At 33.6% G+C, this 112,446-nt stretch overlaps 8 protein-coding genes across 14 annotated transcripts; 4 read left to right on the forward strand and 4 right to left on the reverse strand.

The window, feature by feature from the left end:
- Positions 1–354: 354 nt before the first annotated feature.
- Positions 355–12,543, reverse strand: LOC120339554 (uncharacterized). 3 transcript variants are annotated; one of them, XM_078116023.1, is made up of 11 exons: positions 12,398–12,543; positions 11,612–11,749; positions 6,220–6,373; positions 3,748–3,855; positions 3,440–3,547; positions 3,129–3,236; positions 2,367–2,471; positions 1,922–2,026; positions 1,490–1,597; positions 1,161–1,263; positions 355–1,013 (listed from the first exon to the last, which is right to left on the reverse strand). In XM_078116023.1, exons 3-11 carry the CDS (start codon positions 6,320–6,322, stop codon positions 1,010–1,012), a joined length of 852 nt encoding a protein of 283 aa, XP_077972149.1. In that variant the 5' UTR covers positions 6,323–6,373; positions 11,612–11,749; positions 12,398–12,543; the 3' UTR covers positions 355–1,009. The 3 variants fall into 3 exon arrangements, with proteins under 3 accessions (XP_077972149.1, XP_077972148.1, XP_077972147.1); XM_078116022.1 differs by lacking the exons at positions 11,612–11,749; positions 12,398–12,543 and adding exons at positions 6,851–6,995; positions 10,366–10,382; XM_078116021.1 differs by lacking the exons at positions 11,612–11,749; positions 12,398–12,543 and adding an exon at positions 6,851–7,024.
- A 3,482-nt stretch (positions 12,544–16,025) lies between these two features.
- Positions 16,026–23,031, forward strand: LOC120339440 (uncharacterized). The gene is made up of 12 exons (XM_039407567.2): positions 16,026–16,125; positions 16,189–16,230; positions 16,367–16,453; positions 16,811–16,925; positions 17,668–17,714; positions 17,792–18,034; positions 18,147–18,272; positions 19,028–19,202; positions 19,499–19,564; positions 20,346–20,412; positions 20,891–21,050; positions 21,783–23,031. The coding sequence occupies exons 1-12, from the start codon at positions 16,123–16,125 to the stop codon at positions 21,861–21,863; spliced, it is 1,212 nt and encodes a 403-aa protein (XP_039263501.2). The 5' UTR covers positions 16,026–16,122; the 3' UTR covers positions 21,864–23,031.
- A 2,431-nt stretch (positions 23,032–25,462) lies between these two features.
- Positions 25,463–29,402, forward strand: LOC144427196 (uncharacterized). Of its 2 annotated transcripts, XM_078116027.1 has the most exons (6): positions 25,463–25,871; positions 26,274–26,401; positions 27,651–27,730; positions 28,526–28,594; positions 28,911–28,994; positions 29,131–29,402. In XM_078116027.1, exons 1-6 carry the CDS (start codon positions 25,755–25,757, stop codon positions 29,292–29,294), a joined length of 642 nt encoding a protein of 213 aa, XP_077972153.1. In that variant the 5' UTR covers positions 25,463–25,754; the 3' UTR covers positions 29,295–29,402. The 2 variants fall into 2 exon arrangements, with proteins under 2 accessions (XP_077972153.1, XP_077972154.1); XM_078116028.1 differs by lacking the exon at positions 28,911–28,994.
- A 3,978-nt stretch (positions 29,403–33,380) lies between these two features.
- LOC144427197 (uncharacterized) lies at positions 33,381–41,916 on the forward strand. The gene is made up of 6 exons (XM_078116029.1): positions 33,381–33,512; positions 34,046–34,173; positions 39,696–39,775; positions 40,567–40,635; positions 40,931–41,014; positions 41,149–41,916. Exons 1-6 carry the CDS (start codon positions 33,396–33,398, stop codon positions 41,310–41,312), a joined length of 642 nt encoding a protein of 213 aa, XP_077972155.1. The 5' UTR covers positions 33,381–33,395; the 3' UTR covers positions 41,313–41,916.
- A 3,687-nt stretch (positions 41,917–45,603) lies between these two features.
- LOC120339979 (uncharacterized) lies at positions 45,604–50,364 on the forward strand. 3 transcript variants are annotated; one of them, XM_039408226.2, is made up of 6 exons: positions 45,604–45,821; positions 46,165–46,292; positions 47,246–47,325; positions 48,856–48,957; positions 49,242–49,325; positions 49,462–50,364. In XM_039408226.2, exons 1-6 carry the CDS (start codon positions 45,705–45,707, stop codon positions 49,623–49,625), a joined length of 675 nt encoding a protein of 224 aa, XP_039264160.2. In that variant the 5' UTR covers positions 45,604–45,704; the 3' UTR covers positions 49,626–50,364. The 3 variants fall into 3 exon arrangements, with proteins under 3 accessions (XP_039264160.2, XP_039264162.2, XP_039264163.2); XM_039408228.2 differs by having other exon boundaries at positions 48,865–48,957; XM_039408229.2 differs by having other exon boundaries at positions 45,605–45,821; positions 48,889–48,957; positions 49,462–49,722.
- Positions 50,365–52,153: 1,789 nt separating this feature from the next.
- LOC120339564 (uncharacterized) lies at positions 52,154–92,927 on the reverse strand. Of its 2 annotated transcripts, none has more exons than XM_039407721.2 (54): positions 92,755–92,927; positions 81,033–81,194; positions 80,768–80,867; positions 80,132–80,331; positions 79,631–79,759; positions 79,364–79,492; positions 78,885–79,016; positions 78,247–78,369; positions 77,987–78,112; positions 77,145–77,270; positions 76,945–77,067; positions 76,653–76,775; positions 76,432–76,554; positions 75,774–75,890; positions 75,437–75,559; positions 73,772–73,903; positions 73,229–73,357; positions 70,508–70,651; positions 70,327–70,427; positions 69,798–70,005; positions 69,419–69,535; positions 69,083–69,202; positions 68,824–69,005; positions 68,590–68,725; positions 67,925–68,112; positions 67,557–67,692; positions 66,981–67,245; positions 66,509–66,663; positions 66,273–66,389; positions 65,853–65,953; positions 65,144–65,324; positions 64,793–64,911; positions 64,179–64,353; positions 63,620–63,751; positions 62,812–62,967; positions 62,347–62,478; positions 61,890–62,036; positions 61,609–61,811; positions 60,775–60,953; positions 60,179–60,345; positions 59,938–60,055; positions 59,447–59,563; positions 59,123–59,208; positions 58,881–59,023; positions 58,123–58,261; positions 57,623–57,729; positions 57,268–57,356; positions 56,581–56,654; positions 56,011–56,193; positions 55,473–55,607; positions 54,934–55,092; positions 54,215–54,314; positions 53,690–53,825; positions 52,154–53,387 (listed from the first exon to the last, which is right to left on the reverse strand). In XM_039407721.2, the coding sequence occupies exons 1-54, from the start codon at positions 92,813–92,815 to the stop codon at positions 53,382–53,384; spliced, it is 7,311 nt and encodes a 2,436-aa protein (XP_039263655.2). In that variant the 5' UTR covers positions 92,816–92,927; the 3' UTR covers positions 52,154–53,381. The 2 variants fall into 2 exon arrangements, with proteins under 2 accessions (XP_039263655.2, XP_039263654.2); XM_039407720.2 differs by lacking the exon at positions 92,755–92,927 and adding an exon at positions 81,562–81,720.
- A 3,337-nt stretch (positions 92,928–96,264) lies between these two features.
- On the reverse strand, positions 96,265–98,453 carry LOC120340116 (uncharacterized). The gene is made up of 3 exons (XM_039408369.2): positions 98,320–98,453; positions 96,993–97,149; positions 96,265–96,486 (listed from the first exon to the last, which is right to left on the reverse strand). The coding sequence occupies exons 1-3, from the start codon at positions 98,413–98,415 to the stop codon at positions 96,419–96,421; spliced, it is 321 nt and encodes a 106-aa protein (XP_039264303.2). The 5' UTR covers positions 98,416–98,453; the 3' UTR covers positions 96,265–96,418.
- A 4,331-nt stretch (positions 98,454–102,784) lies between these two features.
- Positions 102,785–108,841, reverse strand: LOC120340004 (beta-1,3-glucan-binding protein-like). The gene is made up of 10 exons (XM_078116019.1): positions 108,468–108,841; positions 108,065–108,144; positions 107,481–107,555; positions 107,183–107,243; positions 106,695–106,827; positions 106,351–106,484; positions 106,076–106,193; positions 104,826–104,897; positions 104,008–104,278; positions 102,785–103,628 (listed from the first exon to the last, which is right to left on the reverse strand). The coding sequence occupies exons 1-10, from the start codon at positions 108,556–108,558 to the stop codon at positions 103,524–103,526; spliced, it is 1,140 nt and encodes a 379-aa protein (XP_077972145.1). The 5' UTR covers positions 108,559–108,841; the 3' UTR covers positions 102,785–103,523.
- Positions 108,842–112,446: the final 3,605 nt, after the last annotated feature.

Raw genomic sequence — 112,446 nt, forward strand, 5'->3', positions numbered from 1 at the left:
TTTCTGTAATTACACAATGATTCAATTGATGGAAGCAGCCAAATAATTCAACAGACAACTAAGCATGCTGATACGCAAGATCGCAAGACCCTACGACGCCTGCTCCATCTTTCATTGTATGATCTGAACTACGATTAGGTAAATATCTAACTCAAAGTCTCCATCTCCATATATTGTATTCACAATTCGAATTTAGAATAAAAATGCCGTTCTAAACTAAATAAACTTCAATAATGGCACAAATATGATTTGGTGACTTCCATGATTTTTATATCTGCAAACCTTTGACAATAGGGCAAGAGCCAACGGTATACTTCCTACCAAAGACGTATGAAATTGTACATGTATGCATGATATAGTCTTTATTATAATTGATATTGAATTAAATGTAACTGAACAAAAAACACATAAACTAGTAAATTGAGAACATATTTAATTCTTTAGAAAAGTGAACATTCCCGGTAACACAACGAGTATTGTTTTTTTGGTTTTCAAAGTTTCTTCAAATTTTGTGATAGAAGATGAGAAAATTAATTTTCTTATTAAAACACTCATTTTTATACACTCATTAGCATTTTTGTAGGAAGTTTTTGAAAGCTCTCACTCGAAACAAAAATTCAAAATACCTTTGTTCTTGGATAAAATATTGGGCGACCACTAATTGCCATAAACTTCTGAAACCATACTTAATTTTGGTGGAAGAATACACACCAGTTTGAAGCTCAGGGTAATCGGCCAAATAGTTAATTGGTTGTGAATTCTATAAATTTGAATTACTGAAGAAACAAGTATATTGTAAGATCTAAGATAATAGCATATTATGAAGCAATTGACTAACAAAATAATTTCATAAAATATACCATTTATTTTGAAATAAAATCAGTACTAATTTTACCCAACGAGCATATTTTAGAAATGAACATAAATAATTACTATAAGAAAAAAATAAGATGAATTGAATTTTATTATATCGGTCTTCAGGCAGTACAAGTAGTCGATCCTATGAATCTTATCTGAAAAAAAAGAGAATAAATTCTGAAATATATTCGTTTTTAGTACAATAATATATAGTGTTGCTTATATATCCATCCACTTATTGCGTAACACTCTTTTTTGTAGTAAGATTAAAATAATAGATTTAAATAGAAAAAAAAACTTACTTTTCTTCGCCAGCAAGATCAAAAAGTTCAGCCATTCTAAATGGACAAGCAGACATACAGATCGGATCTGCTATTGTGCATGACACGCATCTCAAATCCGAATCTGTTATTATTGAAGGAATCAATAAAGTTACTAAAAACTTTTATCTTATGGCTTTAGATTTGCATATTCTTGAACTAATCAAGAAAAGAAATTTTATCGATAGTGTCTATAAATATATTTTCCATTTCTTTTAAAATAGGTTTTACATTTAAATTGATTCTGTGTGAACACGGAAACAAGAATGAATTGGGATTTCTAATTTTTCAATGAAGTTAATTTAGCCCACCGACAGGTTGTTCAACATTGCGTTGCAATTCCTTCATTCTGTACGGACATGCGGATTGGCAAACTGGGTCAGAGATGGCACACGAGAGGCAGTGACGAGTGATTTGGTCTAAATGACAAGTTGAAGATTCTATCAAATTTTCAATATTTTGAATACAAATTTGTGGCTGTCAAATCCAAGTATCTGTCGTACATGATATATCAATATTAATTGGGTATTTAGACAATAATATATTTGCATATATTTATCAGTGGCTTTCCTATTATTTTTTAATACCATGTCCTGTATTTAGTGGGTAGTGAAATAAAACATGAAGGAATGTAATAAACCGTACTCAGTTCAATGCCAAGACATGCAAAATAATAAAGAATGGCTTTTAGAAACTAGTTCTATGTGACTAATAAAATTGCAAATAAAAGTATAACACTTCACCATCCGATTGTACGTCTCGTTCCAACTCCGTCATTCTATACGGACATGATGCTTGACAAATCGGATCAGCAATTGCACAAGAGAGACATTGACGAGTGAGTTGGTCTGAAAAGTAATAGAATGAGATAGTAGTAGTTTTTTAAAAGTATTGAGACCGGAAAACAATAATTACATATTTATCAATAAATAGTTGTTAATTTTAGCCAACTTTTTCATGGACAGTTTTCTGATTTCCCTCTTTTATAATGTAATATGTCCGATTTTCAAAAGATTTGGGTTATACATGATAAACGAACAGAGGGTTGCTCAATATTATTCATATTCAGCATGTAAGATTTTCGGAAACACCATTAAATGTCGCCGGACCATTATATATTAAATATCTCCGGTGGTCGGCTCAATCATAGTTATTGACAGACATTCAAGCAATATATATTTATTTTACCGTCAGATTGAACGTCACGCTCCAACTCCTTCATTCTGTACGGACACGCGGATTGGCAAACTGGATCTGCGATGGCGCATGTGAGACACTGGCGAGTGAGTTGGTCTGGAATATTGAATGCAAATTTATGTGATCAGATATTTAAAGATTTTATTAGACATTTTGTCGATTTCGACCACTTTTTCACAATGAATGGGTTATAAAGTTTTATATTGAATTGTTTTATAAATTATCTTAATTTTCATTTCGAATAACACGTCCGATGTTAGTGAATATGGTACCTATTCGATTAAGAATAGCTATACATTCAAAAAGTTGTGTTGTCGGAACGTTACATTCTTTGTAAAAAGTAGATGATTTTCTAAAATCAAAGATTAGTTTGAAGTGTAGAAATAAGCCCTACATTCCTTGCTGTGGAATAAATATCGTTAGATATGTTAGATCTATCATCAAAGAAATCTTAATTTATCCGATTTGGGCAATACTTTGTTGGTAGTTTTATTTACTTTCAGTATTTTACGTGGAATATTTCTTTTAATTTGAATGATATCTGACTCTTTCACTGCCCCCACTGGGTTTGCATTTGAAAGTCCGCAGAATAGTTAGGTCGTTCAAAATCTGACTCGATTTTAATTGCATGTCTGCTCCCTAAATAAAATTTAACAATTGAGCTACGTAATTCTGTTAAAAAATAATTTTCGATACAACTTTTAAAATCTTTCATAGTTGACATGTAACTAAATTTTAACAATCGAATCTCACCGTCAGATTGTTGCAAGTCGCGTTCCAACTCTTTCATTCTATACGGACATGATGCTTGACAAATTGGATCAGAAATCGCACAAGAGAGACATTGACGAGTGAGTTGATCTAAAACGGTAATGTATATTACATAAATTCGTAGGATCCTTAATGTGGAGAATATTCCATTCCAATACCAACTTTATACGATTATAGCTTCTAATATCATTGATGAGATACTAAGTTATCTCATTTCATAATTTAGATCAATAAATTATTAACCGTTATTATTATTACACGCTACATATTTTAAATACTGATTAACAGCTTACCGTCCGATTTTTGCAGGTCGCGTTCCAACTCTTTCATTCTATACGGACATGATGCTTGACAAATTGGATCAGAAATGGTACAAGAGAGACATGTACGAGTGAGTTGATCTAAAACAATAATGTATATTACATAAATTCGTAGGATCCTTTTAATGTGGAGAATATTCCATTCCAATACCAACTTTATACAATTATAGCTTCTAATATTATTGATTAGATGATACTACCTCATCTCATTTCATAATTAAGATCAATAAAATATTACCCGTTACACGCTACATATTTGTGAATACAGGTTAACAGCTTACCGTCCGATTGTTGCATGCCGAGTTCCAACTCTTTCATTCTATACGGACATGATGCTTGACAAATTGGGTCCGAGATAGCACAAGAGAGACATTGTCGAGTGAGCTGGTCTAAAGAAATGACATGATATTCTAACAAAGAATCCTATCAGAAGGCCATTGTTGAATGAGAGATGCATTTCAATTTTTGCATGATATATATCTGATCTAGCAAGTAGATTAAAACGTTTTTGATGCGTCAAAATAGATATAGATATATAAAATAGATATAAAATTTCCCATGTATAAAATGAATGTTTTAGTCGTTTTTAGTTGTAAAATCCATATTTCTAAAATACAAATTAGATTATTAGACAAATGACCAAATAAAAAAGAATGTTGGCACAATTACGGAACCTGGAGGTACACTATTTCGGTGAAACGAATTGGTAGGTTTTTAGATTATTGGTTTTCGAAGACGAATTCATTTATTTTTCATTCAAATGCTTTGTTTATTAAAACGTTTTTTACTGGGAAATGCATACAGCGTATTCAAAACATCCTGAAGTCTTGGGGTGTCTATACATAATGAAAATAAGAATTAATAATATCAAAATGCAGCTATTAATTATAAAATTTTATTTTACCTGATTCTCGAGAATTTGGAAAAAACTTAGTACAATTTTTCCCCAACATAAATAACATTTTATAACCAATGAAAAACTGAAATTTTTTCGAGTGACAACAAGTCGTGGATATCCTGCTGCTTACTCGATACATTTTACTAAGCATCAAAGATAAACAAATCCATTCCAGTGTATTGTATACAGCATTTCGAAAACGTGAAAATTACAACACTTGCTTGGCACATTTCTGCCATTCTGCAAACATAACTCTTCACAGTTGGTATTTTTACCATTGAACATTTAATCGGACTTCTTTAGCATGATACAAAAACCGTTAAATATCCGTGTTTTTACAAAAAATATTAATACCGCCTATAAGGCTTTGTTACACTCGTTTTGAGATAAAAATCTACCATTATATCAGGGTGGTCCAAAGTTGTTGGTATCCAGAATCACAATATTTTTTTGTATTATTCGCTGACCAAACTGATTTTTCTGGGGTGTTTTACGTTGCACGTCGCCCGCGGTCCTGGGTTTGGACCACGTTGCCCTATGTAATAATAATAATTTATACTGTGTGTCTCCAACAGCAATTTAAGTTAAAGCACCTATCAACCACAAAAAAAAACTTTGGTCGAGTACACTATGTTTGAGTTTACTGACAAGAAATATATAGGAATTAATAGCAAAATATAACAGATTACATGCAAATTATAGCATTGTAAAAAAGATTGTAAACATAATGTAACACAATATTATGACACAACAATACACAAGTAACTGATATAGTAGGAGTTTTTATACAATATCCGATGTTCATTATACATTGATACAGAATTATCAACATCAACACGGAATGATGAGAAATGCAAAAACTGAACAATACATCTAGGACGGACATGAGTAGAAACATATAGGATCGTCAATAGCGCAATTCATGCAATTCCGGGCAGAGATTTCTGGAATTAAGAAAATTTCTAATAAAGTAGTCGGAAGGGTAAAGATACCAGGATTTATTTAACATCCCAATATAGCCTACATTAAGTTGACATACACATATAACATACAATACTTTAACCCAAAAGGGCAAAACTTGGATGAGCTGTTTTCAGAAAATGAGGAAAAGGTGTGTTTTGATTTTTAAACTCCTGTAAATATTTATTGAAAATTTTTGGTGAATAATATTTCGAATAAAGATTGAAATATGAATTATTTATAAACAACAATTAAATATCAACTTGAAGAGCTTCCATTTCTTTGTAACATTTTCAAATAAACTTTGTTTACAAAATTTCAACTTTAACTTTGTGTCTCGAAATCCACGAATTGTCTTATTAAAACATGTTTCAGTGGGCATAGGTATATCGATAATTTGAAAACCTAAAACTCATATTAATTGTCGTAACGCGGGTAGATAAATAGACAATGATATCGAGACCTTGATGGACAAAAATGTTATAATTGTGTATATTCAAAACCAATAGTCAGGAATCGAGCGAAAGCTCACTATCGCGATATGGTAAATTTAAGTTCGATAACGTCTTATAGTAAATATACTACATTTAATAAAATGGCTTTAATTACATTTGTCAACAGCGTCCCTATCTGTTCTACATATATACACTGTAGGTAGTGTAGCTAGAGCCAGGACTCAGCCGAAGAAACCGACTGGGAACCATGGTGCCTGTACCTCGTATAGCATCTCGTTGGAAGTAAAAAAACTAAATGCCTAATTTTTGTATGCAATAGATTGTTATTGTGCTGACACTTCTGTTCCATTAAAATTACTGTTTTTCTTTCAATATATATTAATAAAAAAAAAACCACATGCTCCTGCAAACTCGATATGTAAATTAAAAGAAAGTCGTACCCTTTTCCACTTGTCGTTCATTTCCAGATTTCATTGCCTTCATACATATTGTCTCATAGATTGTTGATTCTGGATTGTCTACAAGACAGAGTTCAGCTAACATGTGTTGTGATGCTTTTTTCAGAAGTGTCTTTCCTTCGTCAGAAAGACCCTTCTATTATAACACAAAAACAAAATTATCAAGTTTAAATATATTCGAAATAAATACAGAATAAGCGGCCTTATTCAAAAATGGAATAGGGGTATATGCTTATATATTCATTGTTGTATAATGTGGTTGTCTTTTTGTATGATCCATTAACCTTTTGATCAAAATAAATAGTAGAAGATCAAAAGTACATTTTAAATCACAGAACATTCACTGTTAAGGGATTCTTTTTCTGCACGATTGTGAAGCATTCGCTTCAAGCAAGGAAAATCAGCATTTAAATTATTGAATACAGATGGGAAATATAATTTAAATATAGCAATAAAAATGTAATTCAATAGAGCGAAATTACTCTGCAACAATTACATACATTGCATTTAAGCGAGATACCTTTGCAGAGTCCTAATTACAGATAAAACTCCTATGATACTTCTTATGATACATTTTTGAAAAACTTTTTATTATATAAAAATGGTATTTTACGTTCGTTGAGGTTTCTTGTTTCACACGTGGAAGAAACGCTGCTGATGTTGTGATAACGCACAAACAGAAAACCGCTATAACGGATGAATACATACTTCACAAACTTTTAGTTACTCGTATAATTTGAAATACAATGTATCAATTTCTAAATATAAAAACAAAATTGTTGAAAAATATTGATATTGTAGGTTGCTCAGATAAGATCTGTATACTTTGAGTAGCCACGTTTGATACTTTATTGTAATATTAGGTACATAAGTTTTCTAGATCTACACAGAGCTCTTTGGGCGCGGATTCGGATTGGTTGTTTGGGGTCTCCCGAGTACCTTCGTATAAAGAGACTGTTATCCAGATTTACGAAGTCTAAAGAATTATTTAGATAAGATGAAGAGTTATTTGTTCAGAGCAAAAATTCCTTACTGCATTCCACTCATGATTCTTTCCTCTTGTAAAAATTATTTTGTTTTTAGCAAGAAACAGCTTTTCTGTTATAATTTATCGACAGAGAAGAGCCGCGTATATGCTTCTAAGCATATTTTTCTTTTAATATACCCACCTGACCTATCTGATTGTCTACCTGTATCCGACTAAAGTATTGGACATTTATAGGTAAAATTCGGAAGAAATTTTAATTAATTTTTTCCAATTACCGTCATTCCTACGAATTAATAATATATGTTTCATATCCTTATTTATAAACAGTAAACAGGTGACATATGTCTAGCAGAAGTCCGTGTACGAGTACGTGTGCAAATAGATTGTTTTCAAGACTGTTTTGTATGCTATGACGTCCATAGTTCTCTAAATATATCGCAATACCGTATACAATTAGCTCGCGTTGTTGACTTCTGTCGGGGCAAGCGAGCAAACACTGGTTAGTAAGTTTTACATCAAAAATTCAATAGTCACTTATTTCAGTGTAATCCAAAATGTTAATATTGTTTAAAACGTTGTGGATCGGTTATTTGTAATTTTCTTTAATGCGATTATGTCAAATAATTACAACTGGTTTAATATCAATTTTTATTTTGTACCTTTTTTTCTATTCCATCTGCCTATGTGTCGCCGTTAAAAATACGACAAGACCAGAAAATTATTGACTTGATTGGAAATATTGGTTACCAGTTTTACTGAAATGGCTTCAAGTGAGGATTGCCATGATTGTGATCTGGAATTGTTTGTTTCACTGCAAACGTCATGGTAACTATTTAAAGTGATGAACTGATAAGACTAGAACAAACATTGTATACTTATACATTGTAAGAGTTCATTCTCCATAGATCGAAAGTGAAAAATATAATTTTCTGCCCGATCCGAAAACAATATATATCAAAGTGGGTTCGAATTTTGGAGTATTTCAGTAAATTATCATTTTTTAATCCTTTCTAAAAATAACGATTTAGAATCACGATTCAGGCAAACCTATTGTTAGCTGATTTCCAGACCTCTCCAATCAAAAAATTTGTATTTTGATTTAAAAGTCTGGATCCCTTATTATTCACAGCAGTCTCGAATAAGACAAAATGGTCTTTCTTTGAGGGTAAAAATTTCCCTTGCTATGGATGATTCATATTAGCAATATTTAATCAAAAAATTGGGTTTTTTGTCAATATGAAAAATTTCTTAATCAAGAAGGTTATTTCCCATATATTCAATAATGACTCATTTTAATGACTTAGGTAAGCTTCGGAAAATGACGTGAAATGTTACTGACAACCCAAATGTAAAAATCGTGCAAATAACGATCTCACGGCTCAATTTTTAATTAAAACTTATTTGAATGTTTTATTTTAATAAATTGGAATTATACGACCATCTGTCGAAAGTTTGAAGAAATTACACAGTACAAACGCCGGGCATTCGCTTATTGAAATTAGAACAAATGATTAGGGTCCATATGCTATTTATCACATATTCTCATTACTAATTTGTTCGTTAGTTCTTTATTAATTTTGCTAAACTATTTTTTTTCAAATTTGAAACGCCATCATTTCTCTGGAATCGTTATGCCATATGCTCATGAGACACTTATTTTGTGACCACAATGCCATTGACCCCCTTTGATCGATTTTCCTTTTTAGTAGAAACTATAATAGAACATCGCATGTCATACCAACAAAATATATCTTTTTCCAATCAAGCCTGATTGATCAAAAACCATTTCAGCGAACTATTTTGAACTGATTACAACATCTTCATAGAAATCCAATACAACTGGTGGATAGTATTTCCAAATAAAATATGGATTGTTTATATTCCAACACAAATCATATTATAACTATCAGTTGGGGTTCAGGAGACTAACCGCCTTTCATTGCTCTAGTCCAGGGCTTCCCAAACTTTTAAGCTCGCGGCCCCTTTTAATATATTAAAATTTTTCGCGGCCCTTGTTCACGCTAATAATGCTAAACGGTTCAAAATATGCATTTTTTATATTTTATTGACACAGCTAATTCTCAACTTTTAATAGGGCTACTCAATAACAAAAACATCTGTACTCAGATCATTCAATGTAATGGGTGCGAATGCTTCTTGCTGCATAGCAAGTTCAGCCGTGGCGCAATGTTTGTTTATGCAGGCCTAATGATAAATTACGATGTCTGCCCACCGACCTAGTCCTAATCCGAAATTGTTCACTCTTATTGATTAAACTTAGCATGAAGCAGCGGTTTGCAGCGGCACTAAATCATCAAGAAAAAAAAACTAAGCGCACCTCCACTAAAAAAATATGCTGCCGCAAAATAAAACACAAGTTAATATGTACTGTATGCCTTTTAAAGGTTTATAAACATGTAGGCCTAACTCTGCCTAGCTTTTCTTTAAAATGCCTAAAACTCACTCATGTTCGATAAACTCTGTTCAGCAAACTGCGGCCAACAAAATTGCAGCATTAGGGTTTACCTGTTACGTAACAACGTAACAGAAAGTAAATAATATAGAACGGTAAAATGAATTTGATTCATATACACATCATTTGCTGTAATAAGAAACAATAAAACATTTGGAATAAATATAATATGTAATATGTTTCGAGGCGCACTGAGCAAATCGCTTTCCGGAACTGCTAGCTTAGCGTTTAAAGCCGGCATTGTTATGCAAGCACGCAAATCGGGTCAAACTATCAGAATATGCATTGTTATGCAAGCGCGATGATTCTACCGTGTTTCTCCCAAAATAAGTCAAAGCCTGAATTTTAAAAATGATTTCAATTCAACCGCTCGCCTTGAAAAAAGACTTCGTTGATAGCGCAATTTGTTCATCTAATCCCGTGGAAGTTTCAATTCTGCTAGGACGCAAAATTTCGTGATGGCGTTATAATAAATAAGTTTAATTCTGAAAATTCGGTTTTCTGTAAATAGCGATTATTTTTCTTTGGTTTGTATTTATATAAAGCAGAGTTTTCTACCATGGCCCAATAAATGTGATTTCACTGACTGTTGTTAGGTTTTGTTTGTTCGTTTATAAAAAAAACTCATTGCAAAAAAGGTATTATATTGAAATGTATCAATACGTACGGAATGTTTCACGGGAAGTCGCAACTTGAGCATATTTCTGGAGGGCGTCACAATACAGTGAAGTTCGAAAACCACTGAGTCCTAGTCGATAGAAAGAAATCTACTTTTTAAATGGTTAATAATCCATATGTAGCAGGTATTTTAAATGAAAACGTGCTATTAAATTGGCATCATACTTAATCATATTATTCATATATTTCGGTATTCATATTTTGTATATTAAAAAATCTCGTTATTCTCTACATCCCCCAAAAATGAGCCCCAGTGTTCGAAAGAAAATTGAAGATAATGTCTTATCTTCGGGAAAACATGGTATGATGATGTATATTCACTCGGATTCGTGAAATTATCGTTTTACACTATTTTTAATAATTGTATTTCAAATCAAGAGTGAAGAAGTGCAATAGATATAGTACTTTGTATAAGAATTGGTGTTCTCTTCGCGGCCCCTAGAATTCGTTTTGCGGCCCCTTCCAGGGCAGCGGCCCCTAGTTTGGAAATCCTTGCTCTAGTCTAAGTATATCCCTATGATTATATTGAAAGAGATGCTTTAGCAATAACAAGAGAGCTATACTCAAAAAGTGGACACGGAGGGCAAAACTAAATATTTTATCATCAATTTCCCGAAAATCATAAACGGTAACTTACCAGTAGCCGTTTCGGAAGACGAACAACTCGACTACACAACACGGACAACTCGACTATACGGACAAATCTGAGAGATAACTCGACTACCCAGGGTACCGGTACCGGTGCCGGTACAGGTACTGTTGTAGCTTTCCAGGCCCTGTGACGATTATCTATTCTTCATGATTCAGTTTCAACGTGAATTGAAATACTAACTGATCCTGATCCGAGTCACTTCTGTGTTACCAGATCAGGTACCGCAGTCTACCGTTCCCCATAAAAAACTTCCCACTTTCGCAAGACACGCGATCCACCGTCTTCGCAACGAACAGGATCCGCTGATATACGTTCGCGGAAAGCCACAAGGTTGCAAATTTTGATGACCTCATAGCTCACAAAAAACGAATCTCATACAGCTCACAGAAATATTTGAAATAAATAAAAGTAATGGCCTTCTAGCAAATATTCAATCTTTAACCACTGAAAATTTCAAAGCAATTGGTCCAGTAGTTGAAGTGATTTTTTTATAACGAGAGAAAGTATCCCAAAGAACAAGAACAGCATAATAACAAAACGATCCATAGGTCCACTACATGTCCAATAATGCGAATTTCATTACCCCGATTGCCTTTATTTGTCTTCTCTTATATTTCACTGACGCCACCACATTGTTTTTTTCGGTAATTTGAACTCCGCGTTTCCTTTTTCTCAAATTTCATTCTTGGAACTTCAAGTTAGTTTGTGATCGATTGAAATTCTATTATTACGGCATAAAGAAATACTTTATAATCTAAATAACTTAATGAATAAGCAACAAATTGAGAACAGAGAAATCTACCAGGCCAAGTAAACGCTGAATAATCGTAGCAAAGTTCAAAGCTTGTTTATGCAATCGGTTTTGTTTCAAATATCAATCTATCGTTTAAAGATAGCCAGCTTTATATATTCGTGGCTGTTATTCCAATTGTTGAACCGAAAGGATATTTTCTGACAAAATTTATGACTGATTTCTGCTGAATGACTCTCACCTATAAAAATCTTCCATCGCACTACCCTTTATGGTAAGAAAAAAAAAAAACAGGCTAGGAAATAGGCGGGGGCGGTTTATTTAGCGGAGGCCGCTTAAAAATCGCTGATTCGAAATAAAACAACTGTAGTTTATGAATACTATACCGTATTTTTATTATCGTATACTAAAACAAGCCAACTGCAATATAGTTATGAAATATTTATAGAAAATCACGACCCCCTCAAACTTGGTTGTCTTGTGTATATTTTGAAATAAGTTTTAAAATTTGTATTGTCTGGTTCAGGAAGCAGCGCAGATTATCTTTGCAATAATCCAGTCAATACGACAGTGCAAACATCAAAGCTGAAAAGTTAATACCATTACCTACATTCTTACCGTATTTTTTTTTATTTTTTTTAATTTTTCTATGTAAATGTATTTCCCGATTTTTTTAAAGTTTAGTCTCATATCCTCAGTATCCTGAACTCTTTTTCTGTTTTCGATACGAGTCACGCAGAATTTTGCTACACGTCCCCTGTCATAACGCATTGAAGAATGGCGAAGGCAAAATGAGTCGAAATTGAAATGAAATTTTGTAAACATATTACTCTTATTGTTACGTGATAAAGGGATATTTTGTAATCTGATAAATTTATTTCGTCGATGTGAATAAATAAAAAAGGAATTTGTGGCGTCACAATATGACAATGCAATAAGTTTTAATCAATTATGATCATGTACTTATTTTGGTAAGCTTTTTAAAATTATATTGTATCCTTTATTATTAATATTATTAAATAAATTCAGCCGTTGACATTAGACTCCAAAAAATAAAAATTATTTAAAAAAAAAACGCTATTTATGAGTTGTTACCTCGTTTTGTTATGTATTGATAAGGTCATCAGCAGACATCAGTGTCATTTTCGTCTGTGGATAATTGTTAGTTTTTTCTATCTCGCAGGCTGGTACTTAAATATTATGATAGATGTGAAAAAATTGCATTGGTTACGTTGAAATCTACTAACACATTTTGATGATCGGAATAATCACATAAAATTTCGACTGGATTCTGACTCGAGTCCAAACTGTCAAACAATGCAACAAAATGCTACGTTTCGTGAAAAGAGATTATGTTATTTTTAAGAAAAGAAGCTGGGATGCAAATAAGTAAGTATCATTATTTTTGGGTGCTCCGGAGTATGCGTACCAAAATGTCACACAACCTGAATAGTAACCGGTACACACATACTATGTTCAGGTTGTGCGTCATCTTGGTGCGCATACCCCTGGAGGTCCATTTTTTGTTTATTTTTAAAGCTTTCAATACGGTTATGGCATTGGTGGAAGAATTTGAGCTCTTAGCTCAGTTTAGAGCAGGGGCGGGCAAGGTTTCTAAACCAGGGGCCAAAAATTTTGCCCACTTAGTCTAGTGGGCCATGTAAGTGTAACGTAAAAAGTTATATTTTATGAACAATATTTACAGTGTTACAAAGCAAAGGTGGAAAACAATATGCCTCGTGCGAAAACTAAATTCAACCGCAGTCTCAATAAATTCCTTGAGCTATTTTTAGCTAAAACATCAAAATTTGGTTTCAGTTTGATTGTGGCAGCATCAGGCGGGTCAGATTGAATTACTCAACGGGCTAGATGTGGCCCGTGGGCCTCACTTTGCTCATGTCTGGTTTAGAAGCATGGTATCCTCTCGGTGTGTTATTGGAAAGTACCGTTGAACACATAAGGGACTATATATATAAGGACTATACTCTACATATATTCCACCCTCCATTCTTTCGCAGCAAATTTAAATCTACTTCGCTATACACGATATTGAATCCTCCCTCTTCCAAATCTTTTTCTACAGTTATGAAATGTTTGAAATATAAAAATTTAATATAAGTAATTGTAGTTCGAAATTTACAACAGATTCTAATAGTACTTATCTACAATTGTCTAATCGTTTAAATTATACGACTAAATGTTATGGCTCGGGATACTTTTACAGTGCTATATAGATAATGTACGGGTGTTCTAGCAACGACGGCGACTGAGTCTGTTTTTATTTTATTTTATTATTTTAGTGTATAAAAGGACGCTAAATCAAGTAAGTCGCTTGCAAGTTCACGTGTTTGTGATCTGACGTTGAATATATTTTTTTTAAATATAATGGTGAGAAATTCTTCGACTGTAAAGTTGTGTCATCCTGCTGTTCTGGATGTGAATAATATTGTAGTGTTGCTTGCAATCGAACCGAGTTGGTACAGCTTTCTTGGCCACACTTCTTCTGTACAAACTGAAAATGCATGAATTAAGCACATTCTGTGATCAAACAGCTTCTTTGAAAAGGCCTCACAACTTGCAAGCCCGAATATATTTTTTTGAATGCCAGTGGGCCAACTGGCAGCATAATAATGAGTCAATGACAGTCACAGCACATGTTCACACATAATCATGTTCGTTATTGGACACGGAGTGGACAAATGGATCATTTTGTTTCTTAAGTTGTTGTCGTTGTTCTTGTTATTGCTGTTATGATTTTTCTTCCTATCGTTATGAAAAAATCGCTTTTCTCTTAAACTTCTGGATCAATTGCTTTGAAATTTTGAGTGGTTGAAGATTGAATTTTGCTCTTGAAGGCTATTACTTTCATTCATTTCGAAAATTTCTTTCTCTCCACTCTGGTCTAAGAGATTCGTTTTTTGTGTGCGATGACGTCATCAAAATTGAAAATAGCGCCCTTTGTGGCCATTCCGTCTTCGCACAGCGATCTTGTGGTCAACCTAAGTCGTGAACACTGCAGGTACGGTAATGCGAAAGACTGTTTACAGGTACTACTCCGTGTCTATACCTCTTGTTTTGAATGAATATTGGTCGATTGATTCAGAAATGACTTTATAGGTGGGTGCGTTTCAGTCTGCTAAACGCTTCCTGCTAACCCACACAATTAGTTATTAGTTATATGCTAATCCACATATTAGTCATAATGATCCTACATACTCATGCTGAATAATAATATACCTCATGTCATGTGGTGAAAACGCATCATGCCTGAGGCTATCGACCGACATGGAAACTTATAACTTATTTCAACAATATTTTCAAATATATACCTATATAATGTATTTTGTCAAAATGTGAAATTGTGACTTTTACTTCATCACAAGACTCAAATTTTCTCAACAATATCTCACCTCCTTTTAATGTTTGTATGTCTTTGAAAGTTAAAAACGTTTTTTTTTGATAATTTATAATTTAATTTCGTTTGGTCAAGACTGTGTGTAATGCGAATTAAAAGTTTCAGAAAAAGGAAAATGTAAAAATATTGTAAATCGTAATATATTCACTCCAGCTCCTGTTGTACTTCCAGTCAGATTATTCAGAAATTGCACAAATATATGACGTGTTGATGCTACCATTTTAGTTCAAAGCGTTTGTTTGCTTATATTACCCACCTATCCACATTTGAGTGGGCTAGCATATTGTCTAGATTTAAGCGGCTGTGATAAAAGATATTTCGCTTCCATCACGCGCTATTATAAATGAGTCGTATCAGCATTTCCTTGTATCGTATGCTATATATATAAACTGTAAACTTGCTCACTCATATGTATTCTGGTCACAGCTGCGCATGGTTTATTTACACATATAACTTTGTTGGATTTTTATGCGATTTTCGTTGTCTATATTTCAAATAGTTCAATTTGTCGCTATCATAAAGAAGAAGGTATAGCAAACTTGAAAAAGACTGAGAATTGTCACCATAGAGAAAAACTATATTGAATTTTATAGAAAAGTGTCTGATTATTATATTAAAACGATCCATATCTCCAGACAATTAACAATGTAAAAAAATAGTTGCATTCAGATTAATTTTAGTACACTTCTTTAAATAAATGCACATTTCCGATTTAGTTAGTAAATTGAGACATCGTATCACTAAACATCAGAGTTTATAACAAACTTTAAAATGTGTGCTGTGCATTAATTTATGAACGGTGATACTGCAATAAAAGTACTTTTAATTTTTAGGTAAAACAGATAGCGTTTTTCGAAATAGAGAATAGTGCATATTATTAAAGCATATTGTTTAAATTCGACAAAGGCGAAAATCCTAACTTTGGAAGATGGTAAGCTACTTTTTTCAGCTTTATCAATATGTAAAACTGCTTAACAATTTGTCTTATTTTTAGGGAAACAGTCAGCCAACGAATGCACCACCCAGCAAACAAGAAGTAAGTGAATATAAATGTCTGACCAATAAATTTGTAGGTTACGTGAAAAAAAATACATAAATTATGTAAAAAAAATTTCAATTTTTAAAAATAATGTAAAATATGTTTTGTTTATTTTTCTTTTATTCAACTACAGAAAGTAAAAAAAACACTTGCTACAATGTGTGAAGCTGTTGCGAATGCTCTCCTAGAGTGTGCTACAATGGAGGATGAATGGGAACAGGTTGAAATAGCGAATCAATTCAATCTTTAGTGAACTTGTCCAGTTTAAGTGGTTTACATATAACTTGTTTCCAAATTAAACTTTTACCAAATATTTTTGAATATTTAGTCTACATACGCTTCCTTCACTAAAGGCATAATGTATTTCGCGAATACCGAATATATTGTTTAAAATTCAAAATATTACGTTCTATTATGACGTCACCAATTTTTAAATTAGTAAGTTAAAATGCTGGGTACGCCATTGTTCATCTTTAAGTTGATTCAAATTTATTATTGGACACGTAGGGGACATTGCGATCGTTAAATTAGATTGACACCGAATTTATGTAATATAGTTCATATTCACTTAATCCAGGAGGATAACATAAAGGCAGCTGCCAGAGAAATTTTAAAAATATGTGAGAAGCAAGTAACGCACAGCGCTAAAGAACTCGTGGAGGCAATTAGACAACAGAATAGAATGAAGACATGTAAGCTGTTAATAATAATCTGTTTTCAGGCATTATTCAAAGAAAATGTTTCTATTTGTTCTCATGTATATATATATTCTTTCATGCAGTGGTCAATATTAGAAATTATCTTTATAAAGATTCGAAATTTTTAATAAACAAGCAGACTTGCACAGACCGCAAATCATATAATAAATTCTCGATGCAGAATCGTGGGTAGACATAGTTAACAATTTTTTTTAATTTCGTTTTTTTAATTTTGTTACATTTACATAAATGGTCTATTCCCCTAGCAATATCAGTAATCAGATGTTTTATAAAATATATTTTACATTCAACTTAAATACTTAGGCCAAAGTTAAATTCAGCTTCTTCGCTTCAGGGCAATCGATAAGCGAAATCCTCGCTTATGGTTAAGCATACGCAAATCGAACAATAGATCTATTCGACAAGGAATGGACATATGAATCGTTTTGTTTGTTATGTTGTTAGAAGTTCTTCTTATCACTTTTTGAAAAATCGCTTTTCTCTTTAATTACTGGACCAATCGTTTTGACATTTTCAGTGGTTAAAGACTATATTTTCGCTAGAAGGCTATTACTTTTATTTATTTCAAAAATTTCTGTGGACTCTGAGAGATTCGTTTTTCGTGTGCGAAACGTCATAAAAAATTAAAAATAGCCCAGACACGAGGAAACAGACGTGTCTCAAATATTACTTTAAACTGTATTGAATAGTTTCTGTATACCTCTTATATCCACAGTGATGGCATCTGCTGTTGGAAGCCAAGGAGCTAGTGCAACGATGTTGGTAAGTCGATTATACAGGTGTTGGTTTATCTTCCTTAGTGTTTTAAAATTAACAACTGCGTATACATTAAATAACAGAAATTAAAGGCGGACCTCATGTTTTTGGAATTATTAAAAGTTGCTATTGACCAAAAAATGGGTGAAACAGGGTCTTCGGCGTCTTCCAGATCAGAATCTGGATCAAGTACGCATAATTCAACAGCTATTTCACACCCATGGACTAGAAAAGACGTTTTAGGAAAAGGAGCATTTGGCACAGTATATTCAGCAGTCGATAACAATGGACTGAAATTTGCTGTGAAGGAAGTTCCGAGGGACGGGGTAAGGGATAAAATGATTTAATACATTTGCTCTCCACAAGCAGTAGTCTGGTTTACATTTGTGTTGTCACTTAAATCGGCCATTAATTTTCACAATATACACGAATGCTTAGGTGCAAGAAAGCTGCCTAAGGAATGAGGTCAAGTTGTTGGGAAAACTATCGCACAAAAATGTAGTTAAATTGTACGGCTGTGCTGGTGATAAAGAAAAATTTTTCATGTACATGGAGCTTATGCAGGTATATTTGTATTCAACAAATATTAATTATGTTTAGTGAGTTGTAGAGAGAAGATAGGCCCTACTCTGTCTGTTTTTCTCCAGTACTATTAAACGTACTTTAGCGGAGTACACTCCAACTGAACTCCATCACTGGTCAATGAGCACACGATAGATTGTAAATGCTAAATGTTCGTATATTGCAGAGTTGTACGATCGACTTTTAAATCCAAATACACATATATTGAAATATACAGTTAAAATCCAAATCAGTAATGCAACAAAGAAAACATGCTAAACTCTATATTCTCAATTATGAAACAGAGGCCAGAAACACGTCATTGATCACTCGGTACACAGAGAACTGCTTAAGGCCTCACCCCGATGAATCGCCATCAAGGAAATAGGAAAAAATGACCTATTTTCATTGAATTCAACATGCTATTAATTCAAAGGGGTAAATGACATTATGTTCGAGTTCCTGCTAATCTTCAACTTTGAGCCGCGACACTGCACTTCCTAGTTAAAAGTCACGTTTCATTCAAGTGGCAAGTCGCAACAAATTCCAAAATTCGAAGGTTTAAATAAATTGGGCGAGTCATTTCACTCCCGAGTAACAAGTCAAGTTGAGTCGCTACTGTTTCGAGTCACTACTTGAGAGCGAATCGTTGTAGATTACATAGCACTAATGAGCATGACATTAGGAGTTGCATTGGCAAAATATTCACATCTTGATATTTAAAATGATTACTTCAACTATTTCCGTTCGTAAAACAGGGATCCGTAAAGGATAAAATAGAAAAAAGCGGCATGCCTATACCGGAAAGTATAGCAAAGAAATATACCAAAGATCTATTGCAAGGACTGATCTATCTTCACCAGAAAGACGTTATTCATCGTGATATCAAATGCGCAAATTTGCTGTTGGATGTTCAGGGAACAGTGAAATTGGGTAAATGTTATTATCTCTAATAGTTTGTTTTGGAATCAGATATTTTTGATGAGGATTCGCAGTTAGAAAAGTCTCCAGTATAGTAAATAATATTGGCAAAAAAGAAAAGTTGGAGCGACTAGGACTGAAATGCGAAAAAGTTACTGAACCATACAGAAATATGTTGATGCAATACATGCCAGCAATCTATATTTTCTCTAATTGCTCATTGGTTATACAGGTCAAGTTTCAACATATTACAGCATGTTTAACACAAGTCTAGATACAAAAAAAAATCACGTAATGTTTCTTTTCAGCGGATATGGGGATTTCTAAAATTCACAAACATGAGACAGCGTTTACAACTGCAGACGACACCGCAGGTATTGAAAGTATCTATATGTACATTGCGAGTTTGAGTTTGTAGAAATAACTAAGTTTAAACCATATCTCGCGCGGGTGAAGTAAAAGTGGCATAAACAAACTATTTTAACATTAGCTCTCTTGGGGATTGTGGTCACCAGAGCAGAAATTTGCATTTTTGTAGTTTTCCGGCAATCACTCACCGTTAACGTGGGTATTTTTATTAATAGGAATTTTTTTCGGTACTTTTGAATATTTTTAACATGGTACGCATCTTGATAAATTTTTCTTTAAATTTTAGTGGACATAGTGTTTCTAATTAGGTTTCTCCCATTAAACCATGGTATTCAGACTGTGGCCGTGTCGTCTGGTCCTGTTCTGAGGTTGCTTTTTCTGCGATAGCGGTAATATGAGTTAGTATATAAAATACAGGTAATTAAAATGCCATGGAAGAATACGTCAGCTCTTTGTATTAGAAGAGAATGTGTAAAACTAGTGAACAAACGTTAATGAAACGGAATAAACTTTTCTACCGGCTAGCCTTCATTAAATACTAATACCGTCAATAAAAATACCCACGTTAACGATGAATAATAACCCGAAACGTACAAATAATGCAAAATTCTGATATAGTGAATACATTCCATATAAGACCTAGGGTTACAATTGTTTTGTTTATGTCACCTTAACTTTTCCCGCGTAGGAAGGGTTTAAAATGACTGAAGCCTATTATTACTATTATCATGACTTTATTTGCAAACAGTTTTGGTTGACTAAAAAGACTTATTTTATGCGTTGAAGGAACTGTGCCGTGGATGAGTCCTGAGGTATTGAGTGGACACGAAGGGGGGGAACGATCCGATGTTTGGTAAGTTTTTGATGTTTAATTATAATTTTCTTCAAACATTCTATTTTCAAATTTATTTACAATATTTTTTATTTACAGTAGTGACATATACCGATGACCCGCGGCTCCAGTGCAATTCTAACTATGCAACCCCCCAATCCTAACCATGGCCAGATATCATATAAATCAACATGTATTTATATATTATTATTTTTAACAACTCCCAAGAAGACGAACGTAAAACAAAATCACAAATCAACTCGTCTTTTGGTCGGAAAAGTCCGTGGGTCGAAAAGTCTCAAAACCATATACACTTTGTTCCAGATACTACCCTCAGTTTGTCAATATACTGTACGTTTCTTTATATATGAATCCAGGGTCTACATGAATCCTGTGAACTCGGGTCTCGTCAGATATTTGGTGATAGTTCTGACAGAGGTGATAACCTCAGAAACATAGTTTAGCAAAACCTGGTGTATGCCATGCTCTTTTATTGCAGGAGCGTTGGCTGCACTGTTTTTGAAATGGTCAAAGGAGCAGCACCTTTTCAAGAAGAATTACCACCTGTACTATTGGCAATTATATTGCCGAGAATGATTCTTGGATTTGGGCACCAAAAACTCGTATCGGATCAAACTGACTTTGGTCCAACATTACAGGTGAATTCTACATTTTGAAGCATATTTTAATAGCAATTTCATCATGCGTTCGACGTTTTAACGAAGACAGTGAATATTCAATAGATTAAAACTAACAAGAAATGACGTCAAATTAGTGATAGTTTAGTCTATTATATATTTTAACGAAGTGAAAGTGCTTATTATTTGTTTATAATGAATTTGAGTTTCCATAATTAGTATATTGATATTAGATTGGAAAACTGAATAACTTTTTTTCTCTTTCTTCCCCCTTCTCTTTCTCTCACCGAGGGAAACATAGCTCTAGCTAGCTATTCAGTATGCACTCGCTCTCTCACTCTTTAAGATATATACATATAAATATATATATAGCTATGCACTATGGTGTGTGTAAGCGTTTCAGGGGTATTCAAAAATTGGGCACTAAACCTGGACAACGCGGAAATACAATAATTAACATTGACAAAAAAAATGTTATATCTGAATTCCAGAAGTGGACACGGAAAAGATTCATTTTTTTTTAAAACTGATAATGTTTGGAAATCCCTTTATTTACTAGCTCGGCATGGAAACTATAATGTCTGTAGTTCATTTCACGAAGTTTAAAATTTACTTTTCCGGGTATACGCTCTGTGCCAATTAATTATTGTGAAAAAATACCAAGGCGGTATCGGTATATTCAGGGAATTTATTTACATTAACAAAATTTATAGTCAAATTAAACAAAACATTCTATTTATTCTATTCTATCAGAATTTTCTTCTGAGAATTTTTGTCAAGATGGACGACCGACCATTTGCTGAGCAGATTGCAGATCATCCATGGGCAAGATAGGCCGAAAAAAAGTGATTTAATCAAAATCAGGAAAATGATCAGAGTTGAGATGCGTTAAATTTAAATACTGGTTGTCTTTATTCTTACATTGGTAATATACATAACATATTATTATACTAATTGATCATTATAATTTACGCTACCGTGTTAATAATAACGGAATGCATATCTTTTGTACAGCGATGAGACATATTAAAATTTAATTATTTTATCTCTTTTTGTGAAAATCATGTTTCAGTTAAAATCACTATATATTAAAGCGTTTATTTTGTGCGCTGTATTGCTGTATTAAATTGCCACCGCCACATACATCATATTTTATAATGTGGTTGTGGTGTAAAACAATCAACTTTAATTGAAGAATTAATATGTATTTTGAAGTATATCAAAAATATATAATTTGTAATTGAAAGCAAGAAAGTAATGGTACTTCCCATCAGGCCGCGGTATGGCACTGATGCCACGATAATATTCTATCACAGTCCAAAGTTAACGTTGCTATATTGGTAGCTGTTCCTTGTGTTGTTTTCATGATCGTTCAACTTTAACTACTAAATTCATTAATTTTTGCAACTTGTTGAATATTTTTGGAATATTCTTACTATTCATTACCCTCAGAGTTACGTCGTAATATTTTATTTTTATTCCAATGCCAAACAAGTTCACTTATGTCGGCGTTAATCTAGCCCTTTGCTAATTAAATAAAACGAATGTTATTATCATTCGAACTTAGAAGGTCAAGAACCTGGTAGTCTCAACAAAGCTTATAAAAAATCTAGATGTTATACTGTATTCGGAAAATATTGGATATTTATGATATTCCCTGTGATTTTTTGAACTTACTTACGTCACATCCTATTTCATGCTAATGCTATCTTCAATTGCCGTGTAAAGTTCATCCAATTCAATTTTGTCTCTTAATATCAATATCCTATATTTCAAGTATATGTTTTTTCGGCGTATTCTTTTTTATAGCTAATCGTGTATTGTTCTTCGCGCATTAGGCAACATTTTATGATTTCCTTTGCTGAAATTTTACCTTGTAAGCCTGCGTATAACTTTTATTCCTACGGGGTTTACAGGATCATCATTTTTTTTTAGTTCAAAGAGATTTTTATTATTCTTCCAAGTAAGTTTTATCTTCGTATATTATTTGTTGAATGTATCCTATTCAGAAATAAATTTTAACATAGAAATATGTTTTGATGCATGTGATTCCAGAACAGACATCATAAATGTTCTTGACATAAGTGCAAACAACGAGATATCGATCGGAGACCGCCGACTTATCGATCTAGCGGCGTGTTTCCTTCGTTCTGGCTCAATAGCGACACCGCGTGTTCCATCACTAATTAATTAATACCTCGTTATTCATACGACATAATTCATTCAAAATCAATAGGCTTCTGATCCGAGATATGATGAATGCACATGCAAAATTTGGAGCAGATTCAATTCGCTTTCGTGAGATATCACGTAACATACGAAAGTGTTTTACAGACAGACAAACAAACAGACAAATGCCTATTAACATACGTACCGATCAAGATCGATAAGTAATAAAGTGACGTATTTCACAACGCAGCGCAGCAAGACTGCTAAATCAAATATAAAAATTGTTCTGTTTTTTTTTTCATCATCGAATATGTATATTGGAATTATTTTTTTGATGAATAAAAGCTGGGATGCCTGTTAACACTTTTTTTTATTGTCGCTTCATAAATAAAACGATTAATTACGAAATAATAAGTATCAAAGTATTTTTCGTCAAATCTTCTCCTTCGTTCAATCTCCAGAATGAACATATTCGTAATTTTAGCGTTGTGTCTAGCAACATATGTTGCCCTGCAAGTGATAGCGAATGTAGGCTGCCTGTTACAGATAAAATCGATTTTGCACAGGTAATTTTCAAATACGTTTATATATTTTTTGTGTAAAGAAAATAACAACTACCTAGTTTCTTGAACTTCTTCTATAGTTAGCTGTGGAGTGAATGGTTCAACAATAGCTATATTTGTTTTCAGCGTATTATCTATTGGTGCGTAATGTGCTAAAAAGAAAACGGTGATACTTTTAAGTTATCTCAGTCATACCATTTACTTATTTTGGTAAGCTTATATTCATATTAAATTTTTTATATTATTATTTAATAAGTTCAAGCACTGACATTAGACTCCACAATAGAAAAACTAAGCTGAACAATATTTAAAAATATAGTTGTGATTTGGTTATTCGGTTTTTAATGTATTGACGTCATGAGTAGTCATAACAATAACGACATTGTGATCTGCAGAAAAATAGCCGTAAATTCAAAAGCGCTCCCTTTACAATTTTTTTTTCAATATACAAAAGAAGCTTCAACCGACGTAATTGGCCACCGCCAGATTATTTGTTGGTATGTAATGAGCGAAAAATATGTGATATTTTGTAACATCACGTGGGACTAATTTAACAATGCCTAAATCAAACATGAAAATTCATTCATTGACATGCAAACATTTCACCCAATGGCTGCTATTTAGCCTTAATGCCTCAAGTTAGTAATTTGCGTGGTTTATAGTGAAAAACCTTTGTGTGGGTTTTTAGGGGTAAATGAATGTTTGGAAAAGTAGAGAAATCAGGCGAATATTCAAAGTCATTCTATATTACATTCTATCTTGAATATATATGTCTTTCTCGGAGAACAGATATTGCTGAATGCAAACTGTACGTTTAACTTTATCATGAATCTGAATGCAAATACAAGAAATGTTGTTTTCTTTTTAAAACAAATTTTTGCATAATTTATTGCTAACAATGTCTTTTCTCGGAGAACAGATATTGCTGAATGCAAACTGTACGTTTAACTTTATTATGAATCTGAATGCAAATACAAGAAATGTTGTTTTCTTTTTAAAACAAATTTTTGCATAATTTATTGCTAACAAAAAAATCGATAAGAAACCCAGTTAAAACTTCTTATAATGGGACATGAGAATTATTGAACTCTATTCCACGCAAATTCAAACTTGATAATCAATGGATCTGAGATTCTGGCACGCATTATAATCTACTTGACACGAACGGAAGTGCGTTGTGAGATGCGTCACTTTGTTTTTGTGACATATGTCAAGAACACATATGCCTTATTGTTATTCTTATTGTTTGTACTTATATATGTATAAAAGCCTTGGTATAATTGGACGAGTATAAAACGAATGTTGCTTTGTCCTATCCTATTAGATTTAGCTAAGTGCGCCCGGAAAATAAGCACAATTGAGTTAAACATAACTAATATATCATTGAATATTTATTATGAGTAAAATGTTCATTGTGCATATTGTACATGCATATCATATAATTAAATTTTAATATGTCTCATCTCTGTACAAAAGATATGCATTCTGTTATTATTAACACGGTCGCATAAATTATAATGATCAATTAGTATAATAATATGTTATGTATATTACCAATGTAAGAATAAAAACAACCAGTATTTAATTAATGTACGGGAAGAATTTTTAATAGGAATTCTATCGGAAGAGATATAATTCTTCTATTGCTCAATGCCTTTGCCCAAGTGTATCCGTATGTTAATAATGAAATATGCTGTAGCAAGAATAAAGATGGCTATTCTATTTAATTCGAGACCGTGAGGCCAGACGTAACGATACAGAAACAAATTTGCGTCAGTGAGCAGAGAGATTCTTGAATCAAATAAAAACAATCTTTCTGATTTATTTTTCCTTATGGAATATATTGAAAATATTTGATTGATGAATCATGAATAGTTGGGTTGCCTCTTAGCACTGCTTTATTGTCGTTTTAAAAATAAAACGATTAATTCTATGAAATATTAAGTATCAAAAGTATTTGTCGTCAGATCTTCACCTTCTTTCAATCTCCAGAATGAACATTGTCGTAATTTTAGCATTGTGTTTAGCAACATATGTCGCAGAAGCTGAATCCCATGCGATTGATAGCGAATGCAGGCTGCCTGTTACAAATAAAATCGATTTTGCACAGGTAATTTTATATACGTTTATACATTTTTTGTGTAAAGAGAATAACAACTACCTAGTTTCTTGAACTTCTTCTACAGTTAGCTGTGGAGTGAATGGTTTACCAAAGGCTGTATCTGTTTTCAGCGTATTATCTATTGGTGCGTAATTTGCAAGAACAAATACGGTGATATTTCAGGTTATCTCAGAAAAGTAGAATGAAAGCCACGAAATAGAAATATATTGATATAGACTTATGCTGAGACGTATTCTCAAAAACCAATTCAATATAGAAAGAAACAGTCCTACTTTGAAACTAGTCTTAAGACAAAGATTTCTTCGTAGATATTCGATACTATTGAATTGCTAATAACATATACGAAAAAAACAGGCATATGCTTTGATAAACTTTATATTACCTTTCCAGCTTCGAGAAAAGAACTGGTACACTACGTCACATAATAAATACAGCAGGTCCAGAACAGATGTCTGTGTTGTTATTTCTGATGTAGAAGAAACGAACGGAGGATTGGAATTTCAATATGAAATGTTCAAGTAAGATAATATGCTATTTATTTTACCCAAAATAGTAATTACTAAATTAACAGCAACCAAATAAACTAAAAGTATAAATCTAAATTTGTTTAATTGTTGGCTTTACTTTGTCTCAGGAACTTTCCTTGATATACCCTTATTTCTGCTTTGCTACTAAAGGCACGGCTTGTAGGAAACATAAACCAGCCTTACCTGAAATATCCAAATAAATAGTAAACATGTTTGTTTTGTGTGACTCTGTCCACTAAATAACACAAGCAGTTAAATCCGAACTGTAGCTATGAATTAGTATGTGTGATATTTCAGCATGGTATTTGTGAAATTTATGGGATTATTAATAAATCAAATCGCCTTCAATTTCATATTTTAACTGACATATTTTTATTTTTGTGAAATGAAAATTTTCAAGCGTTCTATGCCCCAATATTTTAAGTGGGGTTTGTAACGTGATATACATATACAGCCAATAATATACATATAGCGCCAGCTAAATATGCATATACAGCCTATTTCATATGCTCATCCTACAAAATACTATGGCAATGCGTTTCAAATTAAACACTCTGCTAGGTGTGCAACCATAGTTTCCGTCAAAGTTAATTTGATTAGTTCGTGGACAGTTTATTGCCAATAGCCAAAGAATAGTTCACTGACGAGAGATTTTCAGCCTGCACATTTCTCGTGTTATCAACGATCAGCTGTTGTGGAGTATTGTGTTATTATAGATTGGTACCTATTGTATAGTTATCATGACTACGCATACTGGCTGTTTTAAGTCTTATTGTGCGCAATTAACATGTAAGGCTTTACACCTGAATGCTAATACCGTTTCGGTTACAAGCCGCAATGGAATTTTTTTACGCTTTTCGATGCACTAATTATATGAACGACCAGCAGTTGTGAGGTATAATGTTCGATTGTGACTTTCTATATATCTGTCCATCTGCTCGGATCTGCGGATATTTCATGTATCGTAATGTGCATATAACTCGTAGATGCAACCACATTTACATACAATATATTCTTATGAAATGATCTGGCAGTATTTGTACATCACCTAAATAGCTGTATTTGTATATTGAATTGGCTATATATAATGCATATGGCTTTGGCAGTCTGTGTATATTTGGTTGGCTGTGTATGTATATGACTTGGCGGTATATGCATATTCTTGGCAGTATATGTATGGCATGTTACCAATCCTATCGAATAATTTTGATTTTATAAATTACTTTATTTTCTGCCATAGCAATTCTGGAATTGTGAAAAATTTTAAAATACATACCACGCTTCATCCTTCAGGAAAATACACTTGGGAACCAGCATCGGGTAAGGCAACGCAGTCGTGAATGTAAAATAAGATGTTGATCTATTTTCTTTAAAAAAAGGTGTACAGCCTTAGAAAGTAGTGCAGACATGTTCTACCCGAATTTCTTCTCGAAGCCTATCAAAAACAAAACTAATTTTCTGAGTTGATAAGTATTTAATCTTCATCACTTGGCTTCGGAGTAATTGGACACGTCAGTGTACATAACAATCATTTCAATATTATGTTGTTGTTCTTGTTAGTATTATTCTCTCTTTCGTCATGATAAAATTGCTTTTCTTTTCAAATACTGGACTAATTAATTTGGAATTTTCAGTGATTGAGGATTGATTTTTTTGCAAGAAGGCTATTACTTTTACTTATTTCAAAAATTTCAGTGGACTTCAACAGATTCGTTTTTTATGTGTCAGAATAAAAAAAAATAGCGACACCTTGTGACGTGTCCATATATTTGAGCACAGCTCTCTTTTTTATTTTAGGTTAAATAAATAAAGGTTATTTTAGTTAGAGATGAAATTTCATTTCCGACTCAAAACGTGTACAAATTTCTAATTTACACTTCTGATATGAGCTTAGTAAAAATTAAAATTTTGACTTCTGAGATCGTTAAATTTGACCGCGACAAACTTAAGACTCTAGTACCTGGGGCAGACCCCGGTAAATCCAATCACATCCGACAGAGTAAAATACTTGTTTATGGCGTTAGCTTTAACGATATTTTATTTGTTTCTACTCGAAAAACCTCTAACATATAGAATAAATAGAATTAAAAGGCTTTAAATTCGCACATACCACAGAAACTGGAAAAGACCCATTTTCACCTACCGATGCCAAGACTGAGATGGAAAAAGAAAGGGACCATATAGGTAATCCATAAATGTTTTCAGTATTCAATGTCTAAATCGTGAATACCCAATTCGTTTTAAATATTCTTGTACTAAATCTACATGTAGTCTTCGAATTACAGATTTGACACCGTAACTATAATGCAAACTATAATGCACAATTCGAAGATCCGTTTAGGGCAGCAATAGAGGATCTCAATGTTAACATTTATTGTAAATGTATTGTTCTGGTTATTCATGTTTGTACGTTAAAGTCATTAATTCGAACGCTGAGGCAGTTCGAATTAGTAAACAAGGGTTTGCGTACAGAATAACGGAAAATCGCAAATTTATTTAGAGTGGAGTTCTGACTACTTGAAACCGCATAATTATCTGACTGATTACAAAACATACTTATTTGAACTTCAGTGCGATATCAAAGGTAAGAATATGTCTTATGAAGCAACGAGAATAAAAAAGAACACGTCAATTTGACAGTAAGATGGTCGGAGGCGAAGTGAGTGAATACCAGTGCTTTAGGTGAATGTTTAACAGTTTTGATTTCTGATTTTATACAGGTAAACAGAACGTTTGGATTTATACCCCAACTCAATATCCTACGGCTGATGACAATATTCGTATTTATAACCGTTTGTTGGATGTCGGATTTAGATCGAACGATATTTATTTAGTGTCTTTGTCGTGTGCTGTAATGCAGCCCATTAACATCAACTCAAAATAAAACTACAAAAAAATTATATATATATATGTATATATGGAATCTATATTCGACACACGTCTAAATATATATCTAGGCTTATATATAGAAGCAACTATCAGTGTCATCGTGGAAGCATTAGGAAATTTAAAGATATTTTCTCTAGTTTTATATCACATGGTAAATGAAAATTACAGTGAAGTAGTAAAAGCTTATGCATTTATTCGAGAATCATATATTGTTGGTATGGCATAAAAATTCACGCCATCGCGGAATTTTTAATTAATATGTAAAAAGAAAAGACATGATGAAATTTATTTAGTGTCAGTTGAAGAAAACATCAATCTAATGCTCTTGTAAATTTAATATTATGTTGTAGTCTTTAACAATTTCTTGATCCGAACATAAACAAAGTATGTACCAAAACACTTTCAACTGTATTTCTAATGTAGCAACTTGAATGAAAAACAACAGAACGATGCTCAAATATATGGACGAGAAGATCAAAGCAAAGCAATAGTCTACCTTACCTTTTACTGTACCGGCAATGTCAAAAAATTTCCGACTTCCGCGTAGCGACTGGGTAAGACAAGAGAGGTCGAAGAACCGCTTAGTTAGTATTAATTTTCAAGCGATCATCACACGAACTTTCGAAGTGAAAAACGAATCACATAGAGCCCACAATTTTGAAATAAATAAAATTAATATCCCTCTATCGAAAAATAGAATCTTTAAATCGGAAATTCCCAGCAGTTTATCCAATAGCTAACGAGCAAAGCGATTATTTTCATACGGTAACAACAAGAAGAACAAGAGAGCTACGCTCAAATATATGGACACGTCTGTTCGCAGTACAGTACGGTTTACCGTACCGTCAGATCACAGTTTACAAATATATTTACACCAAGCGAAGCAGTACAGTAGGTCACAAAATGGCGTCCGATGCCCGCGGAACGTTTAATGATGTCATAACAAACAGAAACAAATCTCACAAAGCTAACAGAAATATTTAAAATGAATAGAAGTAATAGCCTTCTGGGGAAAAATTTCATCTTCAACCACTAAAAATTTCAAAGCAATTGGTCCAGTGATCAAAGAGAAAAGCGTTTTTTTAATACTTCCACTAGGTGTCCAAAAAGTGTCAAAGAACAACAAGAACAAGAACAACATAACAACAAAACGTGTCCAAAAATACCAACAAAAACAACAGCATTACAACAAAACGATCCATAGGTCCATTTCGTGTCCAATAATGTAAATAGTATTTCAATAAATTCCAATAAATGTAAATAGTATTTAAATACCCACGAGCATGGTGGATGATAGAACGTTGCGTACAGGTTAATGGTGGTGTAAGCAAAAATACTATTGTGCGAATACCCGCAAGTAGACAATTCATACAGGGACACTTTTTCCGTAGTTGGTCTTATATTTAGACCGAACTGGTAGTTTCATGGTATCTGAATAATGTGCGAAACAAACAAACCTTTCAGATTTAAAGTATATACCGTATAATTTTTTTTTCCAAAAACTAAAAAAAAAATGTTTCACATCATTTTAAAATTTCACTTATTCAAATTATCATTTTGAATAAAACAACAATTTTGAATTGAATTATGCCCAAAAAATGAAAAAGATAACATTTGAATTGTTTCTGAATCTGTACCAAAAGATATTTATTTTGATTCTCTTATTATTTTGTATGTTACATATGATTGTGAACGTTGAGATAAGCATGTGTACGCATATGCTATAATCATTTTCTGCACGGAAATAAAGCATCAGAATCGTTTTTAATTTTATCATCGAGCAAATTAAAAATACTTGATTGATGAATACTTGGGTTGCCTCTCAACACTGTTTAATTTATTATCATTTTTAAAATAAAAAATAAAACGTTTAATTCTACGAATTTTACTAGGTACAGTAAGTTACTGTATAAGATATAGTACTATATAGTCAATGATTTGTAACTACAATTAATTTTGAGTAGAACAATATAGCATTTTAATTACCGTTAAAAAAAAAAAAAAAAATCATCATTGTTACAAAAACTGGTAAAGTTTGGAACAGGTCCGGTAACAAATCTGGTTAAAAACCAGTCTTAAAGCAAAGATTACGTCGTGTATAGTCAATACAATTGAGTTGCTTTCCTGGCATATATAACTGATTAATAACATCAGGCTTATGCACAAGTCGTGTTCCACATTTTCCGACTACACGAAATTGCATACCTATCTCAATATCTGACTGATTACAAAACACTTTACTTATTCGAACTTGTGTGCAAAATCAAAGGTAAGAATATTTCGTATAAAGCAACAACAAGAAATTGTCGATATGCCAGTTGAGTAAATGGAGAGAAAGTTGCTTAATAACAGTGTATTTAGTGGATTTTAACAGTTTGAATTTATGATCTTATACAAGTAAACAGAGCGCTCGGATCCATACGTCAACTCAATATTATTGGCTTCATCCATATTATTGGCTTCATCCATATTCAGAACCGTTTGTTGGATATCGGATTTAGATAGAATGACAATTATTTAGTGTCTTTGTCTTGTGCTGTAATGTAGTCGAATAACTTCGACTCGAAATTTAACTACAAAGCAAAAAATTAAAACGAAATTATATATATATATGGAATTTATATTCGGCACACAACTATATACACGTATATATAAAAGCAACTGTCAGTCTTCTTGGGAACGCATTATCTCATTTAACCGTGATATATTTTTGGCCCCATTTCCTCGTGATATCAGGTGGTAAACGTGAGACCGAGGCCTTCTTTCTCCAACTGCATCCCGAAAATAACAGTGAAGTCATGGCCATGACGCTTATGTATTAACTCTATAGGCATTGAGTGGGTATATCATAACAATTCATGGCATCGCTCGATTTTTTATTTACATGCATACAAAAATTTAGTTTTTGACAGGTTTTCAATCCCAACATACGGAAAGTATGCCTGAAAAATATATTTGCTAAGCTAATGTTTGTGGGCTTCTTGTGAGAGGTTAATTAATAATCTTTGGGCAAAAATGTGCAATTGTAATTCTATTAAGAGAGATAAAAAAAATTGCTTTGTTTTCTGTTAATTCTGTTGTTGATAATTATTTTCTTCAATATGCAGTGAAAAGTATTAAAAATCCCAGTCTAAAATCTGATTCTTATTCAATATTGCAGGGGCTTTGATACATATGTGCAAACAATGAATTGACGTATTTCACATCGCACTTCCGTTCGTGACAAGTAGATTTTGATGTGTTTCAGAATCTCAGATTTTTTGATTATCAGGTTTGAATTCTCATGTTCCATCATATTTTAAAACAAAATATTTTTTTTTGCTTGTCTTCAAATCTAATATAGAATTAAACGCACTGTTTGCACCCAGCGCTATCCGTTCTCTTCTAACAAACTGCATTGCCGTTTTGACATACTAAAGAGAGAATATCATCTAGCACGCCGTTGTTTTTGTAATCAAAGCAGGTCAGAATTCACAAATCAATTCTACACGGACCCCTGTCGTTGCTCACTTAAGGATAGCAAAAGATGGTTTCAGAAATATAGTGAACGTATTCTCGCGCAAATGTTGGCAGTTTATTACATAGGGTGGGCCAAAAAATGTGAAAAATAATATCATTCATGGCCCACTCTGTACATGTTATAACCTTGTGTATATCAAGCGAATAGGCTGGCTTGAATTTTAGAACTTGCAGTATATATTGCGAAACAATAAAAAAAAACTTTCATCTCAGTCTCCACGTACGATTGTTTTGTACTTATTGATTGTGAACTGTGAGATATTCATGTGGGCAAGGTATAAATATTCTAGCCGTTTACAGGAATGTAGATTCGGTAGCGAAGAGGTGAGGGAGCATAATAACATTCTTGGTTTGCGCCTTATTTGGCGGACATAGAATTGGGAACTACGAGATAAGCATAACATGCTCATTTTGAATGCTCATAAATGCTATTTACAGTGATGTATGTGGATTGTGAATATTACAATGATTGCCTTTTATTACTATTTATTTTATCGTCGTTAAAAAAGAGTTATTCTACGAAATCATAAATATCACAAGTTTGTCGTCAGATCTCCACATTCGTTCAATCTCTAGAATGAACATTGTCGCAATTTTGTCGTTGTGTCTAGCAACATATGTTGGAGAAGCTACATCCCATGCAAGTAATATCGAATGTAGGCTGCCCGTTACCAAAGAAATCGATTTTGCGCAGGTAATTTTATACACGTTTATTTTTTTTTATGTGAGGGGAATAACAGGTTCTTAGTTTTTCAAATGGTTTAACTGAGGCTATATTTCTTTCCAAAGTAATATTATACGTTTTGTTGAATTATCTGAGAAGAGTAGAACGGACTCTATAGTGACACCGCGTGTCCCATCACTAATTAATTAATAACTCGCTAATTATACGACATATTCCATCCAAAATCAATAGGCTTCTGGTCCGAGCTATGATGAATGCACATGCAATTGAAGCAGATTCAACCTTGCCCTCGTGAGATATTGCGTTCATCTAACAGACAAACAAACAAACAAACAGACAGACAGACAAATACCCATCAACATACTTTCCGATCTTAAGATCGATAAGTAATGAGAGAAACGAAATAGACATACACTGCATTGATATGCACTCTTGCTGGGACCTATTCTCTGAGACCAATTCGATTGAAAGAAACAATTCAATTGAATTGAATTGCATTTATGGCATATACGAAAATACTTCGATACACTTTACCTTTTCAGCTTCGAGAAAAGAACTGGTACAGTACGTCACATACTAAACACAGCAGGTCCAGAACGGATGTCTGTGCGGTTCTTTCTGATGTGGAAGAAACGAACGGAGGATTGGATTTTCATTATAAAATGTTCAAGTCAGATAATATGCTATTTATTTTACCCAAAATAGTACTTACTAAATCAACAGCAACCAAATAAAGAAAAGTATAAACCTAAATTCGCTTAATTGTTGGCTTTATTTTGTCTTAGGGACTTTCCGTGATGTACCCTTATTTCTGCTTTGCTATAAAATTCACGGCTGGTAAGAAACATAAATCAGCCTTAACTGAAATATCCAAATAAATAGTAAACATGTTTGTTTCGTGTGACTCTGTCCACTAAATAACACAAGCAGTTAAATCCGAATTGTAGCTATGAATTAGTATGTGTGATATTTCAGCATTGTATTTGTGATATTTATGGGATTATTAATAAATTAAATCGCTTTCAAATTCATATTTTAACTGACATATTTCATTTTTAAAATACGAATTTTTAAGCGTTCTATGACCAAATATTTTGAGTGGGGTTTGTAACGTGATATACATATACAGCCAATAATATACATCTAGCGCCAGCTAAATATGCATATACAGCCTATTTCATATGCATATACAGCCATTTAAAATACAAATAAGGCTATTTTACATACACAGCCAATGTCATATGTATAAAAAGTCAATTAGATATACATAGACGGCCATTCAAGTAATGTGGACAGCCAATTCCATATGTATCTATAATCACTCAATATACGCATAAATACATGTGAAAGTGATGTAAATAGAAAAGACAAATGTCAATATCATATGCATATACAGCTAAATTAATATACATATACGGCCAATCGAGTTATGTACTTATACAGCCAATGCAATATGCTCATACGGACTATGCATTATACTTATACAGCCAACCACTCGAGTAATGTACACAATCAGCCAATGTCATATGTATGTATAGTCAACTCCACGTACTTATGAAGACATTTGAGCGATGTCATAGAATGTCCTATGCATATATATACTATCAAATTAATATACATAGGAAGCCATTAATGTAATGTACATATACAACCAATGTCATATGTACTTACAATCAACTCAATGTACTTATACATCCAGTTAAGTGATGTACAAAAAACGCCAATCCATTTTATATGCATGCACTTACTGTATATTATATACCGATGCGGTTGCATCTACAAGTCACAAGTATGGAAGTCATATTGATATAATGAGTGCGTTAAAATGACTCTCTGAAAATCCAAAACAGCTTTTGATGAAAGTTTTTTACAATAAAGTATATGTAATAAATTATTGTGATATCAAGTCCATACGTGCTATTTGTGCGTAACGACTTGTGCAATGTCAGCCGCTCATGGTGCATAAATACATACAATAGTCTATCGATAATACCATAAGACAGGCTAGCCTGCTTTTGGTCGCGATCCACTAAAATCTTCAAAATAGCTCGCAATCGACTGATCGGTAATGAGTTCTCACACAAAAACGATTGAGTACTACTGAATATGCAGATAACTGCACACACACACAAAAAAAATTTGCCGGTGCCTATAAGCTCGGCTCTGTGGGTGAATTTTTAGCAAAATTGCCACAAAAGTTTCTATATTTTTATGTTTCATTTATTTGGTCATTTGATTATGTAATTGTACTCGGAGTAAATTTTCGGCATTTTTTAGTTGAAAATTTCCTAAAAAACCTTGCCAAGTATTCATATTATCTCAACAGCGAAAAATATATATTCAACCATGAGTGTTACATGACTGCTTAAACTTCAGTATCCAATTTATAATTTTCTCCGAGTCCGATTCTCTCTTGCTTGGAAATAGAGAAATTGGGCATGTTGGGTGCCAATGTCTTCTTGCGAATACAATTAATCACACTACTCTTGCAGTTAGACAATAAGATTTGCATACTGCAGAGGTTATTATAGGATCGTTTCTTAGTTGACAAACACGATATTTGGCATGTTCATTCTCAAACCTCGGCAGTAGCGAAACTTTCATTTGTTAGGTAATAATGCGCTTTCTCGGGCTTGCCCAGACTCAAATACTGTATGCGTGTGTCGTATTTTGCTCATGTATAGTACTGTATTTCTTCTGTTTTAAACTGGGCTGCACAAAACTGGTTCAAGACAAACTTTTTGGGTATGTTTTGAAATTCACTCAACATCAGACGCGATCGACTAATCGAGACGTGGCGATCGACCGGTCGTTCGCGATCGACGTGTTGGCCACCCCTGCATGGGATAAAGCCCCACAGCAGCTGGTTGTGATAACATGTGGAATATGTTGCTGCCAACGACGACATGAACTGTTCTTTGACCATTCGCATTAAACTGTTGAAAAACTAATCAAATTAAAGTTGAGTGCAAATTATCATTACTCACGTTACATCTTGATTAATCAAGCAAGCATCGTCAGATTGTTTTTTAGGGTGAGGGGTAGTGTGTTTACGCTTACAGAAACTCCAAACCGGCTTTTGATTGAAATAACAGCGGCGTGGCGCATCGTTCTAAGCGTTAGAAATACGGTCGCCACCGCATCTCTGATTACCCTTCATGGATTCGCAGGTTCGAATCACATGCGGGGATGATCATGTGCGAGAGGATTGATGGACACCTCGCTGCCGTAGGGTGGTTCACGTGACCGCTGATCGGTTACGGCTCCACCATCAAGTCCATGCTTCCGAAAATAAATAACTAGCTAAGTAATCCCTGGACTGGTAACCGGACGAGAGGCCGTGGTTCGTCATATGATCAAGCCGTCTTATCGGCTTTCCTTTCCCCCAGGATAAATATGTAAATCCTATCCTATAAAAAACGACTTGCAACTAGCGTGGAGTAGATGTAATAAAATGACATGAAATGAACATCATTAGGTAGCAAGCATTTACATGTTTCTTGCGCAAAAAAGGACATAAAGTTGCCGGTGCACGTGGTTAAGAAAGAAATTAAAGTTAAGCCATCAGGTCGTTAAATAAAAAAACGATTCAACTGAAAATGTTATTGGACACGTTTAGTGGCCATAACGATCGTTTCAATATTATGTTGTTGTTGTTGTTCTTGTTCTTGTTCTTGTTCTTTGACACGTTTTTAAAAAATCGCTTTTCTCTTCGAATACTGGACCAATTGCTTTGAAATTTTCAGTGGTTAAAGATTAATTTCTTCGCTAGAAGGCTATTACTTTTATTTATTTCAAAATTTTGCGTGAATTCTATGAAATTTGATATTTCGTCTAAAATTTTGCTGTATTATTTTTTATCCATGGGAACACGGATTTTAGTCAGTGTCATGACTGGCGGTACGTTTTGATTCTGCAAAATTCCTGCTACTGGAAATTCAGAACTTTTTTGAGGGTACCGGTAGCGTCAAAGGTACCGGTAAAGACTGATTCGCAGCCTCTGAAAGCTGTGTGCGCGCGCACACGCGCACACCTTAGAGGGAACACTGGGTGCATTGCTGTTTTATTCTTTAGATTTAATCTTAACCTTATTTCGGTGGGTGTGCAGAACGTATTATATTGATGAAATATATATTTTTAAACATAAAAAACAATGTAATTGAAACTGATTAGCATTTTTGGGGATTAGACATTGTAGATACTGAGAATTACATTCGTTTTTGGATTGTTTAGTTTTCAGGACTGGTGCATATAGTAAAGTTGCAAAATTGCGTATGTCCCCAAGTCATAGACACATTTCTGCCTAAGTCACAGTGCGCCATCATGATGTCACTTACAAATTAACTTAAATCCGGCTACGATCATAAAATTGAACCATGGCAAATTATTGACTCTCAATGGCATAACAATATCATTAGGAAGTTTTTTACGATTTTCTCAAAACTGCTAAAAATGACTTACGCAAATCGGTTATTGTCGTGACGATATGCAACAATCCTGAAAAATAAAAAAACATGGAGATTTAGATGACGTGAGGCAGTGGTTCTCAAATTTTTGTGTTTAAACGAACCGGTAAAAAAATAGTTGAAAGCAAAATGATAGAGACACTGAAAATCAAATTCGATCAAACTTTACGTGAGGGCTTAGCAATGTTATGATATAGCACTTGGATAATCCGTTTGTATCGTTATTAGTAGAAGCTGGGATATTCGTTAGTCAAAAAAATTTAAAATCTGTTCGGATTTACTATATTGAACTAATTTTACACTGAATTCTGAAAATAATATTGTGGGGTGATTTTATTGATAATTATTTACTACATTTAATAATACCGGTATTTGATTCATATATGCGTAGCTTCAGTTGGTAGAATCAATTGCATATGACTTACCAATTAAAGATTTGTAAAACGCACAATTAAAATGGCCCATCAGGGCACCGTGCCGCACAATTTAAAAACTGCTGTTGTAAAGAAATAGGACATAATTTTATGCATTAAAATGACACAGCATTATCGTCCACGCAAAATATGACGGCTGGATTGCAAAATCAAACAAATCAAATAAATTGGTGTCGCAAATAGACACGATGCTTTCTGGCGTAGGTGAAGAACAGGATTTTCATTCCTTGTGCGAATATCGTTCTCTTAATCAATGCTTTCCATATTTCAATACAGTTGAAGTCAAATTCTGTCGAGTATTTGTAAGCGTAACGAGAGGTTAGAGGAAAATTTGCCGCAGGATATTTTGCCGTAGGAAATCTAGCCGCAGGAAATTTCGCCGCATAGGAAAAATCGCCACAAGAGAATTTTGCTGTAAAACAAGTATTTGTTATAAAACAGGTTTTTGGAGTACCCCATTTTTATTTAAATAGATTCGTTATTTAAGAGCGTATCGTAACCCTAATTCTATAAACCTAACTTATTTTTATCACAAATACTTGTTTTACTGCAAATGCTCTTGCAGCGATTTTTTATGCGGCGAATTTTCCTATGCAGCGAAATTTCGTTCGGCGAATTTTCCGGGCACAGTAACGAGAGTAGCCTCATCCTACAAAATACTGCACTCTGCAAGGTGTGCAACCATAGTTTCCGCCAATGTTAATTTGAATATTTTGTGGACAGTTTATTGCCAATAGCCAAAGAATAGTTCACTGACGAGAGATTTTCAGTCGACACATTTCTCGTGTTATCAACGATCAGCTGTTGTGGGGTATTGTGATATTATAGATTGGTACTATTGTATAGTGATCATGAATTGAATTAATTACGCACACTGGCTGTTTTATGTCTTATTGTGCGCAATCAACATGTAAAGCCTTACCTCTGAATGCTAATACCGTTTTGATCACAAACCGCTTTGGAGTTTTTTTACGCTTTTTATGCACTGATTATATGAACGACCAGCAGTTGTGGGGTATAATGTTTGATTGTGACTTTCCATATATCTGTTCATCTGCTTGAATCTGCTGATATTTCATGTATCGTAATGTGCATATAACTCGTAGATGCAACCGCATATACATACAATATATTCTTATGAAATGATCTGGCAGTATTTGTTCATCATCTAAATGGCTGCATTTGTATATTGAATTGGCTTTATATGCATATACTTGGCAGTATATGTATGACACGTTACCAATCCTATCGAATAATTTTGATTTCACAAATTTCTTTATTTGCTTCCATAGCAATTCTGGAATTGTGAATAATTTTACAATACATACCAAGCTTCAACCTTCAGGAAAATACACTTGGGAACCAACATCGGGTAAGGCAACGCGGTCGTGAATGTAAAAAAAGATGTTGATCTATTTTCTTCAAAAAAAGGTGTACAGCCTTAGAAAGTAGTGCAGACATGTTCTACCCGAATATCTACTCAAAGCCAAAAACCCAACTAATTTTCTGAGTTGATAAGAATTTAATCTTCATCACTTCACTTCGGAGTAATTGGACACGTCAGTGTACATAACGATCGTTTCAATATTATGTTGTTGTTCTTGTTAGTATTATTCTTCTCTTTCGTCATGATAAAATCGCTTTTCGCCTCGCATACTGGACCAATTGCTTTGAAATTTTCAGTGGTTAAAGATTGATTTTTTTGCCAGAAGGCTATTACATTAACTTATTTCAATAATTTCTGTGGACTTCAACAGATTCGTTTTTTATGTGTCAGAATAAAAAATAGCGACATCTTGTGACGTGTCCATATATTTGAGCAAAGCTCTCTTGTTTTATTTTAGGTTAAAAAAATGAAGGTTATTTTGGTTAGAGATGAAATTTCATTTCCGACTCAAAACGTGTAGAAATTTCTAATTTCCACTTCTGATATGAGCTTAGTAAAAATTAAAATTTTGACTTCTGAGATCGTTAAATTTGACCGCGACAAACTTAAGACGCTAGTACCTGGGGGCTGACCCCGGTAAATCCAATCACACCCGACACAGTAAAACACTTGTTTATGGCGTTAGTTTTACCGATATTTTATTTGTTTCTATTCGAAAGACCTCTAACATATAGAATAAATAGAATTAAAAGGCTTTGAATTCGCACATATCACAGAAACTGGAAAAGACCCATTTTCACCTACCGATACCGAGACTGAGATGGAAAAAGAAAGGGACCATATAGGTAATCCATAAATGTTTTCAGTATGCAATGTCTAAATCGTGAATACCCAATTCGTTTTAAATATTCTTGTACTAAATCTACATGTAGTCGTCGAATTACAGATCTGGCACCGTAACTATAATGCACGCTTCGAAGATCCGTTTAGGGAAGCAATCTCAATGTTAACATTTATTGTAAATGTATTGTTCCTGTTATTCATGTTTGTACGTTAAAGTCATTCGAACGCTGAGGCAGTTCGAAGTTAGTAAACAAGGGTTTGCGTACAGAATAACGGAAAATCGCAAATTTATTTTAGAGTGGAGTTCTGACTACATGAAACCGCATAATTATCTGACTGATTACAAAACCTACTTACTTGAACTTCAATGCGATATTAAAGGTAAGAATATGTCTTATAAAGCAACGAGAATAAAAACGAAAACTCAATTTGACATGAGATGGTCGGAGGCGGAGTGAGTGAATACCAGTGCTGTAGGTGAATGTTTAACAGTTTTGATTTCTGATCTTATGCAGGTAAACAGAGCGTTTGGATTCATACTCCAACTCAATATCCCACGGCTGATGACATTATTCGTATTCATAACCGTTTGTTGGATGTCGGATTTGGATGGGATGATATTTATTTAGTGTCTTCGTCGTGTGCTGTAATGCAGCCCATTAACATCAACTCAAAATAAAACTACGAAAAAATTATATGTATATATATATATATATATGGAATCTATATTCGACACACGTCTAAAACATATCTAGGCTTATATATAGAAACAACTATCAGTGTCATCGTGGAAGCATTAATAAATTTAAAGATAATTTCTACAGTTTTATATCACATGATAAATGGAAGGGGCTCCCGAAGTATGCGAACCAAGATGGCGGACATCGGGATGTAATATGTGTACTAGGTTAGAGTTAGGCCATAATTTTAGGTATAAATACTACGGGAGGCTCTTGGCTAGTCTTTGAACTGGTAATAGGACTAAAATAAGGAAAATTGGAAAAAAATTATCGCCTAACCCTAACCTGTTACGTTCCGATGTCCGCCATCTTGGTTCGCATACTTCGGGAGCACCAAATGGAAATTAGAGTGAAGCAGTAAAAGCTTATGCATTTATTCGGGAATCATATTTTGTTGGTATGGCATAAAAATTCACGCTATCGCGGAATTTTTAATTAATATGTAAAAAGGAAAAGACATGATGAAATTTATTTAGTGTCAATTAAAGAAAACATCAATCTAATGCTCTTGTAAATTTAATATTATGTTGTAGTCTTTAACAATTTCTTGATCCGAACATAAACAAAGTATGTACCATAAAAACGTTTGGCTGTATTTCTAAAGTAGCAGCTTGAATGAAAAACAACAGAACGATGCTCAAATATATGGACGAGAAGATCAAAGCAAAGCAATTGTCTACCTTACCTTTTACTGTAACGGCAATGTTAAAAAATTTCCCGACTTCCGCGTAGCGACTGGGTAAGACAAGAGAGGTCGAAGAACCGCTTAGTTAGTATTAATTTTCAAGGGATCATCACACGAAGTTTCGAAGTGAAAAACGAATCACATAGAGCCCACAATTTTAAAATAAATAAAATTAATAGCCCTCTATCAAAAAATAGAATCTTCAAACTGGAAATTCCCAGCAGTTTATCCAATAGCTAACGAGAAAAGCGATTTTTTTTATACGGTAACAACAAGAAGAACAAGAGAGCTACGCCCAAATATATGGACACGTCTGTTCGCAGTACAGTACGGTTTACCGTACCGTCAGATCACAGTCTACAAATATATTCACACCAAGCGAAGCAGTACAGTAGGACACAAAATGGCGTCCGATGCCCGCAGAACGTTTAATGACGTCATAGCAAACAAAAACAAATCTCACAGAGCTAACAGAAATATTTAAAATGAATAAAAGTAATAGCCTTCTGGGGAAAAATTTCATCTTTAACCACTAAAAATTTCGAAGCAATTGGTCCAGAGATCAAAGAGAAAAGCGTTTTTTTAATACTTCCACCAGGTGTCCAGAAAGTGTCAAAGAACAACAAGTACATAAACAACATAACAACAAACCGTGTCCAAAAATACCAACAAAAACAACAGCATAACAACAAAACAATCCATAGGTCCATTTCGTGTCAAATAAGGTAAATGTAAATAGTATTTAAATACTCACGAGCATGGTGGATGATAGAACGTTGCGTACAAGTTAATGGTGGTGTAAGCAAAAATGCTATTGTGCGAATACCCGCAAGTAGACAATTCATACAGGGATATTTTTTCCGGAGTTGCACTTATATTTCGACCGAACTAGTAGTTTCATGGTATCTGAATAATGTGCGAAACAAACAAACCTTTCAGATTTAAAGTATATACCGTATCATTTTTTTCCCAAAACTAAAAAAAAAATGTTTCACATCATTTTAAAATTTCACTTATTCAAAATATCATTTTGAATCAAACAACAATTTTGAATTGAATCTATGCCCGAAAAATGAAAAAGATAACATTTGAATCGTTTCTGTATCTGTACCAGAAGATATATATTTTGATTCTCTAATTATTTTTTTGTTACATATGATTGTGAACGTTGAGATAAGCATGTGCGCGCAAATGCTATAGTCATTTTCTGCACGGAAATAAAGCATCAGAAACGTTTTAATTTTATCATCGAGCAATTTAAAATACTTGATTGATGAATACTTGGGTTGCTTCTTAACACTGTTTAATTTATTATTGCTTTTAAAATATAAAATAAAACGTTCAATTCTACGAATTCCACTAGGTACAGTGGGTTACTGTAAAAGATATAGTACTGTCAATGATTTGTAACTACAGTTAATTTTGAATGGAACCATATAGCATTTTAATTTTCGTTGAAAAAAATGAAAGAATCTTCATTGTTACAAGACCTGGTAAAGTTTGGAACAGGTCCGGTAACAAATCTGGTTCAAAACCAGTATTGAAGCAAAGATTACGTCTTGCATAGTCAATACAATTGAGTTGCTTTCCTGGCATATATAAATGATTAATAACATCAGGCTTCTGCACAAGTCGTGTTCCACATTTTCCGACCACACGAAACCGCATACCTATCTGACTGATTACGAAACTCTTTACTTATTTGAACTTGTGTGCATTATCAAAGGTAAGAATATTTCGTGTAAAGCAACAACAATAAATTGTCGATATGCCAGTTGAGTAAATGGAGAGAAAGTTGCTGAATAACAGTGTATTTAGTGGTTTTTACCAGTTTGGATTTATGATCTTATACAAGTAAACAGAGCGCTTGGATCCATACGTCAACTCAATATCATTGACTTATGACATCGTTCATATTCAGAACCGTTGGATGTCGGATTTAGATAGAATGACAATTATTTAGTGTCTTCGTCTTGCGCTGTAATGCAGCCGAATAACTTCGACTCGAAGAAAAACTACAAAGCAATTAATATATGTATGAAATTTATATTTAGCACACGTATATATAAATGCAACGGTCAGTCTCATTGGAAATGCATTATCACATTTAACCATGATATTTTTTTTATCTCATTTCCTCGTGATATCAGGTGGTAAACGTAAGATCGGCCCCTTTTTCCTCCAACTGCATCCTGGAAATAACAGTAAAGTCATGAAGCTTATGTATTAAATATAGAAGCATTGAGTGGGTATATCATAACAATTCATCGAATTTTTTTCTACATGCATAAAAAAATCGAGTTTCTAACAGATTTTCAATCCCATAATAAGCAAAGTATGCCTGAAAAATATAATTTCATAGATAGTGTTTGGGGGATTCTCTTGGGAAGTAAATTGTTAATCCGTGGGCGAAAATTTTAATTGTAGTTTTATTGAAAGCGATGACATTTTTGATTTAGTTCTTTTCAAAAATATGCACCGAACAGTAATAATATTTTCAGTCTAAAATCTGATTCTTATCCAATATTGCGAGGGCATATGTGCAAACAATGAGGATTTGATATCGTCTGTGTTCCAGACATTTGTGCAAACAATGAAGTGACGTATTTCACAACGCACTTCCGTTCGTGACAGGTACATCTTGATGTGTTTTAGAATCTCAAATCCCTTAAATATCAGGTTTAAATTTTCATGTCTAATTATATAAAAAACAAGTTTTCACTGGCTTCCTTATAGTTTTTTTCTAGTCATGCAACATTGCTGGCGATAAATTTAGCAAAATTGTTTCAAAACAAAATAGATATATTTTGTTGAATTAACATAAATATAAACGCACTGTTTGCACTCAGCGCTATTCGTTCTCTTTATCAAACTGCATTGCCGTAGTTTTGGGTACACCAATGACATAATAGATAGAATATAATCTTGTTGTTTTTCCCAAATTTATCATCAGAGCGTTTCAAATTTCACACAGAAATTCTCCACGGATCCCCGTTGTTTCCCACTTAAGAACAGCAAAGAGTGGTTGAAATAAAATAAAAATTCTGGAAATACAGTAGAACATAGGGTGGGCAAAAAATGGTATCCTTTTTGGCCGCCCCTGTAAATGTTTTACCTTTGTGTATATCAAGCGAATAGGCTGGCTTGAAATTTAGAACTTGCAGTCTATATTGCGAAACAATAAAGTAAAAACCTCCATCTCAGTCTCCACGTACGATTGTTTTGTACTTATTGATTGTGAACTGTGAGATATTCATGTGGGCAAGGTATAAATATTCTAGCCGTTTAACGGAATGTAGATTCGGTAGAGGGAAGGTAGCATAATAACATTTTTGGTTTGCGCCTCATTTTGCGGACATAGGATTGTGAACTACAAGAGAAGCATGATATTATGCTTATAAATTCTATTGTCATTTACAGTAAATCATTTTCTACGAAGAAGTAAATAATCAGAATCGTTTTGAATATTTTATCATCTTGCATAACACAATTATTTAATTGAAATTATTTGATTTGTGAATAATACTTGGATTGCATCTTAATACTGTTTCTTTTATCGTAGTTGAATAAATAAAAAGGTTTATTCTACGAAATCATAGAAATCACAAGTTTGTCGTCAGATCTCCACATTCGTTCAATCTTCAGAATGAACATTATCGCTATTTTGGCTTTGTGTCTAGCAACATATGTTGGAGAAGCTGCATCCCATACAAGTGATAGCGAATGCAGGCTGCCCGTTACAAACGAAATCGATTTTGCACAGGTAATTTTATACACGTTTATTTTTTATGTGAGGAGAATAACCGGTTCCTAGTTTTTCAAATGGTTTAACACAGGCAATATTTGTTTTCAAAGTAATATTATAGGTTTTGTTGAATTATCTGAGAAGAGTAGAATAAGAGAAACGAAATATACATACAGTGTATTGATATACATGCTTGCTGGGACCTATTCGCAGAGACAAATTCAATTGAAAGAAACAATCCTACTTTGAAATTTTCCTTAAGCAAAGATTTCTTCGTGAATATCCAATATGCAAATGAATTACTTTTATCACATATATGAAAATATTGGCATATACTTTGATACCTTCTTTATTTTTCCAGCTTCGAGAAAAGAACTGGTACATTACGTCGCATAATGAATATAGTCTGCTCAGAACGGACGTCTGTGTTGTTATTTCTGATGTAGAAGAAACGAACGGAGGATTGGATTTTCAATATAAAATGTTCAAGTAAGATAATATAATATTTATTTTATCCAAAGTAGTAAATTACTAAATCAACGACCTAACAACCAAGTATAAACTTAAGTTTGCCTAATTGTTGGCTTTGATTTTGTATTAGGAAGTTTCGGTGATGCACCTTCATTTCTGCCTCGCTACAAAATTCGCCGCTTGTAGGAAACAGAAATTAGGCTCAATTGTAATATCCAAAAAATAGTAAACATGTTTGTGATGTGTGTCTCTGTTCAACAGAAGGGTAGTAATACACTCGAAGTTAAATCCGAATGTACGTGTGTACACGGAGAAAAGTGGCGGTTAACGGGTGTACGACAGAATTACGGTTTTCTAAAGAAACAAAAAGTATTTACAAGACGCAACGTGCCGGCAAGAAACAAGTCAACAAATAAAATTAATAACTTAGCAAATTTGAACTGAATTCAAATGATCACACACAGTTCTAACCCAGTAAAATAACAGTTACGGCTGATTACAAAACAGGCATTCACAAAACACTCTACAGCCGAAATACTCCCTAAATATAAAAACAATAAACTGAAATACGTACTTAACAGTGTAGATTCCAGCTTGCAAAACAACGTACGACAGATTAGAATAAGGTTATTGGTATAAGTTCTTAATCTACGGAAAAGACAATTTAAACTTTGCATCACAAATCTGCAATCCCAGAATCCCGAGAACTCTTTGCGAGAGCGCGCGAGGTTACTATATGGTCACAATCAGGTAAAAGTATGTACACCAGCGCCTCCAATAATGAAAAAACAAAAATATATTATTAAAGCGGAAGAGGTAGTTTCAGGGATAAACAAATTAAATTGTCTCCATACTCATAATTTAAATGTTATTATTAGTAGAATTTTTTTTTAAAAAAAATACGAATTTGTAGGTTTTATGTCAAAACTCCATACTTTTGATCTTACAAATTACTCTATTTTCTATCATAGCAATTCTGGAGTTGTGGATCATATCACAATACATACCACGCTTCAACCATCAGGAAAATACACCTGGAAACCAACATCTGGTAAGACAACTCGATAATAAATGTAAAAAAAGATGTTGCTTTTTTTCTTCAAACAACAGAGCAATGCTCAAATATATGGACACGCAAATCCCCGGAAATCATATGCGGTAACTTAAAAGTACCTGTATCGGGGTACCGTGACGATGCAGAAACTGTCATAGCTTTTTAGGTCCTGTGACGATGATCAATTCTTCATAATTCAATTTCAACATCAACTGAAATATCACGTTATCCGAGTAACTTCTGTATTACCAGATCAGTTACCGCACTCAACCATTTTCCATACAAAACATCTCAAAATCATATGCGTTATTAACTTACCAGCAAATATTGGTACAAAGTTTGTCATAGCTTTTCCCTGTCCCGTGGCAATGATCTTTTTTTTTTCCATTCAATTTCGAAGTGAATCGAATTACCAAGTTATACGAGTCACTTCTCCATTACCAGGGCAAAATAAAACATAAATTCCCCGAAAATCATTTGCGGTACGGTAGCTTATAGGGGCTCCCGAAGTATGCGAACCAAGATGGCGGACATCGGAATGTAATATGTGTACTAGGTTAGGGTTAGGCCATAATTTTAGGTATAAATACTACGGGAGGCTCTTGGCTAGTTTTCGAACTGATAATTATCAGACATAATTATTATAATAGGACCAAAATAAGGAAAATTGGAAAAAAATTATCGCCTAACCCTAACCTGTTACCCATGTTACGTTCCGATGTCCGCCATCTTGGTTCGCATACTTCGGGAGCACCAACTTATGTCTACCACTACCGGTACCTTCAAAAAAATTTCCGAATTCTCGTAGCAAGAATTTGCAGAATCAAAACGGACAACCAGTCATAACGCGGACTAAAAACCGTGTTCCCATGAATAAAAATAATACAGCGAAATTTTGGATAAAATATCCGATCTTATAGAATCCATGCGAAATTTAGAAAAAATGAAAGTAATAGTCTTTTAGAAAGAAGTTCCATCTTTAACAACTGAAAATTTCAAAGCAATTGGCCCAGTAGTCAAACAAAGAACTTTTTATAACAATGTCAAAGAACAACAACAAAAACTAAAATAGCCAAACGATCCATAGGTCCACTACGTGTCCAAAAAGAAACAGTTTTCAACCTAAAAACGTGGTGCAGACAAGTTCTGCCCTATACTCAACGTAAAGCTTATCAAAAACCTAACTAATTTCCTGGGTTGCTAATCATTTAGACTTCCTTACTTGACTTCGGGATAATTTTATTTTAGAGTAAAAAACGAAAGTTACTTTAGTGGGAACGGCAACTTACATTTCCGACTCAAAACGTGTTGAAATTTTAAATTCCCACCTCTGGTCTGTGCTAAGAGAGGTTCTAAATTTAGACTTCTGAGTTTGTTGAATTTGACCGCGACAAACTCAAGACTTGACTTAGGCAGACCCAGGTAATCTTTGCTATCCAACACAGTAAAACATTTGTTTGTGGTGTTAATTTCAACGAGATTTTATTTGTTTCTATTTGAAAAACCTCTAACATGTGTGAAAAATAGAATTGAAAGGTTTTGAATTTGTACATACCACAGAAACTGGACCAGACTCATTTTCACCTACGGATGACGAGAATGAGATGGAAAAAGAAAGGGATCACTTGAGTAATTTATAAATTAATTTCAGTTTTTAAAGTCTAGGTCGTGAATTTTGGATAAACCTACATGTAGTATATATTTGGATCACAGATCTGACAACGGCAGAGGTAATAAAATCGGGATCTAGTTGTTCACTTTCACAGTAAATTATGAAAATTTTGTATTCTTGGTATTCATGTTAGTAGGTTAATGTCATTCGAACGCCGACAGCGTTCGAGGTAGTAAACAAACTAGGGAAAGGTTTGCTCACAGAATGAAATATACCGCTGAAAATCGCAAATTCTTTTTAGGGTGGATTTCCGACTACAAGAAACCGCATGCCTATCTGACTGATTACAAAACATACTTATTTGAACTGAAGTGCGATACCAAAGGTAAGATTATGTCTTATAAAGCAACAGCAATAAAAACTAAAAAGATGATTTGACAGTGAGCTGATTGAAGGGGGAGTAGGTGAACAACAGGTCTTTAGGTCAATGTTTAACAGTTTTGATTTCTGATCTCATACAGGTAAACAGAGCGTTTGGATTCATACTTCAACTCAATATCCTACGACTGATGACATTATTCGAATTCATAACCGTTTGTTGGATATCGGATTTAGATGGGATGATATTTATTTAGTGGTTTCGTCTTGCGCTGTAATGAAGCCGAGTAACTTCAACTCAAAATAGAACTACAAAAGAATTATAAATATATATTATATATGTGGAATATATATTCTGCGCACTTCTAAATACATATATATGTATGTACGCAACTATCAGTGTCATTGTGAAAGCATTAATTAATAAATTTAACCAAGATATTTTTTCTGGCCTTATTACCGCGAAATATCAAGTGGCAAACGTAAGATCGGGGCCTCATCATCACTCCAACTGCATCCCGAAAAGTACAGGGAAGTGATAGACGCATATGCATTTACTCGAGAATCATGTCTTGAGTTGGTATAACATATTAATTCACGGCATCTCGAATTTTTTAATTAATATATTTATGACGAAAAGACATGATGAAGTTTGTTTAGTGTCAGTTAACGAAACATCAATCTGATGTTTTGGTATTGTGTAATTCAATACTGTGTTGTAGTCTTAAACAAAATTTTGATCCAAACTTAAACAAGGTATGCTCAAAAACTTTCGATTTTGATTTTAATAAAGGGATTACATTTCGTTCAAATTTGTGAAATGTGATGTTGATAATTGTTTTTATTAATATGCATTGAAAAGTAAGATTTTCACGCTTTAATCTGATTACAGCGCGAGTCCAGATAGTATAGTACCATAGAACATTCGTTTTATTCTCATCCATTATTGCTAGGGATTTTGTACATATGTATGTGCAAACAATACCACTTGAAATTATATGTGTTCTTGACATATGTCACAAAAATAAATTGACCTATTTAATAGCGCACTTCCGTTCGTGACAGGTAGATCTTGATGCGTCTAAGAACTCAGATTCATTGATAATCAAATTTGAATTTGCGTAGAATGGAGTTCACTTCTCGTGTTCCGTTGGATAAAATGGTTCACTGGATTTCTTATCGTTTATTAAAAATATTTGACATTTCTAGCAATATATTTAGCAAATATTGTTTAAAAGAAAAACGCAACATTATTTGAAAAAAAAAAATATATAATTAAAATAGGATATAATATAGAATAACCTGTTTGAATATCCACCCGATTTATCTGCTTCTTTCTCTGGTTCGGTAATAGCAGTCATAAGGGATTCTGAATATATTCCACTCAAGCAAACTATAATTGACTTTTTCTCAATCGAATTTCAACGCACTCAGCAATGTCAAAATACAGTTGTATGGAGTCGCATATCCGTTATTCCCTGCATGCGAGTATAATTCCTTGATTATCCCAGTCAATGATTGTCAATCGACCAGAGTCGGCATTTTTAGTTTTCCCCGATCTGATTTTGACGCCAGTTAGTATTTTGGAATGACTTATCAATGCCCTGTATCACTGCTTCACTGGACTCTATAAGAATATATCTGCTCCCATGAAGACATTGTAGTTTACGTTCCCATTTCAACGCGATATTCATATTAAATGTTAATTCGAAAATTTTACTGAAACTTTAGCCGTTTTAAGCTAGAAAACCTTGGTTTAAGAGAGTAGGATTTGTATTTAATTTATTTGCTTCAATTATTGAACTTTACCCGACATTGGGGCTGGGAATTTTAGGTAAAACCCTTTAACCGTTACCCGGGTAAAATTAACCGGTTAACCGCAGCGTGACGTTTGACATAATAATTTATAATTTTAGTTTATTACGTCATAATGGGTAAAGCAATTTGCGTGATATTATCCCGGTATCTCATAAAATTATTCACGAATCGAGATAGTTTCGTGATCGCTCTGCTGCATGAAATATGCAGCGTTCTTCGGACATATGAAAGTATTTTAGTCAAACCCGATTCCGTTATTAAATGTCATTTATGTGAAAAAATTTTAGTGCTTGATGTGCAAATTCTACTTTGAGATACCATATATATAGAAAAACAGCATCGACGGCGCACATTGAATGGACAATTTTGAAAGAAAATCGTGAACAATATATTTTTACCGAAAACTGATTCTGAATTCATCATTGTCAAATTTTCATAATCAGCAAACTTGGTACTTCAAATATTTTTCACATTTATTGGGTCCTTAGCAATACAGTTGGGGGTATCCTTTCGAATTAAACGGCACATGAGATAAATTTTCGATAACGTAATCATTTTTGAAGAAACGTACATTATAGAGATGATTTGTAGCCTACCTGAAATGTCAGTTAACGGCTAAAATAAATCGTAACCGTTAACCATCTGAAATCGGTTAACCATTAATAATAATAATTAACCATCCCCAGCCCTACCCAACATTCCCGCCGTGTCCCAAGATTTGTTGTTTGGCTACGAGGCAAACTAGCTGCAGATACGAGGGTTTGATATAAAGACCAACCTTCGGCTTCCTCTATCGACAAGTCCGGTGACTGAAACCAATAACTGGTGTTAACTATCTTTCTGCTCGACCAGACGATATTCGTGTTTCACCAATCGCATCGGCTTCCTCAGCTCCGGGCTTAATGTGAAAATCCTATCTTAACCTAAGACCTGAGCTACTTTTATCGTTCTTTATATTACATCACTAAACAATTTAGATACCTTATCCGTAAGGTAAAAAAAAAATATAGCGATAAACTGATTTCAATTGATTTTATTCATGTATAATATTTATTTTGTTGTTAATTTTGAAAAAAAGTAAGTTATATTTCTTTGGAACATCCACATTTTTTGATTAGTGTTATGTGATTTATTAATATAAAAAATTGGATAAATGAGAGCAAGCAAAATTCAAAAATAAAATGTACAAAACTAAAAAAAATTAATCCGGCAGAAAACAACCCATATCATTAGAATAAAGTAGTTTTCCTGCCCGTTTCTCAGTCGATCTTTCTCTTCCAAATATTTCAAATTTTCACCATCATGTTTCATATGTTTAGCAATGACGCAATTCATGACGTCACAATCACACTTCGAATTATACAATTTATAATATATAGTACAAACAAATTCATTTAATCATGAACCTCCCGAAAAAAACAGAATTTTAAAAAAATGTAAGTTGCTTGGTTACACTGAAAAAACGATATTTAATATGTTAGGCCAATCATAAACTATACACATTTTTATCAACTCAAAAGTATGCCGTCATATTTTTTTTTATAATTTTTCGAGCTATCTTTGAGCTGAATTTTGACATTACTTTTCTATTAAAAAACTAATTTTGGCCACATATTTTGTGGTTATTCAAACTTATTAGTATAAAGATAGAGTAGATAAGTTGAAGACACACGAGATAGGTATTGTTAATCTTAGTTGTGCATAAAATACTGATAGTTAATTTGCATACAAGCAAGACAAAATATGATTGGTTGATTGAAGAACGAAAATAATGGAAACAATTTTGAATCTTTTGACTCTTGAACAACTATGCATTACTATATAATTGTAGTTTAAATGCAGGAATATTCTACAAAATGAATATTTTTTAATAAAAAAACAGCAAAATGGTTTGAACATTCTATCTAATTATTGAATAGTGGAAGATGTAAACCGTTTTATCATGTGCATTTTGAAAACACGGGCAAGTAAATTTTTCAATTTGGGATTACCTAAATTTCTATTCAATATTATTGACTTAGTTACAGCATATTATGTATTTTGGCAGGTTCATTCATATTGGGAGTATCTGCCATTACGATATATAAAATAATTCCATATTTCTCTAGAATTTAATTTTCACGAGAAGGCAAATAGTTAGCATATTTCATATTAAAGTTGTTGGAGTGAATTTATAAAAAAATTTCTGTCTGAAATTTTGTAGATTAGTATTAAAGCTTCTTTCAGACCGCCATTCTTCTCCTTGTTACGCCTGAAAAAAATTAACAATGTCAAGTATGGTAGAATACTTAATATATTTTGTATAAATTGAGCCATAAAAAACTAAAATCCCTAGCCTCCTAAACGGTTGCAAGAGAAATATAAGTACACACAGGAGAGGTGACGATTGCAATAAAATAGTCTCAAAACAAATTGATTGCTAAAATGAAGATTACACCGGAAGAAAAAAATATATATAACGCACGTCTTAATACAAATTGATTTTATAGCTACGATCAAAGTTTGCGATGTAGGAAATTTTCCAAAAATAGGCGTTTTTAATAAGATACTTACAACTGCTGGTTCAGTGTATTGTGTCTGAGGCTCTGCTGCTGGATCCACCTGATATTTTTGTTGACTCTTTGTACTTTCAAACGTCGGATTTTGTTGTCCACTTCTCGATACTCTATGTTTTCCAGTACGAGCTCGTCTGGTACAAAAATTGTAAGTTAAAAAGTTAAACACTATCAATATGAATAAGACTTGAGAAGGCACTCATTTACAAAAAAATACAATCTTTAGATCACTTTAACATGCGATACCAAGATCCCTGGCACAGAGGTTCTTAAGCTTTTAAAGATTCTTGCACTGTGGTCACGGGGACACCCCTGACTGAGCAACCCCTTTGGTAGCGGAGTCTCAATGAGAAAAATTAAAATGTATTCAAAAAAATAAAATTCAAAAAGCCAGTTTAACGCAAATAACTTCCATGATTCGTAAAGAAACGATAGGATCAATCCATCTATGGTGTGCTAAGATGGTCTGTCTAATATTACGTTATGATACAATGATAATGCTATTAATATCAAATATGTTTACCTTCTCTTCATACAATATACAATTAGAAGAATGATGAGAATGAGTAATAAGATTGAGCAAATCACAATCGCAGCTATTTCGCCTGGAGTCAGTCCACGTGCTAAAAGGAGAAGGAATAAAACATTCATTGATATTTCATTTTATACCTAGCATAATATTAAATTTGCATTCCATTTTTTAAACGACATGTTATATCAAAAGTTAACCAAATTTTATTCTATCGCTTTGCAGTAGCCAAATTTCAAAATGAGAATTGAATTTATAAACCGTGCATGTATAATTGTAAACTTCCTTTTGTAGTGTGCCGTATAGAAAATACGAAAATGTGAGGCTGATCTGGAAAGTATCTTCATAGTAAGATTAGATATTGTTAGCTATTGCACAACCTCTATATGTGCTACGACCGCATATGGGCACATCATTTTTATGTTGTAAACTTTACCCCACAGCCCCCAGGGTTAAATCCCCTTTCAGTATAAAATCCGTGGCTCGTATAATATGCCGATGTTTCAGATATAAAGTTTTCAGATCAAGTTTATATAGCAGACTTGTTGTTCAGCTACAAACGTTTGAAGACAAAGAAAATACAAGTTCTCATCCATGCCTGACAAGTTCATATAGTCCACAGTCAAAATACATATGATTCACACACTCCTCCTCAAAATTGACAATAGTGCAACTTAAGCAATTGCTCATAATACACAGTGTATTTTACTTACATGGAGGCTCAGGATCAGTTTTCACAACCTCACTTGGTTTAGTACAAACTGAATTGTTTTCTTCATTTGCACCACACACTTGTATTGTGTAAGATGTATCTGGTTTCAATCGGCCATTACATTCTGAATTTGTACCCGTTTGGCAAGTATTGTCGGCACCTTTATGCAAGAAAGTATATATAAAGTTGGGTATGTATCAAAGTATGGGTATAAATCGAAATATTCGGTAAAAAAGTTTAAGTGCATCACTGCATTTGCGGTGACAAAAAAACGTTCCCGAAAAAACTGGAATAGAATATGCTAGAATTATCTGTCAATAACTTTTCACCGCAGCTGCCTGAGTATTTTAAATGAGTTAAGCCTTTGAAATAGTATATTCATTTACACGCTATCACTAAAACATTTTTAAAATAAACATAAAAAATTTAGCATTGGCCAAGTATATGAAGAAATTTTATGGGATCAAGGGCCAAGGTAACATCCACCACTGAAAACATTATATTCTTTTGTAAAATCATCAGTTTCAATAATGAACTTACCAATAACTACACCATTGTTCACAACAGCTCGCTTTTTTCGATTACTGGTTTCGCAATCAACGGTCAAAGTAACATAAGGAGAAGAAACATCTTGTTGGGAAGATGTTGCCCAAAATCTTGATAAATCAACGCTGACTGAAATATTAATGATCAATATATTAGTCTTTCACCATGTTGTATATAGTAATCCATGAATTTTTTTTTATTTCAAAGACAAATGTAACAACAGACTTTAGTGACAGTGTTGTTGCAGAGATGAAAATCGCCATTCTAAAACCATTACTGATTGCAAGTTGCTTCTAGAGGGCCATAGCAAGCAAAATTTCCTCAGACCGATTTTGGCGTTGGTTTCAACTATTTTGGTATTGCAGATTGAACTGATTATCACAAGCAAATGCACACTAATTTACCCAGAGTGCAAAAATGGGAAAAATCTGGTTATTTCAATGAACTCTTATGTAAATAGTGTAGTAAAAGGAATACAAATAAATACATTTATATTTAGGAATATCATTTGAGTGATTATCCTTCCATTTACCTGTTGATCCACTTTGAGTAACTATATAAATCATTTTTGTGATTACACCTGTATCTTCATTGAATACAACAGACTTTTCTCCACAAACGTTGTTAACTGTGACAGTATAATAGGGAGGGTACGTCTCTGTATCGCTCGTATTTGTAAAAGATGTTGTATACTCCGGATCTCTGAGAGTAGGAGCTTGAAAGTGTAAAAAAGTACAATGTGTGAGTACATATATTTCATGATGTATTTGGCAGATTCCACATTTGAATGTTTGATATGACATGACAAGGAGTGCTTACATTTCAAAGTTTACAATGGTGTAAATATAAACATTTTGCATTTTCTGGCACCGTTAACTCAAAATCACTGACTGATTTATATAAATATCATATTGTTCAGACAGTTTTGATTTTATTATCAAATGCAAAAACAACAGGGGTCTTAACATCTACAATGGCATTCGGCTTTAAATCAGTTATATTGGCATTGCATTTACATTTTTCACACTAACAAAAATGTGTTGGAACATTTTATGACACAGAAAATAAACATTGTAATTAAACGATATTAAAAAAAACCTACTTCCTGCCCTTGTCTGCTGTGATAAAACTGTTCCTGAACTTGTTCCAGCTGCGGATACAGCAAATGCAGTTATGCTGCGAATATAGAGGAGAAATAAATTATCGGATGGTGGTGTGGACACAAAATACAAGCAATGACGGGTCTGAGTGAAAAGTCGGTATAAACTTTTATTGTGAGGTTAAAGAATTACAATTGCAGAAAATCAAACAGTTGCATTGACAAATATCTTCTATATATGAAAAGCAGCAAATTCAGTTGTAAATGAAACAACAACATTATTATGCGAAGGGAGAATTGTAAACCGTTTGACAAGCTGAAATACAGAGTGACAAAAAATCTCGGGTCATACGGTCATATTCTGGAGACAACATAACTTTTGTGTAAAGTACGCGAAGACTAGCGAAACGTTTGGGTACAATCATACACAGAAGTTCAAGTGAACACAAGTTTAAGTGTTAATCAAATTGTCCTCGTTTTTTAGAAGCAATTAAGAAATTTATGGGTTCTGTTTTTAATTAACCCTGTATATAATAATGCATCTGTCAAAATATGACAAAAATGATTTCCACATTGGCATATCCTTAATTTGCACATCCATAAAATCAAGTTTTAAATATGAATACACTAGTAACAAGTGTAACAAACTTGGTTATAGCTTTATAAATCCATCCTTAAAATTTAACATACTTGTATGTTGTATATGATGTGAGTTCACTCAGAACCACAGTTGTGTCAGTCGACGTTGCAGTCTGAGCAGTGCAGTTGGGACAATTAGCCTGAAATACATAAACATATATTAATAATATTTAAAATCGGAGATAAGGCTGTGATTTTGTAACTCTGATATCAACTTCAAATGTTTAAAAACAAAAAATAACAAGATAATTTATGGTGTAAAATTTATGCTTTTAAAGTTAATAATCACTGACATCAGATAATATTTTATTGCATTAATACCAGATACAGATGCATTAGGAACTTACAATGCACGAAGCTTATATGGTATATATATAACATTTATTGTAAGAAATAGTCTGATTACCGGTATATATGAAACTAAGTAAGATGTTGCTCCATCAACAGCTTGTATTGTCAGTGTAAGCTGAACATTACTATCACGTGCCACGGTGAATGACGGAGTTGCAGGTGCTGTAAGACAAATATATCACCTCTAAAATTCCGTTATGTTATATCTTATCTACCAGATTATTTTATTCAATTGTCTATTGAGATTATTTTAGTAGTTTTAGTGATTCCATGCAACTATAATTTTAGCTAGAAATGAAAATTTTGATTACTATAATTTTCCAGAGTTCAAATTGCCCTGCCAGTGTTAACTTGAAGTACCATTTAAACCAGTTTATACTGATAGACCAACAGCAAAAAAATACACAAATACCTGAGGTATTCAGTGTCAATCATTTGTTAGGAGTATTCATCTTGTATGTATTTACCGCTAGTTGCATATCATTATATTTGTTCAAAGCAAATATGTGAAACAGTTTGTATAAATCATAAAAAATGTTCACGTAAATTTCATACTTGATGTAACGGTTGTTCCTGATGGTGAAGCAGATGTCCCTCCCCCTTGTACGCTTGCAGTAATAGCAACAGTATAAACAGTATTGTCTTGAACTCCTGGAATCGTTACAGATGATGATGAAGATGTAGATGCTGGAACCTAAAATAACAATTCCGACGTAATGTTTCCGCATTTATCGAATGTAGATATGATATATCAGTGGTTCCCGATCGGGCCACGTAAAGAAGTTAGTGTCTCGCCACAATGCCAGGCGAAAAACTGATTTTCCTTTTCATTTCAGAAAACCCGTTCTTCCTATTGGCTCATTGCTCGATAAAGTTATTTTACGGGGTGTTTCCACTTTGTTGAGCATTAACATAGTAGGATTCGGAATAATACTGGAATCATAAACAGGGGTGCCCATGAGAAATGAATAACCCGGAAGTAGTCCACGGGCCATGAAGCTTGATAGAATGCTTTAAACCGGAAATACCAGCATATTTTATATTACTTTGCAGATAGCATCCAAATCTGCTTTTCCTCATTATTTGTAAACACTCCTATTCGTCGTAAATGTATATATATAGAAAAGTCTAACTCCCAAAATATTATAATTGTAAGTCTTTAATTTCCATTCGAAATTTCGACTAAACTGCCAACTTTAAATTGGTATATATATATATATATCATTTTGTATCTAAAAAAATGCATAACATTGTTTTGCGGAATAACATTATATTAAATCATATTCGTATATTATTTATATGCGCGTACTAACCGTCCCAGTCAAAGCTGTTCCATCTGGCGCTGTCAAAACTACTTCATAAGATGTAGGTCCAGTAATCGGGGTGCCGGCATTAAACGCTACAACAATTTCTCCCGGTACAGATACAGTTACTACATTGGTAACCGTGTTTGGAGCTGTGAACAGAATTGTAAAAGTAAAACCGTAATGTTATCGAGACTTAAAAAATATATAATTGAATATTAACTTGTCACATTTTTATTTAGGATACTTACGTCCAACTGCTGTAGAGAAGGTAAAATTCGAGGTTGATTCACCTCTCCCACCGCGAGATTCAGCGACCACGGAGACGACGTATTTTCTATGTTAAAATAAGAAATGATGAATATTATTATATTAAGAATAAGGCTACAATATTTACACATGACTATCTTGGGTAAGGCATTAGCTCAAAGAGCTTAATCATTTGTTGTCACACTGTGATTTTTGCCATTTGAAAATCAGTCATCAACATCAACCTATGCTGTTTAATTTTATGTTATTTTGAATATTACAACATGGAATATATTAGATTTTTTGTAAAAATTTCAAAACTTTACCTGTATGCTTGGAGGCCAGTTATTGTGTATCTGTTGTCAGGTCTAACTGTGAATGTTTGCTGGTCGTTCTCATGACAACTTGCGTCATTAAATGAATTGCAGTCATCGATATCTTGACTATGTTGATAAAAAAATATAAAATATGTTTCACAAAGTGATATATGTATATAGAGGGGAGTTATCAATACAGCAACCTGATAAATATGATGTCATACCAACAATATGTGATGCCAGTTTTTTTTAGTGTGGGTAGCAGGGACCTTGGAATTAGGAAGAAAAGTTGTAGTCGTATTGTATTACCCTGGGTTGAACTTGAAGAAGAAATTGGTAAAGATTTGAGTAGGAAATCAAAGTCATTATTTCCGAGTCAGAAACTTAACCGTTTTCATTATTGCTAACAAGATTCAAAATATACAATCATCTTAAAGGATATTTCTAAGTCGTGAAATGGAAAAACTTTCCTCTGCCTAATAAAATTAATAATATGTTACCTCACTGTTATAGTATAATTTGTGACAGCAATTAGAGTATTGTTTGGTGGCGTGATGACTGCGACTACTGTTGAACTGGTGATATCACTTATTGCAACGTCTTGAGGCACTTCAGGGACTGGATAGAAATTAAAAATGAATTTAATGGTAAACTCGTAATTTAGCCATACATAAGGTTTATTTTAATAGAAAAGAATTTGTAATTCTATATAATCTAATAAATTAAAACACGAAGACTCACCTAATTTTGGTGTGGTAACTGTGACTTGGTCTACTGGACCTTCACCAGCACTTGTGAATGCCGTCACACTAATGACATAATCAGTAAGAGACTGTGTTGCTGGGATTGTAAATGTGGTCACGGTTGTGTCACTTCCATCAGACTCAGATCCGGGAGTCCATTTCACACTGAATAAAATAGAAAGTTTTATTATACGGAGTTTGCAGACCGTGTTCTCACTCAGAGTGTATTTAAATAAGGTTGGTAATGCCGGACTAACAAAGAATTCTGTCATCCTGTCAAAAATAGTATTTTCTTATTTTGAAGTGGTTGTGCGACGAAACCTGGTTTTGAAGGGAAGGCATTTGAAATGCAGTATGAAAAAGAAGATGAATGTATTCCAAGGTAGAATAGCTTTGTAAGATATACTGTTCGGTATTGCAATGAGCAGTACACATGTCATAGATGAAATGTATCATCATACAATGACAATTGCACCAAAGTCAAATACTGGTTAATGTCAAGGATCAATATGCTGGTGGATGGAAGTTTCTCATAGCATTGCAGAAAACCTGTGTACAATTAAAAGCTCAAATATATTATTTTAGTTTTCTTACTTGTATTTTGTGATATCTCCATTAGTAGGTTGTGGTATTTCCCATGTTACTGTTATCATATAAGTTGAAGTTTCAAAAGCAGCTGCCAAATTTCTAACAGCAGTTGGTTTGTCTTCTGCAGTTCGGATAACTAATGCATCAGTTGCTGCAGCGCTACCGGCGTTTGTTCTTGCTACCACCTGCAAATTTTAGTAACCACCGAATGACTTTTGTCTTTGAAAAGATTGCACGCAACCTGATTACCAAGTGAAACGCCTGAGTAATGACTGCCGTCAATATTCATGTTTATTTGTTTGTGTTTGTGACTCGTTTTCTTTTTTCTTTGGTAAGTGAACGCGTTTAATACGTTTTAAACCTATTTTATTAGGTTTTGTTCACTTTCCAGATTCTTCGCCTTAATCTTTTGTGTATATGTGTTTATTTTGTTTTTGCGAATGAATCGAAATAAAATCTTATCTTATCTTATGATTGAGGTATTTATTTGTCATTTAAATAGGTTTGGATGATTTTTTCGAATTTTATCTTTCAGCTAAAGAGAGTAACAATCTACAGAAATATTACCCCCAGTCGCTGAGCATAATAATATATTCACCCCGGGGAAGAAAAAAAGCCAATAAAACAGTTTAATAATGGGGTACCAACAGTTCATATTAGATGTATGATTAGCTAGGCAGTTATTTGTTTCAGGTGCATGGGATTGATGGTGGACGAAGTCGTAACCGGCCAGCAATCACATAAACCATCCTAAAGCGGATTTTTGAATGAAGAACAATAAAAATAAATGTTTTTTTTTCATCTTATGCCTTACGTCGATGGTTCATATGAAAATAATACCGTTATGGTGTATTCTGTGTTCGGTGTCAATCCAGTAAGAGTCAATGATGATGTTGCTAAATCTACAGATTCAGACGTGGTGCCATCTGTGTATGTGACTTCATATGTTGTTTGTCCAACAGCTGGGGTTTGAACAGGCCATGATATTTCAATACTGGTTGGAGTAACAGCACCTCGTGTCACCGGATTTGGTACATTCGGAACTAAAAAATATTATCATAAAATTATTGAAACTATCTTGTTTCTATCTCTAACTCCTAAAAACAGGCTTGCAAATGTACCTTCTTCTTTGGTAAGAATAGTGATAGATGTTTCTTGACCAGCACCGGCACTGTTTATTGCTTGAATCTGCAATTGATATGATGTAAATGGAGGAAGTCCAGACAGCACAAAACTACGAACTTCTGCACCGAATGTCTGTTCTGTGACTGAAAATGAAAAAATAATATGAATATGATAATGGAGGTTTCAAAAATCTTGAAATACCACTACTGATCGCTGTACAGAATATCATTTGGGAAGAATTTTTGTGTACACAAGTTAGGCCAAAATACTTTCGCCAACAATGCATTTGATAGTTTTTTCGAAAGAACAAAGTCAAGCAATATGTAGCTTGTCCATTACTGTAGTATCAACCAGCTGAATGTTCATCTATCACATGGGTTGCAAAGTGTTACTAATGTAAGTGAACAGTACACGAGAATAACTAAACAGACAACTATTGAAAAAAATACATACATCCGGGTATTGTCGTCAAAGCTTTGACAATATATCCTGTTAATACTCCATTTTGTTCGAGAGCAGAAGGTGGCGTCCATGATACCATTGAAGTAGCTCTATCGTAAGTGAAAGACATAACAGCACCAGGAGCTAGTCAAAAAATATTTTTGTAAGTTAGAATATAAGAACAAAAGAAAGTGTGCAAGATATGTAAAGGTGGGAAATGAAGTTACAAACACGTAGGATTTTGGGAGATTCAGTATTTCAATCGAACAAATCTGACATAAATCATGAGGGGTGTGGTAAGTTGGGTATCTGAGCTCAATAATTATAATAGAATGAAATAAATGGCACATTCAATTTTTGTCAAACTCTATATATTTTTTCTCTAGCGTGTTTATAGTCCTAAACGTACTATATTTTTACATGCACAAACTAACTTAAATTTGTGTTTAGTGCCAAATAGCGATTTACATATCTCACCAACTTCTGCTGTGTTTACATTTGTGATAACTCTAGTTTGATCTGGAGGTGTTCCTGTTGAAGCAGTAAATGTAAAATTGTAAATTAGTCCTTCTTCCAATCCTCCAAATGTGGTCTGTTTTATTGTTTCGTTTGTCACCATCATAGTTACGGGACCTGAAATATATTTGTGGAAATAGATATTGATAATGGAATCCATTAATTTTAAGACACTCCAGAAGTATGTGTATCAATATGGAGGTAACTAATTTTGTTTGTCTAACACAGACAGTTTCGAACTCGTAATAAAACCAAAATAAGAAAAATCGTACCTAATCAGGTACACATACTACGGGAGTACCAATTTCAATGACTGATAAAACTTTCACTTCGTATTTTTTGCAAAAATTGCTGAAATGATATATTTTGAAACGCCAAAAATTGTAAAAAGTTTTGCTGGCTCAAAGTTTAAATTAAAACGTTTGAAATCACAATTCGAATTCGTGGTAGTCTTATTACGCATCATGTGAATTAGACTACATTTTGACGAAAAATGGAGAAAATTTTAGTTCTGAACAACACATAGTCAATTGTTGATCGATTGTAACCTTTCGTAAATTAACAATAATTCACTTTTGCAATGCGACGGAGAAAGTATTTTTGCAGAAATATCAAATCTTAATAAGCAGAGACTCACTTATACAACAACTCAAATAGTACGCTGAACAAAACCTAAGCTATTTTAAAGTAAGCATCAGTAGTGTAACAACAAAAAAGGCAATATGACAATCTCGGCGAGTTATAATCAACTCATCAAACGTTTTTTTACCGTGCATTGTTGACACAGCTGAAATAGTGACGGTGGTTGGTCCGACATAAGGTCCAGTGACCAGCTGCCATTCAACTCTCGCTGATGTGGTTGAAATCACAGTTGCACTTGCAAGGTCGAATGCATAAGGAGCTGCAGTAAATAAATACTGTTTATTAGATGATGTGGATTTTCAAGACAGGCTAAAAAAGAAGCCTTTAAAGTTTAGTGATGGAAACATGGAACCAATCATAATGATATAAAAATAGATAAATAAATTTTTGAGTAATTCATAGCAAGCAAAGTTGTTGTAGATATTACAGTATTACCAGAGTAAGTACAATATGATACATTTTAAATTTCACTATAGCCGTAGACTATGGTTTGTTTTTATTCAAAAGTCCGTGATGAAGAATAATGTTACCGGATGACAGGCCATGATTAACCATGCGATCGGACCGCTTATTAAAAAATGCGTTTTTACACAGAATTGCAAAATTTGATTATCCCACAAATAGAAAACAAACTTTAGACTCCAACACTATTTTATTTATTTGAAATGTAATTTATTTCCACTTACCTCCTGGTGATGTTCTTGCTGAAACAGCTGCAGCTGAAGTGGATCCTGCTCCTGTCATAGCTTTGACCACAACATCATAAGTTCTATAATCTCTTAATCCAGTTATAGTATAACCGGTGGTGGATTGCGCTGGAGATTCGGCACTAGTTGAAGTTTCTCCATAAGTAGCATGGTCCTATAATAAATCACAGATATATAATTACAGAAATAGGTGACGGCTTTTTAAAAAAAAAAGTTTGCATAATTTCAATGCGATATAAAATGATTTTATGAAACGAGTTTGAAAATCAACTTATTTGAAAAGAGAGAAAAGAGAAACAAACATTAACACACTATCATTTTCAGAGCTTGAGTAAGTTTTTTACAAGCTTTGACGAATCTGAGGTCAGACTGATCATTTAACTACCCCTAGGCTTAGAGCAAAGTGAAAAGTTTTGAATCAAATTTGACAATAATAATTAAAGTTTCGCTACCGAAATCTTGTTTAGCTCGATGCAGTTGTCAAAAATCTTGTAAACCACTGGGTGATCCAAGATTTACGTGAAAATTCTCAAAATCACAGCCCAAAATCGGACATAAAAAAGAGCAAAGAGTATACATAATAACATACTTACAGTTGATGTGTATGCCACAGTGTATGTGACAACACCATTAAGTTCAGCAGGAGGAGTCCAAGTTACCGCCAAAGATTTAACACCAGGAACCACATTGACATTTTGAGGTGCAGTTGGAACTGTAAAACAACGGAATTTTTTAATAAATGTCTCACATCCTGTGAGTATATGAAACATAGCGGAAAAAGGACTAATTCAATAAAAATCAGAGCAACTCGTACATTATTATTTAACCGGAAACTTCTGCTCCACCATATTTAAGAGATTTAAATTTATTCCAAAAAACTTCGTTTAAAAAAATTCAAATTTTATGATTTCGAGTGATTTTTAAGACAAAAATTTCAACCATACCATCTTCCAATGTTCTGCAAGTTATAGTTCCGGTAGAATAAACAGCATTGTCCCTCGAAGACGTTGCTACTGTTATTGTAGCCGTGTATGACGTAAAAGGTGTCAGGCTGCTGTAGGAAGCAGTTGTGTCTCCCAAAACTTTACTTGTTGTTGAGCCATCAGTAAACACAATAGAAAATCCCTAAATTACCATCGTACATGTGTTACTTTTGGACTACAGACTACAATCTCCTGATACTGGATATCATTTTATAATTATGAACTAATTAAGTCCAAAACATATTCTGAAATTCGCTTTAAAGTTCAACAAAAAGACGAAATTATACGCTTTGTATTTTACGACTAGGTTTTAATATGCTATTGATGATGATTTCGTGGAAATTGATGTGATGCATTTATTCACTCTATTACACCAGTATTTGAAAAAAATGTAGAATTACCTTTCAGAATGAAATTATTTATTTATTTTTGCTGTGACAAAATCAAAAGCCATACGTCTAATTATAATATTTCTATGGTGTAATTTTTAGAACTACACTACTGTACTGAAAATCATTAATCTCGGTCTGGAGAATGAGTGAAATAGAGCGACTGAAAAGTAGGAATGTTTTTATCCGAATAATTTGCCATTAGCCAATTAATAAATTCTATCTTAATATTAATGTGGTTTTCAAAAAGCCCAAGGACTCAAATTGAATATTTCACTTACGCCGATAACTGTTTCGTCAATTGCCCATTGTGACTGAACACCAAAAGTGATTTCGGCAGATCTTTTATTCGGGTTGCAGGAAATTGTAGGTTTAACGTGAGCTGTAACAAAAAGGAGTTTCTTCGTATTTATTACACAATAATTTCAACTAAAAAATAAATATATATCAAAAAAACAGGTTGAGTCAGTTCTGTGGGTCTGTAATATCTGTAATATATTTATTTACTAACACAGGCAAATGGAGATTACATATATCCAAAATAAAAATATAGTCAAGATAATTTAAAAGAATTCGGTGTCTATTGATTTAAAGTGATACAGAAAATGTGAAAGATTTAGGAAATATACCGTAGCTCTATGTATCATATCACTGGTTCAAATTTGTATTAGACTTTTGTGATATTTAAAATGTAGACTCACGTTGTTCACAACTTGGTCCTGTCCAATCTGTCGCAGTACAGTCACATGCATAAGTAAATTCTCCATCCGAACATTCGCCCCCATGTAAGCAAGGATTAGAATCACAATTATTGCCATCTGGAAAATAATGAGAAATGGTAATATCATATAATCGCTCATGGTCATCATAAGCTAATCCGAATCGCCAAATTGTGACGTTTTCAAGTATACGGACAAATTCATAATGAACAACAAACCTTTTTCTATTTCAACTTGGAATCCTACTTCTTTTCGTACTCGATCAGATATAAAACTTTGCCAAACAATATTCTGTGTTGGGTCACTGGTATTTCGAACTTGCGCGGGCCGTGGACCGCTGGCAACAGATCCGCTGAGAGTTAATGCTAAAATTCTAAAAAGAGTATTATTTTATTACACATATTCGACAGCAAAGACATGTTAAAAGGATAAAGTATACGTCAAAGAGGGAGAATTAGGTAGAGTGTAAAAACAGAACAAAAAAGGGAAACTGGAAAAGTGAAAGAATCGGGATAAAAAAAGGAAAGCTGCAAAAAGTACAAGGCATAGAAATAAAATGAACGACGAAGGAGAACTCGAGCAGATAAAAAGGATGTTTTTTGAGAGTTTGAGTGAGAAAATTAGGACGATAATATAAAATTGTAGAAAAAATATTATTGGAGTATATTAAACAAAATGTCCATTTCTTACAAGTTATTTTTCTGAGTATCATGATCTTCTATATCAATGTCGCCATATCCGGTGTCCAGAGACGACTCTAGTTCAACTGTTTTAAAAACTTTGATGTTCTGTCTCCATCGTGGAAAAGGACTCAAATCAAATGACCAATATGCAAAGATTTGTTCATTATCACTAGTTGTAGGAGTCGTAGGGAAGTTCGTTGACTCAATCAAACCTTCGCGATGCGGGCACTGTACTCTGGATGCAAAGCTTGTCCACGGAGTACAAATTTCACCTAAAAAGAAACATCACTCTAAATTGAAGTCACGAGCGACCCCCGTCTTGCCAGTAGCTTAAGCTAGCAGGAAAGCAAATATTTGTACGTCCCCTATAAGATATATAGTTTGTTAAAACACGCGAAAACCTTGATAGTTAGTGATAGTGCAATCCAAATATGGAGTAGAAATTCAATGATATTGCATCAAAATTGCCTTGGCATAACGTTTCCTCATATGGCATATTCAAATTTTCTATACATGGCGTATGCCACTAATTGGGATGAATTTATTTCCCGTTTATCATCTGTTTGGTACTCAAAATACTCACCCGTGAACGCCGATTGATTAGCTGTGTAATCACTGGGTCCTACTGTTGAAAACGCTCTCACTTTAAAGTCCAAGATTATATAGGAAGTCAACTGAGTCAATGTTATTGATGTTATGGTGTCATCAACAGTCAAGCACTGAAAAGTAAACTTTAACATTGAATTGAGGTGAACAATAAGGCAGTTTTTTTCGCGTTTTTTTCGCTGAATTCTATGGCTGTCACCTCGCCTAATATAAAAGCTTTTAGGATTCCAATCTGGGATACTGGAGTACCAATTTTGCCAAAATGTTCACGAGCATGGCGTATATCATAACTAAGACTGAATGGCAAGAAGTTTCCTTAAGCATATATTATATATATGATCGAACCTTGAAGTCAGTCGATAATCCTCTAAGCCTTGCAATTTCTATATTTCTTGGAGTAGATCTTGAAACTGCCACGCATACTTCGTAATGAGTAACTTTTCCATTACCGGTTTCTACCGATTTGGTCCAAGAGACTGTTGCCCGGTCTCTCTTTGCAGTTGCTACAGCAAGATTTGTTGGTGTACCGGCATCTGTTACAGCAAATGCATGAATCGTTTTAAATGAAAGCTTGAGGTCACCAAACCTCATATTTTTTCAATTCAACTGCTTTCTTCATGCAAAGAATAATGAAAGTTGAATGTAACAAAGAAAAAGGTTTCAACTTGGTTACGAACATTAAATTAAATTATTAACTCGCTTTGAAGCAACTCAAAAAAATCATTTTTGTCACAAAGTATATTTTAGTAAGTTGGATATTTGTGTTTCATTGGAGAGACATATTGAAATGTTCATGTGTCGCTACTCGTTTAACCAGTATTAGTTTATCGCGGCTCCCTTCAATGCCATATTTACGTTTCGTCATTATACTTTCGTATAAAGTGCATTTTCAGTATGCTAAAAATAAAATAATGGGAACTGATTGCATAATTTGGATGCCTCATAACGAGACATATACTGCTACTACATATTGTAAGTGAACCTAACAAACAAGTTTGAATAGAACTCACTTGACTCTGCCGTTGTAACAATTTGTGTTGCAATTCTGTTCGTCACGACTGAAGTTCCAAAGCTTGCTCCTCTTACTTTTATTGAAATGGAAACGTTATAAGCAGTGTAAGTTTGAAGTTCAGCAATCACCAGTGACTGAAAATAAAAATTTTGAATAGCAATGAAACTATCTCAAATATTGTGTGGAAGAACGTAGAGGAGAGGAATAGAAGTGTGGCAAATTGAGGATGTACCTGAGTGATTAAAAATGTCGTATTAACATCGTATTGTCTGCTGAAACTTCCATCAGGAGTGGTGATCGAGATTGTGTATGTTTCAATGTACAAGGCACTTCTCCATGCTGCGGTTACCTCGAAGTTGAGAGATAAACTGGTTGTTGTCTTATTGACCATCAAATTATCAAGAACGATGCTTGCTATAAAAAATAGTTTAAATATTAATTGAGAATCTCTCATATAGGTAATCTAAATAAATTAATGGATAACGACTTACGATTGCATGTTTTCCCGTCTCCAGTATAATCAGTCTTGCATGCACAATTAAAGCTTCCTTGCGTGTTTTCACAATTAGCATTTGTGTCACAAGAATCAGCGAGAGCACATTCATCAATATCTACAACATGAGATAATTATATACATAAATGACGTAAATTATGACATTTTCGTAAGTTGAAATAATCTTCTGAGAAAAGTACAATATTGTGCATATGTGTTGGTAAATGAGGAATCTGGCGTACAACAAGAAAAAATAAGCCAAAAAGAACTTTAAATAATATTAAGATTTGTTTTTTCCACTTGATGTTAAATGCAACATATAAATAGTTCTTACCTAGGTCGCAATCAATTCCTTCATAACCTGGGCAATTAATACATTGATAAGCGAAAGCTCTGTCATCACATGTTCCACCATTTGAACAAGGATTTGTGGAAGGACAATCATCGGCGTCTGAACGAAACGATAATAATAATAAAATACTCATATCGTAGTATGCAAGACAAGGTTGGTGCTGGCTATGTGTAAAAAAAAAACAATCTTGTTCACCGAGATTTACTATAATTTAAAACAGATATATATAACATTTTAAAATCATAATAACCCAATAATGACTTTGCTTTTAATATATCAGCGATGAAATTTATGGAAACACAAAATAAATTTAGACAAAACTTTTACTGTCCGAATAAGATATCATATCGTCTCAATTTACCATAAAAATATTGCAGAAGGAAGCCAGTAGACGAATTCAATCGGTCTGAAGTGAACTCAAGAAAAATGTCGCCTGAGCTAACAATCAACGATTTTTCTGTCTCTGTCAGGTTCAGATATGCGGTTACTGGTGAACTAGAAGGTTGAATGAAGCCACTGCTTCCAACTCTTTCTTTCTCGTTGTATAAATCGTCAATAGGACCAGAAATCTGGAAAATGTAATATAGTAATGAATGCTTTGATTGGGGTAAAATAAATAAGGTAATGAAGATAATGATATGTGAAAACTTTTCTAATTGGCACCACTATTTCATACCAAAGCTCTGGCATAAAGTTATGTTGAATACAACGACTAAACGTACATTAACATCGTAGAACTTATTATTTTATTTATTAGCATTTTGTCAGCGCAACCTATTCTCCTTATGATATGTTACGTAAAGTCGAAACGTATTATATATATATATATATATATTATTACAAAATATATAAAATAGCCCAAAACGATGCTGCTCGAAAAAGTTAATTACCGCAGCGAATTCCTTCGGTACATCGGATGCGCTTCCAGTAAAGAATGATAAAAAGTCATCTCTTATTTCCGTGTCGAATTTTTTAAACGTGAACTTTATTCCTGAAAATAGAGAATTAAGTTTTTAAAATATTTGAAAGTAACGGGAAGACGGAGAATGGAAAGCTATAGGGTATACATACCTTTGTGCACTGTGTGATTAAAATTCCAAGATGTCTCGTCAAAAACAGGATATTTCGTTATTTCATCAAAAAACAGCGGTATCTCGATGAAACTATCACGTTTTTCATTGACGTTACAGGTTGTATTGTGAAGACAATAATATTCTGTTTTTGAAAATAAATTAGTAATTTCTTTCAAGCCATTTTATTCGACTGGGTCTGGTTCCACTGGCTACGTAACTCATATGCAAGGAATACAATAATACTACAATCTATAATACACATGAAATTTGAACATTCTTTTTGGGTGAGAATCAAATGCCAATATTAAATATATCTAAGAATTTAAACTGTACTCGAAATCATAAGTTATCAAAAAAGAGGTGATTAGACTCAGAAGGAGAGCTATAGACCAGGGCTACTCAACTGGCGGACCGCGGTCCGAATCCGGACCTTTCGGATATTCGATTCGGACCGCGTATAATTCTTTATTTTGGATCATTTTTGAAATTTCTTTATTTTGGACCACTTTTGAAATTTCTTTTTATGAAATCACTTTTATAGATTTTAAAATATATATGAAGTGGACAATAACGCCATACCAAACAATCTTGACAATCTTATCATTAGTCGGCCGAGGAATTAAGGATGTCGAAATATAATTTCTGGGAAGTCCGGACCCAAATATGTTTAAAGTTTTGTATGCGGAACTTCGGTAAAAATAGTTGAGTAGCCCTGGTCTAGACTCTAGACCAGGGGTTCTCAAACTTTTTTTGTTGCGGAGCCCTTGAAAGGTTGAATATTATTCGCGGAGCCCCAAAATAAATTTTAAAATTGTTAACTCAGATTAATATACCCGAGCAAGTTAAAAGTACTTTATTTATTTTAAATGCTGAACCTTTTTAATTGGGTTAACACAAGGCATAAATAAATCTAAATTTTATACTAAAGCTGTAAATTTGACACTTGACGGACATATTAATAAATTAGGGATCGAATCTTTTCTTTTTTGACATTTTTGAAAGACTTGATTATAATGCCGTTAGTAACGTGCGCTATTTCATTTTGTTACAATCGCCGATTTTTTCCGTCAGCATTGCGTGTTTTAAACATCTTTACGACGCTGTTTATTCTCCCTAAATCAAAAATCTCACTCGGCATATACATGTATTGTTACACAATGACGACGTTAATTGCTTTTTTGTTCTCGCTGGGAATTATGAGTTCAATGTGAAAAACATGTTACCATATTACAGTCATCGGCGACGAAATGCTAAAAATAATAATCAATAAAGAGGTAAATCCGCAACTCGAACTTCTTGATTGAAAAAAGGCATTCTAAAATATTAAAACTGAAACTTAAAATGGAAGATCACACTTTGGTTTCAGCAGACTCAGATTGAAAACGCTTCTATAGACATTGTAAATCACAAAATTTGGTGTTATGTTGGGTTTTCATCGTAGTAACTGCGAAATCGAAACACAGTCAATTGTGCGCGCGATTTACCTTTTTTTTTATCAATCAACCAATCAAATCGTTTTTGGTTAGCCATCTCGGCAAAGCATAACAAAATTGAAAACAAGTAAGATCACAAAAATATTTGTACCGGATGGCAGGATAACCGCGCATTCTGAAACTACCGACGGAGCTGAATGCAATAAAATAATTTGCAATTGTTCGTATTTTGCCCAGACATTGTGATTTTTCAAACGGCGATATCTTGCTTAAAAATAATCTCAAGTGCGAAAGAACAAATCAAGTTTGACAAATCCCAAGATCGCAAAAATACGACCCCAATTTATTTATAGTTGGCAGTTTATCACATATTTTATGTTATTTTAGAATAGTATTCTTACACTTTAGTAATCCTAATAGTAATCTCGAATCAAACGTGAGTAACGATGAGCACAACTACATTATAACGACGAGACACGTCAAATGCTCCATCGGTCATGGATTGAATATTTTACGCAACAGAAATCTCGCTATCCGTTTTTTTAATCGCGAAGAATGTTGCGCGGAAATTTCCGATTCCAATTTTGAACCACCTCCCTCTTAAGAATCCTGGCTGCGCTACAATGTCATTTTTTATTTCCGCCCCTTTACCATATTTCGAGGCTATATTCTTGTCAGATTTTATCAAAGCTGTTATTGCTTCTTTGAACAGTTACAAAATTTTGAGTCAGTATTTTGAAGAGTAATCGTATAGCTCGCGGAGCCCCTGGGTTTCTCTCGCGGAGCCCTGGGGCTCCGTACGGAGCACTTTGAGAACCTCTGCTCTAGACCATTGATTTCAAATTATTAGTTATTGAAGATGGTGGGAGGCGCTAGAGAGCAATAACTTTTGTACGAAACTCTCTCAAGCCTAACGCGTGACCTAATATTTCACCCAAATTTTGCTACACTATTCAATTAAAGCAAAACCTTTTTTATACGCAGATCTTCTCAGGTCCCTCGATACCAATATGCAAGCGTCGTGTATGTATAACTTTACCCTAGTCATTCCGACAATCAAATTTAAATTTTTATTCCTAAAATTTTGGTATGTGAAAAATCGCAAAATTGGAACAAATAAATTTTAACATCCTTCTTTCAGCATAGTTATTTGAGCGTAGATGTTGACCAAATCATATGAGCGGTATAGTTTGATGAACTATAGAATATAGCCATAGAAAATATAAAAGTTGGTACATAAAAGAAAAAGCTTGAAAACGACTTAAAATTATAATAAAAAAACTAACTGCAATCTCCAGGCACTCCTCTGTATTCTGGTGTGTTACAAATACATTCAAATGAACCAATCAAGTTTTCGCATGTTGAAACAGGTAGTGTACAATTGTTCAAAGTGCTATCAGAGCATTCATTGACATCTGGAAAACAATTAATAATGTAACATGCAGGGAATGTGTCATAGACGCTTTCAATGTGTCACTCTCTCTTTTATATCTCCTAATATTCGATCCATCAACTTTTCTAAATAACAGTACCGGTATCACTTCATATATATATATGTAGTATATTTGATGTCTTCAATGTGATTTTACAACCTACAGCTTCGAATCAATAAACCTATTGTGACATCATATATTTGTTCTTATGATGACACAAACCAACGCATAATATATTGTTTCAGGTAAATAAGTAAGCAGTAAACCAGAGCAGTAAACGAGAGATCGTTCAAAGAAGTATTGGACCTCAGAAAAGGTAGTTCAATACAACAATGATTACTATGAGTTTCAGTTGTTTTTTTAAGTGGCTGACTAACGTTATACAAAACAACACACCTGTGCATGTGATACCGTTACCACTCCATCCAGTCTTACAAGCGCATGTGAACGATCCTACGGTATTAGTACAAGAAGCTCTTGAGAAGTCGTCACAGTTATTGCTCGAAGCGCTGTTGCACTCATTAATATCTGCAAAAATATAAAACATAATGTTGTCTAAAACATCAAAAACCTTCAATTTTGCAGACCAAAATAATATAGGCATATTTGAAAATACCGTATTTTCCGGCGAATAAGTCTACCCGGCGAATAAGACGAGGCCTGTTTTTGAGCATGAAAAATGGGTTTTTGCAAATAACTGGCCAATAAGTCGGGGTAGTAAAATCGCATCTCAAACTACCATGCAATGCCTTTCGAGCGGTCGCCGCGTTTGCGCATTGGTTGAAATAGCCTATGACTTTTTTTTGTAGCGTAATATTCAATCCATATATGATAATGCAAATATGATAATCACAGCATTTAAATTTCAGATTCACAGCACGAGAATGTCGATTTATTTAAACTAACCTGATGAGGATGTGGGGGATGCTATCGCCGAAGGTATTTTATTGTCCGGATTCAATAATAAGGCGACAAAAAAATGAAAATGATCATACTCGCCTAATAAGACGACCTCCCCCAAAATCAGGCCAAAAATTTGGGTCTAGAAAAGCGACTTATTCGCCGGAAAATACGGTATATATATATATAAAAGAGAGTAATTCTCAAATATATGAACACGAAAGCCAAAACGAAGTAGATCAAATCTTTTACAGTACCGGTACTCTGACCACCATATCGCTGAAATGCGATCACGGAACTGCCACAAGGTACGCAACTTTTAATTTTGATGACGTCATCACACAAAACTTCGAAGTAAAAAACAAATTCCCATAGGATTTTTTAAAATAAATAAAATTAATAGCATTAACAACAGAAAGAAGAAGAATACCACTACCCCCAACGACAATTTAATAAAACGATTCAAAAGTTCACTTCGCGTCCAACACAGCAGCAAGGAGAATTTTTCCCGGTGCAGTCCATGGCATATCACCATGGTCATAAAAGTCAACGCTAACCAAGTTCACAACGATTATATACTTACGGTAGAAGATAAATGTTATAAAGTGGTTAAGTTTTTTTTAACTCTTCAGCTTTTAACAATATAACAAAATGTAATCCCCAAAAAATACATTTTGACGATGTTGCATGTTTTTATATGAATGCATTATAACAAACTATTCGATTCATTTAAATCAGTCACATTGATTTAATTTGATCGCAGCGTCAATTCGACTCGGGAATTTATCCTAAAATCGATTAAACCCTCATAGAGATTTCGATAATGGTCAGCGCCAAACACAGCCCACACACAATCACTACTTGCTATAAGCGATAAGATCACGTCTGCCTACCAATTTGCATATTTGGACTGATATATATTTATTGGACAAACAAGGATAAATTGCTATATAAGAAATAAATTGTTTGCAATAAACAAGCGTTGTGTATAGTAGCGGTTGAAACAAAAAAAATTGACACTCTTTTATCACTACGGTTTTCGCCTTCAACTCTTTGAGTTTGGTAAAGCTGTATCGCGAAAAAGTCCGCCAAATTTATTATATAATTAAATGAAAACTTTCAGAGGTAAAGTTTAAAAGCAACTATTCGACGGATGTTTACCTTCACAAGTTACTCCATCTCCGGTAAATCCGGTGTTGCAAGCACAACTGAAGCTTCCAGGAATATTCGTGCATGTGGCTCTGGTGTTGCAATTGTCCGTTTTTAATGTGCATTCATCATCGTCTGAATAAAGTATTAAAATAAAAACAAAATGATGCAGCGATATATCGATACAGAAAATATCGCCTATTTTGACAATACAGTATGGTAAATTCAAACATACATATATATATTGCTCAATGCAAAACATGTCTGGTATAATGTTTTCGGCTTTTTTTCACTCTCATTTTACACAATTTTCAATCCCCCCCTTTCTATCAATCCCACTAAAATTTACCCGTGCACGTCAATCCGTTTCCAGTGAAGCCAGATTTGCATGCACAAGCGAACGAGCCATCGTTGTTGGTACAAGCAGCATTCGTGTCGCATGGGTTGGTGTCACACTCGTTCTGATCTGCATATGAAAAATCAAATAAGCACATTCGTAATGTATCATGTATAGATGCACAATACATGACTGGTCAATGAATCTATCAATCTATTATGGAAAAACGATACTTGATGGAATGTCGATTTTTTGAATTTAGTTTGAATGAAAATGTTCAATTTTTAGTCTGATATCACGCAATATATGTGGGTTTTAGTTTACTTTTATAATCGTTATCATCAAAAATTTCTCTCTAGTTCTAATCAATATCTAGAAATTTTTGGGGCTAGAAAAAGTTCGTCTTCCTCTTGGTAGCGTAGTCGAGTAGCGATCCCAATTTAAACCCCACGCCCAAAAATTTACCTAGAGTGATGTCCGCAAAGCTATATGCTAAATTGCAAGGATCCTCTAAAACTTAAATGCAGTTGAGCTCATCTAACATTGTTTCATTTCTAGAATTAATTCAACACTTTTCGATGGCTTATCTTTGAATTTAATTCAACAATATATTATTTGCTCAATACTTTAACTAATTCATAATCACAGTCTGATTAACAGTAAATCATACCGGTACATTCGATTCCAGTTCCAGTATACCCTGTCTTGCATGTGCAAGTGAAACTACCGGCAGTGTTTCCACATGTCGCATTCGAATGGCAATTGTCTGTCTTGAGTGTACATTCGTCATTGTCTAAAAACAAAACAAAATTTGTGTAATGTTCTCCTGTTGTTGTCTTAATGCAATAAAACGAAGAAGAATACTCTCGCTGTGTACATTTCTAACTTTACCTGCGCAGTTGAAACCGTCTCCTGTAAACCCGATTTCGCAAGCACAAGTGAAACTTCCATCATTGTTTGTGCATTTTGCATTGTTGTGACAAGTGTCTGTTTCAGTGGCACATTCATCGATATCTTCATAAATGAAAAATAAAAATTATATGACATACAATATATAATTCACACCAATGAGTATAATTTGGAACCTTTTATTATAGATTTATTTGTCTTATATAAATTTTCATTTCACTGCAAAACTACAAGATAGAATAGTGAAATAAAACATTTCATAAAAGCACTTCACCTGTACAAGTTTGTCCAGTCCCGGTGTATCCTGTCTTGCACTTGCAAGTAAAACTCCCGTTGTTATTAGTACAATCTGCTTTATCGTGGCAATTATCTGTATTGTTTGTACATTCGTTGATATCTGGTAACGATAATTGTTAAGAGGTTAGAAAAAGGCAATTTCAAATGAATTAATCTGACCAAAAATTATAACTTTACCGATACAAGTTCTTCCGTCTCCTGTGTAACCTGTCTTACAAGCACATAAGTAACTTCCAATGGTGTCGGTACAATCAGCTTGAGCGCTACAGGCATTCGTAGTTGGTGAATCGCATTCTTTTATATCTGATTATAGATAAGATTAAAAAATTAATACTATGACGTAACAATAGTCAGAATATATTTTCATGAAAAAATATAATACTGTATTTTAGGGAACGTGAGTCGCACCGTATCATAAGGCCCTTGAAATATCTTTTTTTTTTGGATCCATAAAAGTCAATTTAATACTGTATATGAAAACTTCCCTGTCATTATCTGTCGGGCAGGGAAACGCAATGAGGTTACTACTGGTAACAGTTTTATTCCTGTGTTGTAAAATCAATAGGAGAATTACTATAAATCTACCCAGGAAGTTTTTAGTGCAGACACACAAGATGTGTATCACATTGCTTCGTGTTGATTAGAGGTGATGGATCGTCTCCGGTATTAAAAGTAATTAATTATCTATTTCTATAATTCTAAGTTTGATTTATTTCTAAATATATCAACAGGCGTATGATAGAGTAATGTGTGCACCTTTGTTTTTTTCACAGAAATTAATCAAAACCAAGATTGTCACATTAAATCTTCAAAAAATGGACGTATTCTAATCGAAATTATGCTGAAGCGTATTTAGCTTGTATAAACGCATCCTTTTTACACTCAGAGAAAGCCAAACTTTAGAAAAAGAAAATATATATATATCTACTGAAAACGTTTAAGTCAGAGTATTTCTGTCGGGTTTCAGCCCAATTAGATATGCCAAAGACAAGTTTGAAGCCTGATATAAATAAACGTGCCTGTACATGGTCCACCAACACCACCCTCGTACCCAGGATTACACGAACAGTTGTATCCACCAATTTTGTTGACGCAAGTACCGGTATCACCACAAGCATGAGTTCCTTCAGTACACTCGTCAATATCTGAAAAAACATAAAATTCGAGGTACAACTATTCAAAATTTCCAAGAATTAGAAGATAGCCGGAATAATTTAAGCTCTCAAGCTTTCTTATATATATATCGAATTTTATCATATACAACACAAATTCAACGTACCTACGCAGGTGGTTCCATTTCCAGTATAAAATATTTTGCATGCACATGTGAAACTTCCCACTGTATCTGAACAATCTGCGTTCGTGTCACAATTATCCGTATTTCTGGTACATTCGTCGATATCTTAAAAAGTAATAAAGCACTTCTGACCACAAAGATTATTCACCTGGGTATGGGTTATTTCAACAATCAATGCAGGTAAGAAGCTTTTGGACACGAATCGTACATATGGATCGTTTTTCTATATTGTTGTTACTTTTGGAGCGAATGTTATTATCAGGAAATATCTCGCAACCGATAAACCACCTGATTTCAACTTTCAATTAATTAAAAAAGTTTCCGGATTTTCAAATTTTTTTCTGAGTTTTATAGGACCCGCCATTTCCTCCATGAAAAGTTCCCGTTAATTTTAATTTTTTTTGTCACGCACTTTATTCTGTCACGCTTGTCTGCCTTCGTCACGCATGTGCGCCGATATTTTCTGAAAGCTCAGCACTTAGCTGGGTTCTACCGGTATCAATGAGCGACCTATATGTACATATATATGTGAGAATTTCCTTCATGCTCAAAATTAAAGCTCATATCATGATCCTATTAACCAATAGAAATGTAATGCAATTATTACTTTGATTACTTACTAGAGCAAGGACCATCAGTTCCATTTTCGTATCCGGTGTTGCAGGTACAGTCGTATCCACCTGGCTTGTTTGCGCATGTTCCGGTTAGAGCACACAGATGGGTATTGTCCCCATCAGGGCACTCGTTAATATCTGTTTTTAAGATAACATGGTTTTCAAGTTGTTTTGAATAATAGGCTTTCAAAAATTTCGACGTATCATGCATGGTATGCAAACACCCATAGAAGGATCAATGTTCCATAATATTAATTGAATGCACGTGGATGCCTGTATTCTAATGCTCTAAGAGCTCAGTATAAAATAGAAGAAAACTTTTTGAAATACATACTCAAGATTTTTAAAGATCAGACATTTTTAAACAATGCCGATAGAGGATTCTGTGAAGTTGATGATTTTGTGATCCATCGACATGAGTGTTGAACATCGATGAAAGCACGTGAAGATTAAATGGTATCCATGACGTACAACTAGTAGCCTACCTTCGCAATGTGTTCCGTTGCCGGTGAAACCAGTTTTGCATGTGCAAGTAAAACCTCCGGCAGTATTTGCGCAGTTTGCGTTCGCATCACAGTTGTGTTTAGGTGAGGTTGTATCACATTCGTTCACATCTGAAACAAGAATTAAAATATAATGATAATGAAGCGAGATGTCCTATTTTGAAAACGTCGTATCGATTCTCAATAAGCCGAATAAACATTAAGTTAACCTTCTACACTAAAACTCAAAAATAGAATAATATAACTTACCAGTTTCACATCTCGAACCAGTCCAGGCTGGAGTGCAAGCACAAGACGCCGTATTGAAACCTGTTCTTGAGCAAGTTCCTCCATTCAAGCAATGAGTAGCAGCGCCAGTAAACAAACACTTATTAATGTCTAGAAAGAAAACAATATCATTGGTTTTGAATAACTGAACAACCTAACAAAAATACACTGATTAAAATTGCACATTCCGTTGATTCATGTTAGTGCCTATATGTAAATATACCCAATGGAACAATTTTTCTCTAATCATTAATTTCAATGCTCGACAATGAGTTCGTTCGTCAGTGTTACGCTCTTTAATATTCGCTGATAAAAGCTCAAATTTTCACAGCGGATAAAATTGAGTGACTGCAACCAAGCTAACCAAATTTGATTCGGAATTAAAATCGACTTCACCATACATTGAAGCTCAGATTGATATCTGAAAATGTTTTTATATTTTCCGAATATGAAAACTTCAAACCGGCATATGAACTGCCATACCTGCTTCATAATCAATGAGAAAACCTCGTCCCCCAATTGTGTCATCCACGGTGTAAAAGTCCATAATAGCTGTCTCATAGTTTTGCAAATCATACGTGTTTCTTCCGGTTAAATTCAACACATCGACAGTAGGCCCGTCTTCAACGTCTTGGACATATATCAAACCATCAGTGGTAGAATTCGAAGTAAATGTAACATTTCTAAAAAAAATTTTGAATAATATGGAAATGTTTTTCATACTAAATAACAAATGTAATATGCGAGCAAATAATGTGAATATGTATAATTTAACATTTTTGTTTGTTCATTTTTGTTTCTATACCAAACGATTTGCATTGCGCTTTGAAAGTTGAAAAAGCAAAAATAGTTTCAACCAATAAAATAAACATACATTGTAATAGTTGGATTAGCTTGTTGCCATCAAAACTTCAAAAATGGAAAAAGGCAAACGCCTTAACAACCTATTTTTTATTTTATTTATAAGCATAATAATTTCATTTTGTCACACAAACATGTAAAAACATATAAAAATATCATAAAAAAATATAAAATAAATATAATAAAATATATTTTGGCTTTCAATGGACAGGAGTACTTTATTTTATTAATTGATTTACATTTATGATCGGAACTCACCTGATAGCAAGAGTATTCAATCCATCTTTTTCCGTACCTGAACCAATGTAAAGTCTATCACTTTCCGCCAGTTGAAAGTCAAGAATTGTAAGTCGATATCCTGCGTTGGTGAAAATAGAAAAGTTAAAATAGTAAATTTTAACAAATTGGCAGGTTGTCTGTAAGCAGGTTTATTCAAATTTAATTTAAAATGGCAAAATTTCTGCCACCGATTCCGATTTATCGGTGCATCTATATAGAGTTTCTTATAAATCTCTTGACTTACCAAATATAAATGCACTGTCGAATGTGATATTGACTAGTTTGAATCCGGAAGTCAACTCTTTCGGGTAATTTATGTTTGTACCGTCATAGCAAGGTGATTGCACTCTTCCAGTTTGTCCAGTTCTAGTCACAAGTTCTTGGTCACGATTGCAGGAGAAATTTGCTAAATATAAGAGCAATATGAAAAACTGCAAAGAAATTGTGTTTCCAAAAAAATACACGTTAATTCTGTAAGTTACGAAGTTGTAAAAAACAAATTTCAATATATATATATATAAATATATGGAACAAAAGCATATTCACATTTGAATTTCAAAATTTGACTGGTATGTTAATTATCCTAAAATGCGCATAAACGGAGCTAACGAGAACTCGCAGTACTAATCGTTATAGGTATAAAAAGATGTTTTTAATGTAAATTCATCACGGTATACCTCCCATCGCAATTTTATCAAATTGCGATTCGAAATATCAGATTGTTCAGACATACAAGAAACATTGTTGAAACATTTTATAAGACTGAAACTCACCAACTGCAGTATAACCTTCAATTTGTCCCTCCGTTATCCGTGCTACAAAGCACAGACAAAGAACAATTTTCAACATTTTGTTTTCCAGTTAAATCTATCTAATATTTTATATATTTTCTAAATTATAACAAATTCTAATACCCACTGTATAGCGTAAAATTAGCACATTTCAGTTTAAATGGTGTGTAGAGTAGAGTGCAACGAAATAATATAGTTTAGCGATTATTATATAAAGTCTATAGCATTAGAGATGACTGTATAATATTACGTTGTGACATTCAAAGAAGAAACGTACCAATAAATATTATTGGTATATCAAATACAAATAGAAAATAACAAAAAACGAAATTTCAAAATGTTAAGAATATTCCACAGTTTAATGCTTGTAAACCACGAAACTCAACTCTTTGTTGCTTCCCGCCATTCGCAGCCCAAAAATTGAAAAATAAATTACTTCAGATTAAATTATTAATTAATTACAAACTTCATTTGAATTTATAATTTTGACGTTGCGCATAAGCAATATGCTATCCTGCCTGAGTTTAGTTATATTTGGACTATGTTGTCCTAAATTCAACTGCCTTTCCCCCAAATCCTATACCTAGTTCCCTTGAAATAGTTTTCAAATGAGACCCTTCCTATAAAGTAGGCACCCTATGGGTTACGCCCAATTACGTGTTATTCTCGAGACTGAGCGAGTGCATGCTTTCAGGTTATCCATGCGTTCAAGCGTTAAAACCCCGTCTTAGGACGACTTCGTTATACCTGGAAGCTCGCCGAGAAAGAGATTTTCGAAGCAATGAAGCAAGTCAAGAACGCAAGTCTAATCTGAAACGTTTTTAGGAAAATTTCCAAAGTATAAGATAATCTAGTACGACTAGGCAAGTCTATTTTGATTTAAAATACAAAAAGCTCATATTTGTTCTTATATTGATTTACGCAATATAGATTCCATTGGCCGCAGTGAAAAGTCAAATCATTTAGGAGGATGTTTGATTTAATTGGTAAAATTATACGCACTCAAATTTTAGTCTGTTTCTCTCGAAATAAAATGTTTTTCAATGTGTTAGTAATTAATTGTGTTTGATCAAAGATAGTTCCCAGTCCCCCCAAAATATCGAAAGACTTAAACGACAAATTCAAATTCGATTCAAATCGAACATATTATAACTAGAAAAGCATTGACAATTTGTTTACTAGAATCACTCTACAGAAAAATTCCTTTTCTGCATTCGCATTGTTCGACTAATTTTGAATCACAACAAATATGTTATTTTGAATTTTTTTTTGCGATACTAGAGTATCGATGTGTGTTATGTGCTATATAAAGTAAGCGTTTTCTTTTTTTTATATAATATTTTTTTAAGGCACTGTAATTGACCAGAAAGATATCGGCTTGGGTTTGCCCATTACGTGATCCATTTCTAAAGTATTACTCAAAGCCACAAGTTTAAAATTTATTCATGTTCAACCAAGCGTTGTTGAGATTGCAATTTGGAAAAGCTCGATATATGATTGGGTTTATATAAACTTTTTATTATTCTGTACATAGTCACGACTGTGTCGCGTTACGCTTTCCAAAAAATGAATTGGTATTCATTATGTGTATACTAAATTGAAGACCTTTTTACAAAACTTGCTGTAAAGCATTTTTGAAAGTTGTTGGTGATGTAAAGTTTCAAATTCCACTAACTATATGAAGTAGCATTGATACTATACAATCAACATATCTATTTTCATTAGTTTTATTATATTTTTTTTATGCTAAAGGTTGCAAATTGCTGTTCAGAGCGGTTATGGTTCCAAAGGATCGGTTGTAGCATAACTTGAAATGCAATAGATTTTCGATCGAATGCGTGGCTTTAAAATTCTTTTTTATCACCGAGTGCCTTTTTCATTAAGACAGAAACCGGGTAGCTGAAACACACCACACGCATATTTGCTTCATATCATAATAATCGGGAAGGATGATGTATGAGCCGCATTAGAAAAATATAAACATTTGTTCTACTCAAAAGATGGGCTCAATTTATTCGAGAGTTGTTTCTATAGAAATGTAACTTGACTTCTGAGCTTATAACGCTCTAAAATCGTTCCAAAATTTATTGACGCCTATTATTATTTCTGAATTTTCGTAAAAAACAATGTCTCACCATAACTGGTATCATAATTTCCTTTGAAACACGCTCATTCACTGAATATTTGGGTGGGGCATATTGGAGACTGGAAATTGGATAGAAAATCCACATTCTATGTCTTGTGCTAAAATTCCCAATTTTTGATGTTTAAAATATGCATTCCTTTAAATACGCTGATGTGACCGCATGCTTTTCAGAATTCCCCAAATGCACTTCGTGTGATTTTACCGGCGAAATATGTTAAATAAAAAAGATTACTTCTCCAAATACCAGGCGTGCAAAGAACCGTGTCCCACCCACATCGTAACAGAGAACAGATTCCTAAATTTGAAAAAAAAAAGAAAAACGCTAGAACTATTTTTGATGCGTTTTATCGTTCGCCCATATTTAGTCTATTGCACAAGAGTAAAATGAGTTTCGAGAGTTGCGCAATTTTGCACGTTTATTTTTAGTCTTAACTTCAACTTCTAAATCTTTTACATTTCCATTGACTGTTGGAAATTTCTCTTATACTTATGTGTACGGAAACTTCACGCTTCGCCCGACCTCCTTTTTTTCCGAATAGGTTTGGACAAATGACAAGTTATTTTTCCTCGACATTTGACCCCAGACGGAATTTTTCGATAACTTTCCATTGCAAGAATGTTTGTTGCTACTTTATAGAAACTTGCTCAAAGTCAGGTCACGAGAGTTTACTCAAAATGAAAGAGAATAGTTCCTGAGTAAAGCTGCAGAAACCACTAAAATGCTGAAAGCTACTGACACTATGAACAATTATAAATATTTTGCTAGTTTTGATTTTAACGTTAATCTAACGTAAAATAAGCAAAGTTGAAGGGTGCAAATACCTATTCTTCTACTTTACCCATTAGAAAAATTTACCGTGTCGAAGCTTTACTGGGGCCCGAACTCGCTGTTCTAGTTGGCACTAATTTACTTTTAGTGGGTATTATTAAGTATATTATAATAGTTTGTTTCTTGTTAATAGAAGCCCATCTAACACAGCAAGCTATATTATATTTTAATGCTGTATAGTGTAAAAACGTTGTCTTCAAATCTGACTTCAAAATCTGATTCTCAACTAAAGTAAAAAAAAAAAAATCCTTCAGACCCGGACACCGCGATACCAAAATTTTTACAACAAAATTGTTTGATTTTTCTCTTTTTGTTTAAAAATTTTCGACCCTAAATTTATAAGTCTAAACTTATGGCTTCGTATTTCGACTCATATTTTTACCCCAAAACTAAACAATTCCTGACCCAAACTCTAACTTCACAGTCTCACAGTAAATACAATAAAATCTTTAAGTCGCAAATAAAATACAAACAATGTTTGTATACCGAAGTAACTTATATAATTCAAAATCATATAAAGAAATCAATTTTAAACTATTTATGATTCATACAATATATCACTGTACTGTATGCTGCGTCGAAAGTAATATCCCATTCTCCTAATATTTACCAGTCACGAAACATTTATACGAAATAAAAGACTTCATTATCACTTGTTGTGTTGGTAGAAATGATTTTGGATTTTAAGGGTGGGACCTTTGTGCGTCATTTTTGCGTGATATGGGTAACGTAAAATTAACAACAATACGTCACATTCTTTTACGCCCGTATCCGGCATTTTATCATTTATCAAAATCGAGGTTTGGTCATGAAAATAAAAAAAACAAATTATGGTTTTGCCGATTATTCTGTTAACTTCTGACAAACATTCCTAGGAATGAGACAGTTGTGGACTGACGATTTCTCTGATTATACAATATACATTTCAAGAATGGAAATAAACCCTTTAAAAGGTAAAATCTTTAATTTGCAGTACTTAAACAATGATCAACAATGGGAAAAAGTGGTAATATCGAAAACTCAGTTTTGCTTTTCAAAATATTACATTTCCTAATCCAAAAACAAATAAACCTATCCAATTTTATAAAAATAAATATTTATGAATAAATTTATACGTGGTTCGTTGTTAAACACGATCCACTTCATTGATTACGTGACCCTTCCATTTGTTCTACTTGCTGGCAGATAAACTTGATTGAGGTTTTGAACTTCGTCTTCTCCAAAATTGAGGTTATATTATATCAAAGAAAATTCACGACATTTTTTATAATTACTATAATCTATCTTCTACTATTTTGCAGATAAGACAACGATTTGATTCAGATACCCAACATGGACAAGCGACAAGCTTTTCATAGTAACATAAAAGTTATATTACAAACTGAACCATCAATTTTCAGCAAAATGTATATCCTGATAGTCTTACAATTTTGTGAATTTAAGACTAAAACAAATAAGTTTTAATTCGGGAATCGAATACATCCAAAAAAGGTGATGTTAATCGAACCAATTCTGATTGTTTTGTGCGAACGAAATAATAATAATTGTCTGCATATCTGTAAAATTGGAAATCTGTAAAAACACTCATATTTTTGTGACTGCCGCTCTGGTTAGCTTTCCCTCTTTCCACTCTTGTTTTTTTGACTGCTGCTCTCTCAAATTCTCGCTATAATTCTAATTTTCAACACTCATATTTGTTATTTTTTCTATCCTTTATCCACATCCAGCGGAATGTGTGAGCAAAATTAGATATAGTAAACGAATTAGATATAGCCTCCATAGTTTTAAAGATTTCTCTATTATAACTTACAGAGAGCACTCGACAGCTATTTACAAAAAGGCGATTTAGGTATAAATTGGCAATAAAAATACTTCGTTTTATTTCACTGTTAACATAATCTACAAATTATAAGAAATCCCTAGTTTCCTCAAAGCTTTACAATAAGTTTTGCAAACGTATATCCTTCTAGCTTTGTTTATAGCCCTTTTAAAACCCACATGAAATAATAGAATAATTGAACATCAAAAGAATACTATTTGTAACAAGACTGTGTTAATCCATGAATGACCATTTGTTGCGACTATTGTACTAAAATTATTTTCTGGTTAATTTATTCTGTTATGTGGAAACCAGCATGTGGACGCAATTTTGTTGTTGGGGACATCATGCTAAACCTCGAAAGGCCATCCCCTACTTTCATTTCTGTCGGAAATTATATCTGAGTATGTCGGGATATTTTATTTCTTTTTCACACCCAAGTTATGGTTCAGATGCACGATAGATTAAAGGTTGATGTGAAACTTTCAGAATTCCGTACTTTACGTTACTACAAAAATTGAAACATTTACAATACTTCATTGTTTTATATTTTTATATTCTATGTATTGATAACACTTAGTACTGAAACGACTTAATTGTTTTACACTGATGTCCAAAACGCTGAATACTGCATTTCTCATCATCAAGGACTGAAAACAGTCCCAATCATTTTCCTCTCATCTGTTCACTGAAAATTATTCTGTAGCTAATTATTATAATTTTATCAACGTCACAGTATAATCATAAAGCTGTTTTATTCGGGACGGATTTCCAGTCACAAAATCATAAAGTCATGTGTGTTTCGAAAACCCCAAGTCGACCACATAATTTGAAAATTCTGACTAAAAATGAATCCCTGACTATCATCCATTTCATATATGTCTTGCTGTAACATATTACAAAAATCTTGAATGTGAACCTTCGAATTACTTACTACTCGTTCAGATGTTGGCCCTTCTCCTTTCGCTTTTATTCACAATATTAACAGAAAGATCAAACGAACTTTGGGTAAATCAGACGTCTTTACAGCGTCGTCACAAAAATACACGACTCGGTGTTTTGTTAAGCCGGCCTGGTGATTTACATCAACGTCTATTGTCTAAATTTACATTTATATAGTATCTACGTAACACCTTTGCATTTGAAAGATGTAATTTCAAAAGAGAAAATCATAGGCTTCAAATCACGACGCCCTATCAAAAAGTATGATTATGATTAGAGATAGAACACAGTGTGATCGCTTGATAGACTTGCAAATTTTGGCATATTTGCTAAACTTGGCAATGCCATCGGACGTGAATCAGTAAATTACGCCGTGATGAATTTATTGTCTCTAAGTTCTTTTTACTGGTATATCATGGTTGTAAATGGACTCAATTTTTGGAGGCTCAACCCATCCCAAACCATAATAAAATGTGAAGACTAAAATTTTATAGTAGGCTAATAAAATAACTCGTGTGGCAAATATTATTGTTCTACAAAATAATGAGTTTGAACAAACCAAAATTGTTTGACTGTTGAGTTCAAACTATTTTAATGGACGACCATAAACTTTATCGTTTAGCACTGTCGCGGCACTGTGGTTTTATTGAATATGATCTGAAATACTTGGTTATCACACAAATTACTTGTTGAATAATGAGTAAATAAATAATTGTGAAAAATGAAATATTATGAAAAGGTGGACACGAGGTCAAAAATGAATGGAAAAGTGAGTGCTCGGTCAAATTCATGATGCGCATTAATCCTAAGCAAATATCATTGTAATTTCGTTAATATTTTTTCATTTTCAGTCAATTTTTAGTATATTACAAAAGGGTTTTTTCATAACATTTTTTCCTCATTTTCCACACTTTAAGTATGTCTAACCGTCACCTTACATAAAAACAGAAGGTAAAAGATTTATTTTCGTTAATGACATGAATAACATGACATCATACCTTTATCCCGTTTCTCCAAATTCAGGAAAGGTAATCAAGACGTTGCTAAGCAACAAAAAAAATAAAACAATGACGGGGTGGCTCATTTTACCACATCAAGATGAAATCACCCGAGTGGGGCGCGCTGTAATAGACAACCCATGTTGTTGATCACGAAGTATTCAGCCGAAGGTACTGCGTGTTTTGTGATTTGAATTTAGTGCGGACCATTAGTATGATATGTATAAATCAGGACTCAGTTACAAAATAATTTATTTCTCTCCAAAGTTATTTCGTGGGTGGATATGTCACCTATAATTTTCTGGTTTAGTGAGTTCGTTTCATTCCGATAATTTGGTATGTTTGTCTGTTTCGTCTAAAGAATAAACAGACATATTTTCAAGTTTCCGTCAGAAAAATCCCCAATATTGAGACCAAATTCATGCGGTTACGAATCACATAACATGATGTTTGTTCCCACCCAAAATACCGCCAAAATATACTCTTCTCTTTGAAGTCCAACTAGCATGCACCCTTTGTGAACCTTGCAAAATCGTAGGTATTCTAAGCCGGGTTTTATCAATGTTTATTCTTTGCATGGAATTATATCATAGAACTTTCTGTATCATCCATAATATATTCTATACGTGCGAAATTTTTGGAATTTATCGCATCGTGGGTAAAAAATTCAAGTGTTGATTCAAGCGCCCTCTCGATTCGCTTGAAGGAAAATTGTCATGTATGCAAATGTACTGTATTCAAATTTTTGTGATATTATGAAATGAAGATGTATTTTTTTTCATTTTCGTAACGTCTTCAGTGAATGCGTCATTCTCGGATTACAGTTTTTATATTCTATTGCGTTTAAATTGGTCATAGATACATGATACAATATTTCTAATCTCGTACAATATGTACGGAATGAATGAAAAAATTTAAGATATATCTTAGTCGAGGCAATGGCCTGAACAAATCCAATAAATTGTCATGTTTGTGTTTCATTTTTATGTTTATTTATCATTTTTTGTTAAGTCGTGATGCGGAATCTAATTTGTTAAATTTGAACCGCGAGTTTTATTATATTCGCAATAAATATAAATCGATATGAGTCTAAAAGGATCTGCCATCGTTTCTAGATTTTACAAAAGTTATCACCACTCACATAAACAAATTGTCGCTTACAATATGCAGGTCTTTGTATTTAGTGAGGCCTGATAAGACGCGACCTAAAACCAAAACGCTTTTTATTATTTCGTATTCTTTTACGTTCACGCACAAAACACGGAGTGGGGCGATGAAAAGTTGACCAAAACAATGTTAATTTAAAAGAAACCAAGCGCATCGGGCGCTGGCTTGATTCACATGAACTCTTTGCTGGATAAATGGGTATTATCAAGCGCGGGTAACATATATATACTACGGATATTCTAAATGGGTTCATACATGTTCGCTCACACTTCACCCACCAGGGAAATTACTAAAAATATCTGGGTGGGATTCCACGCCTGGCTGCCATCAACTGGTAGGTTACAAATTTTTGGTTTGAACGAGCAATATATCACGAGCAATATGTATTCATTTATTTTATACTAGGGTTTAAGTTAATATAGACTGCCTTGATCTATGCGGTCTAGGCTCACCTTTTATTTGAATTAAAAAACGCGACAGTGCGGATTGGATTAAACCTCAGTTCGATTCCAAGGCTTAGAAATATTCAACTCAAATAAAAACCATTGAAAAACGGATAATTTCTGTTGAACATTTTCAATAATTTAATGGCAGTACAGCTGACGCCAGATATTAAATTGGCGTATTAAACATATAATAGTTATGGCATAACAATATAGTAGTTCTCACTCTCTTTCCTATTGAAGTAGTGAAGTGGGTGATGAATCAGAAATAACGGGTTGCATCCGTGAAAATAAAATTCCTGTATTATTATTAAATAAAATAATATTTATGACTGCCACACCGCATGATCAGGACATTTAAGTCTATCGGGCGGGACAGCTTGTAAAAAATTGGGACTGTCGCGTCTATAGCGGGACGCATGGTAAGCCTAACTATAATAGTCCATCCCTATATTAAAGAGTGGATGACCCAAAACCCGAACTATAGTTCAGGGAATATAAGCAAGTAAACAGGACTGAGGAAATGAATCGTACTGAGTATCAGTTATTGGGAATCACCGTCCTTATAAAATCAATAAAATGAAACTCGTGTCTCGGAGGATTATAAATGCGCCAAATGTATATAAACCTACAATCTTCCAAAACATAAAAAATATGTAATTTTTTAACTTAGCATGGAAACATAACGTTTAATCACTGCAGCTAACATAGAATGTCGTGATCGTATTTATTATATGTTTGCAATTTGAGAAATATCTGATGCTAGATTTCGAATATTTTGTCTGAGTAACACAAAGTTTTATAGGTAATGCGTACGCTAATTTCGACAATTGACCAGTTCATCACTGGCAATTCAGACACTTGATAATGAAACCGATGAACCGAGTGAGAACATTTTTTTAAGGTATTGTTATTTCTCTGTGCCTTAAAATTTTATTGGGATCACTACACACGGGCTATTGTTGTTCATAAGTCCCCAAATTTCACCCATATATCACGTCGTTGTCATGCAGTACCTCGTGTGGGTGACAAGCATAGAAACACGAGCTTTTATACCACTTACTAAGAGGAAGTTCACGGTTGAATTCACGACAAAATGATTTCATTTCAGGAACAGGCCCTGTTGCTAGGAAACGGAAATACGAAATCTACGTATTTGGGAATGATCAACCTGTTTTTGTTCATCTTGCAAGGTTGCAAATTAGTAGTGCATGAAGTGTATACCAATGTACCAACGTTTTACCTAACACGCTACAGTGGTTGTCGTTATATATTACGAAATATAACATTAGTCAATGACGTAACCTGTGACGTCATAACATCGTGCCGAACCCATTTGAACTCGACACATGTTACGAGTTAAGATATGAGATTGAGTAGTTAACATCTTCAAACACGACTCAGCACCGAGACGAGATTTTTTTAAATGGGAAGCATATACGACGTAATTATCTAACCGAGTTTTGAGACTCGGGAAATTGATACATCAATACAACTGTGCTGATATACACAAATTCTTAACATTAAATTTAGACCGAGATATACATCAAGAATTTGATCATTTTGAAATAAAACTAGTATTAGAAATAAATTATCTCAACTAATTTGCGATTGAAAATGAAAATTTTTGTAGGAGACGGGTTTCATACATATGAAAATTGGGTTAAAGTTTAGTATCAACCAAAAAGCTGTTGTTTAATCAAAGACAGTGATGGAAAGAACTAATGCGTTTTTATTTATGTTTTACACATGGTTGAGGTCGGACTAAAATCATTTCTTAATTTTAACAGAATGCTTATTCAAATATAAGAATGAAGTCAAGTTTACTCAAAATTAATGTTGTGCTATAAAAGTACTGTTTCTTTCTTCGATTTACAATTAAGTAAAAACAATCATCGACTATATTAGAATCCCGTCTAATTGGGTTTCCATAATGTGATAAGGCCTGATTTCAAGAGAAGTCAGAGATTTCTTCAGTCGATCATTGTTTCTAACACGCTATACAGGCCCAGGATTTTAAGCATTTCGCAATGATAATTTTAGTACCACTATAGGAGTAGAAAGTAAATTTCTTTCATGCAGGTGATGCTGGGTTATTTTAACATGATTGACCCTTGTACAGGTAATAAAAGCTTTTACTGGGGAACAAAAAACAATTGTTTCTTTACTGTGAAAACAATACATTGCATATGCAGTCAGGTGTGTAGAGCAAAAAGAAGCGAAGTGGAAAATTACTGGCGTAAGCTTATTTTTGGGGTTTACATTGTCTCATGTCAGCAATTCAGAATACACCAATAACAGTTTTTATTTGAAACATTATAGCAGACGTTTGCAAATCCAATTTTTTTAGAAAGTGATTTGAATATTAAATGGTGAATGTGTACTTACTAAAGAATTTTTTTTCCGAAAATTTCAACTTTTATGGGTATACTTTTGGGACTTTTTAAGCGAGTTCTCTCTAATGGACCTCATTATTGAGCGGAAGCTGGGCGGTGGCAATTTTGTGTTCATTGTGGCTCACTATTACACCTAGTGGTTTTTAATAACCAAGTAAAGAATTATTTCAATTGGAAAATAACATATCCACTTTGCTTTACACTTCTTCGTGTACATATGAGAAATACAGAAGCAACTTTAAACAAATTATTGCAAAATTGGCTATGATTTTGCTAATTAGAACGCGCCCAAACAAAATAAAAATCTGGGTCTGAAGCCATTTGCCCAGATTTTCAAATTATTAAATATATTATTAAAACATAATATATTGTTAGATTTATTTCAGAAAATAGTGAAAACGGAACACTTGGAAATTGAACAGCACGTAACCTTACCTTGACCACAGGATGAAGGAATCAAATATAGAAGAGCGAGTGAGAAAATCTTCAACAACATCTCAGTTGGTGGATGGTCAGTCAGTTGGTCGCATCAATATACAATTTCCGTATCCAAGAATATTCTTTGAGGATTAGTACACGTAGGGTAAAATTACCCCTTAAATAAAAAATGAGCTAATGAAAAAAATAAAAGAAACTTCAATGACGCAACGCAGAAACGAAATCGACTCATTTTACCATACTTCCGTATATATTGTCGATAATTTTAGATCTCGATTAAAACTCTTGTGTATTCTAATAAAAATATCGCGGTGTTTTAGACAAAGCTACACATATTTCTACAGTTTTATATTTCGTAGATTTTGGCAATAATTTATAACCAATGTGATACCCCACTCAAAAATAAGTGGTCCAAATCAATAAGTCACTTGCTCAAAAGTTTGATTAAATTTTGATGGGGGTTCACATCAATGGAAAATCTTACGTTTTTGTCTGAGCGGCACAAAAAATACAAACGCAGTGTGCTGCCTGCAGTGACTAGACAACTAAATATACTTTAGTTGCGTTCCTCACGTATATGAAATTATTTTCTTTTATTGTTTGTGAAAAAAAGGTTCTTGTTGACTGTCAATGCGCCGATGTGAAACATCTAAAAGCGTCAGAAAACGCCCCATTCTTGAACTATTAAACGCTCTATGAATTTCAGCTCCCTGATGAAATATTTTATATTTTTTTTTTTCGTTACCTTGTATCGTTGAGTAAGATGGTAAGATAATATTAAGCAACCAATCTCTTGCTACGTGGAAACAATGTCTCCACAAACCTAATTATGTGGAAATCTTTGTAGTTTTTATAAGTATGTTACATGTAATTTTTACACTGTTCTTGAAAATACTACTTCCACAGCTACAGAACTCAATGTATCTCTGTCACACTACAATTTGGTAACACGAGTATACAAAGCTGATTAATCTTTGAACTTTCGAAAATAATTGAAATATTCTATAAAGCTTTCTTCTTCTATAAATTAATAATGCTTTACATTAAACTTATCTACAATTTCCAACCTAAAAATAAGCTAATTGAGATATAAAGGCCTCTGTCAAATCTTACAATTTAAAGTTCATATGCTGTGTATTCTAGATTCTTCGATCGTAAAATAATTTCACGCTTCATTCGCGTTATTTAGCATCTTTTGGTTTAAAAATAATACACCCTGTAACATCGCAACCGCGAAATTTTTCTTGAAAGATTTGTGAAAAGCCAATGCCCAACCGCGAAAACCATTAATTTTTGAGATTACAAAATCCGTTATTTTTTAGAAAAACAAATTTGAATCAGTTTCAAATAAAATTGCTAGATTAGTTATAGCGGTAGGTATATAATAAAATATAGTTATTACAATACTTCTACTATAGCTAACATTATCTGTATTTTACGCATCTGGTATGGATGATGTGTACTGTTGCGTATTCTCTACTCTATATATATATATATATATATATAACTAGTTCTGCTTTCAAGTCGAAATTGAGTTATGAAGTCGGAAATCAAAAACATATTCCTGATCCTAAAATAGCATCAACGTTCGGTTATCAATTCTTTGTCTGCATGTTGCTTCAGTGATTCAACACGTAATTGATAGATTAGAAATCCGATTCACTCAGAGAAAAATTTCTTCGTTTAATCAACTGTTGTCTACGAATGGTAGTACTAAAATAGCAATCAGCTACCTGCAGTCGGAATAATTTCCCGCAAAGGCAGAACTTCTCACTATATTTAGTTTGTAGTCGACTGTATTGCTGTTTGTCCACATTTTTTTTAAATTACCAATTCATTTCAGCTTTCAATTAATTTCATATATCTTAGAATGTCTCACAAGTTTAATCGAACTATTATTAAGGTGATCATTTTGAGTGAGTAACGGGGAGCGAGAAAAGCATCTGGTTTTTGAACGGATTTGTTTTATGATTAAATTTCGACAAAATTTTCTACCTTTACCAAGGTTCTATTGGACGACCTATTTCATGTTTACATTTTTCAATTACCGGAACTTTATTTTTAAAATATCGTCCCTAATGCTTCTATCCGTATAAATTCTTATTGAAATCGAATGTTCGCATGTATAATATATTAATATGGATACTTCTCAACCCATCGCATTCTGCAAAATAATGAATCTTATTATTCCGTGCATAACAAGTAAACACGCCTTTAAAGTTCATTGAAGCGCAGCCTAGAAATTTCTAGAACACAATTCTGCGTTGGTTACATGCATGGATAAATGAATCATCGTTCAACCCGCTGACAGCTTAAACTAAATTCACTGTGGTTTTACAGGTAATGGTTCCGTATTCACTTCCATCAATCCGTTGGAAACATTGCGAATTCTTTAGCCTCGAAATGTCGTGGAAATAGCCGGCATTGGTTTGAATGAGAAAATAATATTATATTTTTATGTAACCTGGATTTAAATGTTACGCATTTTACTTACAGCGTTATGCAAAAATTTCCATAAACATCCATCTTTATAAGTAACCGTTTAACAATATATTTATATATCGCGATTACATCGTGTCCTTGCTTAATACAGACAATACGATGAATGTAGCTTACCTTTAAATCAATCAATTAGTGTAATGATAATACAAAAGAAAACCAACATAATGTTGTGATGAATTATTGGGTTGCTAATCGTAACATGGGGAACATCTTATTTAATCCCGAGCGAAAGGGTTTACAGAGAACCGAAAATATACTCTCGACCGCATTTCAACCCAAAATTCGAAAACAGCTGGTGACGTTAGATGTATATGTAGAAAAGTGTAATTCATACTTATTGTCTATATCAAAGTCTTAATTATTTCACCCATGCATAGCCGAAAAGACCATTAGTTGGTTGCACTGTCGAAGTCCTATTTATAGAAATAAATTAATTTTCAGATTTTGGTGTTTTGAAGACTGCAGATATAACGCCAATTTTTCATATTAATGACATTAAATCACATGTAAAATAATCTTCTCTAAAATCTATCTTTTCGACTTCGTGATATATTGACACCTGCTCGAAAGCCTATATCTAAGAGTAGACTGTCTGATAATCGCCTAGTAAAATTGTTTTATTGTGTGTGCTGTGGATGCAAATCAGAAGTTGTAATGCACTCTGAGGAATCAGCCTTTTTGCGTAGATTTATATTTTCAGATGCAGATTGGAATTGAAAAACACTATAGTCACGTGTGTTGTACCAAAACAACTCAACAAAAGTCTACAATGTCAATTATTTCTTTAATGTAGTGATGCAGAATAGGCTTCGTTTTGTATAAAACAATTCAGTAACTTCAGGGAATGTTGCTGATGAACATTTATTTTTAGGACTCCAGTTTTAATATTAAGCAATATTTATGATTTGCCTAATTATGATTCAGACTTTTTCTGAACTTCAGTTACTTGAAAATCTTTATGCTAACACATAGTCCTTCGTCTCAATAACACAATATGACTCAAATTAACGAAATTTTTATTACTTATTGAAAAAAACGCAATTTCAAGTTTCGCAAATATTACCAATTAATTAAACATTGAAAAAAAATTGAAAATTTGACTTTGACAAAATACAGAAAACACGAAGAGAAAATCCATCGTCTTCTGTTGATGACAAAATTAGACTGGACAGGCTGCAAAACAAACTGGATCTGCGACGGCACACATGCAGGAACGTGCAACGATACCTAATATAAAAACGAAACACCTTGAGTCAGGAAGTGTATGGTTAACCCAGTCAGGGACGACCTTGGGGAATCGCAATCTATGCGATCGCAGTAGGTCTTTCGCTAAGTCTATATGGTTAATTTAAACAATATAATCATATACAAGTCACTGTGTTTATTTCTTACACACAAGACTCGCAGAGTAAAGTTAATTTATTCGTGTTTTAGTGATAAAATGTAACGATGAATTAATCTTCTATTACAAAATCTTAATTACGGTTATCATCCTAAATTTGCCCAAACCAGACCCCGCGCAGTCCGTTTGGTTTGGGGTCTTGCTTCAAATAAGGCCTGCTCAGGGACTTTTTGTGAATATGCTACCCATAAGCAGTTGCAATGAGAAAAATTGCGAGTTCTATGATAGTTGTGCTTTTATTGATCATTTTGAATTCAACTTTCACATTATATAAATCAATAGGTGATTGCCAGTGAGCGAATGTATTTTTTCAACTAGTTCACTACATTACCCTTTTTGGCTTTTCTCTCATTTTCTAAAGCTGGTATGCAAATAGTTTGATAAATTGTTGGTTCTGGTTCATCTACAAGACAGAGTTCTGCCAACATGCGCAATCCTATTTTACGCATTATTATTCTTCCTTCTTCTGAAAGTTGGTTTTCTTGAAACTGTCCACAAAAATTTGTAAATATTACCTTTTTGCAATTAAATCTCTATTTTATTTTTTCAATTTACAGCCACGCTCAAAACCAAAGTTCCAAGTGTGAATACAGAATCCACATATGCAAACAATAATTAAAATAAAAAAAAAATTTCAATCGGTCTATCTATACCATTTTTTTTCTAACAATTTGAAAATTTCAAGTGAATGATTTTTAAATCCCGACGCAAAAGTTATAGGATATAAACATAAAATACTCAAAACTCACCAACTATAGACAAATAAGGAAATTGTAATATGTGGAGATTTAATTAAATTACTAAATGATAGTCTGAAGTAGTGAGGTAAGGCGATCAAGTGTTTGTGAGGTCGCACAGTAAACGTCCCGATATATCCATGTGCCATCCAATAGTGCAATTTATAATCGCACGTCTGAGAGCGGTGGGGAAACCACAACGACAAAGTTTAAAGCAAATACAGAAGCTTGTGTATTCAGCTGGTAGCAGTTACATGAATTGAACTTTGAAGTGGATAAGATATTTGTTGTGCAAATTATTCATTCAACATAGCAATAAATGAAATTTCCGCAATATCTATAATTACTAGCATATGCTCCGTGCTTAAAACAGAATTGAACAAATTATCTGTCCCAACTAAAATATACGTGCAATTTTATTGACATCAGTTCCTAATTTGATAATGATCGCGAATTGCTACTTCAATGTAGTTTATCCTATTTTCAGCTTTGTTGATTGTCGCTTTATATTTGATTGCAAAAATTGTTTTCCAAAAACTTCATTTATGCGGAATTCATCACATCCTATCTGTATGAGCTGCTTCAACTCTTGGGTCATCGTTAATTACTAACTCGTTAGTTACCGATATAATTCTTTATTGTATCACCAGCTTTCGGAACTTATGTGTTTGTCCGCAAGTTTTCTCAGAGATCTCTTTTTTTCCTTCTGAGTGAGTGCTCGTGACCTTGCTATGAGCAAATATTTTCCATGTAATCAAAATAAAATATACAATAAACACCAAAGAACGTGATTTCACAGCTTATGAACTAGGTTCAGAACGCTAGAAACTTAACGACGTGAATTTGGAGAATTCTGGTCTCGCACAGCATATAGATATGATTCAAGAATAAACGCAGTGGTAAGGGTATATATTTTCTCACCTCGACAAGTTCCTGTTCATGCTTCTTTGATGGAAAAGAAAAAACTGACGAGAACAGGAGACAAAACAAGATCGTAGCTATAAATTTTAAACCCATAGTCAATCTAATTTGAAATTTATAGATAAAATTCTGTAAAATAGATGATTGCGTAAAATATTTTATACGGGATTAAATTTATGGTTTTTAAAAAAGATATTTTTTGATTATTTAACCTTTATATTGATGAATGTATATAATTAAATATTAGAATATTTTTATCACATTCTCCAAAATATGTTATTGTCCAGCGACCCTTCTATCAAAAAATTCCAATTCTGGGTAGATATACTGGCTTTCAATGAATCGGGAAAATTGCGAAAAAGTGCAGGTGGTTGGTTAAGGTGGTGCAGATGGTGCGACAGCAAATGATATGCATAAGATTTTTCGGGGCTCCCGAAGTATGCGAACCAAGATGGCGGACATCGGAATGTAATATGTGTACTAGGGGAGGGTTAGGCCATAATTTTAGGTATAAATACTACGGGAGGCTCTTGGCTAGTCCTCGAACTGATAATAGGACTAAAATGAGGAAAATTGGAAAAAAATTATCGCCTAACCCTAACCTGTTACCCATGTTACGTTCCGATGTCCGCCATCTTGGTTCGCATACTTCGGGAGCACCGATTTTTCAATACATCAGTATCATCAATAGAAATAGATAAGTCAAATTTTTATATTATATGCGCCTCATCAACTGAAACCCGAAAGATATCCTAATTAAAACCTTTGTCCTTTTATATAAGCGATAGCTGCAAATAGTGTAGACTAATCCATCTCTACAGTACCCGTATTGCTGCTATCGATGGAAAATCTTTCATATCTTGACAAATATCAAAACTTGCGATATCAACCTGGGGTAACGAAAGTTGATACATAACCACAATCCCATTAGGTACTATTTTCAAGCCTTTTAAGCTTGAACTAATTTGGTAGCTCAGGATCGTCAAACTAGTTACCGAAAGCGTATCCACTGAGCTGCCGAAAAGTTTCAATGTAATATTTATCAAACATATTATATGATATTTATTCTAGACTATATCCAAAACTGTTCTAATAATTTTTGTCCCACGTAGCTTTTATCAACCGAGAAAAAAATGAAAATGTTCAAACATTCTAATGGCATACGGCAGTCATTCTAAATTACATTTTAGCAACCTGGCAACCTATTTGCCAAGCATGGCGTATCGCAGGTATTAACGTCAATGCATGCTCGGCAGACAATAATATGAATAAAATAAACCTGAAAGATGGAAGTACCGTTAATTAAAATGAGTGTCATTGCGTAACTTTTACAGTATAAAAGAGTCCACATTTTAGGTTTGATTTTCAGGAGTATCCTGACCTATCGTTAATTTTATTGTGTTTGAATAATTTTACAACAAGATACGCTGCCTGATGTGGTGGGATTTACAATTCTAATTTACTACAACACGCCCATTTTCGGTTTTCTCTGAGGTTATAAATTGAGGGAGAGCAAAGAGAAGATCAATGCCATTTATTAACCTGAGGATCGCAAATAGAAAACATTATATTAAACATGGCATTTATGGCAACCGTCGCCGAATATATTTTGTCTACCACAATTACCTTGTCATCTGGTGTTACCTCAATTTCCTGACATTATAAAATTTCATTTTTTAAATACCGTTCTCCCCCCTTTCCGTTTCCGCATGTTTATCTTTTAGGCGTACCCCCTGAATCTTAAAGAGAAATATATTGCCACGAATGATCTTAACGACTTAATAACCGTTAACGAGACTCTGTTGGCTCGGCTTGCACCACGGCTGTATTTGGTCGCCATGACTATCGTAAATAACAAATATTAAAATCGCCTTGATATTGCTTGGTAAACAATAAAGAAACTTTGGTTTTACATTTGGCAAGTTTAACATTTATTCTTTATTATCTCTATTACTTCTATAATCCCGCGGCGTTAACTAATAAAATTAGCATCAGACATTCTCAGATTTTACTTTTACTATTGTTCACAACAAAAAACTCACAGAAAAAATACTTTATTAAAACATTTGGGGAATAATTAGGACGTGTCACAAAATGAATACTCCCGTAGTATGTGTACCAGGTTAGGGTTAGACCATAATTTTATTCCGATTTACCTTATTTTGTTCTATTACGAGTTCGTGGACTTTTTGTGTTAGCCAAGTAAATATACCCCTACCCATAGGCTTCTGTCCCTACACAACTTGATGTAGAGTAGGCGAACACAATAACTTACCTCCATATTGATACACATACGTCTGGAGCGTCAAAACTGTACTTATGTATAAGTATAATATCGGAAATTAGTTGAGTTACTGGCAAGTTTTCAATCTTCCATAGTGTTATAACTCATAACAAATTGCTAGAATATAAACATAATCTATTATCTATCTATGGAAAACTGCTACAAAATGGTAAATTATTTCTATCATAGCCTGACTTCGATATATATATTTAACATAACAACAAGTACCTATCTTTTATCATTTGTTTTCCACTGGACTTCATGAAGCATGTTTATATAGCTCGTGATGGAGAAATCACCTCGTATTTACATAATTCGTCGTGAGTAAGAGTTCAGCCTGACCATTCTAAAATGCATATACTCATATGTACGTGATATTAATTCTTCTGTTTTTCAGACACAATTTGTTTATACCACTATGGGTAATACTAACAAGAAACATGACTCTGATCTCCCGAAATAAGAGCAAAGCGAGATAAAGTTGCTTTTGTTTATAAACCTCCTGCAATACATGTTCAGATTTCTAACAATTCGATTCACTTCTTACTAACAGATGAATATTAGTAGTTCATAGCAAGTGTGATTTGTCGTTAAAATATTTTATGAGAGATCGGACATATGACAATACATTTTTACGAGCAAATTTTCCATATGTCCTTGTATTTGATTGCCAATACACGAAAGGGTACGATAACATTAACTCAGACTGCCTCCGACATTCACGGCTGACAGTAAATCCTATTCTAAAAAAAGTTTTCAAAATTTTACTGAAAACACAAGAAACATATGTGTATTTTATAATGTGGCACTACATCCTTTGTGGCGTAACACGCAAAACGAACAAAAACATTCCCATATCGCTTCATTTAAGGTGCGCAATAGCGGGCGAGGGCGATCTCTAAAGACAAGGACCGATGGCGCACCAGCGCTATGGACGTTTCCCCGACCATTGACCCCGGAAAAATTACTCTTATACTTTACTATTGCAAACTTTATGCTTATTCTGAGAGTGTTTTGGTGTGTTGGCGCATATAAATTGGTTTACGGGTTTGAAACCATAATTTTTATTAAAATTAATCAATCATGTGCCGTTGCAGCTACTGATATAGCTAAGTTTAGCCTTGTCCATCGCAGCATTTGCGAGATTCAATTTCGATCACTGAAACTAAAGTAAAGCTCCGCGGAAGACATAATGACAATTGAGTTAATTAATTCACTATTATTTTCTTGAAACACAGCTGAAAACTGACAACTAACACTCAAAACTACAAAAACGAGGCAATGTTTGCAACCATGCTTGAATATTTGTTTGAGCGACAAAAGTGTCTGAGCGGCTGAGTGCAGAAATTGCAATTGTTACGTGTTGCGTCATTATTGACTTATTGCTGATTGGTTATAGTTACGGAAAAAAACAAGGAGCAAAACAACAAGTGCTTGGGGAAACATCCATAAACGCTGTCCCGCGAATACATACAGTAAGGAAGAGAAAGCGTTGCCGGTATATTTTAGTCAACTGAAAGGTTAATTGTTGCAATAATTCAAATCTGCTCGCGTATACCAGTTGAAAAGCTCCCGCGTACCACTAGTGATACGCGTACCACAGGTTGAGAACCACTGCTATAAAACAACTATTTGTAAACGGCACATTTATATTATAAAAAACAAATAGACACAGGCACATCAAATGTAATGATGAAACATTATGTTATGCCTTAAAACATGAAAATACTAATTATCATTACCATTTCAATATTGAATCAGAAATCATATATATTTATTCCTACCATTCTATTTTATTTTTGGCAGAGGCATTTTATTCTATGATTCATAAAAAAAAGAGTTTAAATTACTGCGTCAAATTACAATTTTTCACATATATATTATTAGTTTTTTATTCCGTATCTAAACCAACTGTTTATTAAATATTCGGTTGTGACGTAACAAGTGTGAATAATAAATTGTTAAAATTCAATTTAATTAATATAATTTATTGCAATGTAGTAGTTCCAGAGAAAGTTCTGCTTTGCTTAGAATAAAAATACCTGAAGCTGAAAAGCGAGAAGATTAAATGCGATTTTATGGATTAAAGAAAATAAAACAAATTAAATCGTGGAAGAAAAAGCTGCAAAATAAAAATTAAAGTTAGACTTCTCATGTAAGTGTACAGTCTTGAAAGCGATGATGCTGTTGTTTCGAAGCAATTGAATGCTATTCACAAAAAAATTAAACAGTAATGTAAAACTATTGTATATTAAACTGAACAAGACGTTGTTGCACAAGTGGGATGAGCTTAGCAAATTTACATTGTCGCTTAATAAATATAATATTGTAACTGAAGTACGATTTAAGACTTGATGTTAAGCAAGGCAATAAATAGAAATAGACAATTTATACTTTTGTCGGCGGATTTAAATACTATGAGCAATTTTCTGAATTGTCATATTTGTGTGTGCGCGTTGCATGAACAGAAAGTTGACAAAACGATCAATTCGTGAACTAAATCTAATTTAACATATATCCATTTGTGAAGCAATCACATGAAAAAATATAAAATTTGAGTTCCATTTCGAGCTTTCTTAGGATTTTTTATGCGCTCAATTGTTTTGTGTGAATGTATAGCAATAAGTACATTTATTCGTATTAAGGCTCAAACTATGTCAATATTATCCGATTGTGAATTTCATATTAGCTTCTCTATTTAGCTCCATTCATACCTTTTACAGATATACTATCAGGTATAATTCCCCTAGATCGGAGGCATTTTGCTGTTAGGAACATAAAGTAAGCACGAGTACTTTCTTACAAAATTTATTATAGAGCGTAATGGAAAATTACAAATTAAAGTCATAATTGAAATTTCTGCGCAGATAATTAATTAAACCTAATTTGGTCATTCTGCAGAAACCAGAAACTCGACTATTCATAGAGCTCCGTTATATTCGGTAACCTTGACATATTTTATTTTCATTGCCGCCTTTTCTCCTTGCCATGTTGGATACCAGTCATCTTTTTTGTCCCAAAAATCCTAAAAGAATATGTAAATTACACCATTAATATAGTATAAAAAATATAGCAATAATATAATATAGTATAATATAGTATTTGCGCGACGCTTATTCGCGCCCCCTATTGCTCCAATCAATACCCTGCACAAGCATTTACTGATCTCTGACGATATATGAGGAGGTACTAATATCGTAAGGACCGGATTTTTTTTGGGTCGGAATTGCCTACTCAATTTATTGCACCCTGGGTGACGTGGGGGTCATGGGTTTTGTAAACGAGATGTGTAACCTGTGAAACGAACACACAAGTCCTACGCCTTAACCAATAAGCCATATTCCCAACATTAGAGACGAAAGAGGATCAAACAAAAACAAAAATACTTTTAAAAAAAGATTCACCTTTGCTGCGGTTGGTGAGTTATTAGCCCAAGGTTTATCTTTTCTCTCCTGTCCATTATAGTTATTGGCATCGTCTGAGAAAAAACCTGTAGTTCCACCAACAGCCACGTTTAATATCAGATAGTATTTCTGGTCGAAAGGAGCAAGCTTTGAACCCGCAACCCAAGGATTATCGCCGTTATTGGTTTTCGTTGCAAAGTCTCCCCACTCGTACATTGATTGACCTTCATTAGGGGCAACGTTTAAAATATTTTCATCGTCAATGTAAAATCTGTTATTTAAAAAATATAATCTATTAAACTTCTGGCCGATTGAAGATTCATTACTTGAGTAAAACTACTATTTTGTTATTATTTTGCATTTATTTTGGCAACAATGGCAAAAGTACTTCTACATCTGAATATATCTTTTTGAACGACTAAAATTGGCTGTGAAACAAGCTCAGTAGTTGATCACAAATGACTTCTTCTATTACTTTGAGTCTGATAACTGATTAGTTGTTTCATACTTTTATATCTTATATATTTTGTGAAATCCATTTGCTTCTTTACAGTTGATCACAGTTTTTATACTTCTTCTATCATTCAATCTATAAAAATGCGTATTTCTGTGTTCCCATATATTCAATGTTACCAGGGTCGCGTATGTTTTGAAGGGGACAGTTCGGAATACCTTTGACATTTTTTTTTTGTGTGTGTGTGTGTCTGAGTGGAAAAGTTACTGGATGTAAGTCGAAACCATTTTTACGTGTGAGAATTACGGACAAAGGAGTTGACAGACGAAAAAACGAGATTCAATTGTGTATTGTTGAATCTTACTTTAAGCCGCTGGGCCTCCATTCCAGAGTATATTTGTGGAAATCATCTGCAAATGTAGAGTCAGTCAAAGTTCTAAAACAGAAAGAAATAAGTTAACTGTAAAACAAATAAGTCAGCTTAATCAACTCTCCATTTATTGTGATTTATCATAACTAAAGTTTATCAATTATACAAGATTGACATTCATTACAAAATAACAACAAAATATAAAATACAGCAAGGTTAATTAATTGTATAAACACTGTCTTCTCCTTCATCTAAATATAAAAGTTGTGATTTAGAACACCCCATTGTTCGGAGGTTTATAGCAGTAAGGACTCTGATGTGACGCGTGTTGCCATAGCGCAAGAATGTGATACGTTTTAATGGGAAATAGCAGGAATGGGTCTTGAACATTGGAATATTTACACAGCGTTGTTACACCTCGCAAAAAAAGTAAAATCAGATTTGAAACCAGCCAAGCATCTGGAATTTGAACCCCGCTTTGTTAGGCAGATAACTTGTAAATGTATGTTGAGCAAATTAGACCGTCGCAACAAAAACGTCACATGAATACAATTGGGTTTTGACCAGATCAACATGATCATACAGAACAAAGTCGGATTCCTTCAGTAACGTGAGATGAACAAAAATAAATAAATAAAATATTTGACTTATTTTCTTCTGAATCTTGACTTGAACTTTGAAGTAAAATCTCGAATCAATTGAAGTTTGATATTTGATCGTTCAACCTGTCCTGCCATTATATCTAACGATCTCTATTGATCGCCCAGGCGACCGCGAACTTTTTATAGTATATATTTTGCTTCGAACAGGGATCTAAAACTATGCAAGGTAACTTAACGATGATTATTCACAAATACAATCTGTTAATACAGAATATTTCTGTTGTTTTGTGCAAAATCAATCAGGAGCACTGGTATGAAACGAACTCCTTTATGTTGGAAGGTCCGGAATATTTCCGGTTCGGCGTTGCCCACCCAATTTATTACAGTCTGGGTGATGTGGTGGGCATGAGATTCGAACCCAAGATTTTTACCCGTGGTGCCATCAGAGTTAGTTAATTTTTTATTCATCTGATCTAGTACAAAGTTGTCAATTTGATATAGACACTTTGCAGACATCGTTGACCCTATGATTTGATTGTTTATTTTTTGACATTATAGGATTAAGGAATCAGATTTTATAATATTTTGAAACGTTTTCATAAAAGTTCGTTATCCTAATTATACAGATGATAGCAAACTTACTTAGTATTATGCGTCATGAACCAATTATTCCATGGCCAATAAGGTCCCCAGTGTAGAGTAGAGCCGGAACTATGTGCCCCAATCATCTTCCCGGATGCATCTGACAAATTCATGTTTCCTATATATAGAAAATGATTGGTTGGTTGACAGTCTTCTAATATTAGGATAATCAGATTCCGAAGGATTCACTCAGTTTATTTTGTGATGTTAGTCAATTCAGCTGTTATTTCGTTCCCAAAGTATAAACAAAATATAAGGAGAGGATATCTTCTTACCTCTACTTTCCATAATATCAATTTCGCCTGAAGCTGGCCAGTCACCGTATGCGTTCGTCGTTGGAAGCATCCATATTGCAGGCCATATCCAATCTCCAGCTGGTAACTGTGCTTCAATTTCGACTTTCCCAAATCTTAATGAATATTTATTTATTCATTAAAACACATTCTAGTCTTTTACAATGAGAACCTTCCTTTGTTTAAACTTTTACGTAAAATGTCACATTTTTTTGCTCAGTAACTGAACGATGTGCTCGAGAAAGCATAATCTTAAGTTGAAACGAAATTCCCTACTAATGTGAGCGATCTATTGAGATTTACTTATTTGCGAAGTCTAAATATACCTGAAATTTAAAGATTCGACAGTTCGCAAACGAGCAGACTGAATCGGGTTTACGATAGTTCCCCCGTCATAGTTGCCAGTTCTTTCGCATCCATGCCATTGACGTCCGGTACACATGTTTGCTGGGGATGAGCCTATAGGCATGGAATTTCCAAAGATAGACAATCGTCAATAAAGCATTGCGTGAGACCTCACAGTACCTTACGCACATAAGACACATTACATCACACAATATATTTAAGAACTTCATTTCATAAACGCTCCAAAAATCCAAAAATAATCATAAGGCCTACTTCTTTGTTGTGCAAAAACACTGTGATGCCCGCTAGTTCTAATACCCATAAACCTTTTGGAACACTATCTAGTATCGAGAAAAAAAAACATGCATTTAATAAATAATACAACATGTCTATTCTAATTGCCCACTTGACTATGACCGATTTTATGTCATTTTCTAACACTGCCCTGATATGGATGGTACCAGTTTACCTTCCAGAGACAAGGTTCCATTCTTGACAAAATTTTCATCGTATTTATCTGAAGTTAGAGTCTGCAAATACAGAATAAGGAAATACAATGTTTTAGTCTGGAAATTGTTACTCATGGTATCATCATATAAATAGCCTTCAATATACTTATATATTTATATTGGTGTGACCATACTCCAATGAAAATCTAATGTTTGAGAGGCTTGAATAGAATAGGACTTAATTAGCTTCATTTTCTTCAAATAATTCAAGAAAAAAGAGTAGAAAAGTTTCATATCCTAGAAGCCATAAAATTGTACCGGTTTTAAATAGAGAACTCCGTCTTTGACGTAGCTATTTGAGCGGTTGTTTGTGTAATACTGAAATTCCCAATTCTGTCAAAATAATGCTTTATTCATAAATATATTTAGAAAAAACATGACGTCCTTTAAAAATTATTCAGAAAAAGATTAGACCTAATTTGAACCCGGTTTCTAAGGGTATCTTGAGAACACAGCGTTTACAAAAACGGTGAAAGTGCGTGAATTGTATATTTTTCCTTTTTTTAATATAAACATTTCTTGAACACAAATTTAATTTTGTTATAAAAAAATATGAAACGGATTTTATAGGGAATATAATACAAAGATACTTTCTTTATGAAAAGCTTAAATAAAGAAAAATCATTGGCAGGAAGTTATTTTTTAAAGTGGCCAAAGAATTTTATTTGATAGACTTGTTTTGCAAACTGAAAATTAGAGCAAAAAGACGAACGAGTAAGCAAGTTTGTGTTAACATATGATAAAACCAAAATTAATTGTTCCAATTGATTTACATTGAATACGCAAACCGAAACAAAATGCATACAATCTTCAAATCAATCCAGAGCTTAAAAACTACTTACCCCTCCACCACCTGCCGTAATTTCATGTTGCCAGGTTTCAAGATCCAGAGTGTCAAATTCATCATAAAATGTCACATTTTCTAAAGAGAATAAATGTTGATTGAAACCAAGAAGGATTGTTGTATTGACTCAACCGTTGTTCTGTATATAAACAACAGTTACAGATGACTGAACTGTCGCTTTTCTGTGACCAATTTAAGAGTTTGCAGCTAATAAAAAATTGCACCTAATTATATTTCCACATTCTAAACACGACTTGAATAACAATTGTTTCATACTAAACAGCAAAAAGTATTGGCTTACAAGAGAACAATGTTAATTAATAAAGCTACGAAAATTGAATTATCACCAAAAGATTATACATACAGAATATTAATAGAGTTGTAAGTAAACGATGATTTACCAAATTCTTTCGTGGGGGTGGTAGAAGATTGTTTGCAAGAAAATGATAAACCATTAAACATGAACAGCAGAAACAAAATGTACGATTTCATGTTTGCTTATATTATATTATTAATTTGAACTGTAACCTGTAACAAAAAGGTATTATGAAAGAGAAACTCGTAAAAAAACGTCTTTTGCATTGCATGACGACTTTAAACGAAACCGCTTTATGCATTGTATACTGTCATCGTGGAAATCAAACTATGAAAATATGTTAACTACGTAGTATACTTTCGGACGAAACGAATCTTGACGAATTTTATCCATTCATGAACGAAATTTGTATTCTAGCCATCGCAGCAATTTACTTGAAAGTATCATATAATCCGAAATGCACCATCATTTTTGTTGCGAATATTATTCGACATTAACGCGCCAGTAGTCACTTGCATTTTTAAACGAATGATCGTCTCCCGCCTTGAAGTACTGTACACTCATTTAGAATATATCTAAAAGTTTTTTTCTGATATCTTTGTATAGCAACCGGTATTTTATACTGACGAAGTCATCGTGCGCCATCGCTAGACAAAAGATTTTGCAAAATATTTGCGATCTTTTCATCGGCTACTTGCAATTCAGTAAATGATTCTTAAGTAATGCCATATATATTTACTGTCGTTTATATAACTCTGAAAAGTGCTTTTTGGTTGTAAAAAATTTTGCGTCTTTTATGAAAAACACGTCCCTTCATTTTAAATATTTGATAGAGATGTCACAAAAAGTTATCACAATGTAAAATGGCACTTTTCGGTATGAATTGACAGAAGCCTGCAAACAAATGATTACCTCAGTTGCGCACATTTCTTTTATGCTCGAATTGTAAATACTTTCCATTGTTGCGGCTACCTCAAATGACCGGGCAAGTCGAACAGGACAGAAAGCCGAACAAATATGACCGATAAAACGTATTAAACAACCTTTCTTTGTGTAAAATAAGTGGAATTCCTAAATGATTTATGCAGTCGCCGGAGACGAATGAACTTGTAAAACATTTGTGGTAGAAATAAAATGCCAATAATTTCAAAATAATATAATAAATATAATAATATACAATAATCGTAATAGCTAACAGAATATGAGTAGATTGCGATTATCAGTTAATGAAGTCAAAATCTTGGTCGATACGAAGGCGGTATTTGTTTAAGTACATGATATACCATAAAGAAGCGGCAAAACATCATTGTGTAAATATAAGTTTATATCCGGGTTCACGCAAAATAAGGTTTCAAAAGCGAAATGACCTGCATTTTTGTTGCTAATGCGAGGAATGGGCGGACATTCATTCATAAATAAAATTGTTTCATCGGTCGGAAAACTTTGAAGAATCCAGGAAGAGCAACATTTAGAGTTATCTAACGACTTCGCCGTATTACTTACTGGCTCGATATAAAGAACTCCGTCTGTGACGTGTATGACACTATCTCTATCACACATAGCAATGTTTCGTAGCTTTGAACGATTTTTAGAACATCAATTCTCTTGGAAACTCATCTAGCTGTTACAGTCTAACATGGCAATTACAAATTTCAGAACTTGAGCTCACCTAGTATGCCTACTTAAACTGGGCGTTCACACTTAAATACAAACAACTATTTAAAGAACAAAGACAAAACAGGCTGTCCCGAAAAGAATATATGTATATATATATATATGCCATTCCCAGTTATTTCATGTTGCCATACGCCCAAGTCTAAAGTTTGGAATTTGTTATAAAAAGTCGCTTTTCCTAAATGAAAAAAATTTAAAAATGAAAGAACGTGAAGAAAAATTTCATATTAAAATTTAGGACATAATTTTTAAGCTCAATAAAGCAAAGTGAAATCTTACAAATACAATAGCATCATTTCAGCTGCAACTTTTAAAGTATAGTCAGATAAATATTAAATCCATATTGCAATATACAATACATTGAAATTATTAAAAAAAAAACATTGCGATTTCAAGGCACAAAGATAAATTTTACATGAGCAATTCCAATACTTCATCATTTAATAATATAATCTATCACCAACCACAGATGTCGAACAAAAAAAAATTGAAAAGACTATGGGGCTTTTAGGGCCAAAATATTGTAAGTATTGACGGTTTGCACGTAAAAGATACACCGACAACCAAAAAGCAACAAAAAGAAGAGCAAATTTTAATATTAACGATTGATTCCAATTTCTGTCTCGTAAATCAACTTTTTCAACTTGCATTCGAAAATTACCTACAAAATCCTTCAAAAAAAGTTTGCAGTCGATCGCCCAACTCAATCGATTAAAATGTACGTGAAGGTTAAAACAATAATAATATTTGAGGGAATGCATGCACCGATGGTTCTGAATTCGGTTTGGATTTCAAAAATATAACTATTTTACAAGCAAAATATTTCGACTTTCACCTAGTAAATCTTGACGAATAATATACAAAGTTTTGCTTCATTTCCGTTGAATTGACGAGACCGATTTAGGCGGTTTCCTAATTATGTAAGAGTTATTATTACAAACCATCTTGTAAACATGCCCGACATAAGAAATTTCGAATACAAAGTGGGCTGATGATGTTTTACGGATTTTTGTTGTTGTTCCTTTTGGCACATTGTTACGCATTGCCACATATTGCAAACATCATTAGTCGAATGGTCAATCGTATTGCATTTTTGTCAGACAATAGCAATATTCTATACGGTGGTATGCAAATTCTTTTATAGAAAGAATCACACTCGTTCTCATCAAAAAAGCATACACAATAGGCGCCAATATTATAAGTTTAAAATTAAACATTTTTTATGTTGATGTTTGATATGTGCGGTATTAATTGCCCGGCGACGTCATGGCGCCGAGTAATCATACTTTTCGCTTTCGATTCATCGCGATAGCGCAAACTTTAGAAACCTAAAAAAATCAGCATGCGTACTTTTTACGATCAGCAGCATGCTTTTCTTGAATGATATTAACTTCCAAATAAAAGGTTAAGAATATTCTTTGTTTAAACCAGAAAACTGTTAAGAACAGTATAATATTCCTGAGCTTCGCCCTGATATCCAGCAGGATATAAACTTGTTGCGACCCTGCAGGTGGTCACGAGGCGCGCAACAAAAGCATGGTCCGCTGAGATCTTTTCCGGCGATACACAAGCAGGATTTTGAGCCTGGTGCTAGATTACCAACGACTTTATCATTGTAATATAAATTTTTTTGATTTGGGCGTCGATTAACTTCAGGGATTGATAGGATGAACCCGGTGAAACCTCTTATTTAGAGTCCAGATTTGTAAAAGAATCACTGTCACAATTCTTGGGCTTTCTTGAGTCGTCTTGACAACGAATACCCATCGCTAAGTAATCGAGCAATCAAACTGTTGCCCGATTTTGCAACCAGTTTCTTGTACAAAAAACTTTTTATCACTAGCTTTAATCAAAACGAAACAAAGAATTCGACTGTGAGGCGCTGCAGAGCTACGTTTTGTAGAATCTTTTTTGATGCCTCGTTTGCAATCCTGCATTGAAAACGAAACAGCAGCAAAATTCTTACTAGAGTTAATTGTTTTTGTACATAATTTGGCATGTACATGTTTTTTATTGTACCACTGTCGAACAAAGCTCGTACTTCTCGTTGACCGACTTCTACTAAAGCAGTGGCATGTCGTAATGTAGACGGAACGTATCCAACATGAGTAGAAGGTTTGTTATGAATAGTAGCCAATGTTGAATGTGTTATCATTGCTGAAATATCAAAGCGATGCCAGAGTCATTATTCGAATTAGTTCTTCCACGACATACCTTTGCAAAATGTTATTTCTTTTGGCACTTGAAACAGACTACTTCCCGAGCGGGGCATTTCGATCGTGGATATCTACTATTACCGCAGATAGCGGATTTACTTCTACTTGTCATAGCTGCATTTTCTGGCGACGATCCGACATCGAAATTGTTAAAGATGCTGCTCCGACGGGAGT

This window comes from Styela clava, chromosome 9 (assembly GCF_964204865.1).
Source record: "Styela clava chromosome 9, kaStyClav1.hap1.2, whole genome shotgun sequence".
Taxonomy (NCBI): domain Eukaryota; kingdom Metazoa; phylum Chordata; class Ascidiacea; order Stolidobranchia; family Styelidae; genus Styela; species Styela clava.

Bases quoted from the DNA above. Each gene is read 5' to 3' on its own strand.
- LOC120339554 (XM_078116022.1), bottom strand. From the start codon at position 6,943: ATGTATTCATCCGTTATAGCGGTTTTCTGTTTGTGCGTTATCACAACA. The intron at 1,598-1,921 runs GTGAAGTGTTAT...CTTGTCATTTAG, and splicing joins ACGAGACGTACAATCGGATG to ACCAAATCACTCGTCACTGC. The intron at 1,264-1,489 runs GTGGGCTAAATT...CAATAATAACAG, and splicing joins CAATGTTGAACAACCTGTCG to ATTCGGATTTGAGATGCGTG.
- LOC120339979 (XM_039408226.2), top strand. From the start codon at position 45,705: ATGAACATTATCGCTATTTTGGCTTTGTGTCTAGCAACATATGTTGGA. The intron at 45,822-46,164 runs GTAATTTTATAC...TTATTTTTCCAG, and splicing joins ACGAAATCGATTTTGCACAG to CTTCGAGAAAAGAACTGGTA. The intron at 49,326-49,461 runs GTAAGATTATGT...GATCTCATACAG, and splicing joins ACTGAAGTGCGATACCAAAG to GTAAACAGAGCGTTTGGATT.
- LOC120340116 (XM_039408369.2), bottom strand. From the start codon at position 98,415: ATGGGTTTAAAATTTATAGCTACGATCTTGTTTTGTCTCCTGTTCTCG. The intron at 97,150-98,319 runs GTGAGAAAATAT...TTTTGTGGACAG, and splicing joins ATGAACAGGAACTTGTCGAG to TTTCAAGAAAACCAACTTTC. The intron at 96,487-96,992 runs GTAATGTAGTGA...TTTTTATATTAG, and splicing joins TGAGAGAAAAGCCAAAAAGG to GTATCGTTGCACGTTCCTGC.
- LOC120340004 (XM_078116019.1), bottom strand. From the start codon at position 108,558: ATGAAATCGTACATTTTGTTTCTGCTGTTCATGTTTAATGGTTTATCA. The intron at 108,145-108,467 runs GTAAATCATCGT...TATTCTCTTTAG, and splicing joins CACCCCCACGAAAGAATTTG to AAAATGTGACATTTTATGAT. The intron at 104,898-106,075 runs GTAAGTTTGCTA...TTTCTGTTTTAG, and splicing joins TTCATGACGCATAATACTAA to AACTTTGACTGACTCTACAT.
- LOC144427197 (XM_078116029.1), top strand. From the start codon at position 33,396: ATGAACATTGTCGCAATTTTGTCGTTGTGTCTAGCAACATATGTTGGA. The intron at 34,174-39,695 runs GTCAGATAATAT...TTGCTTCCATAG, and splicing joins TTTCATTATAAAATGTTCAA to CAATTCTGGAATTGTGAATA. The intron at 39,776-40,566 runs GTAAGGCAACGC...CACATATCACAG, and splicing joins CACTTGGGAACCAACATCGG to AAACTGGAAAAGACCCATTT.
- LOC120339564 (XM_039407720.2), bottom strand. From the start codon at position 81,637: ATGTTGAAAATTGTTCTTTGTCTGTGCTTTGTAGCACGGATAACGGAG. The intron at 79,760-80,131 runs GTATGGCAGTTC...TTTTCTTTCTAG, and splicing joins TCTCATTGATTATGAAGCAG to ACATTAATAAGTGTTTGTTT. The intron at 76,555-76,652 runs GTAAAGTTAGAA...TTTTGTTTTTAG, and splicing joins AGACGGTTTCAACTGCGCAG to ACAATGACGAATGTACACTC.
- LOC120339440 (XM_039407567.2), top strand. The intron at 16,926-17,667 runs GTAAGCTGTTAA...TTATATCCACAG, and splicing joins ACAGAATAGAATGAAGACAT to TGATGGCATCTGCTGTTGGA. The intron at 19,565-20,345 runs GTATTGAAAGTA...TATGCGTTGAAG, and splicing joins AACTGCAGACGACACCGCAG to GAACTGTGCCGTGGATGAGT.
- LOC144427196 (XM_078116027.1), top strand. From the start codon at position 25,755: ATGAACATTGTCGTAATTTTAGCATTGTGTTTAGCAACATATGTCGCA. The intron at 28,595-28,910 runs GTAATCCATAAA...AAATTTATTTAG, and splicing joins AAAAGAAAGGGACCATATAG to AGTGGAGTTCTGACTACTTG. The intron at 28,995-29,130 runs GTAAGAATATGT...GATTTTATACAG, and splicing joins ACTTCAGTGCGATATCAAAG to GTAAACAGAACGTTTGGATT.